At 37.2% G+C, this 109983-nt stretch overlaps 1 protein-coding gene and 1 pseudogene across 1 annotated transcript; both read right to left on the minus strand.

Annotated features, from left to right (window-relative positions):
* Positions 1 to 25344: 25344 nt before the first annotated feature.
* Positions 25345 to 26182, minus strand: LOC109268860 (developmentally-regulated GTP-binding protein 1-like; annotated as a pseudogene).
* A 17860-nt stretch (positions 26183 to 44042) lies between these two features.
* Positions 44043 to 106650, minus strand: LOC128775483 (uncharacterized). The gene is made up of 3 exons (XM_053896744.1): positions 106592 to 106650; positions 48263 to 48663; positions 44043 to 45105 (listed from the first exon to the last, which is right to left on the minus strand). The coding sequence occupies exons 1-3, from the start codon at positions 106648 to 106650 to the stop codon at positions 44105 to 44107; spliced, it is 1461 nt and encodes a 486-aa protein (XP_053752719.1). The 3' UTR covers positions 44043 to 44104.
* Positions 106651 to 109983: the final 3333 nt, after the last annotated feature.

A 109983-nucleotide genomic window follows, 5' to 3' on the forward strand; every position in this document is an offset into this window, starting at 1 on the left:
TCCCCATTTGTTTCTAGCATTGTGAATAAGAATTGCTCAATTCGATACACCCTAGAGATAACATAGTCGAATGGATTGAGCAACAAAGAGAAAATTTAAAGTTTGGGCATCTATTTCTAGTCGGTTCTTACTTTTATTTATTTATTTATTTATTTATTTATTTATTTATTTATTTTTAAATAAATATTTGCCATATACTTCAGAGGATTTTACTTCACTTCTTTCTATATTCTCTTGTCCAGCTCCTAAACTTCCTCTGTGGTATTTGCCACCTGTCATTAGGAAAATGATGCTAATGTACAACATATAATCTATAGAGGAGAGCATTATTTCTAAAAGCTCTTGGGAAGATATTTATTGAGAAAACACTCTTCTGTTCTCTCCTCCAGTTGTAAGTTCTTGCATCCTGATTCATTATGCGGCTCCAAATTAAAAAGAGTTCTCAATCACTCTTGTTAACATTTTTTGTCACATTTTGCCTTTGGTTTTAAGATGTTAGTTCTGTCAAAGTGAAACTTTCCATATGACACTTCTGTTCCTTTGGGACAAAAATGAAATGTAAGCAATTTCTAAAGGAAAAAAAATTAGCTCCCCTGGATGCTTGTGCACTCTGTCTCTCTGTCTCTTCCTCTCCTTCTCTCTCTCTTTCTTTCTCTGATTCTCTGTCTCTTTCATTCTTGAGAATGATCTTAAAAATGTATATTTTCATGAATTGCCCCTACCCAATTTGGGGGCTTATGTATTTTTTAATATTAAATTTTGTGTTGATAAACTTATTTTGGAGTTCAATTTTACTTTGAATATGTGTGAAAAGTAGAGGAGGCACCAATGAATTTGAATACAACTTAACCCTTACTATCATGAAAACAACTTCATTAAGTTCTACACACATCTCAACCAATCTTTAAGAAACAAAATCGTGTATGATGTATCAATAAGGACTTTAAAAGGATATCTGAAAAGTAAAATGTTCAGTGTAAAATTATTTTTCAAGTACATGATGCCAGGCATGCTTTTATTATTAACTATTATTTTAAATGATTCTGTTTGCAAGTTTTCCAATGAGAGAAAGAAGTTTTAAAACTAGCTGTCAGGATTTAATTAATTAACTAATTAGTCAATTTGTCAGGATTCATTTTAAAACCAGGAAGAAAAATAAATAAGAAAACATGAAATGGCAACCATTGGAAAGATGGCCAAAAGTAGCCTCCTAGTCCTCTTAACTGAATGGTGGGTGACCACTGGAAATTGCTTCGCAACTTTTGATGTAATTATGCATCAATTCTATCCCGGCCTTTTAAGAAAACTAATGGCAAACACTTTATATTTATGTGATAATCAAATTCTTTCTTTCATTGCACTTAGTCATAAGCATATTGAGTCCATTTATACCTAAGGTAATCCAACTGATTTTGTTTTGTTTCAATTTTTTATTTAAATTCTAGTTACTTAACAGATAGTGTAATATTGGTTTCATATAATCTTGGTTTACATCTAACACCCAATGCTCATCCCAACAAGTGCCCCTCTTAATGTCCATCACTCATTTAGCCCATCCTCCCCCCCACCCCAGCAACCCTCAGTTTGTTCTCTGTAGTTAATAGTCTCTTATGGTTTGCCTCCCTCTCTGTTTTTATCTTAGGTTTCCTTCCCTTCCACTATGTTCATCTGTTGTTTCTTAAATTCCACATATGAGTGAAATCATATGGTAATTGTCTTTCTCTGCCTGACTTATTTCACTTAACAATACACTCTAGCTCCATCCACCTCATTGTAAATGACAAGATTTCATCCTTTTTAAAATGTTTATTTACTTATTGGGTGGGGGGTGGAGAAGGCAAAGGGAGAAAGAGAGAATCCCAAGCAGACTCTGTGCTGTTAGCGCTGAGCCTGACCTGGGGCTCAAACTCACAAACTGTGAGATCATGACCTGAGCTAAAATCAAGAGTCAGACACTTAATCAACAGAGCCACCCAGATGCTCCAAGTTTCATTCCTTTTTATGGCTGAGTAATATTCCAGTGTGCATATGTGTGTGTGTGTGTGTGTGTATTCTTTATACATTCGTCAGTTTATGGACATTTGGGCTCTTTCCATACTTTGGCTATGGTTGATAGTGCTACTATAAACATCAGGGTACACGTGACCCTTTGAATCAGTATTTTTGTGTCCTTTGGATAAATACATAGTAATGCAATTGCTGGGTCATAGGGTAGTTAGTTATATTTTTATAACTTTTTGAGGAACCTCCACACTATTTTTCAGAGTGGCTGCACCAGTTTGCATTCCCACCAACAGTACAAGAGGGTTTCCCTTTCTCCTTGCCAACATCTCTTGTTTCCTGTGTTGTTGATTTCAGCTATTCTGACAGGTATGAGGTGGTATCTCATTGTGGTTTTGATTTATATTTCCCTGATTATGAGTGATGTTGAGCATCTTTTCATGTCTGTTAGCCATTTGTATGTCTTCCTTGGAAAAATGTCTGTTCGTGTCTTCTACCCATTTCTTAACTGCATTCTTTGTTTTTTGGCTGTTGAGTTTGATAAGTTCTTTATAGATTTTGGATGCTAACCCTTTATCAGATATGTCATTTGCAAATATCTTCTCCCATTCTGTTGGTTGCCTTTTAGTTTTGTTGACTGTTTCCTTCACTTGTACAGAGGCTTTTATCTTGATTAGTCCCAAGTCATTTTTTATTTTGTTTCCCTTGCTTCTGACAATGTGTCTAGTAAGAAGTTGCTATGGCCGAGGTAGAGGTTGTTGCCTGTGTTCTCCTCTAGGATTTTGAGGTTTCCTATCTCACATTTAGGTCTTTCATTCATTTTAAAATAATTTTTGTGAATGGTGTAAGAAAGTGGTCCAGTTTCATTCTTCTGCATGTTGCTCTCCAGTTTTCCCAATACCATTTGTGGAAGAAACTGTATTTTTTTCCATTGGATATTCTTTCCTGCTTTGTTGAAGATTAGTTGACCGTACAGTTGTGGATCCATTTTGGGTTCTCTATTCTGTTCCATTGATCTATGTCTCCGTTTTTGTTCCAGTACCATACTGTCTTGATGATTACAACTTTGTAATATAACTTGAAGTCTGGAATTGTGATGCCTCTAGCTTTGCTTTCTTTTTCAAGATTGCTTTGACTATTCAGAGTCTTTTGTGGTTTCATACAAATTTAGGATTGTTTGTTCTAGCTCTGTAAAAAATTGTAACAATTCTAGAATACAATTGACTTTTATATCACTATTGAAAAATACTATCACTTCAATTGATTTGACCTCTCTCAATGTCCATTTTATTTTATTTTTTAAGTTTATTTATTATTTATTTTGAGATAGAGAGAGCAAGCACGTGAGTAGGAGAAGGGCAGAGAGCGAGGAAGAGAGGATCCCAGGCTCCACAAAGTCAGCACAGATCCCAACGTGGGGCTCGATCTCTTAAACTGTGAGATCATGACCTGAGCTGAAATCGAGTCAGATGTTTAACTGAGCCACCCAGGTGCCCCTCAATGTCTGTTTTAAAATCTAAATTCAATTGGTATCTGGAGAGTAGATTTCTGAAAAGTTTAGACAGTGAGTTCTTCAGAAAATATTTAAGTCTCAGTAACAGGGAATCTCTTGATTTTTTTTTATTTGAAGCAACTATTGTAAAATAAATGGATTGTTCACAAGATTTTGAGCATTGCTTTTTCTGTATTTTATTATATTGTATTATACTTACTTGAAAACTTGATAAGTTGTTCAGATTTCAGGGTCTTATCATTATTTTCTTTCAGGGATGGAAATGCATTTCTCTCAGCAAGTAAAAAATTCTATGGCAATAAGGTTTGTTACCTTTGAGTATGATTCACTGTCATTTTCTCACCAAAATCTATGAAAATTCAACATGGGAGATACTATTCTTTTAGGTGATGACATAATTCATACTCAAAATGATTCACCTCTATTTTATTTGAAACCTGCTTATTTTTCTGCATCCTAGGATGAAAATAATTTTATTGTTGGGATTCTCTGTGATCTCTAATGCTATTCATTTCAGCTGGTCTTTACATATAAAATTTCTCTATGCTTACATTTGTCTAAAGTTCCAAATAACTGAGAGTTCTCAGGGAAAAGAAGATGCTAGTACAAGTAGAAAGATTATCATATCATAAAGACCAAAGAACAATAGAGAGAAACTGAGATTATGATGATTTTCCTCTCAAATATTCACCTATTATTATTTGAAGACTTTAATGCTTACACCAATGCTGCATACACATTACACATTTGATTAAATCTTCTTCAATAAATGAAATGAACTTCGAATAAAACTTGCATTTGATTTTTTTTACTTTATTTAATGCAATAGTAACATATTTTACTACATCATTTTACTATGTCCAGATGATTTTATGACTTTGTCAAGGACATTTTTTTCATAATTAATTTGATTTTATGACACACAGATTATGAATATTAGGATATTAAATAAATAGCAATGAATAAAAAAACTTTCCACAAAATATGTTTTAAACTTGTCTAAATAATTTCCCTAAAATTTTAATATTTATTTAGTCTACTATTTCAAAACTTTTATTGGTACTCTAAAGACTAAATTAGGCAATATTTCTGCTATCTGGAAGGATCATAATGACAAAAGTTTATGATCCTAATAATACAGAAAAATATTATGTAAGAAGGAACCCTTATATTGAGCTAGTATTAAAAGAAAAAAAGTAACATACATCTAGGGGATATATCAATTGGTATCTATTCATAGATAAAATGTATTGGCAAAATATTATTCAATATTATGTCTACTTATATATCATTTTGTTTCAATGATGTTCTGTTATACATACCCTTTATTTCAATATCATATTATGTATACCCATTAATGTATAAGTCATTTAAAATTTCAGGGTAAATTTACTTTTCTCAAGGGAAAAATTACCAGATCAATCACTTCATAGAAAAAAATTATCTTATACTTTAATAAAATCTTAAAGACAATATAGCTTAACCCCTATCATCTCTTTTCCATTTCTTTTATCCTTATTTCATGCATGGATATTGAAAATGAATGATATTACATATATATGTATTGAAGGCCATGCTATAATTAGTGACAGTGAAAGAACCAAAATATCTGACCTCGAATTTGTGTGATTTTTGCCCACTACAACATTCTGCTTCTGCCCAAATTTTGAGCTTTTAACATAGCCATGACTTATGAAGACTCTAAGCCTTTCCGAGCACAATTTTCCATTAGTTCCTTTTAATCTCTGCATGAAAAATACAACCAAGAAATCTGGTTGAGATAAGGGGCATTCACAAAGTTTAAGAGACATGTTTAAGACTGTGCCATGCACTTAGCATAAGAGCCAGGATCATAAATCAAACCTAAGACTCTGTATTCAGTACATTTTTTCACTAGATCACACAGCTTTTGGTTTAAATGTGTATTCAAGCCAGAGCATAGTGCCATGCTGGGGGAAAAGCAAGAGGGGTTATGGCCATAATATGTAAATGAGCACCTGCTGAAGACCACCAGAGCCATCTGCTACTTGGATTCTCATACCCATTTGCCGACCTCTTTATGCTAGCTTTTTCCCTCCGTTTTTCAGGATGTCAAGGGAGGGTCACATTTTCTAAATGATGTTCAGGCGTTAGCATTCATTGAGATCACCTCATAATGAACTTGTTAAGGAAGTGCCTACTTGATTTAGTGTACTGGTGTCCTAAACTACTTGAACGCTCTGTGGGTCATTCTTTGATTGTGGCTTACGAAAATACTTAAAGTTGACCCTATAGATTCTCAGTCATTCATTCCAGTATTCATTCCAGCATTGACCATAACTCTTGATTTATGATTCTAGTATCCTTTAGAATCTAAATTTTCAAATCAAATCAATGTACTCATTAAATAATTTTTCCTAGTCTTATCAGTGTCTATAAAAAAGTCCTTTAGAAGATCATTCAATTGTTATTAACATTAGAAAAATAACACATAGTTAAATGGAAAATTGGAACTACACAGAAAAAAAAAACAGAAAAAAGAATAAAAGACACAAGAAACTACCACACAGATATAGTTGCTCATTTTAGGTACATGTTTTTCATTGTGAGCGTGTGTATAATTTGTATGTAAATTTTAAAATATGAACATCATTATTTATGCATAACCAAAACATAGTTACATCATCCCAGGTATACAAATTTTACCATTTAACAATATACCATTAAAAATGTACCCTGTTGTCCAATAGTATTTTTCAACATCATTTAAAATGGTTTCATAGTGTTTCATGATTCATAATGAATCATGATTAATTTAACCATTCCCCTTTTAGTACTTAGGTTGCTAACAATATTTTTGTTCAAATTACCTTCTATAAAAATCATTGCATATATATATCCAATTATTTCCTTAGGAAAAACTTCTCAAGGTGGATATTGCTGGGTCAAAGTATGAAACTTACTCCCAACATACTTTTTTTTTTTTTTTTGAGAGAGAGCATGTGAGTGGGGGAGAGGGGCAGAGGGAGACAATCTTTCTTAATCTTTCTTAAGCTCAACGTTAAACATGGAGCCTACTGAAGATTGATCAAGGCTCCTCACCACCCATGTGGGTGGGGATTGATCCCATGACCCTGGAATCGTGACCTGAGGCAACATCAAGAGTTGGATACTCAACTGACTAAGCCACCCAGGGGTCTCTACTCCTCACATACTTAAAGACTTTTATATGCATTTCTCTCCTTTGTCACTATAATTTCCATTCTTGGACATTTACTATGGTTGAACACAGTTCACTTTACATGGATTTTCTCATTTATTTAGTTCAACAAAATCCTTGCTGCTGTTATGTACAACTTACAGATTTGGTGGAATATAACTAAAATTTTAATAATTTATCATATTTTTAATATACTTTATCATGTCAGCAGTATATATCCTTATGTTGTATGTAATCTGGTTTAGAAGCCTGTACCGTTAATTATCCTTCGAAGATCTTTTATTTTCTGACATAGAGAGAGGCACAAATTAAAAAATTACCCTGCTCACTCCTTCATGCACTTGTGACAAAGACCTTCCTTCAACCAAATTGTGGATACAACTACTTCCTACCATTCTGCTCATCATTTCCTTCCTCTCTGGCTCTTATCTCCAAATCCAGGTGGGTAACTCATAGGTGTGTGCTCATTAAGAACCAGTGCATGGAGTCGTTCTCTTTCTGAATTAGACACTGCCAAACAGAACTGACTTCTAAAAAAAAAAAATTGATCAGAATTAATTTTACTACCAAATAGAGATACTATAGAGGAGAATCTGGTGAATGGTTAAGAAGTGCCTGTAGTGAAACTAGTCATACTACATATTACATTATATGTGAGTGATGTAATGTGGTACATCACGTATTTAAGACTATGTGACCACAAACTTTTTTGTAATAAATTACATACTGTTCCTTAGCTGGCAATTCTTTTCTGACTAATGATACAGAATTAGGCAGAAAAGGAGTTCTTGGAATATGGTATTTCAGTATTAAATCATTTCATTCTATTTTTACTTTTTATGCTTCTAGTTTGGTATTTAATTCTACTCTGCTGGTATGTTAGGCTACATATCCATGCGTGTCAATGGATCATAATGAACATTTACTAGTGACTTCTTTACCAATAATAATGCTTTAACAAGAATAACTTAATATGCTGTCCTTTCTATACATGAATCAATAAAAATGTAAAGTAGAGGCAATAAATAAGATTCTATATATACCTAAATTATGAAAAATAGGTAAGTCAATTTAACTAACATTTTCAAGAGTATTATTTACTCGCAGTTGCAAAAAATTATCACTTCTTTTACAATATTTGAAAGACAGCTAAGTAAAATTTTAGTCAATTCTCTTGAGATTGCATCTTTAATCATCATGCTTCTCTCTAATTAAAAAAAAAAAATCTTTGTAGCTCTTAGACCCATAGTTATATTTTGTGGTTAACAACGTTATTTCACTACAAAGAACACTATTCAAGTTAGTTTCAACACTTTCAATAAACTCTAAGCTTTTAATAAGAGTAGTTTTTAGTTTCATTATCTAGATTTGTTAACCACTGTCCCTGAAAGTGTAGTGAAAAGCTTCCACGAGCTTGGAGAGGAAGAACATGCTGGCCGAGCAATTTATCACGTAGGCACACAGGCCAAAAAACACTTTGGCTCCCATGAAAGCACTTTTGAGAGCTGCAGTAGTTCCCCCTTGTCCACAGGGCATCCATTCCAAGCCCCCAATGGGTGCCTGAAACTGCAGATAATACCAAACCGTATTTATGCTATGTTTTTTTCCTATACATATATGCCCATGATAAAGTCCAAGTTATAAGACAGGTACAGTAAGAGATCAACAATAGCTAATAATAAAATAGAACAATTATAAAAATATACTGTAATAAGAGTTAGCTGAATGTGGTCTCTCTCTCTTCCTCGAAATATCTTAGTGCACGGTACTGTACTCATCTTTCTCCTTCTTGTGATGTTGTGAGAGGATAAAGGGCCTACATGATGAGGAGAAGTGAGGTCGATGACATAACGTTAGGCTACTACTCCCCTTCTGGCCGTTTGTCACAAGGAGGATCATCTGCTTCTGTACTGCAGTTGACTGCCGGTAGCTGAAAGCATAGAAAGTGAAAATGTGGAGAAGGGGGGACGAGTATACATTGAAAACAACCAGTCTGTTAGTGTCACAGGTGTAGAAATCTCATCTTTTAATTCTAACATTTATTTTTGGTTTTCTCAAGAATTAAGCAAAATTTCAGGTTTGATCATGCTACCTTTTTTATTGTGGCATGATTTTATCGCTCCCTCTGTCTCTTAAATTTTTCTGCTAGGAATTGGCAAGTACCAACAAATAGGATGGCTTCATTTCTTTCCTGAAACCAGTTTTCATTAGTTTTGCAGCAATCAAAATGAATTCCATTTTCACCTTTTATTATGTGTCCCATTCATACAATTTTTAGTTTAGTACCGAAAACCCAGGGGTGCCATTTTATTACTGACTTTTTAATTGTACCTAATTCATCAGAAGATTTTGGACCTTGCAAAATAGCTTACCAGAGTTGAAAGCAGCATGCATTCTACTGAAACCTACTGGGCTTGAAGTATCATTTATCCAAGATCTCTCTCATGGAGCATCAGCTGTGGGCCCTATATTTTCATATTCCCAACAGTTGGTGTAGTCATGGGGATCACAGAATAACTAAGTTGGAAGAGATTTTTAGCAATCATTTTGTTCCAACCATTTGTGGCATATTTCACTGTAACTCTTCCCAATCGCCATTAAGCCATGTTTCTAAACTCTCCTGTTTTGTTGATCTTTCCAGTGAAATAGCTCTTGCATGTCGCCAACCTATTGGTTAACTTCTCTATCTTTATCCTACTCCCTTTTTCAGCAGCATTAGATGCAATTAACCATTATAGCCTTCTTGGACCACTCTATTCTCTTGACTTCTCTGCCATGACACTCTTTGAGTGGTGTCTTACTCATCTTACTTTTCTGCTTCTCATCTTACTTTTCTGGTTCCTTCTTTTATGTCCAATTTCTAAACATTGGTGTGCCCCCCAGGATCAGACTTAAGTCTCTTTTCTCCACACCCTTTCTCCATAGATAAATTCATCTGGTCCCATGGCTCTAAATAATATCTGTATTACTTTAACTCTCAAATTTGTATCTTTAGCCCTGAAAGTCCAGGAACTCCAAATCATGTTATATGACCACTTCCACCTACCAATCTAGACATCTAATAGGCACCTGAAATTTTACATGTGCAAAAAAAATAATTGGTTCCCACAATCCTTTCCCTTGCATTAACAACTTACACAAGCTATACACACAGTAGCAACCTTTGAATTCTTCATTTTCCCTTAAATCCCATATGAAAGTGTATCAACACAACATGTTAACATTACTAGCAAAACTAATCCAAAATTTATTATGTGTGAGTTACCCCTAAGTATTTCTCTAGAGAATACCCCATGACACTCTTTTTCTAGACCATGAGAAATAAATGGTGAGTGGAGTGCCAACATCTTTTGGAAATGAATTGTGGAGAATTGCTTTCTCTAAAGCAGGGATACTCATGGTCTTACATGGATGGAAATGAAAATATCAACCAAAAATATCAATGCTACTATAGGTTAGCTATAGACACCAAAATTCAGCAAAAATCAGCAAAATGGATTTTTGTCTCCATGAGAGATAATGCAGATGAAAAGCGCTCTCTCATTTCTATGAGAATCTCTACAACCCAAGAGAGAACAAAGAAGGATACTTACCTATCAGAAACACAGTAAGTATTGGTGGCTCAATAGAAAGCAGCATTTGTGTGGCAATTAGGATTATCTAATTTATGAACTTTTGGTGTTAGCTAACTAATGGTGAGATTATGGCTGAATAAATGGGAAGCTCCTTGAATAAAGCAAATACTACAATAATAGCAAGTATGTCCTCTGAATATCTCTCCTACCTTTCTACACAGGGACCTGGGCCATTTCCAGGGAAACTCTATGGTGAGAAAGAAAAATACTAAAATTCTTGGTGACTTTGGATACTGAATTTCATCTTGAATGAGAGGAATGCCATAAAGGTGATCAGTTAGGAGATTGTAGAGATAAGGAATAAAGTGAGTGCTCACCTTAGTCCAAATATATGTTAAACCTAATAGAACCTGGTAGTCAGTTCTGTGCTTTTTTTCTTTTTGAGTGGGTGAATGGGAAATGAATATACTGAATGTTTCAATTTGAGTCTCAAGGGCAAACAGAACACTCAGAGTAAGATAATTCTAGATGTTTTATTTATTTGCTTTTACACAAAGGGGCTTATTCCAAAGGCATATGAGGGATGTAGAGGAGCACAAAGTAAGGGAAACAGGGGCTAGCAACAGTGTAGTTTTTACCATCCCTAGGCCCAAAGAGATAAGAGGAGGAAGGTGTTACCAGAAACTGAAGGTTAGATGAGAATTTAGACAAGAATGCCTTGAGAACAGCAACTTCTCAACAAAGAATGTAGCTAGCATGACTTGAATTTACACAGGGAACCAGGAAAAGAAGTACTCTGATTTCACTCCTTTGCAGAGAATCACTAGTTAAAACCAACCAGACATCAGAGGACTCAAAAGTTCATGATGTAATCCATACAGGTCAGCCTCCGGAGGCAGAGATCAGGATAGAAAAGGATGGCAAGTGAATCTGGAAGGGCAACATCAGGCACATTCAGCAAATGACAAACTCTTCACATTGGTTCCCTGACTTAAGAAGAAATGGACAGTGTGGAGCAAGAGAAGATTCTAGAAGTTTTTTGTTTTTTTGTTTGTTTTTGTTTTTTGTTGTTTTTACAAAACCAATATATCAAAGATAATATCAATATTTTGAAGTTGTACTTTGGTGATTCTTATCACATCCTTAATTAACCATCTGGCTTGGTGGGGGCAGGAGAGGGAGGCATTTTGGAGAATGTAAATTATCATAAATGCAGTCAACTGTTGGTCAAATGGTGATTTTTCCCACCGAAGATTTTATTTCTACCTCTGATGAATGGTAGGCAGATATTAACCTTAAAACTTATGTTTTGTTTTGCCCAGTGTAGCTGAAAACTCCAGGAGAAGTTTGATTGCACTGAACTGGGTTAGTAATACAAATTCAGTCTTGTCTCAAAGATTTATGGCAAATAGAGCCAGAGCCTTCAAGAATCTTATCTCATGCCATAGGTTAGTACTTTGGCCCACTGATGACATCAAGTTGATTGACAGACCTAGAAAGCCAGAATTTGTTTGTGTCTTCAAAGTCCACGTAGGACAAGTGTGTACTGAAGGGTAGGAAAGCCATGGAAAGTTCCCGCAACATCAGTGGAGCTTTTAGGGGACCAATGAGCAGGGTGGCTGTCCTGTCCAAGGAACAAGTTGCTTCATCATGTATTACTTACTTTAAGAAAGAGGCACAATACTTGTTAGACCACTTGTTATTTTGATGACAGAGTATAGCTCTGTGTAATTCAAAAAGGCAAAAATTCAATAAACAAACATAAAAGTGTGCATTTATCAATATTTTGAGATAGAACAAAGGCTTTCTTTGTGCAAAAAAATAAGCTTTGTTTTTCTTTGCTTGGATTACTAACAGTATTTTTTTAATATAACCACATTTGAGTTAAGTGTTTCTAAACTGGGTGAGAACTTAGAAGCACTTGCAAAACAATTTACATGCATAGATCTTTACAGAATAGGTTTCCCCCATTTTTATTATTGTCTCATACCTAACTGATCATAATTTTAAAGAATTTAATTTTATTGAATATTTCCATACATTTAACTTGGTTTTTAAAGAATTAACTTTCTTTTCACATTCATATTTCACTACTTTATGTAATGGTTACTTAATTTAAGCAATTTTAGATAGAAGCACAACATACACAAATAGGTATTAGAATAAATACAATGGGATTTTGGGAAGCATATAACAACTCGATTAGTAGATATAAAAGTGTTTGTGTATATAAGAGCATTTGTCAATTATGCAGATAGGTAAAAGTGAAGTAGAGATAGGTTAAGAGGGCTTCTAGTTTACCATATTTGTGTGTGTACTTACCCAAATCATCTGACAGGTGATTTGAAAGGTACTCACTCTTAGTGGGACCAAGACCAAGAAAAAGGTACTGTGTCCACAGCTTTACTTCTTAGCCCTATGACCCAACAGAGCCAATGGTGCTCAAATTGTTTATGGCAGATCAGGATACTGTATGGACTGTTAAAGAACCTCGTATGTTACTGGTCCAACCAGCTACCTAGTGGCTGGTTAGTTACATTGGGCAGTTTCTATCATTCTCATGAGAATAGGTATTTATTTTGGATAAAAACAAAACAAAGCAAATAGACTTACTAGTACCAAGGTGCATAGAGGAGAAACACGAAGTGCTGACCTAGGCTATTAATAGAATATAGGGTATTGATACACAGTGGGAACAGAAGGGAATATGAACAAAACTCAGCTGGTTCCCTGGGGAGACTCATGGTACTTGAAATGACCAATGATAGAAGTTAAGAAAAGAATACTGTAACCCTCTAGAGTAAAATCACTAGATCTTTTTTTTTTTTTTTTTTGGCTTATTGATTTTAAATCAGCCTAATATTTATTGAGCTACTACAGGATTCTCTTTGATTTCACTTGCATTATATGTTTTTAATATTTTTTAATGTTTATTTATTTTTGAGAGAGAGAGACAGAGAGCGAAAGGGGGAGGGGCAGAGAAAGAGAGGGAGAGACAAATTCTGAAGCAAGCCCAGGACGCATGGCTTGAACTCACAAACCTGAGTCGAAGTCAGATGCTTAACCCACTGAGCTACCCAGACGCCCCTAATTTGCATTATTTTATTTCAAGTACGTGAAGTGGAACATTGAAAAATGTTTGTTTACATTTAATCTCTTCTTTGGCAAATTATCTTCCAAGTTATATATGGAAGATTTTGTATATGTGGCACATATTCTCCCCCATTTTAGTAGCCTCTTCAATTTATTTTTATAATTTTTGCCATATGAAAGTTTTAAATTATTATTTTAGTGAACACAGCAATCTTCTTCATATTTTTCTCCTTTATTTTTGACCCTGGGCCTTGGTTACACTGACACTACTCTTTGTCGCTTAATCAAAAGGGAGTAAGAACAGCTTCCTGTGGTTGCTACATTTTACATCATCTTTTTGGTTTTTCAGCAATTCCATCATAGGAAAAATCAATATTCTGTATTAAGTTTCCTCTATTGAAAGTGTCTAAATTTGGGGTTGGGGGTTACTTTTAATTAAGTAGAAAATCTCTGGAATTTGTTTCTCATACGAAAGGAATTTAATTGATCAATTTCTTAAAAATTTGACCAGTTACAAAAAGAGTTGTCTCATCATCCAATGTTATGCTGAAATTTAGAAATGCCATTTAAAAAAAAAAACAAAACATTGAATAAGTCTGTTTCTGTATTTTCCAACTGTTCCATTAGTGTTTCTCTGTATGTATGCTCTTCACAGTTTGTTTATAATCTTATAATATCTGGAAGTTTAGGATTGTCATTATTTGATGTGGTTTTCAAAATTATCTTTGTTATTTTCTTCCATTTATATTACTTTATTATCTGTTTGCATTGTATTATTCTCTCAGAAACATTACTCTCATTTTTATTAAGCTTGATAAAGAATCCTTTGGGATATTTGTAAGAGTGGCATTATTATAGAAAAGAACAAATATCTTTATAATATCCTATTTTTGTAGCTAGGAACATGGGATGCTTTTCATTTGTTCAAGTTTTGTTTTAGATATTTAGTAAAATTTTGTAATTTTAATTATATAGGTTTGGCAGTTATTCCCAGATATTTACTGTTTTTAGCTACAAACCAAAAATATTTTATTATATTGCTTACATTTACTGATATTTTAGAAAACTTATACTAAGAGATATTTTACTTAAAGTTTAAAATACAAAAATGTGGAACTTACGTGTAAAATCTAAAAAACAAAACAAACAAAGACACAAAGAAATAAACAAACAGAAAGCCAGATTCTTAAATGCTGAGAAGAAACTGGTGGTTAGCAGAGAGGAGGTAGGTGGGGGAATGGGTGAACTAGACAAAGGGGATTAAGATGTACAAACTTCCGGTTATGGAATAAATAGGTCACAGAGATGAAAGGTACAGCATAGAGAATGTAGTTAGTATTGTAGTGATGTTGTATAGTGACAAATGGTGATGACACTTACAACGAGCACTGAGTAATGAATTGTTGATTCAGTATGTTTTACACCTGAACTGAATATAACATTGTATGTAAATTGTATGTCAATTAAAAATTGTTTGCACTATACAAAAACCATATTATATATAAATTTGAAAAAATTAAGTAAATTCATTAGCAAATTAAAAGTAATACAAAACTGGTTTCAAAATAGCAAACTAACTTCTCTGTATCCACCACTCAGATTAAACGATTAGCAAAATTTTATTGCATTTGCCTTATCAATCCCTTTTGTTATTGTTGCTATTACTCAAATATTTTATAAAATTTTCTTAACATTTATTTATTTATTATTGAGAGGCTGAGAGAGACAGAGCGTGAGCAGGGGAGGGGCAGAGAGAGAAGAAGACACAGAACTCCAAGCAGGCTCCAGGCTCTGAGCTGTCAGCACAGAGCCGGACGCGGGACGTGGGGCTCGAACTCAGAAACCGCAGATCATGACCTGAGCCGAAGTCAGACGCCTAACCGACCGAGCCACCCAGGTGCCCCTACTCAAGTATTTTAAAGCAAATCTCTGACCTATTTTGTCCCTCAGTATGCATGGTAAAAAATATGAGTATTTGCTATATATATATTAATGCCATTTTCACACATAAAAATTGGGTTACATAGTATGCATATTAAATACATATTCAAATTTCCCTAACTTTTTAAAATGTCCTTTTACTGTTGATTTGTTTCAGTTAACATCAATGTGCCAAATTAGTGTTGTTTTTAAGACTTTCGAAAATCTGGATTAGTCCTACTTCCCACTGCCTTCCTCCCCCCAACTTCCTTTTTAAAAACTTTTCTTTATGCCTTTGGCTTATAAAAACTGAATCAGTTGCTCTTAGCAAATGGATTCTGGATTTTTGTTTTCTTCTTTGTGGCTCATTTAACTTGTTCTTCTTTGTCTCGTTTTCTATAACTGACTGTTGGCTTTCAAAGCTTGATTAGATTCAGGTTCAATTACTTAGGCAAGGATATTTCCTGGATATTGATGTAAAATGGATTTAACCCATACAGTTATGGCATGAATATAACCTGAAATATAAGAAAAATGGAAGGGTTACAACCTACTTAGTCATCCAGTAATGTGTGTTTAAAATATGGGACTATACATTTACTTGATGTGTATTTAAAATAAGGGACTCGTACCTTATAATTTGGATATTGTTCTTCTCACACAATGTATTTCTGGGGCAAGTCCATGCTATAATTTCGTCTAACTCATTTTTTAATGGTTTTATATACATCACATTTTATTTACCATTTCTTTACCAGTGAAAATCTTAGTGAAGTTGCTAGTTTTTTTGTACCATGCTGCAATAAACATCTCATTATGCATATGCAAAGTGTTTTGTTAATATAGATACCTAAAAGTTTCATTGATCCATCATGAGATATGTACATTTTACTTATAACAGACATCATTAAAACACAATGCTGAGTTGCTTTTTTACAACTGTGCACTGCTAGCATCAACACTAGAGTGCCATTTCTTCACAACTTTTCTAGTGCTTGGAAATATCATTTTAATTTTAGAAAAACTATTTCACGTGGGTTTAATTTGCATTTCTGTGATTTGTAAGTTACTACAGAGACCAACTATCTTTTCACATTCATTAGCCATTTGGGTTGTTTCATGTGGCGACTTTTAAGACCAAATACACGGTCAATGTTTGTAAATTTTCTGTATGCATATGTTACTTGCAGGTTTATGCATATCTATGACAATATTTCCTTATTTGTGTTATTCAAGATATCTATATCCTCATTTAGTTTTGTTTACTTGGTTCATTAATGTCTGAGCATTGTGATTGTAGGGTATTCAATTTCTGCCTGTAGTGTCACCATTTTTCCCATGTATTTTTTGAAGCTAGGTTGTTAAGTGTATCCACATTTATGACTATTATATTATTTTGGAGTAACAGTCTCTATATCAACATGAAATGTATTTTATTATATCTACTTTCTTATTAAAAATGTGTCTGGCATTTAATTCTTTTTTTTCCCTGATGTAAATATTGTGATAAAGCAATATAGATATTGCCTTTTATTTGTTTTTAACTTGGAATATATTTTATTTTAAAATATTATATATATTTATTGAGAGTACATTTATCTTGATGAGCACTGAGTAATATATAGAATTGTCGAAACACTACACCCGAAACTCACATAACACAGCTAACTATACTGGAATTAAAAGAATAAAGGAAAATTTTAAAAAAAGAACCTTCTGGGAGTTGAAACAGTTAGTGTATTAGTAATCACTGCTGCTCCTTATGCCCTTTCCTCACGACCTGAAGAAAAAAGAAAATCAAACAAATAATAACAAAATGCTTTGTAATTATAATAGAATCTCAAATCTCTTCACTTATCCTTCATAGAAAACTGTGTGTAATAATAGCAGGAAAAACTTGTTGAGCACTTCCAAAAAACTTTAAAATTAAATATTATATATTTACATATTTAAAGACTTTCTTTTCTTTTTTTCAAGTTTTTATTTATTTATTTTGAGAGAGAGCCGGGGCAAGCGTGGGAGCACAAGTAGGGGAGGGGCAGAGAGAGAATCTGTGCTGTGAGCACAGAGCCTGATGCAGGGCTCGATCTTACAAACAGTGAGATCATGACTTGAGCTGAAATCAAATGTCAGACGCTCAACCAACTGAGCCACCCAGGCACCCCAAGATTTCATTTTCTTAAGAGCAGTGTTAGGTACGTGGCAAAATTGACAGGAAGGTATAAAGGTTTCTCATTTACCCTTGCCCCCACACGTGCATGGCCTCCTCCCTCATTCACATCCCCTTTCAGAGTGGCACATTGTTGCAACTGATGGGCCTACACATCATCACCGAGAGTCCATGGTTTATTTACATTATGGTTCACTCTTGGTGTTGTACCTTCTGTAGGTTTGGGCAAATGTATAATGACATGTATCCACCACAATAGCATCTTAAATATTTTAAATATACAGAACACACAGTTTATTCCCTTGTATGCATGAGCCAGCTCTATCAATTCTAACATTCCTCTATTCTTGACTTACAATCTGGAAGATGAAATAATACTCTACATACTACTGAAACCTCCTACAGACCATTTGTCAATCACATTTTCCTTCCTCCTCTGCTCCCAGAAATAGAAACTCACTTGAATTTGTTGTTTATCAATCCTATGCATAATTCATACCATTATTTTACATGTACTTATTCACAACAAATATATTGTGTGTTTTCACGACTTCTATGTGTCATCATACTTTATGTGTCATTTGTAACCTCTGTGTCATTTCTACTTGTTTTCATTGCAAAAGTTGTTTCTGCATTTAACGGGTATTATATCTTCATTTATGTCTGTGAAAAGCTAAACATTGTTATTTTTAAAGTTCTTATCTGATTTTTCTGATAACTTATGCAGTAAATTCATAATCTGAATTTTATTTTGATGGCTGGCTTTGCCTCATGAGCATTCTAATTTTGTATGCTGACTTATTTGATTGCATTTTTTTTACTTTTTCATCTCCCTCTCCTTTCCCCTACCTGTCTGCCTATCCCCTTTCTCTCCTTTTATCTCTCTCTTCCCTTTAGAGGATTCAGAAATTGCCATTGCTTTTACCTGGATCTTTGCTTCAGACTGGATCCTATTGTGTCTCATAACAACGTTTCAACCCACCCCACCACTCCACAATGATGTATCAGTTATTATTACTTCTGGCTTTTGTAACAGAATCAGTGGAAAGAGCAAAGGCCAGCTATAATGGTTTCATCAAATAGAGATTAGTTTTTCTCACATAAGAGAAATCTGGATGCAGGCTGTCCGTGAAATCATAGGTGTCCAAGCTTTTCCCAACTTTCTGCTTCCCTATTGTTAGCATGTGATTTTCATCCTCAGAGACTCCAGAGAGTTCTTATACTTCCATGCATCCTGAGGGAGAAACGGAAGTGAAAAGAGCAAAGGTCGATAGAGCATGCCAGCTCTATTTAAACTTGCACAAAAGTTGGGGAAATTCCATGAAGTATTTTCCATACATCTTCTTGGCCTCCTTTTATATATGTGACAACTTTACATCCAAGGGAGTCTGAGAAGGCGTGCATTTTTTATGTTTATTTATTTATTTTGAGAGAGAGACAGAGAGAGCATGAGAGGGGGAGGAGGAGGGAGAGAGGGAGAAAGAGAGGCACAGAGCCTGACGTGGGGCTCCATCCCAGGAACTGTGAGATCTTGACCTGAGCCTAAATCAAGAGTTGGGTGCTTAAATGACTGAGCCACCCAGGTGCTCCAAAGGCAATTATTTTTAATTAGAAGTTAAGAAAAAACTGGGAACATCTTAGAAAGAAGGGGAGAGGGAACACTGGGAAGAGGCAGAGGGAAACTAGCAGTGATTTGACAAAGATGTTGGGGTTAGTGCAGATTCATCCACCAGGACAGGGGCAGCTTGGCTTGGTGTCTGCTCACTGGCTGTATCTTAATCCTCTCACCTCTTCCAGGCCTACTTCCTATAAAGCATTGCTGGTAACTCCTGTTGGCAGGATTTTTACATTTTTTAAAAAGGTTGTTCAAAAATAGAAGAAGAATATGTGTGGGCACCTGGGGGGCTCAGCCGGTTGAGCATCCGACTTCGGCTCATTATCTCACGGTTTGTGGGTTCGAGCCCTGTGTCAGGCTCTGTGCTGACAGCTCAGAGCCTGGAGCCTGCTTCGGATTCTGCGTCTCCCTCTCTCTCTCTCTGCCCCTCCCCTGCTCACACTCTGTCTCTCTCTCAAAAATAAATAAACATTTAAAAGAAGAAGAAGAATATGTGATAGAGACCCTCAAAGCCTAAGATATTTACTACTTTGTTCTTTGTAAAAAAAAAAAAAAAAAGTGTGCGATCCTGTTTTAAAGATCCAGACTCAGGCTCCAGTAGGCTTTCCCCTCATCTTCCTATTTAGCCGACCGTAGCTACCAGATATTGGCGAACATTTTTATTTTGCCATTACTCCATGGTAATTATGTTTCCTACTTTTACTTTCTGCTTTAGCTTGGAAGCCCAACATGCCTGCGACTTCATCCCACTCATTACATTACACACACACACACACACACACACACACACACACACACATCTGCCCATATATACGTTTATAACAATATATGTGTAATGGTAGTGAATGACTCACGTATCCCAGCTCTGAATCAATCAGTAGATGAGATGGCATTTTTCTGGCTGCAGGAACTGCTTCAATAGGTCCAGGGAACATGAGATCAAGCTTTTGGTTAATTTAGGGTAAGTGTTCTCTCTAGCTAGACATAAAAGAGCTCAAATGTTTCTTGTAGACATCCCATGATCAAGGTGAAATCAGTCTTAGAACAAAACTGACATGGTAGGTGGGGGGTGGAGAAAACAGTACACCAATCACAAATTCTTTCTGCCTCTGGATTTCTGTTTCTGCGAGTCAATTATGTGCTTACTGTTCTAGGTTTCGCTCCTCAGAGCTAATGCTCATGCTAATGACCCCATGCACCAGCAGCATTACTAGGGTCTGGGAGCTTGTTGGAAGTAAAGACTCTAAGGACCCGTCCTAGACCAACAAAATGACGATCTATATTTTATCGAGAATCTCCAAGTCATTAGCAGACATCACAATTTCAGAAGTATTTCTATAGGAATGGCTCTCTGCATGTGGTGTGTGGATCCCTGGGGATTTCCAAGGTCTTTCTGTAGCATCTGTGAGGTCGAACATGATTTCATAGTTATAATAAGACATGATTTGCCCTACCTACAGTACCTACTATTATATAGTCTTCATGGTCCTGGTGAGAAATAATGCAGAAGGGACTTTTTCTCCCTCTTTACTCTATAGTGGGCTTTTGGTTTTTTAGCATATTTTTCTCTTTCTTCTTATGCCAATGATGTGATGAGACTTAGAAGAGCCCACTCTTAGTCCGTGGAGTTTAGGTGTGGATGACCGCCTGCCCTTACTGCTCTCAGCAGGTATGGAGAGATAACCTAAGTTTGGCCAATTAAGTCATTTAATTCTCTTGGCCACAGTGATGGATTCAGAAATCGGCATATGACCCTATGACCCACATTGGTGCACTCAGAAGAAACGCCAACATTGTTTTTGTTGTTGTTGTTGTTGTTGTTGTTGTTGTTGTTTTTTGGCAATATTGGGAACAAGACTCTCTCCTTATCTTATTTTCTTTATAAGAGGATGGTATAGGCTAACATTGCCAGGAGCTCCCTTTGGAGATGGCTTCTCTGTTATAGCCAAGTATTGAATTTAGGTCTAAAATAATTTTGCTTAGAATCTTGAAGCATCTGCTGTGTTACTGAAGGCTGAGTCTATTTTGTGAAACAAAGGCAAGGTATAATATTAACTAGAATCTTGGCAGTTTACCAGTTCACATTAATTTCCTTCCAGACACTGGTATTGATTTTTATTCATCTTTGGAATTGATGATATTGAAACCATTATTTCCCCCTTTATTTTCATGAGTTTTTGAGTGAAGTTTGGGTAGGTTTTATGAATATCAAAAACCAGATAAAAGTTTTTAAAATTTTTTTAAATGTTTATTTATTTTTTAAGGAGAGAGAGAGAGAGACAGAGTGTGAGCAGGGGAGGGGCAGAGAGAGAGGGAGACACAGAATCCAAAGCAGGCTCCAGGCTGTCAACACAGAGCCTGACGTGGGGTTCAAACCCATGAACCATGAGATTATGACCTGAACCAAAGTCAGATGCTTAACTGACCAAGCCACTCAGGCACCCCTCAAAAACCAGATACATTTTTTTAAATGTTTATTTTTTGAGAGAGAGAGAGAGAGAGAGACGGGGGGGGGGGGGGAGTGTGAGTGGGGGAGGGGCAGAGAGAGAGGAAGACACAGAATCTGAAGCAGGCTCCAGGCTCCAGGCTTTCAGCCCAGAGTCCAATGCGGGGCTTGAACTCATGAACCGTGAGATCATGACCTGAGCCAAAGTCAGACACTTAACCGACTGAGCCACCAAGTTGCCCCTATTTATCTTTTTAATTCTCAATACCTAGCACACTGTTTGTTTCACACTCATTGCTGAAATGAAAAAGGAATATAGTCATTGTAACTTCAAATCCTTCTTTCACTACACTGAGTTAATATGTTAATTCTGCAAGGAGTTGAAAACATTTTTTCAAGGTTGACATCCTATTATCTTACAAGGATCCTCAATTATACTTTCATTTCTAAAGCTTCAAAAAATATTATGAAAAACCTTACAGAAAAATGTTCCTTTAATTTAATGTTTATTGAGTACCTAATATATGCCGGGCCTTACCTTGGTTGAACAAGACACGATCCATCATCTCCACACCCAGAAAGATCCTATTTAGTGGTAAGATGGACATAAACATACTTTTAACTTGTGTTATAAGGGCAGCAGATGCAAAACCCAGAGAGATACGCTTTATCTGTGAAGATCAGAGAAGTGCCATTGAAGTGCCTGACAAGCAGAGATGGGGGGATACTTTTTTAAAGATTTTTTATTTATTTTTGAGAGAGAGAGAGTGTGAGAGGGAGAGGGGCAGAGATAGACAGAGAGAGAATCCCAAGCAGGCTCTAAGCTGTCAGCACGGAGCCCAATGTGGGGCTTGATCTCACGAAACATGAGATCATGATCTGAGCTGAAATCAAGAGTCAGATGCTTAACTGACTGAGCCACCCAGGTGCCCTGAGATGTGGGATGTTAATAGGCAAAAGAAAGGCATTTTCAGATGCATTACTATTTGATGCATCAATATTTGGGGGGGACTGTAAACAGTTTAGAATTGTTTGAAAGAGGGATGGTAAGAGATGAGACTAAAGAGAAAGGCTGAATTCAGATCAAGAAGGCTGTGTTTGGGGTGCCTGGGTGGCTCAGTCAGTTGAGCGTCCGACTTTGGTTCAGGTCATGATCTTGCAGTTTGTGAGTTCGAGCCGCGCTTCGGGCTCTGTGCTGACAGCTCAGAGCCTAGAGCCTGCTTCGGGTTCTGTGTCTCCTCCTCTCTCTGCCCCTCCCCTGCTCATGCTCTGTCTCTCTCTCTGTCAAAAATAAATAAACATTTAAAAAAAATTTTTAAAAGAAAGACTGTTTGCCATATCATTCAGCTGATCACTGCTACTCACTTTTAAAGAAAATCCACTCGAAAAACATACAAATCCCTCCTGAAATAATTAGAGATTATAGTGGTGTTCTGTGCATTCCGCCTTCTGTGGGAATCATTTATACAGACAAAGGGGAGCCTTTAAAATGTCTTGCAGAAAACAGGGAAACACCCTGGAGACAATGGACAGGTGCATCAGCTGATAGACTTGAAAGGTGGATTTAAGGCAGTGGCTGTGTGAGAGGAAGGGCACTTTAAAAATAATTATTTCTTGGGGTTTCATGGACATAACCAGTGGAATTTAGAACTGATACTATATGTTATTTCACTTTACAAATATGGAGGCTATTTTATAGCCCCTTTAGAGAATGATATTTATAAATATATGAAATAGAGAGGAAGGGGTTACAGCCTCATAAACTGAAATCATGAATTTGTAGCTTTCTTTGAGACTCTTGACAAAAGATGCCCACTCACTCCTTCACTTTAGATTCAATGTCATATTCATGCATAGTTTTAAACTCTTGTAAATAGCCTGAGATCTGTTGGTTCCAATTTTATACAGATAATATTAAATTAGTTTTGGTGACCCTGGCTGTGACCTTTTCCTAAATGTCTTCTGCCTTTGATGTCTTTACCTTCATTGTAATTTGCATTTTTGGTTTTATAACTTGGTTAGAGTAATACTTCTCAAAATCTTTTACATCATGACACATCTAAAAATGATACATGAATACAGTACATGAAAGGCAACAGATAAGGCTGCTTGCCTTCGGAGATCACAAGCACCAGCCTACCATACTTTGTTAGATCACTTGACACTGAAGAGAATTGCTCTCTGCTCAGACCCCGTAGCCCGTTTGCGCTGGTTGGAAGGCTCTGGGTTATGGAACGGAACATAAAATCTCGTGACTATGGGATGCATACCTGCATTGTTTAGCAAGTATTATGATGGCATTGGACATATCATATGTCCATATGGACATATCATATGTCCAATACCAACTGGCAAAAATACCAACTGGCTCAAGGGACAGTTGCTAGTGGCCCCATAGGGATCTTGCAACCTGGTGTGCATAACTCAGGACGACCTGCAATCATTACAGAAAACATGACTGAAAGCACATATTTGATTGATGGAGGTTCAGGAGCATTTGATAGGATATTATAAGTATCCAATTCTTTTAGTTCACAAACAAGGACACTTGAGACTAAAGGAATTATGTGTCTTGACTTGAATAGAGGTTAAATGACTGGAATGTAAGCTTTATGAAGTCAGGGCAGTTGTGTTAACCGCTACATCCTATTGCTTAGTAGAGTTCATAGCACATGCAAGAAGTTTTCTGAAATGTTGAGTGCACGAGTGAATGAATTGGCCAGGGTCACACAGGTAATGAGAGCTAAGATGAGAATTACAATCTTCCATATCCCAGCTCAATGATTTGGTCGACTGTGTGTTAGACTATGTCACACTTGTTATCAATGCTCTATGAGTAAATCATTATGTGGCACAAGGCACAAAAGGTCATGAACACATTCTAGAAATTAATATTTTAAGGACTCACCTTTTCTTCTGTTTTGTAACAGATCCTACCCATCATATTCACAGATCAAACATGAAATATTTGGATTGCCAAAAAGCTTATACTTAACATATTTCTATAAACATAGTTAGAAGCAACAAAGTTGCTGTTATATGGACTTCCACAACATTTTTCCCCCCTTTGGTGGTTATAATATTTTGTCATTTTCTTCAGCAATAGAACATATTGAGATCTGTCTTTATTTCCCATTAATCAAATGATGAAAGGTAAAATTTTAAATAAGTAATTACCGATGTGTCCTCTTTGCACTAAAATCAAAATGAACACTGTCGCTGAAAGCTTATGTCACTCATGAATTCATTAAACATTCATTAACCTCACCTCAGGTATAGGTGTCCTTGTTTACATATTTCAGATTTGCATACACATGCCCTGAACAAGATTTCAAAAATGTTTATGACCCAATGACTGCCTTAATTATGAATCCCCAGGTAGATATTTGTGAAATCCTCACCCAATGTGGTTTTTTCCCCCTCTACCAGGTCCTTTATGCAGTTAATAACACTAAGATAAAACAAGTTTTCTCTTTTTTTAAAGTTTATTTATTTATTTTGAGAGAGAGAGAGCACAAGGGGGAGATGGGCAGAGAGAGAGGGATAGAGAATCTCAAGCAGGCTCCAGGCTGTCAGCATGGAGCCCGATGCAAGGCTCGATCTCACGAACGTGAGATCATGACCTGAGCAGAAAACAAGAACTAGATACTTAACTGACTGAGCCACCCAGGTGCCCCCAAAACAAGTGAAGTTTCTTGTGGGTGCCCCCATCTTCCTTGTGGCTGCCAAAGCCAGAAGAGACCTGGAGTAGAATGCTTAGTCATGGGGAAAGCTGCTGTGCTTGGCCTGGCAGACGGGGAAAGGAGAAGGGTTCAATTCTTCACAACCTGAATGGCATCCTCATTCTCCAATGTATGGTATTATCCCACTGTTTGAGAATTGTGTTTCACAGAGAGACCCCCCCCCCAGACCAAAAGATATTTAAATTCTTTGATAAGGCTTTTGGGATTATTCATTTAGAAATCTCCCATGTGATCCTGGGGGAAGGCAGCACCACTGGAGATATGTAACCGGGCAACTGGGCTATGGGTTTGGTGTAAATCCTCACTAGTTTTTCTTAGTACCGGATATTTTCCAACAGGTTGCCAAAATTGCATCAGCGATGGGCAGAGATGGAGGCACAGTGAGGCACCTTATAGATGATACCCGATTCTTCAATGGAGACCTGATCAATCTTATTTGACGCGTAGATACAGCAGATATAAACTCTGTTTCCTTCTACCGCACCAACGAGGTCCTCTACTGTGGCATCGCTATGCAGAGCCACACCAGCCTTATTAATTTTGTATTCAACCAGAATGCTCTTCACAATTTCAGCATCCAGCTCACTCTGAGAGCAAGTGGCTGTGAGATTAATGCCTCCCTTATCCTTCTTTTTAAAGCCAATGTAAGCAGGGTTGTTGTTCAAGTGAATACTAAAGCCTTCCAACTTGTTTTCAATTATCTTCTTATGTTCCAACGGTTTCAGAACACCAGGAACCAATCAGGATCAAGTTATTTGCTCAGGCCACTGCAATGACTTCCTCTACTTTTCCCCATTCTTGGTACCCTCACTGATAACTGGGAGATTCAGGAGCTGGATCTTGGCACCTTGGTATCTGATGACACCAGGAACTATAGGTGGTGAGAGTAGTGAATTCAGGCTGTCATTTGTAATATAAGTAGTGTTGACTTCTCCTAGGATAGAAAATCTACAAACCCAATTTGAGCATCACTTAATCTTGACCACATCAACATCTTCTCCCAGCCCGCTATCTCGAGCTTTTGAAGTAATGTGTTCTCTGAAGCTTAGAAAGACAAGACTTCATCAGGCATAGGCGGTGTGGCCTTGTTTTTCTTGAATGTAAGCCATCTTGGCTTCAAGATCCGTGATCTTGATTCAGGTGCTGCTCCTGGTGGCAAATCCCAGGGGATGCGGTGGTCTCTATACTGCTTCCCGTCAAACACCTGGTGCAGAGCAGCCACACCCATCAGGTGTTAATGCAGTACCTGCGCATAGGCGAGTACTTCCTACTTCTAGAGAGAGTTCTACCTGTGAGGCTTACGGAGCCACACAACGTGAAGCATTCTCCTCTCCCCCCAGCCAACTCCCCATTTTTTAAAGTCTTTGTTGTTGTGTGGGTGCCATTTCTTTATTGGGGAAGGGGATGAGTCATCCACTACGTACCTCTGTGCTGGCCCCTAGGTGCACACAGGTCGCCAAACTCTGCATACTGAATAAAACAAAGCAGAAAGACAAGTTTATTGCAACAGTTTTGACCTGCAAACTGGGAAACTGAAGGCTACCCAGAGGTATGAGTTCCGAGTTGCTCACAGACTAAAGGGTTTTAATAAGGCAAAATGCAGAATATATTTGTTTTTTTCAGAATGATTGCCTGATGGTTTTCTTCCTTATTTGCATCAGGGTAGTGGAGTCAATGAAACAAGGAAGTCCAAAGATGATGTTAACAGATGTGGTGTTGGGGGATTGGCTGGCATCCTTTGCTGATTTCTAAGAAGAGCTGTAAATTTCTGTAACTTAGGTAAGTCTGTTTTGTTTTTCTTTAATGAGACTATACAGCCCAGTTCCATTTTGTCTTCAATATACGTGACTCCATTTTTGTTTTGGTTCTCTAGTATACATATGTGTACATACACATCTGCAGTACGCCAGAGCTCTGGTGGGTTGGGGACGTCAAGCTCTTTTACAAGAGGGTATTATTAGAAAGAGCTGATTCTAATAGATGGGAAGCTGCAGCTCCACCCTGGTGGGAAGCCATCTCTGTCTTCATGCCCAGGTGGAGCTAATAACACGGGGGTGGGGAGTCGTGGGGGTGGGGGTAGCTGAACAGTGAAAGGACCTTGGGTGGACAGAACAGCCTCCAACCCTCCCACTCTGCCGGGACTGGTGGCCAGGACACACCCTACCTCAAGGTAGGTCACTGGACTCTGCGGGGACAGGGCTTGGAAGACCTTGAATGCTCCATGGGACCACTCCTTGGTATGGTATGGCCATTCTCCATGCCATACTTGTCAGAGTTCATGACTCTTCATCTCTCATGATAATTTATATCAATCAAATGTTTGCAGGTGAGGAATGATGAATTGAATTGTTGATTATAATAATTAATAGCAACTTGGCAGAGTGCTGTGAATTATGCTGTTGTCCCTTTCACCCCTTCTCCACCTAGGCTCTAGTGTATGAGAAAGTGGATGCCAAAGTGGTGATTTAGCAATTGCCACATTAGTTGTGATTTTTGAGACATTATAGAAAAAAGGAGAGGTTACAGAATTTAGAGTAGGAAAAAACTAACAATTTGGGGTTTTTTTTAAAGGTTTTATCTGAAAATTGTGGGTCATTCGATTTGTAGTTGATACTAGAGAAGAGTCTGCATTTTGTTATGAAAGGGATGATTTATTCACAGAGAGAAAAGGGTGTATTGATTAGTAGGAGTTACTATGTGGTGATTTAGAATAAACTTTGTTGAAAAAACCTTAATTTCAGGATTTGGCAGGGTTTGGCTGGTATACCGGAAACAACATGTTCTTAGCTAATCACTTACAGTTTTTTAGGACATGCTTGGAGGCAAAATAGAGACCTGCAGACAAATGATTCTGGAGATGAGTAAGCTTTTAGCTTGTTATAACAATGTAACCGAAGATTCCTACATGGAAGTTGCAAAAATAATTGGCACATTTCTGTTTGAAATGTATTAATGACTTAGAACACAGAGAAATACATAAAACTAATCAACATTCATCTAGCAGTTCACAATTAATAGCTCATGTAATCTGGAATAGAATCAGAATTCAGAAGTATCTCTATGACTTGGAAATAATGGGCTCAATTCAATAAGAAAGTATTTATGTGAAATGTCCAAAATAGATGAATTCATAGAGACAGAAAGTAGATTGATGGTTGCTAGGGCCTGGGGGAAGTGGGGAAAGGGAGTGATTACTAATGAATTGTTTCTTTTTGGAGTGATAAAATGTTTTGGAATTAATTAAGGGTAATGGTTGCATATTTTGTGAATATACTAAGGCCTACTAAGTGTACACTTTGAAAGGGTGAATTTTATAACTAGTTATATCTCAAAAAAAGTTTGAAAAGACATGTATGGCTAATAAACTGGGAATAGAACAAAAACTTACGAAAAACATAAAGAAACTAAATATAGTAAGGAGGTTTTATCTTGCACATGTAGCCAGGTAAAGCTAGCTGCATTCCCATTAACTTATGCATTAAAAATGAACAATAAGAGTATATTATCTCCATTATTGTTTAGCATTGTTTTAGATATTCTAACCAGGACGTATGTTTTAAATACTCTAACATGATATATATCATATTTAAATACCAGAAAACAGAAGGCAATGTTATACTCAGTGCAGATGATTTGATTGTCTACATAGAACACAGAAAAGAATTAAAACATTCATTTTCATTTTATTTAAGTTTAGGTGACAATGTTCCATTAGTTTCAGGTGTATAACATAGTGATTTGAGAACCCTATACATTGTGTTGTGCTCACCACAAGGATAGCTACCATATGACACTATCACAATACCATTGGCTGTATCCCTTAGTTTAGCTTTCATCCCCATGACTTCTTCATTCAAAATGAAAACATTTAAATTTGAAATTGAAAGAATTCAAAAAGGTAGATGGATAAAAAAAGAATTGTTTAAAAAAATCAACGGTTTTCCTATATGTTATAAACAAACTAACATAACAGAAAATTAAATGGAAAAGAGAGCTCATTCACAATAACAGTCTAAATAATAAAATACTCAGGATTTAAATTAATAAGAGATGTGCAAAGAAGAATTCTTTCATGGGTCTCAGAGATGGGCAATTGTAGGAAATTGATGAAAACGATGTCATGGTAGAGAACTTTACTAGGGAGAGAAAATCTTTTTTTGGGTAGAGAGTTCAAAACTTCTATCAGATTTTCAAATGGCTTTAAGAAACAAGAAGGTTTATATATCATTATCCATAAAGCATCAGTGTCTGTAATAGTGTAATAAGAATACATTGAGGAATAAGTAGAAGAATAACTTGCTAGACAAACGAGTTGGAATTGACAGATAAATGTAACCATATAGAAAATTTAAAAATTATGAAGTGGTATAAGTATTTGGTTTGTGATAAAGGTGACCTCTAAAATAATAGAAAAAAATGAATTCTTAAACACATGCTTTTAAAGAAAAAAGACAATTATTTAGAAAAAAATAAATGTATTTTCTATTTCTTTCCATATACCAAAATTTCAGATTTATTAAAGAGTTTGCATAAAAGTTAAATCTTAAAAAAAAGTATTAGAAGAAAATTTAGGTTAATTTTTATGTAATGTATGTCTTGAAGAAGGCCTCAAACCATTATTAAGAAATGAATATTCTTCTGAGTACAGGAAAATATAGGAACTTTATGTAGAGTATAAAAGGCGAATAACAAACTGGTAAAAGCATGGCAATATATATGACAAGGTTTAATGTACTTAATACGCAAAACTCTAAAAACTTCTAAGAGAGATCAAAAGAAAAGTGATCAAAGGCCAAGAAAAAAGCAATGTCTAAGAAGAAATACAAATAATCAGTAGACATATAAAATGTTCAAATGTACTATTGGTCAAAGAAGTTCAAGTTTAAATAGCAATAATATAGCACTGGCTAGTATTAAGAAGTCTGATAATACCCAGTCTTTAAGGCTGGAGTTAGGAAATAGGCTTTTCTATTCATAGACTGGTGATCAGGGTCAAAAATTGCCATCACGTTTCTAAATGGCAGTTTGCCAATATCTACCAAAAGCCTTAAAAATGGGGCTAAACTTGGGGCACCTGGGTGGCTCGGTTGAGCATCGGACTCTTAATTTCGGCACAGGTTGTGATCTCATTGTTTGTGAGACTGAACCCCACGTGCTATCAGCACAGAGCCTGCTTGGGATTCTCTCTCTCTCTCTGCCCCTACCCTGCTTGTGCACGTGCTCTCTCTCTCTCTCTGTCTCTTAAAATAAACAAATAAACTTTAAAAAATAAAAATTAAAAAAAAATTATGGGTAAACTTTGACCCAGTAATCACTGTTCTCAAAATGTATCCTAGGGAAATGATTATGTAAATACTCACAAATGTATATTTGAGAAATGTCTCTGCAGCATTTTTTATAACAGTGGCAATTTTAAACAGTATTAAGTAGGTTACATGAATTATGGCTGTGGCAACAGTAATTTCCCAAAATATTTTCAAAAAATATTCCCAGTCCAGGGGTGCCTGGGTGGCTCGCTCAGTTAAGTGACCAACTCTTGATCTCACCTCAGGTCTTGATCTCAGGGTCATGAATTCAAGCCCTGTGTTGATCTTCATGCTGGGTGTGAAGTCTATTTAAACAACAACAACAAAATTCCAGTCCCGTTCGCTCTTCCTTAACCTTGTCTCTCCCCCATTTACAGTTTGAATCTGTTTTGCCTTGCCCTGAACCTAGGTAGGACTTTGTGGCTCTCTCACTGAATAGAATATGATGAAAGTGATGTTTAAAGGCAGTATCTGGCTCTCTTTTGGAATTTTCTTCCTCAAAACCCAGTCCATTTGTTTCCATATTGTGAGGAAGCCCCACCTCCAGGGCAAGGTCACCTGTGGGCATTCTAGTGGCATCTAGTGTTCATGTAAGCGAATGAGATTTCAGATGAAACCAGCCTCCAGCCTTTGAGCCACTACAGCTGATTCAGAGCAGAGAGAGAGAGAAGTCTGCTGAGCTCTTTCAAACTGCAGATATGTGAGCAAAAGAACAATTGTTTACAGTCACTTCATTTTGAACCGGTTTGCTACATGGCTATCGTACCTTGGACAGTATTGTTACATCTAAAACCTGCATATTGTGAAGCCATTTCACATGAAAGTATACAGGAATAACTATCTTAAAAATTTAAAGATATTTACAAAGTTGCAACTTGGAAAAAGTTCATAAGATCATAAGAATATATATATATATATAATTACATTTTGTATGCATGTGCAAAAAATGCACATAAATATTCAACCAGCATATGTATGCATAGAAGAGGTTGGTAAGATATTTACCAAAATGGAAATGCTGGTTTTCTTCAAATGTTTGGAATGAAGGGATGATTTATACTTAATTTTTATTCTTACTCATCTTGCTTACTTGCTATATTTTCTAATTTTTCTTAAAGTGGATATCGATCATTTGTTAAATAAAGATGGAACAAGTTTGGACTTAAATTAGTTAACTGATGAAGTACAAAATATAGAGGAACCTGGCTCAATAGCTGTTCATTAAAAAAAAAAAAAAAGACAGGAGTTTTAGTTGATTACAAGTTCAAAATCAGTCAACAGTGTGCTGTAACTGCCAAAATGTTTGTTAATGGAAAATCAGGTAGCAATTACCAAGTTTGAGAGTCCAAAGGATCAGAGACAATAGTCCTATTATATGACTTTGAGGTACCCCAGTTTAAGGACAGAAACTGCATTTCTTCCAGAAGAGACTGACCTGGATGATGGTAAGTTCTGCAACAAGGTTATATGAGGGACAGTAGAAACAATAGGGAATCCTGTTATGCTAGAAAAGAAACAAAAAGGGGTGCCTGGGTGGCTCAGTGGGTTGAGTGTCCAACTCTTGGTTTTGGCTCAGGCTTGGTTCATGAGTTCAAGCCTCACATCAGGCTCTGTGCTGATGGCTTGGAGCCTGCTTGGGATTCCTTTGCCTCTCTCTGACCCATCCCCACTTCTCTCTCTCAAAAATAAATAAATATTAAAAAATATATTGGAAAAGAAACAAACACAATTGGTACAGGTCTGGAAAAGTGGGGCTGACTTCATCTGGATAATTTGAGAGAGCAAGAATTAAAGACATCGAGACAGATTCGGCTCAGTTGAAGAACATACTTTCAGTTAAATTGAGATATTCCAAAACTGACCAAAGAATGTAGTGAATCCTTGTCTCTGGTGTTGAGGTCCCTGGATGTCAGGATATTTAGCTAACTCTCTATTTCATGGTTTGGGTAGGGGAGGGTCTAGATGGATATCATCTAAAGTCCTGTCCCTGCCAAAATCTATAAAAGTCTCAGTCATAGCATCAGAGCCCCAACAATACACTCTCGGGGCAATATTCTGTAAAGTCACTCCTTAGCTTACCTTTTCCTAACAGGCTAGTTTTCTGAATTCCCAGTGTCTGCTAATTAGCACAGCTGAGCCAAGTTTGGCAGTGATTTTTCTCAGAATTAAGGACTCCTACTTCTGAAGATGATGTGTGTTTTAATTAAGTCTCCTCATTAAAACTTTCTAGCTTTGATTGTCAGTGTCTGTCTCCATGCAGCACATAATAGATATTTGCCCATTTCTTATGTAATCTGATTAATGTAGACAGCTCATCTCAGTCACTCAGCCCCACAAAGTGAATTTTAAGCCTTTTTTTTTTCCAGATAGGCTGAGTATAGATCTGTTTCTTATATACTTCCTTTAAGTGGGGTTCCTGACACACCTTAAAACTCTAGTTAGCTACAAATACAAGATTTTATCAAGTTCGTTGAAGGAAAAAAGATGTATTTTCTTCTTTCTCTACCAGCAATTATGAGAAACCAATTAAATGGAACATTTGAAAGAAAAATACATTTTTTTTTTATTAAGAAAGAAAGAAGAAAATACAGAAACTCTATGGGTTTTGTTAAGACCCATGCAATTTTCCTGTCATGAGAATCCCTGCCCTCTCACTCATGTTTAGCTAGCACTGGTGGATTTCAGGAGGTCTGTATTTATAATAAAGTGTCAACCTGCCTTACTGTGCTAAAGCACAGACACAGGTCTTTACATACTTGATATTTGGACCAAATGGTCTTGCTTCCATTACCTCCTTCCATAGCTCTCCTTTGATCTTGAAAATAGGAGGTCATGAGTGGATTGTGATATTAAGAGCATGTTCCCAGAAAATACATGGTTCTAGTCTCTTGACTTTCATCTAGATACATTAAAATAACTGGACCCAGCATATGGAACTGAAAGGGGATTTTATCGTGTCTACAAAATAATTAAATTTTATTTGTTAAACTATATCTAAAATAAATTTAGGCAGCTCAGAATAATATAATTCAAACAAAATCTTAAATAATAGCAGAGAAACTCTGTGTATAAAATTCAGGAGAAAATAAAGATACAGTATATAAAATAAAGATACATTCTAGATCTTTATTATATACATTAGAGATATTTAAATATTCCATTTACTAGAAATGGTGTCTCTGTAGAATATATCTAATAAAACAAAGAATTTCTGTGGAAATATAAAAAGACAAATTCCTACTTAGAAGATAAATAATAAGAAAAAAGAAGAGATATATAAATGTATGGTATATCTGTCTTTACTAATCATTTGGAAAGCCTTTTCAGCAAAAAGTCACAGTGTAGACTATGTTCAGGTGATCTGTACTGTTTACTATCAGTCAAGATATAAATCACTTTCAGTTAAAATTGTTCCCAGAAATAATCCATATATGGCTACCTTTTGCTTTACTAGCTGTAAAAATTCCTGAACTACTTGCCAAATTGGTGAAATGTCCTTTTCCTTGCAGGAAATTCCATATACTGATATATGGCATATATAATATATATATATATATATATATATATATATATATATATATATATGGTATATATAATGGTATATGGGTGAGGAGGACTAATCTTATGGGTCTCTTGAAAGGGACCCATTCAATAGGACTTATCATTCAATTGCCACCAGTGAATTCTGTTCATTTGGTGGGCAGTCCTTGAATGCTATTACTTTTCATTGATCAAGCACCAAAGAAATTTTCATCTCACCATAAGACATACAGAAACAAAAACAAAAAATCCTCCCCCAAAATAAAGGAAAAAAACCCTACATTTTAGCTTAATAATGTTCTCTAAGCGTGAAGGATTAGAAGATGAACATAGTAATAGAACCCGAAGTTCTCTTCATTTACCTGAAGTATGCCTTGATTGCTGAGTTTGGGAGAATCTCAAGTTTGGAAGTCAAATTTGTAATCATCACTAAGCATGTGATGAGAAATCATGACCCTGTTTTCAGATCTTGTCACCTGCCTCTGACTTCTCTTCACCCTTACTCTTCTTCTAGCACAGGTTGTAGGAATGGTTGAATGTGTGGGTTTTGGGTTATGATGACCTGGGTCCCATTCTAGCTCTATCACTTACCAGCATGTGAGTTGGACAAGTTGCTGAACATTCTTATGTTCTGGATTCTTGATCTTTAAAGTAGGGATAGTAATCCTGCCTCATGATTTTGTGAAGATTAATAGACGAATGCTAGTAACAAGCTTAGTGAAAGGTCTTGTGGAGGCTACGGTTTGGGACTCAATGATAGCCACCATTGCCATTATTACTTTAACAGTGTTTGGTGTAAACAAAGGAAAGAAATAGCAAACCTCGCTCTTTGTACTGATTCTGTTTTCCACTAGTTTATGTGTTATTGAGCAGAAAATCTCTTTTCTGTGTGTTCTGTGGTTGCCGTTGTTCATTTGTATGCATTTCAGCATTTTGGGGGGGGGGAGAAAAATGTACCAGTCTTGAAGATTCAACACATGGAAGTGTCATCTTCCAGCCATAGCCTGAAGAAACTATTCGAATTCACAGGAGCCAGGTGTCTGAAGTCTGGGAAGTATACCTCTACCATAAGACTTTCTTTATAGGCAAACCTTGGAGATATTGCAGATTTGGTTCCAGACTACCACGATAAAGTGAATATTGCAATAAAGTGAATCAAATGAGTGTTTTGGTTTCACAGTGCATATAAAAGTTATGTTTACACTGTACTGTAGCCTATTAAGTGGGCAATAGCATTATGTTTAAAAAAACAATGTGCATGCCTTAATTAAAAAATACTTTATGGCTAAAATTGCTAACCATCATCTGAGCACTCAGCAAGTCATAATCACTGATCACAGATCATCATAAAGACATAGTAACGGTGAAACAGTTTGAAATATTGTGAGAATTATCAACAGAGAGACACAAAGTGAGGAAATGCTGTTGGGAAAAAATGGTGCTTGCTCGACACAGGGTTATCACAAACCTTCCGTTTGTGAAAAATGGAATATCTCTGCAAGGCACAGTGAAGACAAATTCAAGAAAATGAAGTATGCTTGTATTTAGTGACACAAAATTTTCTCTGCCTAGTAAAAGCATTTCAAAGAAAACAAAAGAATAATTTGTCTCTTCTGAGGAAATAATTTATACATTATGATTTCTTTAGTTCCAAGAAAACACAAATGCCATTTGCAGCAAGATTAAGTGAAGAATCTAGGTTCAGCTATAAACTTGTTGATAACATCAATGATTCCCAAACTTGGTAGTTCATCAAGATACTCTGGGAAGATTTTTTAAATAAGGACTTCTGTAAAATCAAGATTCTTTGGGAGCTGGTGAGGGGCAGGAGGAGGTGGGAATGTGGTTACAGTGTGGCCTAGTGTGGATCTTGCACCCGAGGCAGGAGGGTATGGGAATACCAGACAAAGACTAAAGCTAAGGACGTCTCAGATTCTGAGACCCATCGCACATCCTTCCTATTGCTCTGATGCTCTGAGTTTATCCCAATTTCTTTGAATTTCCTCAGAAAGAAAATTTGACAAAGCTATAGACGGTTACTCAGTGGCCCAGTTGTGGTCATTAGTTTTGCAGCTGCCACCAACACATCTCTCCAAGGGTAAGAATCCTTAGGCTGTGAAGTATTTTTTCCAGAGGCAGCATGAGAGACCAGGAGGCACAGGACCAGGAGTAGGCAAATGTCCTCTATGTCTGACCAGTGGACTCAGGTGAGTAAAGTAGATGTAAGCATCTACTTTCAAGATGTCTACTTCACTCTGAGAAGATGGATGGGTTAGGGAGGGCTTAAAGGATTATTCTAACACAGAAGGCCCATCTACACAACCTCCCATACTGTTAACCCTCTTTGGTGTTTTGAAGTCCTAATATGGCTTCCAAAGGAGATGGTTTCATAATTCTAAGACTGTTTGAAGTCAGAGGGCAGTTGAATGGCCTTTGTTCTGTGGTACTCGGAAAGAAGCTGTACTTCGTTTAGTTGTCCTTATTTCAGTAAATGCAGGGGGATCATACGTTCTACTCTGCCTGGTGTTGGAGTGTGCAAAATGGTGACAATACTTTGCAGTAGCTCTCATGAAAAGGTGGAGTCTGGTTCCCCATTCCTTAAATCTAGGATTGGCTTTGTGGCCTTCTTTGACACATTGAATGTAGCAGAAATGATGAGTTACAGGACATGTGATTTATGAACCTAGGCATCAAGAGGTCTTGTAGCTTCAACTTTTGTTGCTTGTAGACACCTGTTACCACCATGTGAGTGAGCCAGCCTGATGGATAATGAGAGCTCAGTGACACATTTTGTGCAGTATCCCTGGGTGACAACAGCCAGACATAGAAATCTATAGTGATTCAAAGGCCATCTTAGATTATTCAGCCGACTGGAATGTGTTGCTACATGTGAGCTATTATTGTTAGCCTTTATCTCTCCAAATGATGTGATTTTTTTTTTTTACACCAGATACTATGTATTTAAAATGTATTTTTTGATAGGGATTAAGTGCTTTCCTTGCGGTTCAGGGTCCTTGCTTGCCTGTATTTATCTCAAAAATGAAAAAAGCATTACCAATCCCACCCCATCCCTTTTTGCGTCTTGTGAGTTATTATTTCTTTGGTGAGTCTGATTGAGCTGAAGGCAAAATGGCAGTGGTGGCTCATCTTACTATAAGTCTTCTGTCATGTATTTCTTGTGTGTCAGAGTATAGTTTTGTTCTGTTTTGTTTTTCAGAAAAAAACCCACTCAGTTTGAAACAAATAGACTAGTTTTTGCTTGTTTGTTTTACAGATGCTTTTCCTCTTTCAACTGAAACAATAGCTTGGACTGATATCTCATCTTACCACCTGACTCTAGTTTGAAAATGATGAGACTTGCTCCTGATTTGATGTTGAATGATTACAAAACTATGATAATTTCAAAACTATTGGATTATGGGGATCGAAAGCTAATGCTCTTTTCAAAGAAATACTTCTGAATATCAGTACTTGTAGATAGAGCACAATGTAGTTATTCTATTAATAAATAAAGTGACTAATGAAGCGTCATACAGCACAGTGAGAATACATTTCACAAGGGCCTTTTAAAATGATTGTATAAAACAATTCAAAGAAAAGGAACCAAACTATGCTTTGTAATATATTTTTCCCAAAGGCATATTCATAACATTTATAAAATACGTATTTTTTGTGTTGATAAATTGCCCTAAACACCCTCTGTTGAACAGGCTGACCATGGGCAAGACTGTGATGTTGACAGTTTGGACCTTGGCTTTCCTCCCTACAGTTGGCATCCCTTGCCAAGTGGAGGATAAATAACACACATTCAGGATAGGTCGTTCTCTCTCTCTCTCTCTCTCTCTCTCTCTCTCTCTCTAACTGAAAATGTAGCATGCACAGAGCAAAGCTTTCAGCAAGTATAATGTGTTTATAGTAAAATAATCTTCTTCCTACTGTAGATTCTTGGTTCCCCCTGGAAGTAATGTCTGCAGAGCTTCCTTTATGTGTCCTTCTTCTGCATATACATACATATTGTATATACATATAAATGATGCTTATCTTAAGCATTAAGAATCTCTTGTCCTTCAAATGGTTCTCTCCTTTGGACAGCTGTCTTCACCTTTGTTTATCTCAGATGCCTCATCTACAATGTAATTAACCCGACTTCATAGAGTTAGTTTGGGATTAACTGGTTATTATTCATAAAGGCCCTGGAAGAGTATCTGGCACAAGGGAACCACTCTGTGTTAGCTGTTATCGTATTCACAGTTTTGCCCACCATCTTGCATCATTGATTGACATAATTATATTTTTATAGGGGTATTTAAATTTTGAATCCAAATGGTTTCATCTCAAAACAAAAGATCTATGGTAAAGACTGTAAGAAGCTTCACACGTAGAAAATTCTTACCAAGTTCAAGAGGCTTCAAAATCCTTTAGGCGTGAACTTAGAATATACAGTTTATTTACTACAGAGCAAAATTTACCTTTTGTTAGATGCCTTTGTTCTAATACTAAATGCCAGAGGAAAATGAAGTCATATAGATAGGGACTTTCTTTGTCTTTACTCATTTGTTCATTTATTCATTTAAAAATATATGTACTGTATACTTTATATCTGACACAAACCCAGGTGAATAAGAGGCAAATAAAATAATCACAGTTCCTATCATTGTGGAGTTTACAGGATGGTGGGGACAAAGTTTACCAGTGAAAATGTTATGCCCAGAATTCGTGATCCCCAAACACCACCAGGGAGCCGAGTCCCATGCAAAAGCAGAAGAGCCTTTATTCGAGCTAGCTCGAGCTTAATCCCCTACCTGCACCGACACAGCGGTGAGATACCAGGGAGAGAGAGTGAGTTTCAAAAGGACAAAGGTTTTATTGGGGCCTAGGGGCAGTTGGTGAGGTAATGGCTGTGGCCTCAGCTGATTGGCTGGGGAAGGGTCGGAGTCCTGTTACGCAGGTCGCTGGGCGTGTCTTGACCAGGAAGTTTGAACGGGTGAGCGGGAGGTTACTCAAGGGGTGGAGGCGTGGTCTAGGTGAAGGACACAGAACATGATGGAGTGGGCCGGCGTAGGCCCGCCCTTTCAAAATATTTACATATATATTATAACAAAAGGTGAAATACAAGATGTATTTGTGTGTATATGTATCATCTAGTCCAGTATAGGGTGTGATGGAGGCCCTTTCAGTAGAATTTTGAAGGAAAAATATTTTGATCCAAGAATTTTATTTCAAGCCAATTTGTCATTCAATTCTGAAGGCAACTGAGAGTTATTTCCTATTATTGAAAGGTTTATGAGATATACCTCTCCTATACTTTCCTAAAACATACTGTTGGATGACATATTCCAGCAGAATCTTTCTCATTCTCTCCTTTTCTTGACAAAGCCCTACTTCTTGTCCATACAGAGATATGCAAAATCAGTGTGGAATATGCACGCAAATTTTTATTTACTTCATCTGATTTCTTACAAACTTGGGCTTGTGTTACTTTCTGCAACTGTACTTTTAGTTGCAGTGTGTATTGTTAATACTAATTTTAATTTTGTTAGGCTTGTAGTATTTCTATGAAAATAAAAACAATAATTTCAGTCCTCATAATTTATTTCTTCTTTCTCCTATTGTTATATATTTTGATGTAAACCCTTCCTATTAGACAACATTCTGCAATGAATAAGTGTGTGCATCTATTTAATTTTTCACCTGAGCAAGTATATCTGAAAAATGTCAGATCTTGGATCGCTATGTCAGAGGTTTTGGTAATTTTGATAGTTATTGCCAAATTACTGATAATAGTAATTGCCCCAATATATATCCTAATCAACAGTATATGTAGATGCCTGTTTTCTCATCATCTTATGAATAGAATGTTTTCTTAACCTTTCAGTTTTTGCATATATGATAAGATAAAGTGGCATCTCAAAGTAGTTTAATTATACTTTTCTTACAGGTGAATTTGAACATCCGTTTATGTGTTTAAAAGTTACTTGTAGGGGCGCCTGGGTGGCTCAGTCGGTTGAGCGTCCGACTTCAGCTCAGGTCATGATCTCACGGTTTGTGGGTTTGAGCCCCACGTGGGGCTCTGTGCTGACGGCTCGGGGCCTGGAGCCTGCTTTGGATTCTGTGTCTCCCTCTCTCTCTGCTCCTCCCCTGCTCACATTCTGTCTCTCTCTCTCAAAAATGAATACATATTTTTTTTAAATGTTACTTGTATTTCCTTTCCATAACTTTTGCCTAATTTTCATTTTTAAAATTCATTTTTTATCAACTAATATATTCTAACAAGAGTAGTGCTTTGTGATAGAGCTACAAATATTTTTCCTGCGTTGCCTTTTGGGTTTATTTATGGTATTTGTTGACATGTGGAATGTGTGTGTGTGTGTGTGTGTGTGTGTGTGTGTGTGTGTGTGTGTTTCAAAGTAGTGTAAGTTATCAATCTTTTCTTTGAGGACTCTGGCTTTTGAGTGATGGTTAGAACATCCTTTTCTATTCCAGATTTATATGTGAAGTTTATACGTGAAACTCCATAGCTTTCTCCACTACTTTTATAGTTTTTCTTTTTTTTTTTTCTTTACAATTACATTTTTGCTTAGAATTATTTCCTGTGAAATATGTCAGAAAAGAATCTACCCTAATTTTACTTCAGACTTCTGGGGGGAACAGAAATCAGAGTCCAAGTCCCATGAAGTCAGTTGGGCTCTGGTATGTGCCTAGCTTTGAAGTCTCAGAGGATAAGCTAAAAGTGAGGGTGAAGTGTGTATAAAGAGGCCTAATGGACACTGAAGTTAGCTCTGAAGCATTTCCAGTTCTGGGAGTGGATGAAGATAATCCCATGTTTATAGTGCCCCTGGCAGAAACATAAGATAAATCACTTCCGGAAGAAGCTGATGTCATCTTAGGCCCCAACTAAAATTAGTTACACAATCAATTTTGCAAATGCAATGTCTGGAACAAAATAAAAAATATCTGAGATATCAAGGCACGTAAGAAAAGACTGATTGAAAGAAAACCAAAAAACAAACAAACAAACAAAACAAAAACAAAAACAAAAACAAACAAAAAAACCCCCCAGGCAACAGAAAACACTTATCAAAGACCCTGAAATAACAAGTTTATTGGGCTAAAGCATAATTATTTTAGGACTAACTAATATGATAACCAAATTTAGACAAAAGTGGTAAAGATTTGACAGCATATTAGATCCAGATGAGGACAACATTTGTGAACGAATAGGTCAGAAGAAAATATCAGAATAAGCATGGACAAGTCAAGACTGAAAATAAGTAAGAGAGTGTATGGTACATGAGTGGGGCATCCTAATGTAAATAAGCTTGTTGAGAGAAAGAGAAGAGATGGTATGAGATATTAAGAAAAATATAAGAAAGGATGCTGTATTTTGTCAAATGCTTTTTCTGAATCTATTGAAAGGATCCTATGGTTCTTATCCTTTCTTTTGTTAATGTGGTGTATCATGTTGATTGATTTGCAAATATTGAACCAGCCCGGCAACCCAGGAATGAATCCCACTTGATCATGGTGAATAATTCTTTTAATATACTGTTGAATTTGATTTGCTAGTATCTTGTTAAGAATTTTTGCGTCCAGATTCATCAGGGATATTGGCCTGTAATTCTCCTTTTTAGTGGGGTCTTTGTCTGATTTGGAATCAAGGTAATGCTGGCCTCATGGAATGAGTTTGAAAGATTTCCTTCCATTTCTATTATTTGGAACAGTTTGAAAAGAATAGGTTTTAACCTTGCTTTAAATGTCTGGTAGAATTCCCCTGGGAAGCCATCAGGAATGGAAAATAAGATAAAAACAGAGAGGGAGGCAAACTATAAGAGACTTTTAAATACAGAGAACAAACGGAGGGTTGCTGGAGGGGAGGTTAAATGGGTGACAAGCCTTAAGGAGGACACTGTTTGGGATGAGCACTGGGTGTCATATGTAAGAGATAAATCATTGGGTTCTACTCCTGAAGCCAAGACTGCACTGGATGTTAACTAACTGGAATTTAAATTTAAAAAAAAAAATGAAAAATATAAGAAAATGTTATATGTAGCTGAATAAAAAAAAAGATGAATTTGAAAGTGGCGATGATCACAGGCAGGTGACTTCTTGCTAGAAAAATATGTGATCTCATAGATAATGAAATAGTAACTTCAAAATGCCAACTGAAAATCTCTTATTGAGAGAAAAATTTCTTTGAGGATGAAAGTTAAGTAAATGAATTTTTGAATGCACAATAACTGTGCATTTGCCATCAGTAACCCGGGCCCCAAAGAAAATGCTAAAAGGGTTTTATTCAGGCAAAGGAAAATTTTTTTCTGATAGAGATCAAAGATGCAAGAGGAAATAAAAAACAATGGAAATAGAAACTATATGGTCAAACCACTTTAATCTCCATTATTATTTTAGCCTAAGTTTTATAGTAGATCATTTCAGTCTGACTGACATTTTTTTTTTTTCATGAATTCTCCAGCAATTTCCCAAGAAGATCCTCAAGAAAGTTCACGGGAACAATAATTGACCAGGATATTGCTCAGTGTTGATCATTCTGGGTCACTTTTATCTAGCTTTTCTAGTATGTATATTCAGCAAAAAATTTATGGAATTGAATATTTAAATATTATTGATATTTTTCTTTCCACGTTTTCCTATGGAGACTTCAGCTGTGCACCTATTGGCTCATTTTGCCTGTCTTTTGTATTTATTACATCTAATTCCCCTCAACTTTGTTTACTCCATTGCTTTATGTTGGATACTTAAATTTGTATTCTTTATGTCACCATATTTTCACCAGTTTCTCTTCTCCCTTGTGTTTCTTCAAAATTTGTCATTTCTGTGATTGTTTTTATTCCTTCTACTTCTTTCCCAAATTCTAACAGCTCACACGTTATCTTCTCTGTTATCTCACCTTCCTTGCCCTGAGTTCTTGTATTTCCCCTTGGTGACTTGTTTCACAAAACAGATGGCTTCATTAAGTTGTTTTTTAATTGTCACAAAAGAACTGTGACAAAAGAATTTTAATCTTATTTATGGTGAATGGAATGAGGTTTTTGGAGGGGTGGGGGGTTCAGAGTCTATAGACAAGAAAGAATTCTTTAGATGTCTTTGGTGCAAAAAAAGGTGATTTTATTAAAGCATGGGGACAACACCCATGGGCAGGAGGAGCTTCCCTGGGACCATGAGGAGAGACTGATTATATACTTGGGAAATGGGGGAGGTACGGTCCAGAGGAAGTTTCCAGTGAGATTTTCATATGCTAAAGAAGACTCCCAGGATACTGGAGGCCTAGATATTGTCAAGCTAGGGTTGTTTTTTTCTCTAGCAAAGCATTAGCATTAAGACAGCAGGGAGTTCCTGGAGAAAGTTTTACTCTGCCAGCCTCAAGTATTTGTCAATGGGCTGCAGGTTATAAGAAAATTTATTCTATATGCCATTTCCTTCTGCCTTTGTTTCCCACCTCAAATGTTGTCTATTGGTAGTGTTATGCCCAGAATTCGTGATCCCCAAATACTGCCAGGGAGCCGAGTCCGATGTAAAAGCAAAAGAGCCTTTATTCGAGCTAGCTCGAGCTCAATCCCCTACCTGCACCGACGCAGCGGTGAGATACTGGGGAGAGAGCGAGTTTCAAAAGAACAAAGGTTTTATTGGGGCCTAGGGGCAGTTGGTGAGGTAATGGCTATGGCCTCAGCTGATTGGCTGGGGAAGGGTCCAAGTCCTGTTAGGCAGGTGAGGGGGGGTTACTCAAGGGGAGGAGGTGTGTTCAAGGTGAAGGACACAGAACAAGATGGAGTCAGCCTGCGTAGGCCCGCCCTTTGGCTGGGGAAGGGTCCAAGTCCTGTTAGGCAGGTGAGGGGGGGTTACTCAAGGGGAGGAGGTGTGGTCAAGGTGAAGGACACAGAACAAGATGGAGTCAGCCTGCGTAGGCCCGCCCTTTCATCCCCCCCTTGTCATGTAGCTGAGGGACCCAATCATGGGACCGGCTGCATTTATGGTGACAAGGGGAACAGAGTTTGGAGGTTTACGCAAAGTTCTGGGAACCAAGTGTCCCTGGGGTGGCTCTGGGAGGTCTGATTAAGTATTGTCCCCAAGCTGGTGTTTATGATCTGCCAGGTGATGTTTTGGGGGGCATGGGGACTCCCGGCAGCATGAGCAATGACAAGCAGAGTTAACAGAGTTACCAATATTAGGTGGGTCGAATGCGCTGTAGCTTGAGATTGAGCGGGTTGTGTTGGTCCCGACTGATGGCCCATCGCGTGACGAAGTCCTTCCGGATCGAGGAGGGGTCCACTGGCCGAACGTGGGTGTGATGGACCCAGGTCGTGATGCCGTCTACCTTGAGAGCGGTGGGGGTTGTCAACACCATGATGTAGGGTCCCTTCCAGCGCGGCTCGAGGGTCTCTCGGTGGTGCCTCTTGACATAGACTGTCTCCCGGCCTGTACTGATGAGGTGTCGGGGTCGGGCCAGCCTCATAGATGGCACAGAGGCGCGGCCAAATGTCCTCGTGCACCCTCTGGAGCCCTCTCAAGGAAAGAAAAAGTTCTTGATCTTTAAACTCAGCAATAAGTTCAGCTCGAAGGCTGGGAATAACAGGGGGTGGCCTGCCAAACATGATCTCATAGGGAGTAAAACCCAGAGTGTAAGGAGTGTTTCTAACCGGGTAAAGGGCGTACGGTAGGAGAGTCACCCAGTCCCCGCCAGTCTCCATGGTTAATTTGGTAAGGGTCTCTTTTAGGGTTCTATTCATTCTTTCTACCTGTCCTGAGCTCTGGGGCCTATAAGCACAATGTAATTTCCAGTTTGCTCCCACCGCCTTGGCTACTGCCTGTGTTACCTGCGAGATAAAAGCTGGTCCATTGTCTGATCCTACCATGGCAGGAAAACCATACCTGGGTAAGATGTCTTCTAGTAGCTTCTTAGCCACCGTCTGAGCCGTTTCATGCTTGGTTGGGTATGCCTCCACCCAGCCAGAGAAGGTGTCTGTAAATACTAAAAGATATTTAAAACCATACTTTCCTGGTTTGACTTCAGTGAAGTCGACTTCCCATTGGGCTCCCTGTCTGGTGCCTCTGAGCCTGGTTCCTTTTTTATTTGATGTGGCTCTCGCGTTGGTGAGTTGGCAGGTCTTGCAGGCAGATACAACTTGCTCTATTTTGGTGCCCTGTTGGTGAATCTTGATTTCGGCATGTCGGATTAAGTCTTTTAATTTTCGGGCCCCCATGTGAGTAGACTGATGCATGTGCTCTAATATTGAGACTCCGAGCTTGTCTGGCAGCACGAGCTCCTTGTTAGGTGTATACCACCATCCCTTTATCTCCTGGGCCATGGGGAGTTTCTTGATCCGCTGTAACTCCTCCTGGGTGTATTTGGGCTGGTCTGGTAAAACTGGGTCTCCTGGGTCCGGTAGTTGTTAAGCCATTTTCTAGCTCCCAATGTTAGCGCCTTGGTAAGGGCGACGAGCTCTGCTTGCTGGGCTGATGTTCCGGAGGGTAGAGCCTCCGCCCATACGGTGTCCGTTTCGGTGACCACCGCTGCACCCGCATACCTGTGTCCATCTCGCACAAAGCTGCTGCCATCAGTGAACCAAGTAGCCTCGGCATCAGGGAGGGGCCGGTCGGTCAGGTCCATCCGGAATCCATGTACTTGTTCCAGGATTCCGGCACAGTCATGTAGTGGAGCACCTAGGTCAGGGTCGGGCAGCAGGGTTGCAGGATTGAGGGCTGCACTGGGGTGGAACCGCACTCGTGGAGGGTTGAGTAGGAGGCTCTGGTAATGAGTCACATGTGTGTTGCTCATCCATCTATCAGGAGGCTGTTTCAGGACCCCTTCAATGGCATGTGGGGTCGTGATCCAGATCTCCTGTCCTAGGGTCAGTTTGTCTGCATCCTTGACTAGGAGTGCTGTCGCCGCAATAATTCTTAGGCATGGCAGCCAGCCAGCAGCCACTGGATCTAGTTTCTTAGACAGGTAAGACACTGGGCAGTTTCAGGGGCCTAAGGCTTGAGTTAGAACCCCTTTTGCTATTCCCTTATGTTCATCTACAAAGAGGTGGAAGGGCTTCGTAATGTCTGGTAGGCCCAGGGCTGGGGCACTTAGGAGGGCCTTTTTTAACTGATTAAAGGCAGTTTCTTCTTTTTCAGCCCATTTAAATGTTTTCCCTCTTTGGTAGCTTCATATAGGGGCCTGGCGATCTCAGCAAAACCTGGAACCCAGAGGCGGCAGTAGCCGGCTGATCCTAGGAATTCCCTCACTTCTCTTCGGGAGGTGGGAGTAGGGATCTTTAGGACAGTTTCTTTTCTGGCATCTGATAACCGCCGCTGTCCGCCCTCCAGGATATATCCCAGGTAACTTACCCTCTCCCTGCATATCTGAGCCTTCTTCGGGGATGCGCGGTACCCTAAGGCCCCCAGGGTAGCCAGCAGGTCCTGGGTCCCTCGCTCACAGTCTTTGGCCATGTCGGCAGCAATCAGGATGTCATCTGCGTACTGTAGAAGGGTGAGGCCAGGGTGCTCCCTTCTGTACTCACCCAGGTCCTCGTGTAGTGCCTCGTCGAAGATGGTGGGTGAATTTTTGAATCCCTGAGGTAGCCGTGTCCAGGTGAGTTGCCCACTGTAGCCCTCCTCCGGATCATGCCACTCGAAGGCGAACAAGGGTTGGCTCTGGGGTGCCAGCGGCAGACTGAAGAAGGCGTCCTTTAAATCTAGTACAGTATACCAGACCCTGGAGGGCGCCAAGGAGCTCAAGAGAGTATATGGGTTGGGAACAGTTGGGTGTATGTCCGCGACCCTCTTATTTACTTCCCGGAGGTCTTGTACCGGTCGGTAGTCATTTGTGTGAGGTTTTTCGACCGGCAGTAAGGGGGTGTTCCAGGCAGACTGGCAAGGAACTAGTACCCCTAGGCTTCGTAGTCTCCGGATGTGTGGCTGGATCCCCTTCCAGGCCTCCTGAGACATGGGGTATTGTTTGATCCTTACCGGACTCTCTCCTGGCTTGAGCTCTACCAGGACTGGGGTCCTGTGAGCGGCTAGTCCCATCCCCCCTGTCTCTGCCCAAACTGAGGGGAATTCTTGTAGCCATCTGTCTATATTATTCTCTCTCGGGAGCGCCTCCTGGTGGAGGAGGTATTCATCCTCCAGTTTCATGGTCAGGACCTGGATGGGGTGGCCCTTGCCATCGGTGACCTGAGGCCCCCCCTTGTCTGAAAGTTATCTGAGCTCCAATCTTGGTCAGTAAGTCCCATCCTAACAGCGGGTAGGGGCATTCTGGTATTACCTTAAAGGAGTGGGATACCTGGCCCGTTCCCAAATCTACTGTTCTTCGGGCAGTCCATGAATACTGGCTCATACCAGTTGCCCCTTGTACCCAGGACTTCTTGCTAGCTAGTTTTCCTTGTGGGGTGTGGAGGACCGAATGTTGTGCTCCGGTGTCGACAAGGAAGTCAACAGGGGTCCCCTCCACTTTAACAGTTACCCTGGGTTCGGGGAGAGGGTCCGAACCCTGACTCCCCTAATCACTTAGTTCATCTAGCTCTAGGACTTTTACTCAATCAGTCTTGCTTCCCTTCCCGCTGGCCCTTTTTGGACAATCTCGGGCCCAATGCCCTATCTCCTTGCAGTATGCGCACTGATCCTTTTGCAGCCTCTGCTTCCCCCCTTGGTGGTTCCTTTACCTTTTCTTGCGTCGTCTGCCAGCTGCCGGAGACGGCGGTCTCGTTCCTCGGGGAAGTCAGCAGTGGTAGCTAGTAGTATTCTGGCCAGGTCTCGAGTCTGCTTACTGCTGGCAGCCGCCATGGAGCGAGCCTGCTTGTCCTCAGGAGGCTCCCAGTTATTATATACCTTTTTAGCTACCACCAGAAAGTCCTGCAGACTTTTTTCTCCTAGTCTATCTATTTTCTGTAATTTTCTCCTAATGTCTATGGCCGATTGGTTTACAAAGGCCATGATAACAGCTGCCTTGCTTTCTGGAGCCTCTGGATCCATGGGGGTATAGGTACGGAATGCCTCCATGATCCGTTCTAAAAAGGCAGCCGGAGATTCATCTTTTCCCTGTTGTACATTTCCTACCTTGGCCAAATTGGTTGGCTTTCTAGCAGCCATTCGGAGACCCCCCATTAGAGTCTGGTGGTAGACCCGGAGCCTCTCCTTACCTTCTGCCGTGTTGAAATCCCACTGGGGCCGAGTTAAGGGGAAGGAGGCATCTATCTGAGCCTGGTTGGTGGTGGGATTCCCGTCTGCGCCCGGAACTAGTTTTCGGTCCCCATTGAGGATTCTTTCTCTTTCTTCAGTCGTGAACAGGACCTGCAAAAGCTGCTGGTAATCGTCCCACGTGGGCTGATGGGTAAAAAGAACAGAGTCTAATAGATCAATAAGCCCTGCCGGTTTCTCGGAAAACTTAGGATTCTGAGCTTTCCAATTGTAGAGGTCACTAGTGGCGAAAGGCCAATAGTGATGGGGCTGATTCCCCTCCGCATCTGGGGGTCTGGTGGCTTGCAGGGGCAGAATAGTGGAGTCGGCGGCGGAGGTGGGTTGCTCCCTCTGAGCCCTTTGTCTGGTAAAGGGCGGGCTTCCCACTGGAGCGTTTCTGCCTCCCGCTCTCGGAACAGCATCTGCCTCCCCCAGAGGGGGAGGATGGTGTTCTTCTGGCATCCTAGAGGGGTTATACGGGAGAGGAAAAAATTAATTTTTCTTCAGTACCCCCCTGTAGGACAGGGTAGAGGGGTGCTGAAGGCTGGGTAAGACTTTTCTTCTTTGTCCCCTGCAAAGCAAGAATGGGTTTGGCTCCGGAGGGAGCGGGGCTAGGAAGGGCTTAAGCCAAGAGGGTGGGTAGAGGGGTAGTCTGAGTCTGTCCCATAACGTCCGTCCAGTAAGTCCACAGAACAAAACAGAGAAACACAAAAACAGACAAACAGAGGGCCCCTAGAAAGTCTTCCAACTCCATGGAAGGAGCTTAGAAACTGAAAGCTAGCTTAGACATTTGAGGGGATTCCACGTCCCTCCAAAGACGACAGCCTCACGCCGACCAGCGGGAGCGACCCGCCTCGTCTCAGACCTTTGAGGGGATTCCACGTCCCTCCAGAAGGGAGGATTGGAACGTCTTCTGAAACTCCGGCCCGTGGTCCTCCAGTGCGTCCACTTAGACCGCGTCGGGCACTACCAGAATTCCAGAAATGAGCTCACACAGAAAAGGCAGAACAAACAGACACTAACCGTGGCCAGTCAGGCTCTCCGGGTCGGGGGTCCCTCGGGGGTCTTGGGGATCCCGGGCCGAGCCCCCAAATGTTATGCCCAGAATTCGTGATCCCCAAATACTGCCAGGGAGCCGAGTCCAATGCAAAAGCAAAAGAGCCTTTATTCGAGCTAGCTCGAGCTCAATCCCCTACCTGCACCAACGCAGCGGTGAGATACTGGGGAGAGAGCGCGAGTTTCAAAAGGACAAAGGTTTTATTGGGGCCTAGTCCTGTTAGGCAGGTGAGGGGGGGGGTTACTCAAGGGGAGGGGGTGTGGTCAAGGTGAAGGACACAGAACAAGATGGAGTCGACCTGCATAGGCCCGCCCTTTCATTAGGTTTTGCCGCTGTGGCTCACATTTTTTATAGTGTCCTCTAAATACTTGATTCAGACCTACCATCCCTCCCTGATTTCTGGCCATTTTGTTGCCTTCTTATTTTTACCTGCCATCCAAAGTTCAAATATTTGTCCTGAGTTAGAAATTCACAATGCGAATTTTTGTGTAGGCTTTATTTGAGTTTTATCATCTCTTTTCCCATATTTATGGGGTTCGCATTGTGTGTCAGGCTTTGCACTAAGCTCTGCAGATATAAAAATGAACAGTAAAAGCAGGACTTCTGTTTTCATAGGGCTTATAAGATTAGTCGAGGAAAAAAAATTAAATAAGCAAGTTCAATACGGTGCATGCTAAGTATTATAAGAGAAGAAATATAGGATACTGTGGAAACACATTTTGATGATATTAAACATTTAGATTCTTCTAATGTTGATATGCCCCGATTCGAGAGACCCCCCCCCGCCGAAAACAAACCACCAGAGTCCAGAATCAAAGCCAAGCGGCAAGGGTCGTTTATTGCAGGTTCGAACCCGGTCCTCCGCGCCCTTGTTGCCGGTGACGCTAAGAGGCCCTGAGTAAGGATCTTACAGCTTCTTTTATAGACAGGCACAAACAAGTTAGGGATTTTTTTTAGAGGTTACAGAGCTGTTGTTGGTTGACATTTAAATTTGAACACTCAGCAGAACTTGATTGGTTCCCGCCTTTATTTCAAACCATTCAGCAGAACTTGATTGGTTCCCGCCTTTATGTCAGACTGCAACCGGGCACGCCCTGGCTGGTTTCGGGAAGGGGGGGGGGGGCGGGGGGGTCTTTTCTTTGCAGTTGTAAGTACGCCTGGTAATTTTTCTCTTAGTCTCTCAATGTGTTTTGCACAAGTCCTGTATTTTGAGGAGAGTCAAGGATTCTCCCAGTAGTGTTGAACATTTGAAAGAGGAAGTGGTTCCTAGAGAAAGGAAGGTCTAAACTAAGATTCAGATCGAACTAAGAGGGATCTAAGTGGAAGTAACTGTTTCATAACAATATATAGAGATCAGAGAAAGAGCAAAAGAATATAACATGACAGATGTATGAGGTTCATTGATTTGTTTCATTTTATGAATCTATTTGATGAAGTTTTGGGGTGTTGGTGGAGTTTTGGGGTCCAGAGCCGACAGCCAAGAAAAAATTCTTGAAGATGTCTTTGGTGCAAAAAGGTGATTTTATTAAAGCAAGGGGACAGGACCCCTGGACAGAAAGAGCTGCACTGCAAGTGTTGGGGGGGGGGGTAACCGTTTTATGGAGCTGGGGGAGATAAAGTCAAGAGGGAGTTTCCAAAGAGACTTTCACATGCTTAAGACTTACTGGAGGGCTAGCTATCATCAAAGTAAGGTTTTTTTTCCCTCTAGCAAAATATTAACATTAAGACAGTAGGGAGTTCCTGGACTTTAGGCCATTTATGGGATTGCCTTTTTCGGCTAAACTGGTGGAGACTCATCAGTTTAACCTTTTTTTTTTTTTTTTTTTGGTCCTTTCTTGTTTTTGGCGGAGTGTCCAAGGAATATGTACATGTCCAACCAGGAGAGGGGGGGAGGTTGCTAACTTGTACTTTGACCTCTGCTTGCCTCAAGTTCCCTCATCCTATCAGTAAAGGAAATCTCTGCAATTCCTCATTTTAGAAGCACAATTTGAATTTTAAACAGGATTTATTAGCTCCCTTTAGGGCTGTCTTCAGAAGCAGGAAAAACTGCGAAGTGCACTTAAAAAAATTATTCTCTGTGAGAAAACTTCGATGAAAAAGTTAATAGAGTTAGCAGATTTTAGGTAAAATATAATTTCTTAGTTGGTGTTCCGATGAGGATTTGGAAAATTCTTCCTTTGGAAAATCCTTGTTCTCAATATCCGTAGTGATATTCTTTATTTTTTTTTGTTATTATTTTTTTTAATGTTTATTAGTGGGGGAGGAGCAGAGAGAGAGGGAGACACAGAATCTGAAGCCAGCTCCAGGCTCTGAGCTGTCAGCTCAGAGTCCCATTTGGGGCTGGAACTCAAGAACCGGGAGATTGTGACCTGAGCCGAAGTTGGAGGCTTAACCGACTGAGCCACCCAGGCACCCTCCCCCCCACCCCGCTGATATTCTTGAATCATTTACCAAAGAGATCTTTCTGGTCTTTGTCTTCCTAGCACCTCCCCCCAGTTGAACTTTGAAGTTAAAATGCAGGTATTCCCTGCTTTTCAAAAGTTCCATGTTATACCACTTTGCTTTCATGAAAGACCTACATGAGTACCTGTTTTTGCTAACCAATGGAAATCCGAAGAGAATTTTTGCTTTTACAGAAAAAAGTGACAAGTGAAAATACCTTTCAAGTGGGCAGTTATACAGAGGCGGTGTGTACCCCAGCAACAACAGTAGCTACACCTCGCTCCTTCCCTAGGAAGTACACTCAGCATCTCAGCATCAAGCCACCATCATTTTGAACCACGTCTGTGAACATCCGTGTCTATTCCAATTTATGTACTGTATCCCTGAGCAAGATGTATCTGAAGGTATCAGCAACACTTTTTCTGGGCCTGGGAATGCTCAAAATTTTTTCCATATACAGTTGATCCTTGAACAACACCAGGGTTAGGGGTACTGACCCCCATGCAGTTGAAAATCTTCATGTAACTTTTGACTTTCCAAAACTCAATAGACTTCTGTTAACTGGTAGCTGAGCTGATCACATAAGCAATTGATTAACACATTTTTGTATGTTGTGTGTATTATATGCTGTCTTCTCACAATAAAGTAAGCTAGAGAAAAAAATGTTAAAATCATAAGGGAAAATGCAGTTACAGAACTGCACTGTATTTATAAAAAGAAAACATCTGCCTATAAATGGCCGTGCACAATTCAAAGTCATGTTGTTCAATGGTCAACTGTAAATTAAAGGTAGTTTCTTCTTCACGTTAGGCCACTGCGGTTTACAAAAGGTTTCATGGGAACTGTACTTCCAGATAGTGGGGGGGACCTTACATCTAATGTGATCTAGACTACTGAAAATAGCTTTTGGGAGTCTTCAGGATTATCCTTTTGAGAGTGATATTTTAGGCCCTCATTCATGGATTCTTGTTTTGCAACACAGGTTGCTATTAACATTTTTTTTCCTGTAACAGTTATCACCTCCATAAGACTATATTAATTTTTCCAATATTTCTGCTCTGCCCTGAAAAGTTCTATAAGGAATAACAGCATTTTTTTTTTTTGTCCAAGAGTTGTCAGCTAATTGCAACTATAATAGTACCCATATGGCAAATCTCCAGCTTGTCAGCTGTAGTACAGCATTCAGGCTGGCTTGCTAGATACTTCTGTTTGTTTCTGTGTTTAGAGAAAACACACAAACATTAACTAACCTATCATATTGATGTCACAAATGTCAATGTCTTGTTATAATTAAATCCTCTGAGTATTTTCTTTTATGTATGAAAAGGAAAACACATTTGGGCAAGCGTAAATGCATGTTTTTTGTTTTTGTTTTTTTTTTTTCCGAATGGAAACTACAGCTTGTTTACTTAACTGATTTGGCAAGGAAAAAACTGTTAAGAGAACAACAGAGCAACTAACCTGTGGTCTCTTCTCATTTATCCTATGTTTCTAAATATAAGCAGCTGATCCTTCTTGTAACTGAGGACATACACCCAGTGAGGCTAGAAATTTGGAAATTATAATGAGCTACACGTAATAGTGTGAATCCTTAGAGTGAAATCAGCATAAGAGAATAATCTGACAAATACACGTTAAGCTGTTTTTCAAAATGTGAGTCCATTAAAAAAAAAAAAAACTGTTGTGGGTGAATAATGGAAACCTAAAGCAGGTAATATTTTATTGCCAGAAACACTAAGTTCCAAATCTCTCTAGGGTCAAACTGGGGAAACACAGAATAGATAAAAGCTGAGAGGGAGGTCAATTAAATTTACTCTTTTGATGCTACCAAGCTGGCTTTCTGGTTTTGAGCTTGGTAGGTGTTTAAAGTTTTTTTCTCTCTTAGGTTCCTATGATATGGGGATATACTTTCTCGGATTGGTTCCTACCCTTCCTCCTACCTATCTCTTAGTTTTCTGGAGGTCGGCTTTACCTAGCCTTTTCTGTTTATGTTACATAGTGTGGGGCTAAAGGAATTCTGGAACTTGGCTGCCTGAGTTCAAATCCTACCTAGTTTTACCACTTACTAGTTGTGTAACTTTAGACAGGCTACTTAACATCTTTTGCTTGTCTCCTCATCTGAACATGGGATGATAATAAATAGAACTGACTTCACAGAGCTGCTGAGAGTAAATTATATCTACCCACCATCCATCCATCTATCCACACCATGGAAGGATGTAATATTCATTATCATTATCATTTTCCCTCTAAGAGAATGTTCCTTTCCTGATCCACAGGAAAGGCTCATCTGCCTCCTTTACCATGAGCAACCTCTGGAGGTGTAAGTGATAAGTGATGCCTTATATGCAGCAACCTCTTCACTGCCTATTTTGCACCTTTGGCACAGTTATCTGGTGTCTCTGCCTTTTAGGCTTTCTAGCCAATTGTGCCCCCGCCCAACCTCAGGAGGCACATATCCTCAGGATTGTTATGTATTTCAGGTGAGTTATCTTTTCATTTCTGTGATGATGAGTCTTACCTGTCAACTTGGCTGGGCCATAGAATCCCAGTTCTTTGGTCAAATAATATTGGAAGTATGTCTGTGAGGGTGTCTTGGATGAGGCTCACATTTCAGGTGACAGACTGAGTAAAGCACATTGCTTTTCCCCAATGTGGGTGGCTCTCTTCCAGTCACTTGAAGGTCTGAGTAGGGCAGAAAGGCAGACCTTCCCCAGAGCAACAGAAACTACTTCTGCCTGATTGTCCTGGACCTGAGAGATGAGTATTTCTGCCCACCCCCTCTCCCCCACTACTGTGGCCTTCAGAATGGAACTGCACCATTGTCAGTGGTACATCTTGAGACTTATTATCCTTCATAATTGAATGAGTTTATTTCTTATAAGTCTCTTAATGGATCGACTGATCCATAGGTCCTATTGTTTCTGTTTCTCTGGAGAACCCTGAATCATTATGGGATATGTTTCCTTTTCCTCCTTACCTTGATGTGTATTTGTCTGATATTAGTATTAGCTGCTTCTATTTTTGTTTTCTGGTAGCCTTTGTGTGTGTGGCATGTATTTTCATCCTTTCTTACAAACTTCCTGTTTCTTTTCATATTTAATGTGTGTCCATTTTAAGCAGTATACAGTTTTTTTTTAATGTTCATTTATTCTTGAGAGGGAGAGAGAAAGACAGAGCATGAGCAGGGGAGGGGCAGAGAGAGAGGGAGACACAGAATCTGACGCAGGCTCCAGGCTCTGACCCGTCAGCACAGAGCCCCATGCGGGGCTCGAACTCACAAGCCGTGAGATCATGACCTGAGCTGAAGTCAGATGCTCAACTGACTGAGCCACTCAGGCGCCCCTGGTTTTGTTTTTCTATCCAGCCTGACATTTATTTGTTTGTTTGTTTGTTTATTTATTTGAGAGAGAGAGAGAGAGAGGCATAGAGAGGGAGAGAAAGAGAATCCAAAGCAGGCTCCGCACTGCCAGTGCAGAGCCTAACACAGGGCCCGAACTCACGAAACATGAGATCATGACCTGAGCCAAAACCAAGAGTTGGATACCCAGGAGCCCCAGCCTGATAATCTTGTAAAGAAATTTGGAGTATTTATTCAATTTAAATTTCATATAATTAATGGGAGCACTGATGCACGTGGAATTTAAAGCTGTTAGTTTACCTGTTTTTCCTACTTTTCTATTTGGCTTTGTTTTTTTCCTCCATTCTTAATTTTTTTTTTTGAGTAATCATATTATTTTAAAATATTTTCTAATCTTTCTATTAGCTTTTTAATTATGTACCTATATTTATTATTCTTTAAGTGAAATTTTTAGAGGATTCAACAGCCTACAGCTTATTAATATTTTTGCCATTTCCTGGAGAATACGATAAACTTACACATTTTAGGCTTATTTTTCTACCTCCTGAGCTTTGTGCCATTGTTGTCATATTGCACGTAGAAACATATACATGCATACTTTATGTGTATATTGGTCTATACATACAAATACATGTACATATGTATGATATGAATATGTGTGTATGTATACACACACACACACACACACACACACACACACTTCAAACTCCACAAGATATTATTATCAGGACAGTCAGTATTCATTTAGATTTACCCTCATTTCTACACTTTTGAAATTTATTTCTCCTGTTGCATTATTATGCTTCTCCTTTCTGAAGAACTACTTTATTATATCTTTTAGTACAGTCGTCCTTGAAATGACTTTTCTCAGATGTTATTTATTTGAAAATTTCTTCATCTCACCTTTGTTTTATTAAGGATACTTTCATTGGAGGAAGGAGTCTAGGTTGGCATTTATTTTTTTCCATACTTTAAATCCATCATTTCGTTGTCTTCTAACTTGCATCATGACTGCTCAGTGAGCTGTCAGTCTTATTGTCTGTCACTCCTTTGAAGCGAACATGTCCTTTTTACCCTTTTATCTTCTTTTACATTTTTCTCTTTTTCTTTTCCAGCAGGTGGACAGCTCATGGACCTAGGCCGTTTTTTCTTTATCCTCCTTCATCTCAGGGTTTTTGATATCTTTTAGGTTTGTTTGAGATTGCTGGCTAGTTTTTATCCATCTTGGAAAATTCCCTGTCCAGTATATCTTTAAATATTCTTTCTTTCAATTCCTTCTTCGACTCTAATTTCATGCATGTGAGGTATTTTCAGTGTTTCCATATGACTCATTCTCTGTTATGTATTTAAATGTTTTTCCAACTTTGTACTTCAATAGATTAATTTTTCTACTGACCTGTCTCCTAGTTATTAATCTTCTTTAGTGCAGTGTCTAATTATTTCTTAAGATATCTTTAAATTTATAATTTAACTTATTGCATACTTAACTTTACAGAATTTTCAATAGATTGTTTTTAATGAATTCAGTTTGCTGGTAAAATTCCTCATCTCATCTATTTTCCTGGATACATTAGTTATAGTTATTATAAAGTCCTTGTCTGATTCTTATAATATATAAATGGACTACCTATGGATCTTTTTCTATCATCTGGCTTTTGGTGTGTGTGTGTGTGTGTGTGTGTGTGTGTGTGTGTGTGTGTTAGAGTGAGAGATTTGGTGAATGCCACTATTTTCTAGGAAAAACTCATAGAGGTACCAGGTGATGGTTTCTTCCTCTAGAGATGATTTAATTTCCGTTCAATAGGCAAAGAAATCACCCTTATCCAGAAATGGATTGAAACAATTTCAGAATTTCTGAGTGCTATTCTAATTCCAGTTTGTCTTACACTAGGATGTTGCTTTTGGGGAATCTCAACTGAAAACCTTACATATTTACCATAGACTGTCCTCCTTGGAAAACCCTGAACTCCAAATTTTTATAACTTTAGTTAGAACTGTGAGACTGCCAAAATCTCTGCATAGCTATTGAGTCTTTTAACTAAAGCTTTTTCTCATTTTCTTGATTTTTCTTTTATGCCAGCTCAGATTAGTTCTGAGCAAATTTGGGGGAAAATGTATGGAAAAAGTATGTTATACTTACTTCTTAGTGGTTCCCAATTTTCTAGATCTGGTATTTATCATCATCATCTTTTTTTTTATGTTTATTTTTGAGAGAGAGAGAGAGAGTGAGAGAGACAGAACTCAAGAGGAGAAGGGCCAGAGAGAGAGGGAGACACAGAATCTGAAGCAGGCTCCAGGCTCCCAGCTGTCAGCACAGAGTCCTATGCGGGGCTTGAACTTACAAACTGTGAGATCATGACCTGAGCCGAAGTCTGATGCTCAACCCACTGAACCACCCAGGTGCCCCTCATCATCATCATTTTTAATTTGAGAAAGAGAATGTTAAGTGGTGGAGAAGGGCAGTGGGGGAAAGAGAAAGAGAATCTTAAGCAAGTTCCATGCTCAGCGCGGAGCCCAAATTCCATCCCACAACCCTGGGTTCATGACCTGAGTGGAAGTCAAGAGTTGGTTGCTAAACCAACTGAGCCACCCAGACGTCCCTAGATCTTGGTCTTTCAAATAATGGCTACCTTGCCTGTTGACAGATAACTTCCCAATTGACTATAAATTTGAGAAGATGCATGTAAATTTTTAATTACAGCTACCTCCCAGAAAACATTATAGACAAGTCTCTAGGTAAACTCTCTTTAAGAAATTATTGTCATTTAGAAGGAAAAGACTCAAGGTGCCTGGGTGGCTCAGCTGGTTGAGTGTCCAACTTCAACTCAGGTCATGATCTCACGGTCTGTGAGTTCAAGCCCTGCATGGGGCTCTGTGCTGACAGCTTGGAGCCTGGAGCCTGCTTTGGATTCTTTGTCTCCCTCTCTCTCTCTGCACCTCCCTCATTCACTCTCTCCCTCTCTCTCTCTCAAAAATACATAAAACATTTTAAAAAATAAGGAAAAGACTGATAAATTAGCTATTCATGGACAAAATAAATGCATAATGTCCTAAAACTGAACTTTGGGGTTGCTTTAGTCTATCAAAAATAATAGTAACAACTTTAATATCAATTCCTAGGATAGTTTTTCTTAAAATGTACTATGTGCAATGTATTTTTATGTATATTTTACATAAGAACAGAAGTTCAGAGAATTTAAGTCATTTGCTCAAGGTCACACAGGAAGTGACAGAACTAAGTTGATTCTAACCCTACAGTCTGTTTCCTTTCTTCGTGTGACTTTGCTAATTAACTATACCAATCTTTAATCATGCCTAATTTATTTTATAACTATTTTAGCATAATGAAGCTTATAGTCATAATTGTGTGTTATATACTTAAGTATAAATGGAGATGTCTAGAAAAAAATTTTTTTAAATATTTATTTTTGATGAGAGAGAGACAGAGAGAGAGAGAGAGCGAGAGACAGCATGAGCAGGGGAGGGGCAGAGAGAGAGGGGGACACAGAATCAGAAACAGGCTCCAGGCTCTGAGCTGTCAGCACAGAGCCCGATGTGGGGCTCAAACTCAGAGACCGCGAGATCGTAACCTGAGCCGAAGTCGGACGCTCAACCGACTGAGCCCCCCGTGCGCCCCTAGAAAAATTTTTTAAATGCTATAATTTAGATTAGGAAATATGCCATTATGAAATTTCATAGAAGTAGATTTTGAAGTCCTGTTTAGGCTGTCTACTTATAGTGTGCTCTTATGCTTTTGGAATATCAGTCTCCACATATTCAATGTGGAGATATTAACTACTTCATAGAAATTTTCTGAGGAATAATTGACTTATATGTTTGTGAAATTTTATGGAAAACTCAATGTATTAATTAGTTTCTTAATTGGTTTTATATTTCTTGTCATAATTTTCATTATTATATAGAGAGAGACAGGTCCTAAAGGTGTGGTGATGAGAGAATTGAAAAGCAGCGGCCAAGACTCTCCAGGAGCCGAAGCATCAGTCCCCTGGCTCAAGCCTCTTTTATTTTTGCAGTTTGTCTGATAACAGCAAGCACATACAACATAGTATTTGGCATCCTGACAGGTCATCCACCCGCAGTGTATTCCATACTGGGTCACGAGTATATCTGGCACCAGACAAAGCATTCTTATCTCCAGACCTGGCACCCTTGTGATGTCCTTCTGGAGAGAACAGCAGTCCCGTGGCCTTCCTCCTGGGAATGAAACTGCTTTCAGTTTCTTCTCTGTCCCTTTCCTTCAGGACATTCCTATGGTGCCTCCCGATTCTTGTTCTCCAACAATTATACATTTAAAATCAAAAGGCCAGTGAGTTCCCGGGGGATCTACTAAGATAAGAGCTCAGATAAGAACTTCCCTAAGAGTTGTGTTATCACACTTTTAATAGAAACAACTATTCAACTTCTTTTTTAGGTTCTAGTCCCTGCATAATTTAGAGTGAAGCTTTTCCCACTCTGGAATGAATATGGTTCAAAAGTCTAGAAGTTTTCACAAAGTGTAGTTACATGATTTACAGACTGATTTAAATTTATGACCCAAGAAATACTTTTGCTATAAGACGCTAAAAAGTGGCCAGTATCACAAATTTATTAAAGAAAGCTTATAAAAAAAACTACTGTTATCTTTTCCTTTAATGTAATGATGGATTTTTTAGATAAGGGAGTACTAGGAATCAATGTGCTATATATTATAGATTCAATAAACTGTTTGATGAAATGTCATATAGCACAGTAACAAAAACATCAATTTTAAAATACCGGGACTTAAATAGTGTTTATTTACAAGGCAAGCAGCATCAGAAGGAAGAATGATCAGATATAAAGTTACTCTAAGTTTGTTTGGCAAATGGTCTGTCCACCTTCTGTGCTTTCTGGCATGTTATATGCACCTTTATTATGACATCAGTATAGTGAGTTACAGTTATTTATTATTTTTCTTTCCCCACTATACTGCAAGATCTTTCAGATAAAGGGAACCATATTTACTTATCTCTGGATCCTCAATGTCTAATAAAATAAAATGTCTTGCAGAGATTGGAAATCCCTTTATTATTACCTAAAAATGATCAATTTCATAATTAATAAAATATATTAATTTTAATCTTAAGCTAGGTCAAAATCCTCAGACTCTCCCAAGGTATGCAAATTCCCATGTGGGAAAGGTTGAAAAATATTTCTCTGAGAAAAGAAATACTGTACATGAAAATATCTGGTTTCAAACGTATTTCCGTAAATGAAGAGAAGCCAATAGGAAAGAGGTCACTTGTAGACCGTAGGGAAGGATCTTCAGTCTCTCATCTGTAGAATAGGTGATTGAATGAGTCAATGCTTCTAAACTACTTTGTTTTGCTTTGAAAATACTTCTGTGAGATCAACTTTTCCCATTATAGTGTCATGATGCAGTGCTCAGGGACAGGAGTGTAGAACGGATTCACAGTCAGCCTACCCTGCCAGTGTGGGGAATCTGTTAAGAATTTAGGTAAGGTAAGAGCTTACCTCAGAGTGTGGCCTTATAAATCTGACCATAGGAAATGTGCTACTATTTTTTTTTTTAATTTTTTTTTTCAACGTTTATTTTATTTTTTTGGGACAGAGAGAGACAGAGCATGAACGGGGGAGGGACAGAGAGAGAGGGAGACACAGAATCGGAAACAGGCTCCAGGCTCCGAGCCATCAACCCAGAGCCCGACGCGGGGCTCGAACTCACGGACCGTGAGATCGTGACCTGGCTGAAGTCGGACGCTTAACCAACTGCGCCACCCAGGCGCCCCGCTACTATTTTTTTTAAAAGAAAAAGATAGGCGTTTGAAATACTATATTGTTGTCTTTTTGGTATGGGACTTCCTTAAAGTTAGAAGTTCTGTTTCACAACAATTAATTGATCCAGGAGGGTTTATGATGAGTAAATATATTTAATAAAATCTGTCAGTGTAATTTAGTATTAATTGCAAAGTTGCTTCAAGTACAGTGGCTTCAGGTATATAACTAACTCGACTGCCAGCTGACAACAGTTTATTGTATATTTTAGGAAACATTAGCAGCTCCCTGCTGAGAATATAAATAAGGAGAAAGAGCCAGAACCATGGGGCTAGGTGAATATACAATATAACCTCTTTATGGGAGAATTTTGAAGAATCCTGAAAAAAACTAATATGAAGAAAACATTCACTAAGTTTTCTGAAAGTAGATGTTTTGTGCTGAGAAATTACACCAAAATAATTGTAGGAACTCTAGTAACCATGAACATCAGAAAAATGCATTTGAGGTGTTTCATTTTCTTGTCCACTAATTGAAACTTCTTTCCTGAAACTAATTATTGTACAAAGTTCTGCTTGCTTTGAAATACTGAAAGTAAAACAAAAAATGCAGATGTTGCTTTTTTTTAAAATTGTCTAGAACTATAAATTTTCACTGAATTGATCTTTTCTACATTCTCAATATAGAGTTAAAATATGGAAACTGTGGAAGTTAAAATATGGGTAAAGAATATGCAGTTATTTATTTACCAAAGTATAAGGAGTAGTCCAAAACCCAAGTAAGAAGTCATAACAAAATTTCTATGTAGAGATGAAATATTTTATAGATATATTTCACATACGATGTGTGTTTGGTGGAATCCTTACGTAATGAATGTGTTGCTTCAAATTGTTACTAAACATTGACTAACTGGTTACCTAGGATCCTGATCCTGTAGAAGACTTCAAACGGTAGTTCTTTGAAAAATTAACTCAGGGACTATAAATAACAAATAAGAATATTTGCTCATCTAACCTGACTCTAAATGGGCACTGAAACTTGTCTAGAATTTTGTAATTCATTGAACGAAAGCTGGCTGCATTATATTTTAGTAGAAAACCTTACATTAGTGACAGTTTAGGAGAAAACACCTTCTACCTTTTTCCACAATAGGGGTAAGAACTAAAAGGCTCTATTGGGGTTCATGGTCTGCACTTTGGATTTTTTGCAAAGCTTGAGGTGAGGAGTCAAAATAAATGGAAATGCTTCTAGGCACTGGTTAACAAAACCACAGCTGCTCCAGTAATAGGGACTTTGGAGCACAGTTAGCAAGAAAAAGTAAAGGTAGGAGAAATGGCAGGGGATACAGCCCAAGGAAGATAGTCAATGGTGTTGTAATAGTGTTGTGTGGTGACACATGGTGGTTAAACTTGTGAGCATGATATGCCCCGATTCGAGAGACCCCCCGAAAACAAACCACCAGAGTCCAGAGCCAAAGCCAAGCGGCAAGGGTCGTTTATTGCAGGTTCGAACCCGGTCCTCCGCGCACTCGTTGCCGATGACGCAAGAGGCCCCGAGCAAGGATCTTACAGCTTCTTTTATAGACAGGCACAAACAAGTTAGGGATTTTTTTGAGGTTACAGAGTTGTTATAGGTTGACATTTAAATTTGAACGCTCAGCAGAACTTGATTGGTTCCAGCCTTTATTTCAAACCATTCAGCAGAACTTGATTGGTTCCCGCCTTTATGTCAGACTACGACCCGGCGTGCCCTGGCTGGTTTCGGAACGGCGGGGGAAGGGAAAGATCTTGTCTTTGCAGTTGTGAGTACACTTGGTAATTTTTCTCTTAGCCTCTCAAGCACAGCATAACGTATAGACTTGTCTGATCGCTACATTGTACACCTAAAACGAATTTAACACTGTCACCTGTACTTCAATTAAAAAAAGATTCCACTGATTAAAAAGATCAGTGGTAGGGAAAGAAAAACAAGAGGGAAAGATGAACACAAGCAAAAAGTGAGCATTAAACAGGAGCCCTTTGCAGCAAATTGTGTATATTAATAAATACCTTTTACACCTTCTGAGAAATATAAAATCTAGCTTAGGCTTCCCACGGAATTTATGTGTTATTTGTTTTCTTTTCAACATCAGCCACCATAATTGCGTCCTCTTTTATTCATCGCTAGTGTTCCAAACCGTCAAACTGCAGGGTCTCCTGAAAGAGATCAACCCAAACGTTCTCTTTACAAAGTGTGGGTATGTAGGAAACCAATATATATTGAATACCCACTAAAAAGTGTGTTATCTCTCTAGTTTCTTGTATCTTACAGCTTAAAAAAAATCAAACTTGTAAAAAAGGGATTCAAATTCAACTCCAGCTATAAGGCTTATAATATTTTTATTACCAACTACTCTGATGTTTGCTTACTTGTTAAAGGCAGGTGGATAATATATAAAAACAGAAAATAAAGTTCTGTACTAAGTAACTCATGTTAACCTTGCTCAGATGGTTCATGTGGTAAGTCTATCATTGTAAGAGAGAGCCCACAGAGAATGTTGCACGTTACTCAAGCAGTGACGAGGCATTCTTGGGACAAGGTTGGCAATGATGGTTGTGTCTGAGCTGAATACAGAAATGTTCTCAGAGGGAGATTAGAATGCCGATATGTTCTATTTACCCACTTAAACTCAAACATAGTTCCTCATTTTCCCCTCATTTAAAAGTCTGAGAAGCATGGAACATTGTGTCTTTTACTTTCCCTTTACATTGCAAAGGACAAAGTAATAAGCAGCAGATATTAAATTAGTATTTTCTTAATTACCATCATAACTATAGCAGCGACATTCTTCTGAACTTAATGACTGTGCATAGTCTAATTCTGCAATAGCACGGGTATTTAAATTATAGTTTTCCACACCAGTTTAAGTAATCATCCAGCAATTTAAAAAATCTTCATTAGATGGTGGAGCAGGTAAAGTTAGTCTTTAGTGATACTCTAAAATCTGTCTTATTTTATTTTCTTCATATTCAAAGTGTCTACACTAGTTTGCTAATTGTAAGTAGTGCATTTTTCACATTTTAGCATCTCTAAAATTAGAGGTGTGATGTTAAGTCAATGTGATAAGAAAATCATCACAATTGTCATGACTAATTGGCACTTTTTTCTTTGTGGTAGGTAACAAAAAGTTGGTACATTTTACAATTGATGGCATCTTAGATTTAGTGAAATTAAACATAAGGCAATAAAGTCACAAAGGCAATGTATCCCTGTAGAGATTTCTGAATATTCAATAATATTTAGGTGAAAATCTTTAGGCATTATTTCTTTAAAAATTTTTTTTAATGTTTATTTTTGAAGGAGAGAGAGACAGAGTGTGAGTGGAGGAGGGGCAGAGAGAGAGGGAGACACAGAATCTGAAGCAGGCTCCAGGTTCTGAGCTGTCAGCACAAAGCCCAACCCGGGGCTGGAACTCACAAACTGTGAGATCATGACCTGAGGTGTAGTCAGATGCTTAACCAACTGAGCCACCCAGGCACCCTGTAGGCATTATTTCTTTTAGGGATATATATACATATATCACTATGATTCAAAGTCCACCTTTAGTAAGTCATCGTTCGGAGCCCTAAAGTTATTTTACTTGACCTCTTTTTTTTCATTTTAGAAGATATATATATATATATATATATATATATATATATATATATGCATATGTAAATATATATACATAAGTGGTGGCAGGTATATATACATATATGTGTATATGTGTGTGTGTGTGTGTGTATATATATATATATATATATATATATATATAAATCTTCTAAAATGAAAAAAAAAAGAGGTCAAGTAAAATAGGGCTCCGAACGATGACTTACTAAAGGTGGACTTTGAATCATAGTGATAAGTGGTGGCAGGTATGTTTTTGGTCATAGTCTATTTCTGATACCATTGATATCTGTTCCACTTGCTCCAATCTTAGTTTTCTACACTTGTTAGTGATTTGACCACGGCCAAAGATTTAGTTAGCCTCTCTCCATCAGCTTCCTCATCTGTAAAACAGAGGTATAAATTCTATCTCATAGAACCATAAAAAAAAAACAAAAACAAACAAACAAAAACTACATGAAATGGCAGATATAAAGAAGTAGCACAGTCCCTAGCACATAAATGTTAATTTTTCTTACAGAATGACTTTGAAATAAACTTCATTTTGAAAACTGAAATTTGTCACAGGTAGTAGAAAGTATTCCTGATTACTGGCTTAGTCTGACTGCAAACTAGAATGACTGTGTATTTAAACCAGACACTGTTAAAGCAGTCTTGAGGACGAATGTCCTCTCCTCATATTAGTACCTGATTAGCAGGACACAACAGCATGAAGGATGGAGGAAACAAACTCCTGTTATGAAGTGATTATACTCATCAATCAAAGGACTACACCTAAATTTCTAAAACAGAAGGTGTGTGCATCACATTGGGCGCATCTCACTGTGAGATGAGCAATGCAATTAAATATCAAAATACTTTTCACAACATTTAACAGCAGGTGGCTACAGGCATAATCCCTGCATAGGTATGTAGGTGACTATTTATGAATTCAGTCCAATCATCTCCTCAAATTGTCTGTCTCGGGGTTTGGGATCCCTATCATTAGAGTCACTTTGGTTTAACTACATGATCTCTAGAAGGACATTGCATCAGTGCACCACTATTACATGGAGGGGTGAGAGATGTCATTGATTAGTATACATCAGTGTGTCAGATTAGAAAGGGAAGGGAATAGATCAAGCCAAATACGTTGATGAAGATGAGAGAAGTCTAGATATTCTCAAGAGAATTGCAGACTAACAGTAGGAAAACAAAGCAAGTAATCTGTCCAGATGGGAGACTCTAGGAGTGTTGTTACTGGGAGAAGAAGAAACATAAAATTACAGATCTGAAAAATAAGAAATACACTGATATTTCACTGCTGCCTCTAGTTACTGGCACAGAATGTGGTAAGGAATAATTCCTGAATAAATATTTGTTGAATAAAAGAATTAACTAATGAGACATTTAAAAATGAAATACAGTTTTACTGTCTATGTATTGCTAAAGTATCACAGAGTGCAAAGTGGATTACATACTTATGTACACGTGTAAGGCAAGAACATCACAGAGCATAGACAAATCATCCTGTATCAGGCTTTTGTTGATTTTAAGAAATATTAGATAATCTATAAAATGTCTAAACCTATGCAGTAAAGAAATGACTTAAGGGGTGCCTGGGTGGCTTGGTCGGTTAAGCGTCTGACTTCGGCTCAGGTCATGATCTCTCGGTCCGTGAGTTCGAGCCCCGCGTCGGGCTCTGTGCTGACAGCTCAGAGCCTGGAGCCTGCTTCCGATTCTGTGTCTCCCTCTCTCTCTGACCCTCCCCCATTCACTCTCTGTCTCCAAAATAAATAAACGTTAAAAAAAAAAACAAAAAAAAAAAAAACAAAAAAAAAAAACAAAAAAAGAAATGACTTAAGATGGCAAGTTCTTGACTGTGTGGACCATGCCTGTTTTCATCTTTGTAATGCCAGTGTTTATCATAATGCATGAAATATGATAGGTATTCAATAAATGTTGGCTAAATTAATGGGATTCTAATATACAGTTAATTGTCCAAAAGCTTTGTGCATATTTCGTCTAATAAGCCAGAAAATTGATTGTATAGTTACCATGCAGACATAGTCAATGGCACGCCTCTCTCATCTACTGATGGGTTATAATTTGGTTCATTTAATTGTGTTTATGTTTTACTGTGTTGTATTTTCTTTGTGAGAATGCTGTTCTTCTGCCAAATTTTTGCTTAGCCACATTTACATGTGTACTGACAAATTAATATATTTCAGTGGCCTTATGTTTCTGTTGAACAGCCATGAGATGTTTTATTTGCAGCATCTGTGTATTTTAAAATATCATTCTGCCTAGGAGATGCCAATTTTTCATGTAAACATAGATAAAAAATTAGAATAAAGCATTGGTAAAATAAAAGTGAATCTGTAGAGTTTTCTCAAAATATGTACTCCAGTCCCTTCCTGAATTTTCTGATTTAGTTTTGTAGGAGGAAGGAGTGAGGGTTACTGAAAATGGAATGCACTAGTTGGTTGCAGTCTGTGGATTTACAGATACCTTATCTCTACCCCTATTTTGAGACTTTGTATTCTATCAGGTATATGGGTATTCTATCAAGGCTAAGCAAAATCTGGGGAAAGTACTCCTGCTTCAAAAAACTTTCCCCTCACCGCCTATATTGATTTAACTCATAACCTTGCATTCTTATGCCAGTGTAGGATTCCCAATCCCTTAACATTTACAAATACTGATTTGTGATCTGAAAATATTTTAAAATGGCAATTAATTCCATATTAATTGTTTTTGAGCCTTCTCAAGGAGATTGCTTCTGCTTTCATTATCTTGTTTCCAAATTCATTTGAAATGCATCCAGGGAATTTAAGGGAAGAAATAGAAGAGTTTCAAAATCTAGGAGCAAGAGTGAACTGGTAAAGGTCTCACTGGGAAATTTGGGTTAACAGATTTTGCTTTAACCTAATGATGTCCTCTTATCTAAAAACTCTCAGACTTTTCTAAGTAGGTATATACAGGAAGAAAAATGTTGTCACATGATTGAGAAATAGTGCTTTTCAAATTATTAGAAAACAGAGTTTTGTCAAAGTTAATAAAATTTATTCCTTTAGAATACTGACTACAACTCATACTTACCCACTCTTATTTTCTATTCTACAAAAGTCAGAACAAATTAACTGGCGAGAACAACATTGTTATCTAAAAACTTCTAATGAGTTGAGTTTTGTTTTTGTTTTTGTTTTTAGAAGAAAATTGCTCAATTATTAATTGCATCAAGGAACTAAGATGGTCATTGTCGTAGCAAAGATATTAACATTAAAATAGATGATCCTTGATCTTTGCCAATTTAGAGAAGAAGGGAATTAGACATCATCTTTGTATAGACTATTTGGGGTATGACTGAGGTTGCAAAATATGTTATGGAAAAATTTGGTATTATCACACTTATTGAGAATATAAACTCATGTATGGTTCTGGATTTTAAATAATTAAAAACTTTTTAGAGATAGACAAAAATGGAGGCAAAAGTAGAAGAGATAACTCCAGTGTCCAGAAAAGTGTCAATTACATAGTTAGTGATCAATACATATTTGTTGAATGAGTGAATTTACAATAGCGTATTTTTGGCAGGTTTTAAACATTATAGACAGATACAATGGACACTGAAGATCCAACATTCTTTATCCTTCATATGTTGTAGCCTGTAAGAACCTTTTTATTTTTCAACCCTTTACTCTTTTTTGTCTAAATATTAATAAAAAAATGAAATAGAGACATTAGATTTTTGATATTTCTACAGTGCTAATATTTTGATACTAGGCAATTTGGCCACCAATATTCTTGTTCCTCTAGGGAAGTTTTGTCAGTTCTAATGGTGATTGCTTTAGAAGATTTCTTAAGTTACCATAGTGTCTTCAAATGCAGAGAGAGAGGGTGAACATACCCACTTACCAAAGCACTATTAGCAGGATAGTTTTGTCTGGTCTAGCTTGCTAACAGGAATTTACCACACTATTCCAAATTCAGTATTCCCAAACTTTGTAAACATCCAGGATACATATGTACACAAATTTGATGCATGGCTTCTCTGAAAATCAAGGATCAAAACTGGTGTTTGTAGAAATTATAGTCATTAATGATGTGTCATTGATTTTATTTGGATGTCTCTAAATGAATGTTTTTCAATTAGAGTAGAATATTTGGAAGGTAGGGTATGGGTTAAGTATGTATCAGAATGACTTGGCAATTTGAGAATTTTGGAAATATTTCTGGATGACTGTCACGGACCTCCTGTGAGTGAGCCCAACAGCAGAGATTTGCATATGATGATGTGTTTTTACTGGTTTTTTTTTTTTCTGTTTTGTTTTGTTTTGTTTTTCAAATTACAATACTCATTCCACAACCCATCCCCTTTCTATTATTTTTTTATTTTGGTAAGGTTTTTATTTTAGTTCCAATATAGTTAACATATAGTATTATATTAGCTTCAGGTGTACAATACAGTGATTCAACAATTCTGTATATTGCTCAGTGCCCATCATGATAACTGTACTCTTTAATCCCTGTTACCTATTTCACCCATCCCCCTCCCCACCTCTCTGGTAACCATCAGTTCTCTATAGTTAAGAGTCTGTTTCTTGCTTTGTCTCTCCCCAACACCCTTTATTTGTATTGTTTCTTCAATTCCACATATGAGTGAAATCATATGGTATTTGTCTTTCTCTGACTGACTTATTTCATGTAGCATAGTATACACCAAACCTTCTTTATCTATTCATCTCTTAATGGACACTTGGGCTGATTTAATAATTTGGCTATTGTAAACAATGCTGCAATAAACATAGGGGTGCATATATCCTTTCAGATCAGTGTTTTTGTATTCTTTAGGTAAATACCCAGTAGTGCAATTAGTGGATTATAGGACAGTTCTGTTTTTCACTTTTTGAGGAATCTCTGTACTGGTTTCTGGAGTGGCGTCCCAGTCTGCATTCCCACTAACAGTGCACAAGCATTCCTTTTATTACACATCCTTGCCAGGACTTGTTGTCGTTTCTTATGTTTTTAATTTTAGCCATTCAGACAGCTGTGAGATGATATCTCAATGTGGTTTTGCATTTTCCTGATGATTAGTGATGTTAGGCATCTCTTCATGTGTCTGTTGTCCATATGTATGTCCTCTTTGGAGAAATGTTTGTTTATGTCTTTGCCCATTTTTTAATTGGATTATTCATTTTTTTCAATAATGTTCAAAAAAGCAATAGATTTTATTGTCTGGTTTTTGGAGATTGTTTTTTTTTTTCTCTTTACTTTATGGTTGTATCTCAGTAGCTCCAAATATTCATGGGGACAAAATCAATTTTCCTTGTCCTTAAAAGGAAAGGTGTTGAGTTGTATCAGTTCTTTATATATTTTAGATACTAACCCTTTATCGGAAATGTCATTTGCAAATACCTTCTCCCATTCAGATGGTTGTCTTTTAGTTTTGTTGCTTGTTTCCAGAAAGATTGTTTTAAAGAAAATTCACTTGGTTCAGAAATAGCACTGTTTATTTCCCTCTCCATTTGAGGGAGACTGCTCAGATGATTCTCCCACAATTTCAAGGTTTCAGGAAGATGTGGTGTGGGTGATTTTATGCACAGAACATATATGCTAAGGTAGTGGTATTTCTCCATTATCTAAAAGTTAAGACTCTGGGCCGTAATTACTGGGGTGATTTTCTAGCTCATTTTCAAATAAGCAGAAAACTTAAAATCAAGTTTACAATTCTTTGGGAGGAAACAGTATATGATGAAATGCTTTCATCCTATATAGTATAAATGCATTGCAAATAGCAGAGTGAATACAGTCTTATTATGATGGGATATGGCAATAAATAAATGAGATAGATTTTATTGTCTGGTTTTTAGAGATTATTTTATTCTCTTTACCTTATGGTTGTATCTCAGTAGCTCTGAATATTCATGGGTATAAAATCAGTTTTCTTTATCCTTAGTAGTTTTCAGTATATACGCATATCTGAGAAATCACATAGACCTGCCACTTTCACTTTACAGATGAGGAAACTGAGGCTCAGAGATCTTTCATACCTTAATTCCCATTTCATTGCTGTTGATGCTAGAGTATGACATTGTTTATCATTCTTACCTTACATCCTATACAAATGTGCCTAAACATGAATAGCTGCATCTGTAAAATAAAAATAAAAATAAAAGAGAGAGAGAGAGAGAGAGAAAGAGAATGGTTTGGCTCTATTTCCCTCCCTTTTCCTCATTTATATCTTACTGCTTATTATTTATATATTTCTGATGCACTATAAGGGTCGCATAGGCTGCCCTCTATATTCATATTCTCCAAATATCTAACAGCAGAATTTGAAATGTTACTATAACATATTAAGTGAAGTTATCTTCTAGGTAACATTTAAAATATAACTATTCTTATAAACTTGGACAACCATTGATATCAGGGCCTGATTTTACCTCTTTAGTGTCTCTAGTACCGAACACTCATTAGATATTTGCTAAATAAATAAACTGCTTGTAAGCAAGTATTTATTGCCATCACTTTCCATCTTGCTTAATTTTGTGTTAGTTTACAGTAAATAAATACCTATTCATACAGACATTGTAGAGTTTAGGGTTACAGAAATACTTCCCTATCATTGAAGCTATTTTATTATGGAAATGCTGTTCCAGTTTTCCCAAGTGTCCATTCTTTCCTTGTCATCAAACTAGGTGTTGCTAGATTGGCAAGGAGAGCCTGTGAAGCATGTCAGTTTTCTTCACTGCCTCCAAATAAAATCTGTATCGAACTAAAGCCATATTGAGTTATTTCAGAGAAAAACTGTTCAGAAGGACAGTTTCATATCTTCAGGCAACTCAGCAGGTCAGTTGCCTTTGGGTTCTTTGCATGACTAAGTTAAAGAGCTAGAATGTATATAAAAGCTTAGTGAATTGTGTTTGCAGTTTCACTGAACAGCCATAGGTAAAACTGAACTTTTGGGGTTTCACATGTAACCACAGAAGTGGTTGCTTATGATTGAATTACAACTCTGTTGAAAAACATCACTGAAGATGGACAAGTTGCTGGTATGGCGTTTGTGGGTTACAGTTTGGTTTTGATGTTTGTCTATATGAAGACTCTCTTCATAAATATTACCCTCAAATGGAACATTAAACCAGAAAATAAGAGTGATTTGTTTTGAAGAAGAAAACTATTTGCTAATAAAACAAAACTTCTACCTACGATATATCCCAAGTCATTATTTCTGGATAGAAAATTTCCCTTAAAAATCAAAGATTTTAAATTTATTATACTGATAAACTAGCTCTGTAAAAATAATCGATAAGAAACTTTTCTTTATTAACCACTGTGAATATTTAAGGGTGTCAATAAAAGTGAAAATTTTTAAGGCATAAATTCTCTAATTACTGTTGAAATCAAAATTAACATGAAATTATCAAAGTCTAAATAGCATTTGCCAATGTATCATCTGGGACACATTTTATCCTGGCTGTGCTTCCTACCACTGCTGGATGAATAGTCAATAATTATTATTTGGGATCACACATTTCATAGAAACTGTCAGAACATGCAATTAGTCAGGAATGATAAAATGGCAATAAAAGAGTTAGGAATAATGAATTGCCAATATAAGTCATCAATGTGTGATACATACATTTCTTAAAATGTTTTATAGCCTACTGGTTATTAAATGTTACCATGACTGGTAAAAGCAGATGAGATTTGATTTAGGGACTCAAATATTTAACTCTCACCGAAAGTGGACCACATTTGTTTGATTTACTTGGCCCTCACTATACAGTAAACCACTATAGAATTCTCTTTATGGAAATCTTCTTGAGATCTGCGGCCATTGTCTGAAGGCATTTATTATAGAAAGTTGTACAAAGGCCTCAGCTATAATACAATTTTGCAGCATGAATGCCATGAACAGCAAGCCTCCAGAGAAACTAAAATGTTTACAGTAGCTGAGCTCTAAGGTTAGAGTTGAAGACAGAATTGATTACAAAACTAACTTTTGATATAACTTTTTAACTTTTTAGCACACAACTTACATAGTCAAAGAATGCTAAATATACCACTTTTTTTATTTCTTGAAAATAAACATATGGGTAACAACAAAAAGGGTATCATAAACATCCTTATTGTCACCAGTACCTTTCAAATGCTATTTTGTGAATATAGTAGATATAGATAGATATAGATACATAGTAGTCTTCCTTATCCATCAGAGGATAGTACTGAACCCTATATACATTATGCTTTTTCCTATGTACCCTACCTATGATAAAGTTTAATTTATTTTTTTAATGTTTGTTTATTTACTTTTTGAAAGAGAGAGAAAGAGAGAGAGAGAGAAAGAGAGAGAGAAAGAAGAGAGAGAAGGAGAGAGGCAGAGAGAAAGTGAGAGAGAGAAATCCCAAGCAGGCTTCACTGTCAGCACAGAGCCTAACACAGGGCTCAAACCCGTGAACCCGTGAGATCATGACCTGAGTCGAAATCAAGAGTCAGACGCTCAACCAACTGAGCCACCCAGGCACCCAATAAAGTTTAATGCATAAATTAGGTACAGAAAGAGATTAAGAGATTAGCTAATCATGAAATGAAACAATTGTAAGAATGTATTGTAATAAAAGTTATCCGAATGTGGTCTCTCTCTCTCTCTCTTAAAATACCTTTTTGTAGTACATTCAATTTTCTTGTGATGATGTGAGATGATAAAATGCCTATGTGATGAGATGAAGTGAGGTGAGTGATGCAGGCACTGTGACTTAGCGTTAGGCTATGATTGATCTTCTGATGATACATCAGAAAAAGAATCATCTGCTTCTGCACCGTGGTTGACCACAGGTAACTAAAACCGTGAAAAATGAAACCGCAGTTTAGGGAATACTATTGTATGGCTCTAATTTAGACTGTGCTGCTCCAAAAAATAGGGCCCTGCAATTCTCATTTTGAAAAATGCTCAAGCTTACCAGGCATAATAACTTAAATCATTAATTAGTAAAAAGTGATGATCTGTTATTCTCCATTTCACCTTTGATTGTGGAAATCACACCCTAGAAGTAACTACATTATAGTGATGGATGAAGTATTTGGAAAATTTCTGTGATCCAGAGCTTCTGGGATGCAAAAGAGTATTTTATAGGTGTGCAACCAAAACAGAGTGGTTTAACGTAATATTTCTCATCCTATAATTCATATTACTTTGACTAGAGGAAGAGAACTGCTTATTTATGAATTCTTGAAGATGGTGACATCTGACATATACCTGAAATGAGAGACTGAATTTAATATGCATAATTGTCAAAACTCATGTTTCCTTCTCATTCTTGGTAATATCATACATTACAGGAGAGCGGTACAGATCTTGCTGTTATGTAGCAGATATTTTTAAATGACTTTCATGTTCTTTAATTAATATTTTTATGGCTTTTATTTTATTTTTTATTAAAGTATAATTGACACAGGCATGTTCGTTTCAGGCTCCAACATAATGACTCAATATTTACATACATTGCAAAACGATCACCACAGTAAGTCTAGTTTCCATCCATCACTATCAGAGTTACAATTCTTTTTTATGATGAGAATTTTCAAGATCTACTCTCTTAGCAACTTTCAAATATACAATACAATATTGTTGACTATAGTCACCATGCTATCCATCACCACCCCATAACTTACTTATTTTATAGCTGGAGGTTTGTACCTCTTGATCCTCTTCATGCATTTGGCCCACCGTCTATCCCCGCCCCCCCCTTTTGGAAACCACCAATCTGTTCTCTGTATCTATGGGTTTTGTTTTTTGTTTGGTTTGTTTGGCTTGTTTGTTTTTTAGATTCCACATATAAGTGAAATCATTTGTATTTGTCTTTTGCTGCATGACTTATTTCACTTAGCATAATATCATCAAGTTACACTCATGTCACAAATGGTAAGATCTGATTCTCTTTTATGACTGAGTAGTGTTCCATACATCGCATATACGTCATATATTCTTTATACATTTATCCATCAATAAACACTTACTAGGTTGTTTTCATATCCAAGCTATTGTAAATAATGTTGCAATGAATATAGGCATGCATATATCTTTTCAAATTAGTGTTCATTTTCTTTGGATAAATACCCAGCAGTGGAATTGCTGGATCATATGGTAGTTCTATTTCAACTTTTTGAAGAATCTTCATACTGTTTTTATAACGGCTGCACCAATTTACATTCTCATCAACTGTGCATCCCTTTTCTCCACATCCTTGCTGACACTTGTTATTTCTTTTGATAATAGCCATTCTGACAGGGATAAGGTGATAGCTGTCTCATTTTGGTTTTGATTTGCATTTCCCTGATGCTTAGTGATGTTGAGATTTTTTTCATGTGTCTGTTGGCCATTTGTATGTCTCTTTCGGAAAAATGTCTATTCAGGTCTTTTGCCCAATTTTAAATTTGATTATTTTTGTTATTGAGTTGTATGAGTTCTTTATATATTTTAGATATTAACTTCTTATTGGATATGATATATATTGGAAATTTTTTCTCCCATTCAGTAGGAAGCCTTTCATTTCATTGAGGGTTTCTTTTGCTGTGCAGAAGCTATTTAGTTTGATGTAGTCCCACCATTTTATTTTTGCTTTTGTTGCCCTTGCCTTTGGAGTCAGGTCCAAAAAATCATCACCAAGACTGATGTCAAAGAGCTTACTGCCTATGTTTTCCTCTAAGAGTTTTAGGGTTTCAGGTCTTACATTCAAGTCTTTAATCCATTTTGAGTTAATTTTTGTGTATGGTATAAGGTAGTAGTCCAGTTCCACTCTTTTGAATGTGGCTGTCCAGTTTTTCCAACACTACTTATTGAGAGATTGTCCTTTTTCCGTCATATATTCTTGCCTCCTTTGTCATTAATTAATTGATCATATATGCAGAGGTTTTTTTCTGGGCTCCCTATTCTATTCCATTGATACATGTGTCTGTTTTTATGCCAATACCATATTGTTTTAATTACCATAGCTTGGTAATACAGCTTGAAATCAGGATGTGTGATGCTTTCAGCTTTGTTCTTTCTCAATATTGCTTTGGCTATTCAGGAGCTTTGATGGTACCTGATAAATTTTTAGATTATTTTGTTCTATTTCTGTGAAAAATGACGTGGGAATTTTGATAGGGATTGCATTTAATCTGTAGAATGCCTTGGGTAATATGGAAATTTTAACAACATTAATTCTTTCAATCCATGAGTATAAGATAGTTTCCCATTTATTTGTTTCATTAGTATCTTATAGTTTTCAGTGTACAGGTCTTTCATCCTTTTGGTTAAATTTATTCTTAGGTAGTTTATTCTTTTTGATGCAATTTTGAATGGAATTGTTTTCTTAATTTCTCTGTAGTTGTTAGTATATAAAAATGTGACAGATTTTTATTTTATTATTTTATTTTATTATTTTTAATGTTTTATTCATTTTTGAGAGAGAGAGAGACAGAGCATGAGCAGGGGAGGGGCAGAGAGAGAGCGAGACACAGAATCCAAAGCAGGCTCCAGGCTCTGAGCTGTCAGCACAGAGCTCTATGAGGGGCTCGAACTCACAAACCGCGAGATCATGACCTGAGCCGAAGTCGGACGCTCAACCTACTGAGCCACCCAGGCGCCCCAGAAATGTGACAGATTTTTATGTTGATTTTGTACCCTGCAACTGTACTGAAATTTTCTAATAGTTTTTTGAAGGAGTCTTTAGTATATATAAACACATGTTGTCTGCAGATACTGACAGTTTTACTTCTTTCTTTCCAACTGAGATCTCTTTTTTTCCTATAGTTGCTCTGGCTAGGACTTCCAATACTAAGTTGAATGAAAGTGGTGAGAATGGGCATCCTTGTCTTGTTCCTGATCTTAGAAGAAAAGCTTTAAGCTTTTCACCATTGATTTCTACATTACCTGTGGGCTTCTGTTATTAGATTTTTATTTTGTGTATCCCACATGGCCTTTATTTTGTGAGGGATGTTCCTTCTATATCCAGTTTGTTGAGAGATTTTATAAATAGATTAATTTCATCAAATGCTTTTTCTGTGTTTAGTGAGATGATCATACATGATTTTCATCTTTCATTTTGTTAATGTATTGTATCACATTGATGGATTTGTGGTGTTGAAACATCCTTGTACCCCTGGAGTAAATCCCACATGATCATGAAGTATGATCATCTGAAAGAATTTTTCTTTGGTTCTGTCAATATTTGCTGTATATATTTAGGTGTTCTTATGTTGAGTATGTAAATATCAAAAATGTTATATCTTCTTGTTGGATTTTCACCTTTATCATTATGTAATGCAATACTTGTCTTTTATTGCAGCCTTTGTTTCAATGTCTATTTTAGTATAAGTTTAGTTAACCCCACTTTCTTTTGGTCTTCGTTGCACAGAACATCTTTTTCTATCCCTTCACTTTCAGTCTGTGTATGTCCTTACATCTGAAGTGAGTCTCTTTAGGCAGCCAATAAATGTCTTTTTTTTTTTTTTTTTTAACCCATTCAGCTAGTCTGGGTTGGGTTAATAGAGAATTTAGTCCATTTACATTTAAAGTGATCATTGATGCATATGTACTTGTTGGCATTTTGTTAACTGTTTTTTGGCTGTTTTGTAGTTCTCTCTGTTAATTTCTTCTCTTGCTTTCTTCCATTGTAGTTTGATGACTCTTCTGTAATGTTATGCTTAGATTTCTTTCTCATTTTCTTTTGTGTTTCAACTATAGCTTTTTCGTTTGTAGTTATCATGAGTCTCACATATAGAAGCCTATATATAAAAAATATAGTCTATTTTAAGTTGATACCTAGTTAAGTTTGAATATATTTTAAAACTTTAAATTTTTACTCACCCTAACTCCTATGTTTTATGAATTTGATGTTACTTTTTATATCTTTTTATTTTGTGTAACCCTTAACTAATTATTATAGTTATTTTTACTACTTTTGTCTTTTAACCTTCATACTAGCTTTATAGGTGATCCACTACCTTTACCATATATTTACCTTCCCCAGTGACATTATTGCTTCCAGATGTTTTCCTGTTACTAATTAGTGCGCCCTTTTTTTCAGCTTACAGAAGTCCTTTTAATATTTCCTGTAACTTCAGTTTAGTAATGATGAACTACTTTAGCTTTTCCTTGTCTGGAAACCTCTTTATCTCTCCTTCAATTCTGAGTGATAATCTTGCAAGGTAGAGTATTCTTGGAAGTTTTTTTTTTTCCTTTCAGCACTTTGAGTATATCATGCCACTCACTCCCTTCTGGCCTGCAAAGTTTCTGCTGAGATATCTGCTGATGGTCTTATGGAGATTACCATGTATGTAACAAGTTGTTTTACTTTTGCTGTTTTCAAGACTCTCTTTATCTTTAACGTCTGACATTTTAATTATAATGTACCTTGGGGTAGGTATCCTTGGATTCATCTTGTTTGGAACCCCTTGAGCTTTTTGGATCTAGATTTCTGTTTCTTTCCCCTGGTTAGGGAATTTTCAGGCATTATTTCTTCAAATAAGTTTTCTGTTCCTTTTCTCTCTCTCTTCTTCTTCTAAGACCTATATAACGCAACTGTTACTCTGCTTCATGTTGTTTCATAGGTCCCTTAAACTATATTCACTTTAAAAGACTTTTTGTTGTTGTTGTTGGGTGAGTTTTATTGCCCTATCCTCCAGGTCACTGATTTTTTTCCCTCTGTTTTATCTAATTTACTATTAAACCCCTGTGGTGTATTTATCAGCTCAGCTATTGTGTTCTTCAGCTTTGTGACTTATTTTTTGGTACTTACGTTTTCTTTCTCTTTTTTGAAGTTCTCACTGTGTTTATCCATTCTTCTCCCAAGTTTGGTGAGCATCTTAATCACCATCACTTTAAAATCTTTATCAGGTAAATTACTTATGTCCATTTCATTAAGGTTTTTCTTTTCCTGAGATTTCATTTTCTTCTTTCATTTGGAACATATTGCCCTATTTCCTCATTTTGCTTGATTTGCTGTGTTTGTTTCCATTTATTAGGCCAAACAGCCTCTTCTAGGCTTGAAAGAGTGGACTTGTATAGGAGATGAGCCTTTTCTCTGACCTCTGTCCTAGCTCTGGTTGTATCTCAAACCTTCGTGATTGTCTAAGCAGCTTGATTTAGTGTTGATAGGTCCTAATTGTTCAGGATGTGCCAAGAATTGTGAGTGTTTCAGAGGTTAGGATCTAGTCAGCACCTACTTTCAGGTTCATTGGAAGTTAGTGCTTCATGCAGCAGCTTTTAAGATATGCAATTATATACAGTCCTATGGGACCACAGTTATAAAGTCTGCTAGCCTCCAGACAAGGCAATCTGGAGTTGTCCCCCTTCATAAAAGTTGCAAAAAATCGGGGTTCCAGACAAGTGTAGAAGCTCCTTTCTGTAAGGTACCAGTAAGCTGTAGTGAGGCCAAGGGATATGTAGCCTGAGAATACTTCTGTGGCCTCTAGATGGTAAACCTTAAGCCTGCCCTCAAGCTGAAGCTCCTAGACAATAGGGCTTTTTCACTGGAAAACTGGGAGTGTGTTTTAATCTGTTGTCTGTGCAGTGCTCTGGGGGTGGTAGCCTGCCAAGAACTATCTCTTCAATTGTTTTAGACCTGTGGGGCCCAGAAATGTAAACTCCCAGTCACCAGAACCAGGTGGTCAATGTGTAGGTTGTGCAAGATTTCCAGCTTTGGCAGGGCCATGGGAGAAACATAGAGGCAGGGCATTTGCCTGTTGGCTTTGGTGGGACTATGGGATTGGTGCGAGAGCAGCATGAGCCCATCAGCACAAGCAGGTCAGAGGGAGAGTGCAAAAATGGTGCCTGACAACACCTCCATCCCTGCAGAGAGTCCCAGCATGCTTCTGTGCCTTTGGCAGATGCTGTAAGGTTAACAAATGGATCTCCTTCACATATAAGTGTAGGTGCTTTACAAACTGCTACTTTTGCAGTGGGTTCCAGGGTGAATGAATCTGTGTTCTTAAGAGTTCTTTAAGAGTAGAATCTCTGTTCCCTACAGTCTTATGGCTTTCCTGGATATAAGCCTCATTGGTTTTCAAAGCCAGATATTTTGGAGGTTCATCTTTACTGTGCAGATCCCAAGGGTTGGAGCATGTGATGTGGGGCACAAACCCCTTGCTCCTCAGGAAGTGGCTTCATATTTGTGAGCTCTCTTCCAATTATGGGTTTCCATACTGGGGGGGAAGGAGTTTGATGAGTCTTTGTCTTTGACTCTCCTACCTATCTAGATGAGGCCCTTTTATCCTTGTTGTGGAAAAGCTGTTCAGCTAGTTTTTAGCTCCTTTTCAGAGGAAATTCCTCTATATGTAACTGTAGATTTTAGTGTCTGTGGGAGGAGGTGAGTTCAGGATCATCCTGTGTTGCCCCCTTAAACCACATCCAGCAGATTTTTAAAGAAGCATGTTTCAAAGCTTCCTATGAAGCAATGGATTAGAAATTGACTTTGAATTCAACTTGGTTGGCGGCAATTATCTGGTACATAGATCTCATGAGAGAGTAGAATGCATTTATACAATTCTCTGAATTCTACTCCCAATTCTGCATTGCATAACATGGCCATACTAAAGATAATTCTTAGGCTTTCCATCCATATAAAAATTGTTTTGAGAGTTTACTTTTACATTTATGTTGTAAGACTGAGCCTTATAGCACTACTGTGGAGAATGCAGAATTCAGGATAAAGTGTATGTATTTTTGATCCTATCCAAGGGGATTTATTACTGGAAATACCAAAAGGATCTCATTGTACTGAGGTTTCATTTATAATAGAGTCCCATGACATGATCCTGTGGATAGCACTACACTATAGTTTCAGGTCTCCAGGACAAAGAAAAACAATTACATATAAAAGAAAACAATCTCTTTCAGGGGTGTTTGATTATACATAGTAATGTCTTAGGAAAGCTGATTGAGTTAAGATATCCTGAGTACTATACTTGATAAATATTTGATACACATTAACAACTTTGAGGTGTTTCAGGCTACATAGTACATTCAAAATTCTGTTTCTGAGAGAACCAAGAGGGTGGTATTATAAGGCTTCCCAATTATTTTCTATGCTGCAATCTCAAAAGGTTAGCCTTTTACTTCAAAAACCTATAACATACACTTGCTATTCATGACATAGCTATTGTTCATGAGTCTGATTCTCCTTAAGATTTTATTCACTTATACTTAATTTATTTTTAGCCTCTAATACCTCTTATCTTCATTCACTGGAGTATAAAGTGCTATTTTCTTTTATATTACCTGACACTGTGTCATTCATTCATTATGGAATAATCCCAAAATTCTCTGAGCCTGATTTTCTTCATTTGAAATAATAATAGTAATAATAGTAATTGTTATTCATTTATAATATTATATTTTATTATAATGTTATAACATTGTATTATATTTCTAATAAAATACATTTCTAATATGTTTATATTTGTTATTTCATTATTATTATTTCAGTAAAAACAACTACCTAGTACATAGTAGATGCTATTTTGTTACAGAACCTATTACCTCTATGGGTCATTTTCACGGTTTTATAGAATTCAGTTACGTTCCCTTTCCAATTTACTTTTTTGAGATTGATGAATCCCATTATGTCAGATGAAAATTTTTACATATTCCTGATTTTAGCTACCTTTTATTGTACCTTCTTTGAACCCTACACTGTCTTCTTTCAGAGATGGCATCAGAATCATACCTAAGAGTTTAGATTTTTAATCAACTCTTACAGTCAGCTTCCACTATTTTTTTTTTTTTTTGCATTCCAAAGGGAAAGTGAATTTTTGTTGAAATTAGAGGGAATGAAGAATTGCTCACTAATTAGGTAATTGCTTCTCTTGCCATGTAAGACTTGAAGTGGAAAGGGGACAGTGTCTGTGATGGTTCGTGGTTGTATCTTCATAATCATCAACATCATTCTATCCTGTATTGTGACAGATAAGAAAAAACAGTTGACACATTGTTACTATATTAATCTTTACATAATACCATTTTTTTATGTCACTTTCATGCCCACACATCCTTGGAAGTTTCCAATAGACTGCAGTAACATTCTCAAGAATTTCTACCCAAGTGGCAGATGGGACAGGGCTAGAAGATCCTGACGGCAATAGAGTTAGCAACCCTCCTCAAGTCTTACTTTATATTTTAAAAATTCAACCTGTCATTCTTTTCTACATACTGTCATATTTGTAGTACTTAAATAATTGAAAATAGTTCCTGATTAAATAGCCTGACATTTTATTCCAAATCTTGAAGTAATTTTGATGTCTGGGAAGGTGTGCTATGAGTCCTATGCATCCAAGCATCTCTGGAGCCACCACATTTTCTTGGAGATATGAGTACCCTGGCTTGAGAAATCAGATCAGATTCAAACTCTTGTGTTGGAATTTCATGATACTCCACAATCCATCTTTAACTGCCGTTTCCAGTCTTTCTTCCATTAATTCCCTGCACAAATGTGACACTGCAGCTAAACTGTTGCACTCATTCTCACATAGACTAATTTCTCTGCTTTCCTATCTTTGTTCACAACTGACTTCCTTATCAATAACTTCCTCCCTGCTTTCATCTCTGCCTATAAAATATTGATTAATTTTCAATGTCAACTTCATACTCATCTTCTCTTTAAATACCTTTAGGGTCGAAGCACTCTTTTCCATGACTGGCTTCTTGTAATCTTCCAATGAGTTGCATTACATTGTTTAAATACTTATTAATTGTTTTAAACAATATTCTGTTCCATATCCTGCTCCTTTCAAAGATTTGTGTTTAGTGGTGATAAAGACTATCTTCTTGACCAAATTTTAGTCAGGGTCCTTAGGGCCTACTTGTCATGTAGGTCTCATCCTTGGGTCCTATCTTCAAGCCTACCTAGTCTAGGTTGTAGCAAGAGTTCTGCTAAGTCAGTTTATTGAGAATCCCTCAAATATTTGATATGTGATCGTCTCGACTGGTCTTCAGCAAGAAACCTGGTGAAGTGCGTTTATCAAGAATTCCTCTACATTCGACTCCTCTTTGAAATTTTTTGTCCAGTGACTGTCACTTTGCTTGTTGACTATAAATCCTAGCTGACATCGCTGTGTTGAGTTGAGCCCAGTCTCTCTCCTGGATTGTGATCGTCTCGACACCAACCACCATACTCCCTAATAAAGTCTTCCTTACCATTTTAACACATTAGAATCTTTTTTATTTATTTTTATTTTAAGAACGAGAAGTGTCAATCATGTTAACCAACACCCTGGACTACAGGGTATGGACTAACGTAATTCAATCAGTCAGAATGTTTTTTTAAAGTGCAGTTCTCTTAATGGAATTTTATGGGTATGAGTATATGGGTAAGGTGTTTGGGACATTCCCTGCTACCACTGCTTGAAGAAGCTGACGTTAGACAATGAAGATGTCTCACACACAGAAACAGAAACAAGGTCAAGGTTTAACTGCTTTTTAGTCCTTCTTTATAGTCATCCTTAAAATCAGCTCTACTTCTGCCCTTCCCAACTGTGAAAGTGAATGATTTTTTCTTTTCTTTCCTTCTCTTTTCTTTATTTTCTTCTCTCCACTCCTCTCCTCTTTTTCTTTTCTTTTCCCTTCTTTTCTTTCTTTCTTTCTTTCTTTCTTTCTTTCTTTCTTTCTTTTCTTTCTTTCTTTCTGTCTTTCTTTCTCTCTTTCTCTTTCTCTTTCTCTTCCTTTTCTTCTTCTTCAGCTTAAGTACATTCAACAAGGCTTCAGGTTCTTTTATGTTGATATAGTCACTCATACAGTACTTTTCTTCTATCCTGTTACATTCTTGATTTGTAATCTTAATTTCTCAATTATAGTATGTATAGTTATGCTTTGTATAACTTCAAAAAACATAGACTTTAAATATTTACTCTTCTTTCTCATTTTTTATGTTATTAGAAATAATTATAATTTGTCATTTTTAGAAGTTCTATGTTCTAAATAATAAATTATTTTTAATAAAAGATATAAAATAAATAAATTCACTATTTAGAACACAGAATATATGGATTAATATGAAGGTAAACTTATCTATAATTTCAATATGCAGAGAGGACTTGTGAATAATCAATGTACATGCATCCATCATTTCCATGAGATCATAATATACATATTACTTTATTTTATTTTCATTTAATTTTTTTTTCTGAACAATATATTGTGAACATCATTCCACAAATTAATACCATAATTTTATCACATAAAGGCACTGCAGTTTGTATGTATATATTAAATATATTAAAAATGTATTTTAAAATCTCCTATTTTAAGACATATAGATTGTTTGCCAACATTCTGTATGTTTGACACAAACAAAACAAATAAAAGTCAAATTTTTAAGTTTTCTTTTTTACATATTTCTCATATGCATGGCTATTTCCTGGAGAGATATATACATTTAAAAATACCTTTGGTGCTTATTGCAAAGTAACCCTTCAGAAATACAGTATAGATTTATACTCAACATGATGAATTCATAGCATTAATTTTTTTCTCAAAATTGTAGCTAAAAACTGTTGCTTTGTTGTTTTTAGCTTATAGTTAATTGTGTATGAGGGTAAAAGTAATTTTGGGTTTATTTACTTGTTTTTTATTTGTTAGTATGCCTTATTTACAAAATTTTATTAATCTCATTTTTTCCTTTCTTAAATTTAAATCCAAGTTAGTTAACATATAGTGTCATAATTATTTCAGGAATAGAATTTAGCAATTCATCACTTACATATAACACTCAGTGCTCATCCCAACAAGTGCCTCCTTAATGCCCATCACCTGTTTAGCTCATCTTCCCCACCTAACACTCCACAAGAAACCCTCAGTTTGTTCTCTGTATTTAAGAGTCTCTTATGGTTTATCTTCCTTTCTGTTTTTATCTTATCTTTGTGTTCCTTCCCCTGTGTTCATATGTTTTGTTTCTTAAATTCCACATATGAGTGAAATCATATATTTGTCTTTCTCTGACTGACTTATTGTGCTTAGTATAATATACTCTAGTTCCATCCACATTGTTGCAAATGGCAAGATTTCATTCTTTTTGATTGCCAAGTAATATTCCATTGTATACACACACACACACACACACACACACACACACACACCACATCTTCCTTATCCATCCATCCATCCTTTGATGGACATTTGGGCTCTTTCCATACTTTGGTTATTGTCAGTAGTGCTGCTATAAACACTCGGGTGCATATACCCCTTCAACTCAGCATTTTTGTATCCTTTGGATAAATACCTAGAAGTGCAATTGCAGGGTCATAGGGTAGTTCTATTTTTAATTTTTGAGGAACCTCCATACTATTTTCCAGAGTGGCTACACCAGTTTTATTCCCACCAGTAGTGCAAAAGGGTTCCCTTCTCTCCACATCCTCACCAATATCTGTTGTTTCCTGAGCTCTTAATTTTAGTTATTCCGCCAGGTGCAAGGTGGTATCTCATTGTGGTTTTGATTTGTATTTCCTTGATGATGAGTGATGTTGAGCAGTTTTGTGTCTGCTTCATGTTGGCCATCTGCATGTCTTCTTTGGAAAAGTGCTTATTCATGTCTTCTGCCCATTTCTTCAGTGGATTATTTGTTTTTTGGGTGTTGAGTTTGTTAAGTTCTTTATAGATTTTGGATACTCACCCTTTATCTGATACGTAATTTGCAAATATCTTCTCCCATTCTGTCAGTTGCCTTTTAGTTTTGTTGATTGTTTCCTTCACTGTGCAGAAACTTTTTATCTTGATTAGGTCCCAATGGCTCATTTTTGCCTTTATTTCCCTGGCCTCTGGAAACATGTCAAGTAAGAAGTTATTGTGGCCTACATCAAAGAGGTTGATGCCTATTTTCTCTTGTAGGATTTTGATTGTTTCCTGTCTCCATTTAGGCTTTCATCCATTTGAGTTTATTTTTGTGTGGTATAAAAAATGGTTCAGGTTCATTCTTCTGCATGTCACTGTCCAGATGTCCCACCACCATTTGCTGAAGAGGCTGGCTTTTTTCCATTGGATAGTCTTTCCTACTTTGTCAAAGATTTGTTGGCCACACATCTGTGGGTCCATTTCTGGGTTCTCTATTCTGTTTCATTGATTTATGTGTCTGTTTTTGTGCCCGTACCATACTGTCTTGATGATTACAGATTTGTAATACAGCTTGAAGTCTGGAACTGTGATGCCTCCAGCTTTGGTTTTCTTTTTCACCATTACTTTGGCTATTCAGGGTCTTTTCTGCTTCCATACACATTTTAGAATTGTTTGTTCTAGCTCTGTGAAGAATGATGGTGTTATTTTGATAGGGATTTCATTGAGTCTGTAGATTGCCTTGGGTGGTATCAACATTTTAACAATATTTGTCCTTCCAATCCATGAGTATGGAATGTTTTTCCATTTTTTTGTGTGTCTTATTCAATTTCTTTCATCAGCTTTCTATAGTTTTCAATGTATAGATATTTCACCTCTTTTGTTAAGTTTATTCCTAGGTATTTGATGGTTTTTGGTGCAATTGTAAATGGGATAAATTCCTTGATTTCTCTTTCTGCTGCTTCATCGTTGGTGTATAGAAATGCAACTTATTTCTGTACATTGATTTTATATCCTGCGACTTTGCTGAATTCATGTATCAGTTCTAGCAGGTTTTTGGTGGTGTCTTTTGGGTTTTCCACATACAGTATCATATCTTCTGCGAAGAGTGAAAGTTTGACCTCCTTCTTGACAATTTGGATGCCTTTTATTTCTTTTTGTTGTCTTATTGCTGAGGCTAGGACTTCCAACACTATGTTGAATAACAGTGGTGAGAGTGGACATCCCTGTCTTGTTCCTGACCTTAGGGGGAAAGCTCTCAGTTTTTCCCCATTGAGGATGATATTAGCTGTGGATCTTTCATATACAGCTATTATGATCTTGAGGTATGTTCCTTCTATCCCTATTTTTTTGAGGGCCTTTATCAAAAAAGGATGCTCTATTTTGTCAAATGCTTTCTCTTCAACTGTTGAGAGGGTCATGTGGTTCTTATCTTTTGTTTTGTTAATGTGATGTATCAAATTGTTTCATTTGCAGATACTGAACCAGCCCTGCATCCCAGGAATAAATCACACTTGATTGTGGAGAATAATTCTTTTAATGTGTTTTTGGATCCAGTTTACTAGTATCTTGTTGAGAATTTTTACCTTCCTGTTCATTAGGAAAATTGGTCCGTAGTCTTCCTTTTTAGTGGGGTAATTTTCTGGTTTTGGAATTAAGGTAATGCTGGACTTATAGAATGAGTTTGGAAGTTTTCCTTACATTTCTATTTTTTGGAACAGCTTCAAAAAGAATAGGTGTTAACTCTTCTTTAAATGTTGGTAGAATTCCCCTGGAAACCACCCAGCCCTGGACTCTTGTTTGTTTGGAGAATTTTGATTACTGATTCAATTTCTTTACTGGTTATGGGTATATTTCTTCAAATGGGTCAAATTTTCTATTTCTTCCTGTTTTAGTTTTAGTACTTTATATGTTTCTAGGAATTTGTCCATTTCTTCCAGATTGCCCAAATCTCTGACATATAATTGCTCATAACATTCTCTTATTGTTTTTATTTCTGCTGTGTTGGTTGTGACCTCTCCTCTTTTATTTGTGATTTTATTTATTTGGGTCCTTTCCTTTTTCTGTTTCATCAATCTGGCTAGGGGTTTACCAATTTTGTTAGTTCTTTCAAAGAACCAGCTCCTGGTTTCATTGATCTGTTCTACTGTTTCGTTTGATTTCGATATCATTGATTTCTGCTCTAATCTTTATTATTTCACATCTTCTCCTGGGTTAGGGCTTTACTTGTTGTTCTTTTCCCAGTTCTTTTAGGTATAAGGTTAGGTTGTGTACTTGAGACCTTTCTTTATTCTTTAGGAAGGCCTGGATTGCTATATACTTACCTCTTATGATTGCCTTTGCTACATCCTAGAGGTTTTAGACTGTCGTGTTTTCATTTTCATTGGCTTCCATGAACTTTTTAGTTTCCCTTTAATTTCTTGGTTAAGCCATTCATTCTTTAGTAGGATGTTCTTTAATCTCCAAGTATTCATGTTTTTTTCCAAATTTTTCTTGTGGTGGATTTTGAATTTCATAATGGTATGGACTGACAATATGCACAGTATGATCTCGATCTTTTTGTACTTGTGGAGAGCTGATTTGTGACCTAGCATCTGATCTATTCTGGAGAATGTTTAATGGGCACTTGAGAAGAATGTGTATTCTGCTGGTTTAGGATGAAATTTTCTGAATATATCTGTTAAGTCCATCTGATCCAGTGTGTCATTCAAAGCCATTGTTTCCTTATTAATTTTCTGCTTACATGATCTGTCCATTGTTGTAAGTGGGTTGGTGAGGTCCCCTACTATAATATACCAATTATGGTATTATTGCCATTTAGTTTCTTTACATTTGTAATTGGTTTATATATTTGGGTGCCCCACATTGGAGGTGTAAATATTTACAATTGTTAGATCTTCTTGGTGGATAGACTGCTTAATTACGATATAATGCCCTTCTTTATCTCATTACAGTGTTTATTATAAAATCTAGTTTGTTTGATTGAAGTGTGGCTACTCCAGCTTTCCTTTGATGACAATTGGCATGGTAGATGGTTCTCAATCCCATTACTTTCAATCTGTAGGTGTCTTTAAGTCTAAAATGAGTCTCTTATAAGCAGCATATAGATGGGTTATATTTTCATATCTATTCTGATACCCTATGTCTTTTGATTGGAGTGTTTAGTCCGTTGACATTTAGAGTGAGACTGAAAGATACAAATTTAGTGCCATTGTATTGTTTATAGAGTTGGTGTTTCTGGCGATGTTCTCTGGTCCCTTCTAGTCTTTGCTGCTTTCAATTTTGTGTGTGTGTGTGTGTGTGTGTGTGTGTGTGTGTGTGTTTTCTCCACTCAGAGTCCCCCTTAAAATTTCTCTCAAGGCTAGTTTACTGGTAACGAAATCCTTTAATTTTGGTTTGTCTGGGAAACACTTTTTCTCTCCTTCTATTTTGAATGATAACCTTGCTGGATAAAGAAGTCTTGGCTGCATATTTTTCTGATTCAGTGGGTTGAATATATCCTGCCACTCCTTTCTGGCCTGCTAAGTTTCTGTGGATAGGTCTGCTGCAAACCTGATCTGTCTTCCCTTCTAGGTTAAGGACTTTTTTTCCCTTGCTGCTTTCATAATTCTTTCCTTGTCTGTGTATTTTGTGAATTTGACTGTGATATGCCGTGGTGACAGTCGGTTCTTGTTGAATCTAATGGGAGTTCTCTGTGCTTCTTGGATTTTGATGTCTGTGTACTTTCCCAGATTAGGAAAGTTTTCCTCTATAATTTGCTGACATAAACATTCTGCCCCTTTTTCTCTCTTTCCATCTTCTGGGACTCCTATGATTCAGATGTTATTTCTTTTTAATAAGTCACTGATTTCCCTAAGTCTTGTATCATGATATTTTGCCTTTGTTTCCCTCTTTTTTTTCCTGCTTCATTATTCTTCATAATTTTGTCTTCTGTATTGCTTATTTACTGCTCTACTTAGTCTGTCCTTGCTGTTGTGGCCTCCATTCGAAATTGCATCTCGGTTATATCATATTTAATTTTGGCCTGGCTAGACTATTTTTTTTAATCTCTGCAAAAAGGGATTCTTTGGTGTTTTCTATGCTTTTTTCAACCCAAGCTCATATTCTTATTATCGTGGTTCTAAATTCTAGTTCAGACATCTTACTTATATCTGTGTTGATTAAGTCCCTGCCTGTGATTTATTCCTGTTCTTTCTTTTGGGCTAAATTCCTTTGTTTTATCATTTTGGAGGAAGAAATAAATTAATAAAATATAAAACAAAAATTAAAAATTAAAAACAAAACAAAGAATCAAATAAAGGAAGCTAGACCCTAGCTTGGTCTGCTTATTGAAAGAAGCTTGATAGAACAGAGCAAAAAGAGAAAGGAAAGAAAAAAAGGTAAGAAAAAATTTAAAATTTAAAAAAACATATAATGAAATGAAATAAAATAAGAAAATTAAATAGAATAAAAATTTTAAAAAATAAAGTAAAAAAAATAAAGTTTTCTCTTTATCTAAGAAAAAGAAAGAAAAGAAAAAACAATTTAAGCAAAAACAGGAACAAAGAAAATGAATAAATGAATGAACCAGCAAACAAGATGAAAGCTGCATGAAGTTATATCTAGTTTCTCCTAGAATTGAAACTATGATGCGCTCTATAGTCTGTACACCAAGCAGGTGGAATGAGTTGTGCTGATCTGGGAGATGTGCTGGGAGGGTGTAGTTGGGCGGAGCTTGGTGTAACAGCTCTGTTTTCCACTAGGTGGCGCTGCTTAGCTTACTGGGGTGGATCAGTGTGCCTGGGATCATGCACCTGTGCGGTGGAGAGGTGGAAACGGCTTTACCCAGCTCTGTAGTAACTTGCGTGGTAACTTTGTGCTCTCATCGACCCACAGTGAAGCACCCCTCCTTTATCTCAGGCCTCCATCCACTACCTGCCTCTACCCTCTCTGTGTCCAAGCTGTCTTCCTGCCAGGTAGCACATCCCTCCAGAGTTTTATTTCAGGTGGGGCTGTATTTCAAAACCCCACACTTCAGAGAGCCCCAGGGCTTGGTCCCATGCCAACTCTCTGAGGGAGGGTCTCACTGAGCAATGGCTTGTCCCAGAGAATGTTTGGGGGTTTGCACAGTGGCAGAGACTCAGAGATTATAGCAAATCACAACACACAGCTGGTGCCAGTTTTTGCTGCACTTTGACATCTTTGTCCTAATGCCAGCAAACTCGGTTGCTCTCCAGGGTGTGCTGGGACCTTGGCCGGTGGGGAGGCTGTATGGCCTCTACCAAATTCACTCCAAGCAGGGGAAATGCCTTTCCCTGGGTGGCACATGAACCCCTCAGGCCAGGCTGCCTGCTCCTGGGGATTCCCCTTACTTCCTCACCAGAACACTGCGAGACATTGGGCTCTTGAACTTCAGACGCTGTGCTCTACTGTTTCTAGAATCCTGATGGTAGTGAAACCCTCTCCTTTCTCCTTGTCAATGGTTTTAGGGAACGGATTTCTTGTTAGGTCTCTTGTGAGTGTTTTCACCTTTTCTCTTCCTTTCCAGCTACCTTTGGGGGGGGGGCGTGCTTTTCTTCCACTATCCTGATGCACCTCACTCTCCCCTTTTCTCTTTCTCTCTCTGTCCTCTCTCTGTGAAAACAGCTCCCTACCTTCTGTGGCTTGCCTCTCCCTGCTCCATACCTGTTGAATTCTGTGGCTCAAGTTATGCAGATTGTTGCATTAATCCTCAGATCAATTTCCTAGGTGTTCAAAATGGTTTCGTGCTGGGGTGCCTGGGTGGCTCAGTCGGTTAAGCGGCCGACTTCAGCTCAGGTCATGATCTCATGGTCTGTGGGTTCCAGCCCCACGTCGGGCTCTGTGCTGACAGCTCAGAGCCTGGAGCCTGTTTCAGATTCTGTGTCTCCCTCTCTCTGACCCTCCCCTGTTCATGCTCTGTCTCTCCCTGTCTCAAAAATAAATAAAATGTTAAAAAAAAAATTTAAAAAAAACCAAAATGGTTTCGTGCTGATCTAGCTGCATTTCAGTTCTAGACAAGCTCAGTCTCCATGCTGCTCCACCATCTTCTGTTAATCTCATTTTCCTATTTTGATTGCTGTCTTTTTCTTACTGATTCATTAGAACTATTGACATATTAAGGAGGTTAGCATTTATCATTGATGATGATTAAATTTTAGAGTTATTGGCTCTTTTTCTTTCATGCATTAAGAAATGTTTTTCAGTTTTTTCTTTGTATTTTAATTTTTGGTATGTTATATTTAGAAAAGCAGTCCATTTTTGATGTTCTACTTTTTTATTCATGTTAATTCTGGCCTTTTTGCATATTTTAGCTCATATATATGTAGAATTTTGGGATATATATATCTATCTATCTTAACTGCTTTTTAAAATGATTGAGTACATTTTGTGTTATATATTTACATGTATTTTATAGTACATACAAAATATGTCAAATATAAAATTACATATTAAATGTAAAAGGTATATAGCATATGTAATTTCATCTTAAAATTTGACTTAATGGACTTTAAACTATGTTGTAGCAATTTGACAATAACTTCTTGGAAAAGGTCAGAAGTCAAGGTTAACGAGTAGCAAATTAATATAACACAAAAATGTTAAGAAAGCCCTGAAGAATGCAATTCTAGACATTTGTTACAATGGATCAATTTTTCATTAAATTCTTTAAATGATTTCAATACTTTTTTGCTACAAAACCAACTGCCTTTCTTAATATTTGCCAGAAGATGGCGCTGTATTAATAAACTAAGATCTCTATATTTTAGGAAATACAGATACATTTTTTTGAAGTATTAAAATAAAAACAATTCCTAGGGCTTGACAAATAACTTTCTAATTATGTGCTCACCTTATCTTTAATGTCTGTATCTTAAAATGAAAAGTTTTCTGTGTACTGTATTTGGAGGGGAGGGCTTAATCATATTTTACTCAGTATGAATTTTTTCTTACATTTTCACTCTTCTTCTTTTTCAAATTATAAGAAAGAACTTGGGTATAAAAAGGTGGCTAAGTAGTGGATTTTAAAACTAAAATTATATAACATATTTGAATCCTGTGAAGGTTGTACACTCACAGAACACACAAGTGCATGCACACACACACACACACACACACACACACAGCTACTTCTCTGCTGAGATTGAAAAAATTAACTGAAAGAAACCAAAGGCAAAGCTTAACATTGTGGTGATTCCATGGGACTAACCAGAAAATAGTAGCTTCCATATTTATAGTTATTTACATTTAACAATGGTCCACTAAAATTTAGCTTTAGGAGAATGTTTACATTGTATTTTATTTAAATCAAGACTCAACCATTCATCAGAGGTTCTGTAACAGAGTAAGGATTCCTTCAACCATTGCTATCATTTAATGCCATTAAATATAGGTGACTTTTAAAAGGCAGCTAATTTGGTATAAGCTGAAATGCCTCAATATGCATGTGTGCCTCAATAAGGGAAGCTTTGTTTAGCATAAAAAATGAACCTTAATAAACCCCTTTCTTCCTGTATTGCTCCTGGCTCCAGAATTTTCTAATGAGTAGCAACGGGAGCTCAGCAACCACTATGTGGTTTCTTAACCTGACAGTAATTGTGTTTAATAAGTAGACCAGAGTATTCAGCAGAAGCTCCATTGAGGTATTCAGTATTACCTAACTAATTCATACTAAGGACTGGGAAACAAATGGGATGCATTAAAATTGTTCATGAGGCCCTGGTTCAGGAGAAAGAACCATGGAGATAAACGTAGAACTTTATTAATGAGCAGAAACAGCATCGGTGATGTTTTATTTTGTTGTGTCTTTGCTATGTACCTTCCCGATCCACATAAATACATAGATCATCAACATCTCACTCTTTTTCGTATAATATGTAGCTCGATAGTTATCCACTACCTTTACTGAGTTCCCTCTATGGGCAGAGTGTCTTCAAAGTATTCAGAACTGAAGAGTACATTAAAAAAGAAATAAAAAGCAATGCTTTTCAGTAACACTCATTAAATTAGGGTGGAAAAACGTATTCATGCAGAAAATAGCAAAAGAAAAAGTAATATCGTGTAAAAGATTGTGGGATTACTTAGTACCTACTTTGGTTTCTGATTGATGCTTTTATTGGAGGGTGAAGAAAAAGTCTAAATATGTTGTTTGATACTCATCATATTCATACTGTGTAGATACTATTATCTTCTCTTTTTGTAAATGAGGACACTAAACCCTACAGAGGTTGACTAATTTACCCACTCACACAACTAAGAGGCCATGGGACAGGATGTGGACTCATCTGCTCTGTATCCAGACCCTGACCCCTCCCCAACATGCCAAACCCTTTCAGTGGACTCCTGGCACCCAGCTTAGCCTCACACTCATTTTGTCTGCCTCCTAATGTGAAATTTTAGGTCGCCTGTCTTTACTCTCTTCAAATAAAAATCCCACAGAAGATTTTTGGGAGTCAGAGTTGAGATTGATTTCTGTGATTCATTTGTCACTGTGAAAAGAGATTAGAGCTGAAAGAAAAGTGACTCATCTGATGGCTCATGTTCACTGCTGCATGACTGGCAGCTTCTAGAACAGAAAAGCAGACTTTTCCTTTCCTCTGGGGGTAAGCAGCACAAAGACATTTCATTCAGTAAAGCCGATGACAATTTTTCTTTAAATTGGGTACCCTAATTCTCCTGGGATCACTGTAGTGTAATATTCCTCCGTCCATAAAATTTCAAGATAATCCTTTCCAAAAGGAAGTTCATTCTCTTTTTGCAACTGTTCATAGTGTTTGCTTCTCTTCTAATAATTTTCACAAAAATTATCTTATGTATTTAGGCCTTGAGAAAAGAGGAATTGCTCTCAGAAAGTTCTGAAAGCGGACCAATTAAATATTCCTTCACGTGATTTGTCCCATTCCCTCTCAGCCTACTGCTTAAATCCATTTGTTCGCAATTGTCCTCTGATTGTGTGCTTTGAAATTCTTTAGAATTTATTACTTTGCCAACTATAAAGAAAGGATGCATCTTTACTAGAAAGTGTTTTGCCTTATTTGCACTTAGATTACTGATTTTGATTCCCGGTTTTTAGTAATTGGAGTCCAAAACACTTTGGGGTAATAATTTACGATTACCCTAGAACGTTCATCTCTAAGTCATTGATAAAGCTATTTCTTAATCAAGCTCTAGTCAACAATGCAGAAGCTTTGTGAGTTATGAATAAATCTATACCAGAAGACAATATCACAGAGGCATTGAAATATGCCTCTGGAGTCAGAAAAACCTGGCCAGGAATTTCAGTGAGAGCTTGAATAAGTTACTTAAATTCCCTTGGCTTTGATTTCTTCTGATTTGTTTCTTCAAAGGCTTCTCATAAGAATTAAATGAAATTACGTGTTTGTGTATGTACTATACATTTACATATACATGTATTATTTAGCAGACTATCTGGCACTTGGTAAGTCCTCAAATGGTAATTCGAATTACTCCGTCTTGATTTTTTATCATGTTTTTTTAAAGGTTATTTATTTCTTTTGAGAGAGAGAGAAAGAGACAGCATGCAAGTGAGCGTGCATGTGAGTAGGGGAGAGGAAGAGAGAGAGGGAGAGAGAGAATTCCCAAGCAGGCTCTGTGTTGTCAGCATGAAGCCTGGTGTGGGGCTCATTCCTACAAACCATGAGGTCACGACCTGAGCCAAAATCAAGAGTCAGATGCTTAACCCACTGAGCCATCCGGGCACCCCTCTTTCATGGTTTTTAAGTCTTTATTCACAAGCCAGACATTTTTTCCCTACTCCTTTTATCAAAGATGGATCAAGTTTCTTAATTTCAGAGAGAATGAGCAATAGTCTATTGCCACGATAGTGCTGTATAACAAGCAAGCAAAGTCCTATTGACGCACAACAATAAACACGTACTTTTGCTCACAAGGCCATGGTTGGTGTTTTTGCCCATCTGGCTGGACTGTGCCAATTTCCGCTGTGCCTGTGGTCAGCGGCAAATCAGCCGGTGGCTGGCTTGTCTAGGATTTTCTCAGTTGGGTTATCTGCTCTCTGACCCATGTGATCTCTCACACTCCAACAGACCAGTTTGGGCTTGTTCTTGTTCAAGAAACAGCATGAGGAAGTATGTAAGATGATTAAGGTCTGGGCTTGGAACTAGCATATGGTCGCTTCAGCTTTAGTCTTCTGGCCCAAGTGTGTACCGTCTGAAGGAAGGAGCTGCAAAATTATAGAGCAAAGGATACAAATACAGGAAAAGGTGGAGAATCAGGGTTATTTTTATTTTATGTATTTTTTTTTAGAGTTTATTTATTAATTTTGAGAGAGAGAGAGAGTGAGGGAGCAAGTGAGAGTGAGGCAGGGGAAGAGAGAGAGGGAGAGAGACTCCCAAGCAGGCTCCACATTGTCAGTGCAGAGCCCCATGTGGGTCTTGAACTCCCAAACCGTGAGATCATGACCTGAGCTGAAATCACGAGTTGGACACTTAACTGACCCAGGCGCCCTAAATGAGGGTTATTTTTATAATTGACCTACCGTGAAGACAAGGTGGCTAAGAAAAAGAGAGACTTCAAAAAGTTGCTAATCTGTTTTTGGCAATTTTTGTATCTGTTGCTTTAAACATCTCATGATTTTTACCTTTGTAGCTGATACCAGGCAAAATACTATTTTATACAAATAATAACAGCTAACTATTTCTGATAAAATACTAAGTGCTAGGCCTATTAGTATTTTACATTCCCTTTTGTATTTAAATTTCACAACTACCCTTCAAGGTAGACATTATTATTATTATTATCATCTCTATTTTGGAGGATAGTAGACCTTAGAGAAATTAGTAATTTATTCATGATCAGGATGCTAATAAACAGCAAAGCCAGAATCGGAGTTCAGGTTGGTTGGAGTACAGAGTTTGCATTGCAGTTCTGCCTTTCTCCCTTCTTCCGTCAATCCTGTTTATTGATTCTTGAATGTGTTAGCCAAAACAAAGAAACAAACACTGACCAGTTAGGTGATTTTCACTTTGTATTAAATAAAAATAAGTTAATTCATACCAGAAGCTATGGTTTTGAGACCTAACTCTTTTATATATAATTATTACAAGAGGTAAGCTAGAGAATACCTCGGAGGTCCTTTTTCCACCTGCAGTGTAGCCGAACTGTAACACGCTCAGAACCTATATTCTAATTGGTAGCCATGTTCCCATAGCAGAACGAACCAATTAACTGAGTTTTCATCCAGCTTCTTGCTATAAAATGTCAGGACTAAAACAGGACTCATTTAAAGGCACACAATAATAAATGGGGTCCATTTAAAACAAGACACCCTAGGCTGTATTCTTAATTAGAAGATTGAAATGATCTCTATCCCAGAAACTATAACATGTTCTTAGTATTTGCCTCATTTTATTAGATGTTCTGATATCTAATATCATCTGAGTCACTGAGACATGTTTGGAAAGTTTTCTACTACATGAAATAACCTTCACACAGAATAAAAATAATTGGCTTAGATGCATATGAACTGTATACATTGACAGGATGACTGTTAAACTGGGTCCCTCGCAAACCTAACAATCATCCTTGGTTTCTCTTTTCCTTTTGCTTCTGTGATTCCCCACCTCTACCTCGGCCCCCCTGTGCCAATTTTCCAGTACACGTGTGTAAATCTATATGAAGTCTTTCCCATTCTCCCTCTTTGCTTCATGGTTTCTGCTACTGCCCTGGTCCTAACTCATCATCTTTCTTTTGGAATGCAGAGCAAACTTCTAACAGATTATCTTATCTTTAGTGTCTCTGTTATCGATACCAATTCCAGTTAACATTTCAAGACACATATCCCCAAATTCTTTATTTTAACATGTCCTTAAGTGCTCTTATTAGTGATTACCCTCATCTTTCTAGAATTGTCTCTCAGGTCCTTGGATGTCTTGGAGAGATCTGTGTGTCTGATGGAAAAATCTCCATCTCTATTTTTAGGTGATGGTGGGACAGGGCTGGGGATGTAGAACTAGGAACGGGAAGAATGGCCTCACATGTCATTCTGGTCATCTGTCCAGGGTATTGACTGCTACTCACAATTCTGTTCAAGGGTACAGGCTATTGATGAAGGGATCAGATGGCTACTGTAAGTTAGGTAAGCTGGAGACTAGATGCAGGGAAATAAGTTAACCTTTGGAAGGTGAGTACCAGAAAATGTAGTTCTATGCCTGAATCATGCAGTGGTCTGGGATGGGTCAGGTAGAGAAGCACAAGGCAGATAGTGCTAAAGCTGGGCTTCCCCAAAACTCCATGAAGAATTAGGAATCTCTCTTTGAAGATCACAGGAAAGATGTACAAAATGATGCTGGATGGAACTGTGCTGTTATGTGACTAGTTCCCTACTCATCACTGGCTTCTTGGGTGGCTCATTCATAGATTCTTCCTATCTGATTTTAGTAGAGGAGAATTGTATGTGGACTTTGTTTCCCATTCTTATTGGATAGAGCCCCATTAGGCTTAACTTCACAGAAAATGGCAGAAAGCAGTGGAAAAAACCTGATAGTGAAGAAGTTATTTAAATGATCAGTGTATGTGAAAAATGCTCAACTTAGTAATAAGCAAAGAACTGAATTTGAAATAAGATAAAATTTTTATTGATAAAAACAACAAATATAAAAATGCAGGGGCTTGATGGCTCAGTCAGTTAAGCATCTGACTTCGGCTCAGGTCACGATCTCACAGCTCATAAGTTCTAGTCCCGTGTCGGCTCTTGCTGACAGCTCGGAGCCTGGAGCCTGCTTCGGATTCTGTGTCTCCCCCTCTTTCTACCCCTCCCCTGTTCATGCTCTGTGCATCTCTCTCTCTCAAAAGTGAATAAACATTAAAAAAGTTTTTTTTTAATGCAGTCAATATTGCTAAGAATGGGTGCAGGTATATATTTCCTGTGATTATTTAAGAGAATTCCTAAATATCCTTTGAAGTTTTGGGGAGTTCAGTACCACTCCTTACACTGCTGATGATTTTATTACAAAATATTAGAATTTGGTTTGGTGATATATATTTGAAGCTTAAAAATATCTACATTGTTTCACTTAACATTCTACTCCTAATAATTTATTCTGCCAAAATAATCGATGATGTTTCCAAATATGTACAAATAAGGACATTTATCACAGCATTTGGAACAAAATTTTATAAATTTGGGGAAATAGCTTAAATATACAGCAATATGGAATTGGTTAAGCAAATGCCGTATGGTACATCATTAAAACTAGGCTATAGGTGCACCCGGGTGGCTCAGTCAGTTAAACGTCTGACTTTGGCTCAGGTCATAATCTCACGGTTCATGGGTTCGAGGCCCGCATCAGGCTCTGTGCTGACAGCTAGGAGCCTGGAGCCTGCTTCTGATTCTGTGTCTCCCTCTCTCTCTGCCCCTCCCCTGCTTGTGCTCTATCTCTCTCTGTCTCTCAAAAATAAATAAGTATAGAAAAGATTTGAAAAATACTTATGCTATAGAATATTTAATAACATGGGGGACATAACCATAATGTTTTATTATGAATATAACAGCACATTAAACAACAGCGTTTCTGTAAAAATTCAAATGTATATGCATATACATATATACCTGAAGCATCCTATTAAGCTATAAACAAAAATGCTCTTAGTGATTATCATTGAGGGTGAGATTACTAAGGTTATTTATTTTTTGGGTGTTTTTATACTTTAAGACATTCTTTAATGTTTATTTTACCATCAGAATAAAACCTATACATTTTATTTTTTAAAAGTATTGGCTAATATATTTTACATTTGCTCTTATTATCAGATAGGAAAATTGTTTTCTTCTTGTTTGTGCTTCTCTAGGAATGATTTCTTTGAGGTCTATATTATTTTAAAACATATCTATGTTGCTACATTATTTGAGTGAAGTGTCACTATTAACACAGTACGTTTCAGCAGCATTAACACATAACACTTATTTAAATAGTAACTTGTTTAATAGGAATTAAATCAACAAAGATTTGATAGGTGGGAATTCTTCACAAAACAACAAAGATATTGAGGAAAGAGAAGCTACAAAGGGAGTCATAATCACTCTGCTGAGGGCTTCTTAAGCTAACCTCCCAAGTTTCCCATCAATATCTGAAAAATCAATTTTCTTCTCTCAGATTTCTTCCTGGTCTTAAAGCTAAGACTAGCTTTAAACTGGATGAGTTTGGAGGTTTTGGGGGATTACCTTATCAGGATAAGTTTGTCCAGTGGGTGATACGTGAAAGTTTGCAAAAATATGTTGGTAAACTTACAATTATAAGACTAGACAGAAATGTTTGATGTTTATTCATTTAATGAAGGAGAGGTCATTTAACAACTCTGTTTATGCTAGTAAATATTCACACAAGGTAAAGTTTCCAGAATAATGGCAGCCATTTGCAGCACATTCTACCCATATGGCATCTTCCATGCCTCCAGAGAAATGGTCTAAACCAAGGAAAACTAGTGAGAAACTTGATCAAGTTATGATTAGAGTTTCATGGGTAGGTGTATTGGGCTTTGAAACACAGTCCAATCTTACCTTGCAGGGAGTGTGTACTTGCAGGACTGCTTTTGGAGGGTTTATAGGAGGAAACTGGAGCTCAGAACATGAGACTTGGAGGCAGCAAGAGAGAGCGCTGTTGCTGAGAATGCTGTTCAGCATTACTGACTTCTAAAGAGACAGTGAAAGTTTCAAAGTAACCATCAGATATGCAAAGCCACAGAAGCCACAGCTATTGATGATACCTTGATATGAAAATATTTTCAAATACATTTGAGATCCAAGCCTGTATTTCTTTGAAATTCTGCCTAATTTAAAAATAAGGAGGTCGAATTAATAGAAGTAACTCCTAAACAGGTTAAACCAAGGTATAACTGAACATTATTATCAAATTGAAGTGAAAATCCTAATTTGGTAATTAAGATGGCTTTATTTCTGGTAGTATCTTGTCATCCTTGGTTAACTTACCACAATAAAGCAGTCCTACATGTAATCATGCTAAACACATCAAATGCTGGACAAGTTCATTTATTTGTTATTTTAACATACTAAAACAGGGGGTGCCTGGATGGCTCAGTCAGTTAAGCATCCGACTTCAGCTCAGGTCACCATCTCGTGGTCTGTGAGTTCGAGCCCTGCGTTGGGCTCTGTGCTGACAGTTTGGAGCCTGGAGCCTGCTTCAGGTTCTGTGTCTCCCTCTCTCCCTTCTCCTCCCCCACTTGTGCTATCTCTCTCTCTCCACTCTCTCTCTCTCTCTTTCTCAAAAAAAAAAACATTAAAAAATACTAAAACACAAATAAAAAAATAAAATCTATTTTATTCCAAATATATTGAGGATTATAGTTAAGTTTTCTGGAATTTTTTAAAAAACTTATCTTTGAAACACAGTAAATAGGGAAATAATTATGGGCATTTAAATGGCTTTTTATGGTTAAAAAAGGTTAACAGACACACTTTTCAATGTTACATTAGAAATGAACATACTTTTCTAGATATCTGACTCACTGAAGGCATTATGCCATGGTTTTCAAATAAGTCTCTACTTGTACAGTATTAGACTGCTCATAAAAAAATATTACAGTGTTTGTTCTTATGCATCCCACAAAGTGAGATCCAGCAATCCTTCCAAACCTCCGAAGACCAAGCTATTCTTTTGTTTGTTGAAGAAGGAAATCATGAACTTCCAGTTTCTTCCTTATCTGGGTGAGGGGCTACTTAATGCAGTCAAAAATTGCAGGGGACTCTAATCAAATGATACCAGTTGCTAAGGATTTTATGTGGGGGTCAGAAGTCCTATCACATTCATTTTCCTTTTTAAGGTATTACATTAGTCTTTAATACTTAATGTCCTGCTAACAACAAAAATTCTTGAGACAAGTATGCATCCAGTAGAGCTGGATTTAACTTCTATAGCAGGCAGCCCTTTCCATTATTTCAGAGCTCTCTCTACCGAATCCGATGGTCAGCTTTGCCCTTCGCTGTCATGGTGCTCTCCTGAACTCTCAGCTCTTGCCATGTTTCAATATGCTTTGATGGGCATTGCCATACTCTGTCGCCTATCATTCAATTAAAATTTAATGAGCCACCTAGACCTATAGGACCTAATAAGTTGTCTATAAAAACAGGAAAAGCTTCTAGATAATATTTCATATATTAGCTGGGCACAAATGAACAAGTCCTTATTTCCTTTGCATAATACATCATTATAGTTTCGGATATTTCAATCCAAATGGTAGACCAACAGAAAAGATATTTTCATATAATCAGCTATTTGACACATACATACATGTATAACATACACGCCTATAGATATTAACATAGATACATAGATTTAGTGCCTTACTGGATGTCAGGCATGGTGTTACTATCAGGAACGTGTTGGTGAACAAAAACACACTATTGCCTATAGGAGATTCATGCTCTGGGGTTGGGAGGCATTAATTAGATAATACAATAATGAACATATACAAGTGGAATAAGTGCAATAAAGACAAGTTTAGGGGCGCTATGAGAGGATATAATTGGAGATTTGACCTAATTAGGAGTTGTGCCAACTGAACTCAGAGAAAAAGAATGTATAAATATTACCCAGGCAAAGGAAGGCGTGAGGTGAAGATGCTCCATGCAAAGGAATCAGATACGGTGGAGTTTCCCTGAAGAATGTTTGTCTTAATGAGTCACCTCCACTTCTTGCTCTCTCAGAGTTAAAGGCAGGGACCAAGGTAGTATTGTCTTTCCTTTATAGCCCCCAGTTTTTCCACAACTGGCAACAACTCTCAGCATAGTTCCTGGGTCTGGGCCCTGAAACTGAGGGACACAATGGAAAAAACAAAACAAAACAAGCAAAATCAACCAAATTATTTGTAAAGTAACTAAGGGAATTAAAAATGCAATTTGCTAGCTTCTTTAGGTAAAGATCTTTAGCAATTTAAATCCCTGTAATCTGATGCTGATTATTTCTTATTTTAAAAATGTTTATTTATTTTGAGAAAGAGAGAATGAGAGAGAGCGAGTGTGCGCATGTGCGTGTGCATGAGTGTGGGAGAAGCAGAGAGAGGGAGAGAATCCCAAGTAGGCTCTGCACTGTCAGCTCCAAGCTTGATGCAGGGCTGGATCCCATGAACCGTGAGATCATGACCTGAGCTGAAATCAAGAGTCAAATGCTTAACTGACTAAGCCACCCGGGTGTCCCTGATGCTGATTATTTCTAATGATTTAACATTTAAATGAAGCCTTATCAAAGATTTTTAAACCTACGAAACAAAAATCCATTTAACCTACATGGAATTTACATATTTATCAATAATATCGTGATTAGCATAAATGCATTTGGATACTTAATATTGCTTTGACATTTTCCACATATCAATTGTTTTTGAATGAACAACCAACTTACAGAGAGAGCATGAAGAGGTTATAGGTCTTTGGTCACAGAAATTCATTAATTCTCTGGCAACATATATTGCTTTATCTGTCAAATACCTTTTCTCTTTGGAAACAATACTACATTCCAAACAAATACTAGAGGTTATCCTCTCATGTCATACGTGCAATACAGTGCGTTCCTTATCACAACTGCAGGTAAGAGTCTCCCAGAGTCCAAGTCAGGAAGCAGTGCACCTCAGAGTCTTAAAGAACAGGTAGATGCTGAAAAAAGAGGAATCAGTAGTGATTCTTCAGGCAAGATAAGGGAAAGAAATAAGAAAAAATAAAATGACATGTCTGCTGTGGAAGTCACTCTAGTGGATAGAGAATGTATTTATATATATTCAATTGCTCTGTCCATGATATATATATTCATATCAGTCTGTCCACTAAAGTGATAAGCATATATATACATGCACAATTATATATATGTTGTATATATAATTATAGTGATAAATAACATCGAATATTGTCAATACCACCTATGTTATTACTTGAAGATGAACTCACTACCAAGGTCTGAAGATAAAAGTGATAAACACAATTTTTTGCAACCCAGTATATATTTCTCCAATACTATGAGACTATTCCTTTTGGAAGAAATCTCACATTAGACTTCTAGTGTGTGGTTTAGTTCTGTGGTCCTAATTAGACAGTCACATAAAAGTCCTGGCCAACCAATCTTAAAGAACACCATGTGTATAAATCACAGCACAGGCCAGGTGGGGATTCTCATTAAACATTAAAAATGTGTTAGAATTGTAGTGTATACTTTTTTTTTGGCATATGTGCTACAATGGATCATAAATTTATATGTCTTTAGGGCTTGGAAAATAATATAAATGCAGAAGTAGTATAGGACAATGGTGGTCAAAATGTAATCCTGGGACCAGTAGCATGAGCATCAACCAGGGAACTCATAAGTATTGTAAATTCTTGGGCCTCAGTGAAGACCTAGCAGACCAAAAGCTTGGGATGAGGCCAGCAAGATGTGTTTTAACAAGCTCTACCGGTAATTCTAATTCATGCTCATGTTGGAGAACAATCACTGTACAAAAATGGTGAGTTATGGACTATAATGTATTTGAATGTGAAAATCCTACAGCATTCAAATCCAATGTCAACAAACTGAGCTGACCAAAACAAAACACAAACACTATATAGGAGCAAAGAATTTAACCCATGGTAGAATGGTTTATATCTACATATTTAAAGGGATTTTGACACCTTTAATTTCTAGAATGTTCAATTTTTAATTGGCCATAATTGAACTATCTAGAAAATACTCCCCTCTGGTTATTTACTTTCCTGTCCCCGATTATATGCCCTCTAAACCACACTGTCTCTACTATTCAAATTATTTGTAGTCAACGAGACCTCTTCATAAAGTGAAAATGGTACACCATGTGGGCACATTTTATAAAATGGAGTGACCTGTCTCAATTGGCTTATTGATATGAAAATCTGTAAGGCCCCTAAAAAGGCTTCCTGAACATCTAATCCAACCTGTTTCTTTACTTTTTCCAATCTGTTTATTTTATAGCTGAGTAAAGTGCTGAAGATCAAAGAGAGAATAGATGTAGGTTGTAGTAGTGATTATGAGGAAGAGTCAAATGCATGATAACCACACACTTAAAAAGCTGTATTCTTTTTGAAATACATATTCATATTTATAAATTATGGATATATAACATGTAGAAAACAAAAATATTCAATAAGAATACATCTATAAATTTATAATCAAGGCCAGTGTGAAATGGTTCCATATTCGCTTCATGAAGGAGTGGCATGAGAATTCTTAAGTATTCCTATTATAATTAATATACTTAAATATGTACAGCATGCAGCATAACAAAATAACTGAATTTTATTAACTCTGTCGGATTCTTTTATCCATGGATCATAGGTTAGAGTGCCATATATACTTGTAGCTCCCTTCACTAAATACAAAATTTATAAGAGAATGGTTCTTGTTTGCCAAGTTTCTATTGTATCCTATTTTCCAGATTCTTGGCACACTGTCAGTACTCAATAAATATTTGTTGAATAGATGAAAGTGAAGACAAGTTATTTAATTTTCCTGCCTACTTTTATCCTTTTTTTCTGAAATTATTCTCCCATAGCCCTAACTGTGTGTACTGTGGGGCCTGTAATTATCACCCTTTCACCGTGGTTGACGGGATGTATAACTGGTAGGATCGGGATGAATTGGGCCATTTACTTCTATGTCCTGGAAATATGGAATTGGGACATGGCGACTTCATGAAACTGTGCTCAGCATTTGAACTGGGTGGTACTAGGTTGGCTATTTTCTGTGAATTTTTCCATGGGCAAGTAATGATTGTCCACCTACTATCCCTGAGGTGACAAGATTACTTTAATAAATAAAGCATGCCCTTATGCTTACATTTATTGGGATGTGTAGATCATTAAAATAATTACAACATAAATAATGTTAAGAAATTAGTGTTGTGAAGAAACATAAAGCAGGGCAAGACGATAGATAGCAAAGGGGGTATGTGTTATTTTAAATAGTCAGGGACTGACTCTGAGCTGACAGCATTTGATGATAGACTTTTATGAAGTGAGGAGCAAATCATGTGGATAGCTTGGAGAATAATGACCCAAGCTAGGAAAACAGCAAGCACAAAGGCTCAAAATGCAAGACGACCAGTTTGCTGGGCTATAGTGAGGGAGATAGGAGATGAAACTGGAGATAGAGTCAGGAGCCAAACCCTTTGAGAGGATAAGATCAATGGAATTTTTTCTAATGGCACCCTTAAACCTTCTTAAGTTTTAAGAAGAGGAGTGATTTATGTGGTCAAAAGACCACATCTTGGGTGACAAACAATGGAAACAGAGAAACCATTTAAGGTGTTCACACTGGTCAAGCAATAAGGTGACAGTAGTGGATGTTCTAATGAGTAGATTCGAGATATATTTTAAAAGTAAGCTGAGAGGATTTGCTAAAGAGCAGATTTACTGGGTGACTCCTCTAGGTGAATGTGGTGACCTTCATGGAAATAGGAACACTTGGGGGAGAAGCAAGTTAGTTTGGGGTTATAGTGGCAACAGAATCAAGAGTTTGATTGTGAACCTGTTAAATTTGGGATGCCTATTAGACATGGAAGTGAATACACTGAGTGGACTTCAGGTTATATGTCTAGAGTTCAGCACAGTGATTGACAAGGGCAGTTTTACTAGATTAGTAGGGACAAGAAGATGTGCAAGGTGAGGTCAAGGGTGAATAAGAAGCAAGGAAGTATAAAGACATTAGATGTAGACAATTGCTACAATGAGTTTTTACCAAAAAAGAATGAAGAATTAGGGTACAAGTATAAGGGACTATCGATAAAAGTATTTTATTAAGATGGATATTTAAAAATGTTATAACTTGAGGGTATATATGACCACGGAATGAACTAGCAGAGAGTGGAAATATGACACAAAAGAGGGGGTAATTATAGAACTGACATCTTTGAGTAGATGAGAGGGGAAAGTGATCTAGTCCATCAATTAAAGGGCTGGCCATGGACAGGGAACAATTTCTCTATTACAACAAGAATGAAAGCAAAGTATATGAAGATGGACATAGGTCATTTGGTAGGTATGATGATAGGGAGAACATGTAAGTGCTTTTCTGATTACTTTTCAGTAATTATGAGGTAAGGTTCTCAGTTGAGAGTGATATATGGGAAGGGGTGTTGGAGAGACTGAGAGAGAAGATGTGTAAAATTGTCTTTTCAAAGTATGTAAGAGTGAATTAATTAGGGAAATATTTTATGCCTGAGAGAAGGGTAAAGGAAGAATGAATCTGAAATCTGGAAAGAAGACCAAATGGTACAATGGTCCTCTTGCCCTTGGGTATGTCTCTTTTCTCTAAGTCTGTCCCTCTTCCCAGCCATTTGTTTTGTTTTGAGTGTCTGAGGCAAGTTTGAAAATATTATAGTTATTTTTAACCATCTTTGATTCTTGATGAAAACTCTGCATAAACATAACAAGGTATTATTAAGATATACTAACCAACCTCTTTTTGATCCTGGTAGGTTCTCCAAAGGCTTTTCCTGTACAGTCAGCAACAATCATTGCCTCATAAAATCAGATGACAGAAGACTTAAGTTTTTAGCTTTGGAATTACTAAATAAAGCCCTGAAGGACACAGGAAATGAAGTTTATGCCATTAGAAAATAATCTTGAAGAACATGAGATCAGTCAGAGTTAGTTTGTTTTTGCTGGCTTAGGAAGATGGAGACAGGTGTAATCGTCCTTGCACAAGTCATGGAATTTATAAAAATTTATATTTGTAGAGGCAATAACTGTGGTCATTCTATACCAAGCTGTAGCCCCAAACAATGAGAAGATCAAACCTTATCACACCTGGAACCCATTTACACATGTGTGCTATGGTACATCCACTGGGAAAGCTGGTAGAGGAAAGAAGAGGGCACAGATATTGGTACCTGTGCATCAGGGGGTTCTAAAAATTTGAGTTACAGTTCTTTCACACTTAACATTCCTGGTCTGAATATTGGGTTTCTTTTTTGTTTTAAAGGGAGAAAGAACATTTTAAGAATTTATGGAAAGGTGAGAGAATCTGGCTGCCTCTATTTTAAGATCAGACAACACAGTTTTTCCTTCCTTTCAGGATGTTGGGTATTGATATATATGATCCCATGAAAGGGGAGAATTGCAAGTTGTAGATGATATATGAAAGCAGCTAACCCACAAGCTTGGGATAATATCTGCTTTAGAAATTTGTTGAATTAATTGAATGACTAAAACTTTAATGAGTAATCAGAATTTAAAAATTCTGATTGGGAGTGTCCTGAATCTTTGGTTTTGTCCCGTTAACATGGGTTTGAGCCTCTTCTGGTTGAGTGTGGCTTTTTATTTCTGGGTAATTTAAAAGTGTGATTAAATGAAATTATAGAACTGCTAAGGATCCAAAAGCGAGTTAATTACTTTTAAAGTAGAAATTTGTTTTTTTAACCCTGAAATGTTTTTATGAAGTAATTTGGGCAAAAATTATGAACATTGAAAAAGTTAAGTGTACATTGAAGTTGCTAATGCTAGAAATAAACTTCCTTTAAGGTCCATGATCAGTAAAAGAAGGCATGGGATTCCCTGAATGACTCATTATAGGAGGCTCAAATAAATCATTCCACTTGAGTGTATAGGATGTAAGTAAGAAAGAAGCATAATGAGGTCAATATATTAGTGGTCCCAAATTGGGGATGATAACTCTTCTAAGAATTTTAATCTATATTTAGTACACAAATTCCTCAGACGAAGTAGAAAAAAAAGAGGCCCCAAAAAACTAACAAGAGGCCAAAAAAAAATCTATGTTTATAATTTTGTATTGATTTTTCATGCTGTATAAAAGATCTGACTGATTCTGTATGTGAAAAAAAATTAAAAAACGGAACTGTAGACCGTGTGAAGAACATAATTATGATTCCCAGAAGTGTGGGACACACAGCGAGGGTTCAGATATACATTCTCATATGTAGGCAGATGATTACAGAGAGAAGTGTGAGTGTTTGCATTTGTGGGTACAGGCAGAGACTGAAATAGGATTTGCTTTTAGGGAAATATTCAAGATTTGTACACCTTGCTCTTGAAAATATATTCAATTACTTGAGAAATCTGAAGAACTTTTTGTCATATTTTCCCATTAATAATCAAAATAAGATGAAATTTATAAATATTTTCAGACAGTCCATCCACATAAACTGCAATAACTATCTGTTTTGCTAAACTGTGATATTCTGTTGTTGCCTGACTTGTGTTATGTTTGTTTAATGTGAAGATGCAGACAGCCTTCTGTTCTTTTGTTTATGGGGTCTCTTAATTCTGTGGCTCCCCTGGCAGTAATTTTTTCTTTTTCTTTTTTTTTTTTTTTTTTTGCTAAAAGGTAACAGAGTTACAAGTACAAAACATTTATTTAATTTGTTTAAATTTATGAAACCATGCCCATTCTTTAGGCCTTTAGGGGCATGAACTAAATAAGAACATATGGCATCATCTATTATTTTCTCGACTCTGGTTATGTAGTGAGGCATTGCTTAAATGTCAGTGAGGAACTCTCGGATTGCTCTCCTTGGAACAGTGATTTCTTGGATAATGTTCAGTTGCATTTAATAAAGGGACATTTTATTTTCTTTAAGTAATCCACCAAGGCCATTGTTTTCAATCTTTTAAGAATAATAGGAAACATTCGGAATTCATTTCTACTCGTCCAAGTCCAACAAACCCACTTAGCCTTTGTTGTAGGGTGTATTTTTAGAAATATCTTAGTGGTATAACTGTAAGTTTCCAACAGTCATGACTTTTTTTTTTTTTTTTTTTTTTTTTTTTTTTAGCACTGGTAGTCTTCATTTCTAAGTGGAAAGAAGTTTAAAAATGTGGTAAATCAGTGGTGTGTGGGTGGCTCAGTCGGTTAAGCATCTGACTTCAGCTCAGGTCATGATCTCAGGATTCCTGAGTTCAAGCCCTGCATCTGGTTGTTGTCAGCACAGAGGCCAGTTCAGATTCTTCGTCCCACTCTCACTCAGTCCCTCCTGCACTCATTCTCTCTCTCTCTCTCAAAATAAATAAATAAACTTAAAAAAAACGTGGCAAGTCAGGGAATATTCTTTTCAAGAGTTATTTTATTTTGAGTAAGTTTGTATTTCCATGATTAAGGTTGATGGAATGGTTACAATTGTTTTAGACAGCATAAAATGACTATACTGAACAGGAAAGAATGGATAAGTTATCCCAGGCCAAAGTTTCTAAAAGCCAACAGTTTTTGTTTGATTGATTGGTTGTTTTTACCAGAAGCCAAACCCAGAAAACATGGATTTAAGGTCTACCTAAATGGTCAACATAAGAGGCAAAAGGATGTTCTATTTTGATCCTATCAGGAAGTAGTCGAGAACGATTCTGAAACATTCACTACCTTTTCTCATTTCTTTCTACTGCTTTCCTCCCAATTTTCTACTGGTGTATGTATATATGCACACGCACTTGCACAAACTTCCAGGTTATTCCTTGATGGTAGGGTAGGTGAATAACTGCTTTTTCTTCCAATTTACATCTTGGCTTTTATCAACATTTTTATTTGAAAGGTTTTGCTGAACCCCTGCAATGCTCATATATTAGGGATTTGCACCTATTTTGCCTGGAAAAATTTAATGCCATCAAAAATCTCCAATGTATTAGAATTACATTATTCTTCCTTTGCTATCTTGGATACGACCAAATGGCTTGTTAAAAGTTTCTGAAGAGACCCTATATTTGGAGAAAACTCCATGTTATATACTATTAACATAAAGTTTGTCCAGAAATATGATATAATTTGGATAAATAGAGCATCAACCACTTGAATATTGCCCTACAGACATTTTGTTTTCACTTAAAAACCAGTGCTATTAACAT

This window comes from Panthera pardus, unplaced genomic scaffold, assembly GCF_024362965.1.
Source record: "Panthera pardus isolate Hobbes unplaced genomic scaffold, ASM2436296v1 HiC_scaffold_8, whole genome shotgun sequence".
NCBI lineage: Eukaryota > Metazoa > Chordata > Mammalia > Carnivora > Felidae > Panthera > Panthera pardus.

Coding starts and splice junctions, on each gene's coding strand:
- LOC128775483 (XM_053896744.1), bottom strand. CDS start 106,650: ATGATTGTTGCTGACTGTACAGGAAAAGCCTTTGGAGAACCTACCAGG. Junction 48,664..106,591: donor CCTACCAGGATCAAAAAGAG/GTTGGTTAGTAT, acceptor GCCCTTTACCAG/ACAAAGGGCTCAGAGGGAGC. Junction 45,106..48,262: donor GGATTTCAACACGGCAGAAG/GTAAGGAGAGGC, acceptor AATATCTTTTAG/TATTTACAGACACCTTCTCT.